This window comes from Schistocerca piceifrons, unplaced genomic scaffold, assembly GCF_021461385.2.
Source record: "Schistocerca piceifrons isolate TAMUIC-IGC-003096 unplaced genomic scaffold, iqSchPice1.1 HiC_scaffold_1870, whole genome shotgun sequence".
In the NCBI taxonomy this organism is placed as follows: Eukaryota; Metazoa; Arthropoda; class Insecta; order Orthoptera; family Acrididae; genus Schistocerca; species Schistocerca piceifrons.
In genome coordinates this window covers 730,331-874,509 of record NW_025727757.1, presented here as the reverse complement: position 1 = coordinate 874,509, position 144,179 = coordinate 730,331, and the positions used below count along the sequence as shown (strand labels likewise).

The 144,179-nt window shown below is 41.8% G+C and overlaps 1 protein-coding gene and 1 long non-coding RNA gene across 2 annotated transcripts; both read left to right on the top strand.

Annotated features, from left to right (window-relative positions):
* The first annotated feature begins 46,793 nt into the window (after window positions 1-46,793).
* On the top strand, window positions 46,794-83,879 carry LOC124741109. The gene is made up of 4 exons (XR_007009917.1): window positions 46,794-46,903; window positions 57,844-58,013; window positions 58,136-58,183; window positions 83,822-83,879. It is a non-coding gene; the product is annotated as an uncharacterized LOC124741109 (long non-coding RNA).
* Window positions 83,877-107,765, top strand: LOC124741108 (homeobox protein Wariai-like). Its single transcript, XM_047248645.1, has 3 exons — window positions 83,877-84,071; window positions 88,953-89,051; window positions 107,231-107,765. The coding sequence occupies exons 1-3, from the start codon at window positions 83,908-83,910 to the stop codon at window positions 107,709-107,711; spliced, it is 744 nt and encodes a 247-aa protein (XP_047104601.1). The 5' UTR covers window positions 83,877-83,907; the 3' UTR covers window positions 107,712-107,765.
* Window positions 107,766-144,179: the final 36,414 nt, after the last annotated feature.

Here is a 144,179-nt window from a genome sequence, read left to right as displayed (position 1 = left end):
GAGACTGGTCGGAAGCGCAGGCCGAGGTTTAGGTTAGGTTGGAATGCTGCAGGTCGCTTGCGAGCTGCCGAAGACAACAAATCTGGTAGCAAAAATGTGTCTGTCGTGACAGACTGGCCTGCATCGTTGCCCGAGATCTGCGTTCGGTTGGATGCAACATATTGATTGTGAGTTAAAGACACCAACGAATGTGATAGCGAGAAATGTGCCTCTTGTAACAGAGCAGTGTGTAGCGTAGCCTGAGGACTAAGTGTGATGACGATAAACGTGTTGTGGAGACAGACTGGCCTGTTACTTAGCACCAGTTCCATCTTAGGGTTGAGTGTAACAGGGTGGTTGTGAGCTGGTGAGGACATCGAATCTGAAGGCGAAAAACGAGTCTATGGTGACATGCGTAGTCTGTGTAATAGCTGAGGTGTAGATTAGATTGGAATGTACCAGTTTTGTTGTCAGTTGGTGATGGCAACTAATGTGATAGCAAAAAAAACAGGTCTTTTGTGAGAGGCTGGTTTGTATTGTAGCCCGAGCTCTATGTTACGTTGTATTGTAGCAGTTAGGTTGTGAGATGGCGAATTATAAGCACTCTTTTAATTGAAAATAATATTATCAAGCTAATTCCCTTACAGGGTAGAGGTGATCGATAATATCGGAAATAATTAATAGCATTGAAAATGTTTTAATTGAAATTATCGATATATAGCCTCTCATCGGAATAACGCCCGCAGCAAAGTAGCGCTTCGGGGAAGTAAAGAGTGTTCAGCGCGGCTACTTTTTTTTTCTAAATTCTACCGTATAAACCATGCACGGGTATTGCTAGCTCTCTTGTCTTGTTTTTGCGCCCTGAATAAGTCTACATAGCTGTGGCGTGCGATGTAGCTGGCATTTCGGTGTGATATGGTACGGAAAGGATCAGGTCACTTTTGTTAAACTGCAAGAAAATTGACTACAGTTAATGTATGCGGGACTGACTTTTGCCGTAAGGTCACACACTAGGAATGTCTGAGGAATTGTGTGCGCGAGAAAAAGTAGCGCTCTATATTAAATTCTATTGCATACCGAATAACCGATAATAGGATCTGTGGACTAAACAAAGAGGCATTTAATTGAATATATGAATGGAATTGAACACTTAGCTTTGTGAAAGTAAAAGCGTACAAAGTTTGAATGACTGTATCGAAGTGCAGTAATGGACCATACTCCTGGCTATAATATCTTTGAGTGACGGACTACACAAAAATCACGGACATTTTAGCTACCGTAATTGCCGAGAGTAATTGTAGGATCAACTCTCCTTGTCCCTGTATACAAAACGCAATCATTGATAATCATTTAATTATTGTTCAACGTTGTGATTTCCACAATAGCGTGTGTATTGTCAACGATAATCATAGGCAAGCTGCACACTGTATCTCTGGATGAGGGAAGGTTCGATTATGAAATATTACGAAGCGTAAATTGTGACTTGAAAGCTATTTAACATTTCATTTCCAATCGAACAGGAATTACGCAAACTCTGAAACAGTGCAGATAAGGAGTAACGTCGGAAATAAGAAGTTGAAATAATAACTAATATCCAAATGTCCCGAGGACATGCAGCTTTACTGTATCTTCAATCTGTATATTGAGCAAGCAGTAAAGGAAACAAAAGAAAAATTCGGAGTAGGTATTAACATTCATGGAGAAGAAGTAAAAACTTTGAGGTTCGCCGATGACATTGTAATTCTGTCAGAGACAGCAAAGGACTTGGAAGAGCAGTTGAACGGAATGGACAGTGTCTTGAAAGGAGGATATAAGATGAACATCAACAAAAGCAAAACGAGGATAATGGAATGTAGTCAAATTAAATCGGGTGATCCTGCGGGAATTAGATTAGGAAATGAGACACTTAAAGTAGTAAAGGAGTTTTACTATTTAGGGAGTAAAATAACTGATGATGGTCGAAGTACAGAGGATATAAAATGTAGACAGGCAATGGCAAGGAAATCGTTTCTGAAGAAGAGAAATTTGTTAACATCGAGTATAGATTTAAGTGTAAGGAAGTCGTTTCTGAAAGTATTTGTATGGAGTGTAGCCATGTATGGAAGTGAAACATGGACAATAACTAGTTTGGACAAGAAGAGAATAGAAGCTTTCGAAATGTGGTGCTACAGAAGAATGCTGAAGATAAGGTGGGTAGATCACATAACTAATGAGGAGGTATTGAATAGGATTGGGGAGAAGTTTGTGGCACAACTTGACTAGAAGAAGGGATCGGTTGGTAGGACATGTTTTGAGGCATCAAGGGATCACAAACTTAGCATTGGAGGGCAGCGTAGAGGGTAAAAATCGTAGAGGGAGACCAAGAGATAAACACACTAAGCAGATTCAGAAGGATGTAGGTTGCAGTAAGTACTGGGAGATGAAGAAGCCTGCACAGGATAGAGTAGCATGGAGAGCTGCATCAAACCAGTCTCAGGACTGAAGACCACAACAACAACAACATCCAAAGATATTATAACTATCTTGTCTTCGGTAACGCAGCAACATATGAAGGGTCATCGGCTGTGCAAAAAGGTGACATTAATTATTATTGTTATTACTATTATGAAAACCCGGAATTTACTCGCCGTTACAGTGAAGATGTGTGTGGCTGCTCCATCTGATATGTAGATATAATGAAAAGTCGGCCATGTACAGTAGATAACAACATCAACATCTTACGTCAGACAAGTCGATGACAGCAGATCGATGAAGGGCGGCTACAGAATGTAACGAATGTGATAGCAGAAAACGTGTCTGCTGTGACAGTTTTATCTATATTTTGGTCTGAGCTATACATTACAAGAGAATGCAGCAGTTTGGTTGTGAGTTGGGGAACGCAAATGACTTGATGGAGGAAAAGGTGTCAATGGCTTCAGAATGGTCTGTTGCGTATCCCTAGGTCTAGGTCAGCTTGGACTGCAAGTGTTTGTGAGTTGGTGAAACCATCGAATATGGTAGTGAAAAACGAGTCTGAGGTGCATGAGCAGGTGTGTATCATAGCCTAATGTTAAGATTAGGTTGGAATGCAACAGTTTGGGCGAGAATTGGCGAAGCCAAGGAAAGTGGTTATGAAAAAGTGTATGTCTTGACAGAATGACTTTTATCGTAGCCTGAGGTCTAGGTAACGTTGGAATGTAATACTTTGTGTTTGAGTAGGTGAATGCATGTCACGTACTAGCGAAAAACGTGTCTGCGGTGATGGAAATTCATAACTTTTTATATCAGAGTTACTTTGCAAATAATAATAGTTTGTATTAGTGTGTATTAGGCAAGTTACACCCTTTCGGTTGCCATTATTAATATTTCCACCTCTTCTCGGTCTTTCTAAAGACATTATGCCAACTGCATAATATTTCATCGTTAATTTGTGTATTCCGTCAGCTTCCATTCTTGTGTCGTCGTCTAACCAGTTTTTTCTTTGTTTATTAATCTGCTCATTCCAGCTTTTCACTCCCTGTACTTTTTCGCCGTTAGCATTAATGCTCCTGTCAGATAGTGTGTATCCAGCTACTACTGTTCTTGTTACAGTCCGCGAGTCGCTTTCAAGTGACACAGCTGGTTATGACATCCTTCTGTAGAACTTGGAACTTTGAAGGCACAAACAAATTATATCTCTTAACGGTTGTGGATAATACATTAACAGCTGTCTGGAGTGCGTTCTCAGCTCCAAGGAAGCCACTGGTTTGGGACGTGTGTTGATTGTCGAAATACACAAATATTTATCTGGGCCATATTTGCCTAAAGCATTGATCCCTTAAATTAATTGGAAACCAGAAAATTGCTTCACCCAACGCTGTACCAATTGGTTCTGAAAATATGGGGTATCCCAGGTATGTCAGTGGCCCTGTGAGTATATTTTTTCAAAAGCAGGAGAAATATGCACAAAGAAAAGAACTAACTGCCGGCCGCGGTGGTCTAGCGGTTCTGGCGCTGCAGTCCGGAACCGCGGGACTGCTACGGTCGCAGGTTCGAATCCTGCCTCGGGCATGGGTGTGTGTGATGTCCTTAGGTTAGTTAGGTTTAAGTAGTTCTAAGTTCTAGGGGACTTATGACCTAAGATGTTGAGTCCCATAGTGCTCAGAGCCATTTGAACCATTTTTTGAAAAGAACTACCTCACTTAGAGTAAACTAGATCAAATTCTGTTTATAAATAATAACAGTGATTAAATGTCCCTTCTTAAGTACATTGACTCATGAGCCAAATCATTATGACCACCGGCTTAATAGCTAGTCTTCATAACGAAATATATCACTGATTATGATTATCAGGGATCCGATAGTTTGCTGGTAGTTTGGTGGAGGTGTGTGGAGTTAGATGTCAACGCACAGCCATGTTATTCGCGTAAATAACGGACCACTGATATGCGTACGCGTTGATGGCGCCAAATAGCAACACAGTTCGGTTCCTTGGATTTACGTCAGGTGAATTTGGTCGCCTAGGCACCAACGTGAGTTCGCTATAATGCTCCTCAAACCACTATAGCATGGTTCTGGCTCTGAAACACGGACAGTTACACTGCTGAAAGCTGACACCGCCATCAGAGAAGACATCAACCGAGAAGGGATGCAGATGGTCCTCACATGTCAGAGTGTCACCATTTACTACCACTGGTCCCACGCAAGCAGAGGAGAATGTCTCCCATAGCATACTGTTGCTCCCACCAGCCTGCGTCCGTGGCGCGCTGCACGTTTCAAGCTTCCCCTCACCTCAGTGATGGTGTAAGTAGAGACGACCAGCCACCTAATGTAGCGAAAATGTAATTCAGCTGAAGAGCTGACACGTTCCAATTGGTCGACGGTCGAATTTCGATGTTTCCTTGTCCACAGCAATGGTAACTGACGATGTCGTTGGGTCAACATGTGGACACGTAGGGGTGGTCTGCTGCACATCTCCATGTTCAACAATGAACGATGAACGGTGTACTGTGGAACACTCGTGCGTGCACCACCGTTGTGCTCTTTTGGTAGAGATTCCTGCGATCATAATCTATCTTACTTTACGGAGAAGACAATCCCTGAAGCCCCACGTTCTGTGGAGAGTCGTGGACGTCCAACCATTTAGCACTTATTGATAGTTTCACTGTCCTTCTACCAGTATCTGTAGATGCTCACGATAGTGGCACAGGAACATTTGAGCAGTTTAGCCCTGCCCTTAGTCAGAGTCGCTTACCTCCATAGACTTCTCCATTTGCAGACCATATGTTCGCTCGGTGAATCCCCCGTCAGTGTCCACTTCGATTACGCATCTTTGTTAGTGCGTCAGCTGTCCGCAATGTCGTGGTCGGCAGTGATCATAATGTTTTGGCTTATTGGGTAAACTGTCATACTGATTGTAAACGTTGACTATAAGGTCATTCCATATCAAATCAACCAATTGTACTACATGACTTGAACCATGACTTCTCAGATTTGGATGAATTTTTTTCAGGTAATGTACCCACTAACACTAGTTTAAATTTGAAATTTCAGATTTTTCTGATCTTTGGTTTTTGAGTTTCAAGGGTTTAAAAATAAAGAAACCTCTGTTTTTGATCAATCGATGATTGTTTTAAAATGCTGTAGCTAAAAATTATACAACCTAGAGAGCTCAAACCTGCATCATTGTTTTCCTCTAAAACTTCCCTTCTATTTGATATGTAACATGACTATGCTACCTAAATCTGAAAATTTTAAACTGTACCAAAAAAAACATTTTTTGAAATTTCCAAAATACGTACCCTCGGATTTCTTTATAAAAATTATATGTGTTGTCCAGTCTAACTGACTACATGCACGCAAAATTTCAAGATGGGATCTCAATGGATTGTTGTATAAAATAATATTTTACTACCGCAATACACACTAGTGAGGTGAATAGCAGACTATTTCTAGGCTATGAATACTAAGGCAGGCCTATGTAAGTCTAACAAACTTAAATTATTATGTTAGCCTTTTTATGCAACGTTACCCTCTTATTGGTTGTTAATTCATTTAATGATATAGTGTTGTTTTAACTTAATGTTCATGATTCTTTTAACTATGCATCAGAAGGAAGTGAACACATTTTAATTAGTAATATATGTGCTACAAGTTAAAATTATGAATAAAGCCACTCACCTTCATCCTTAGTTGTAAATGACAGAGATTATCTTTTTCTTGGTTTCCCAGTGTTATTTGTAATCATTTACAACAAGTTCCTTATATTAGAAATTGGCATATAAGTAATTTCACTTGGGAAAAAGATTAACTTGTTGATATCTGCATGGATAGAACTGTATTTCTAACACCAACTGGTATTTACAAAGTTAATACACTTGGTATTTATACAACTTAGTGTTTAATGAGGGTAGGTGTAACATAATTTAAATGTGCTTCCTTTATGATCTTTTAATATATTTTTCCAAAGCAAGAGAAGACAACTTCATTTCTTTAGCACTTAATGTGTAGATTCTTCCCACAGCTGTTGTTTGATTCACTGTTTTTAAAAGAGTATTTCCTGGTACATCTAATATATCTCCTGGCTGTGGATACTAAAAGCACTGGTCTGGACCCTTTGGGTGTAAAAAATTTATTCGGTACATGTCATTGTATTTTTCTTCAATGCATCCTAGCCACCAAGAGTCTTCATGTGTTACTGTCACAAAACCAGCAGTAATATTTTCCACATGTGACAGTGTTATTTGGTTCAGTCTTGTCACATATTCAAGAGACTCATCCAGACTAAAATGATACGGCTTGACAGTAATTTGACTCTCTGTGCAGCGTTTATATGAGTGAAACGTTTGTGTTACCACAATCAATTTTGAGTCACTAAACCGAGGAAGTAAGTATTCTTTGGTCATTTCATAGTCCTCTGTTGTGTAATATTCAAAGTCAATATTTTTTTATGTTTTCCATGGCAAATACATAAAATGATTTGGGTGTTAAGATTTGTTGGTTATATGGCCTTTGTAAGCTACCTTCAGCAGCTAGCCGCTTAACAGTTCCTCCAAGGCCATCGCATGCTCTCTTGCCACGGGATGTTGCATAGAACTCCCACTCTGCCTCAACTTCAGAATCAGTTTTATGCAAACACAAATTAAGGAAGTTTTTCTTATTTTTATATTGTGCAGCGCTGCCATCAGAAAAGTAAGTAATCTTTTTAAGTACAAAAGGCAAGTTTTGCTTTATGATTTCTAGCAGTTTTTTCTGGAATACATAGAAAGCGACTGCATTTGTTTCAGGCAATCTGATATGAAGACATTCTACAGATGTTTTAGTTTTCCCTCCCATTTATAATATATGATGAAAGGATGCAGTGTAGCTTCCCTGTTACATCAAGGTGGCCATAAGTGAGGTAGTGGCCAAAACTAGAGCCTTGACCCTAAATGAAAAGCTCACGTTTTTGTATAATAAAAAGTGAAAAAAGTGAATGTCGTACAAAATTGTAAGATTCTTAAGATATTATTATTTATGTATTTTATTCTCGCATTACAATATCATTTAATGAATTAACAAACAATAAGAGGGTAATGTTGCATAAAAAGGCTAACATAATAATTTAAGTTTGTTAGAATTACATAGGCCTACCTTAGTATTCATAGTGTAGAAATAGTCTGCTTTTCACCTCACTAGTGTGTATTGCGGTAGTAAAATATTATTTTATACAAGAACCCATTGAGATCCCATCTTGAAATTTTGCATGCTTGTAGTCAGTCAGACAGGACAACACATAAAATTTTTATAAAATAATCCGAGGGTTCTTTTTCTTTTGGAACAGTTTAAAATTTTCAGATTTAGGTACCATAGTCATGTTACATATCAAATAGAAGGGAATGTTTAGAGGAAAACAATGGTGCAAGTTTGAGCTCACTAGGTTGTATAGTTTTTGAGCTACAGCATTTTAAAACAATCCTCGATTGATCAAAAGCAGAGGTTTTTTTTATTTTTAGACCCTTGAAACTCAAAAACCAAAGATCAGAAAAATCTGAAATTTCAAATTTAAACTAGTGTTAGTGGGTACATTACGTGAATAAAAATTCATCCAAATCTGAGATATCGAGGTTCAGACTGTTAGTTGATTTGAGATGGAATGGCCCTATAGATACTTTCATCACTTAAAATTGAGCTAAATTCCTTGTAACCTATTTAGTCTCCAGTAAAAGTAAGAAAACTTAATAAGAAACAATTTACTTTTAAAATGTTTCCACTTGTTAAAAATTAGGATAGTATTGCAATATTTTCAATTTTTATAGTAGATGCAACGCAGAACATGTACGTATCTGAACAACAAAGAACACAACATAAAATTATAACCTTTCTTACTATGAATTAAAAAGGCAGGGTGATTCCTCTTTACTTATTTTTGTGAGTCAATGGTGAGCGGTGAGTCGTAAAAAAAAATGATTTTGTCCATCTCTACTGCTGACCAGTCGCCTCACATGTGTTTGTTCACATCAGGATCGTTCTAACGGTGAATTCAGTATGGAGAAGTAGTAACGTACATGATAAATATTTAAATCTAGTCACGTCAGTGTTCACTGGAGAATGTGAATATAACTCCCGAAGACCAACGTCTTAGGTTACGTCCTATGACACCTGCGCAGACATCAATGAATCGAAATAGTAAGTGTAATACGATGCAGTTGAATCAGAAATAACATCGCCAGGAGGCTGTGAACTGTCCGATGTCGTATCGGACGTAAAGAGAGACAGGTCAACACTACACTTTGCGCCCATGTCGTCTGAATTCGCCGCTATACATTCTCCCAGCGTTCTGGACAGCTAAGGTGGCAAGCACGCGGTGTACAAGAGCCATGAGCGCTGAGGAGTAACCCATATTGTCTCAGGTTATCTAGTTAACCCTCCTCTGATACTGTGTTCGTTCATATCATATGATGTGTCTCTTAGACCCAATTTGCTCTTCTCTCCTATCTTTTAATGACTGAGAATACAAACAGGTTTTACATTGTTTTAAGTTGTACATATAATGCAAGCAAAAACGTTTTGCTTTGGGTTTGAACAAATATTTGTTTGTTTTACTACTTCGTTGATGGTTCTTCAGAAGTGACTGGGCCAGTTCGTAGCTCGTAAAACAGTTTTCCGCGGTTCTGTTCCTAGATGTTTTGGTTGCTCTCCAACGAACTTCCTAATTTGAGGTGTAAGCTGTTCTTGCACGAGCTAGACTGAAGACATTCATTCCGTATTTGCCAAGTTTGGAAGGAATATACATTTGAAACCTACATCGTCCTCGAAATTTTAGAAGCATTCATCTGCAGTCATATATTCTCTAATAGAATAACGTGCCATGGATTTTTCTGTGAATAAATCATAGATATTTCGTAAAGGAGCTAATTTATACCGTATTTCTCTGTCACACCTAGTTGACTTATTATCAAATCATAGACATAATACCAGAAGACTGAACCTCTGTAGAGTCATTGCAGTATAGAATATTTATAATTCTGTGTCACTTCTGCCCCAGAGTTCTTCTATATTTACCCTAAGCCCCCTCGGGTACGGCTGTGTGTGTTGTCCTTAGATTAAGCAGTGTGTAAACCTATGGATAGATGATCTCAACAGTTTGGACCCATAGGAACACAATCACCACCACTGTTTCTGTCTTTTTTTTGTCCTTCGAAAGCCCATCACACCTGAAATATGTCGTAAAATGTTGTGTGACCTAGTCCGAAAAAGAGGATTAGCAATCTCTTTCATCCATTTAGCATGACAGTCCTTACCAAAAAACTATGTATTATTATTCCGATTTGTGTCGCTGTCATCCCCACTTTCTTCACTTTCCATATCGTGTGTACTATATAGTTCAGTGTCTGAGCCTACGCCTTCTTCACCTGATTCTTCACTAGCCATTTCATTTATCAATTTATAGTGCAGAGAACTTCTTTCTCATCCATTTTAGCTCCCATCTAAAGTAAACAGGGTGATACAGTGTATTTAATATGTGCAAAAATCGTATTTATGTTTCAAAACAAGATATCAGAAGTGCTACTGTGGGTCCTGTAGACCCAAACAGTATTTACCTGCTTGCTACCGGCAGTTCTGGCAGAATCAGACACGTCAAATTCACTCCTCGACAGTGGAATTCAACCCACATCGACAATCAAATTTCACAACGGTGCAATATAAGAAGCTTTTGCAGATATCGGACGGGGATAGTGTTCTAAACCTAACGAAAACTAATCACCAACGTAGAGCTGTGTCTGGCAGACCCTACAGTAGCAATGGAAGGTAAACATACATTTGGCTAGTCATGTGTGTCTACTGAGAATTAGTCCAAAGTACCGACCTGCGTGTTACACGAGGAACTGAAAACATTCCCTGATTTAAATTATAAACCGAGATTTCACTGGGATGAAAGAAAATGAAAAAATTAAAACTGCAGGCTTTCTTTATATATTCTTAAAATTTTGCAGTCATGATTTCTTCCCCTGTTTGGTGACTTACTCAGCAGCGTCTTTTTATGATTTCCCTTTGTTGGTCGTAATTATCAGTTTTCTTCCTTAATTTATACCCTCATTCTGGCCTAATATTATTTCCAGCAAAATGGAAAACTATGAAGGACACACTTTCAATTTATTATGCTCCATCTTTACAACACAAAAGTCGATACCTGACATACAGTTGTTGTCAAGCGTGTTTAGTGCTGTTTTAAACCGTTAATTTGGTCCAAGGTCAGTGTTACTCAATATAGCTAATTCGCTATCTGGGTACATTTTCTGGATCCCTGGTTAGCCAAAGCGAATTCGTGAACTGCGTTCATTTCCTGGATCCACTATCAGCCAAGTTTAAACAGTTGACCCCAGCAGTTACATAGTTCCCTCCAACACATTGCAGCTTTCGTAGTTGAAATGCGATGTATTTTCATACTACACAGCAAAATACTCGTCACATATTTGCTCATCATGTAATAGTTTTTCTGAATTCCTAGCACTTTGTTTTTTATAAAGGAATGTGCGTCAGGGAGCGGACATTGGTCTCGGCCTGTCAGCGACCACAAACTGTTTCTTAAATTCTGTTCATTCGACAAATCAAAACCGAAACGCTATAGATCAGACTGTCACCACAACTAAGATTTAAAGAGAGAGAGAGAGACACTAACAAATTCCCATCTAACGTGGCGTGTGATTCCATTTGTTGTAACTGGCGTCACATTTTACTTTTCATCCACACTGTTTTCCACTGTACTGCTACGAGAATGGACTTTTACTGCCTACACAACGCTATTGTAATTTTAAATTTATTGTCTACAGCAGTGGCTTCCAGCTTCTCTTAGGTCATTCAGAGAAAAAGCCATCAGCTATGACACTCAATCAGGAAGAAAGCAAAGAGATAAAAATACCTTTAAGAAGCTTCATTGTTTCGACCTGAAATGTTTAGGACCATTGTGCCCGGTTCCACTTGACTAGAGATGTTTCACCGTAATCTGAGAACAATCAGCGCCAAGTCGTCCAGTCCTCTATTTTGTTTTGATGAGGAGTGTTTTGTTCCTCTTCAGCTACTTGGAAGGAAGCGCAAAGTGTCAAAATGTCCGCTGCACACATGGCCTGCTCGATACTTCCAGCTTCATAAATGGCCTTTAAAGGCAGCGTTATTACCAACAAGTTTATAGGCTAAACTAATACAAGGCCAGCCATGAAAAGATGGACATCACGGGGCAATAGCGATAATGTCAATAAAATGAAACTTCTGAAAAATATTTGTGGATGATCGCAGTCACCAAAATAGTCGGTATTTGAATAAAAGTGATGGAGAGGACTTCCACACTGCTGTGGAATGTACGCCGATTTCAAACTTTCTGGGTGATCGAAACGGCGTGTCAGACTGGGAGTCGAACCCGAAACCTTAGCCTTTAGCGGGCAGAGCCCTGCTGGCTGGGCTACGCAGCCACGATTCAGGAGGGGTCCTCAAGGCTTTACTTCCACCGCAACCTCTTCTGCTGCCTCGCGCACTTCACAGGGCACTCCTGCAAAGCTTGCGGGAACAGCATTTATGGAAGAAAGGATTCTGTGGAAACATGGCTTAGCCATAGCCCTGGGATTACTTTGACAGTGAATTTCCACACTGCGGCAGAGTGTGGTGTGCTTTGAAATATCTTGCAGGTCTCGCAGACAGAATCAATTGGGTAGGAAATATTAAGGAGCAGTGAGTTTCATTAACATAAACAATCCACTTTTAAAATGACGAGAGGTATACAGTAACATGCTTAACTGTTACGTGGGACCATGAAATGAGTCAGTGAGATGGTTGGTGCTGTGTGTTTCTAACAGTCTTTTCATACATTCGATATCGTATCGGTTAGTGTACGTCGTGGGGGATAGGGAAAGCCCCCACCGTGACTGGGCGCCTTCTTGGTTGCTTTTGCACCTACCCACCTGTAACTACTCGACGTCACGTTTCATTTCGTTGTGTTGTGTTCGCGGCCTCTTCTCCCTCTGTATATGTCCACCAATTTTGTCAATGCTTAGCAATTGTGAGCGTGGTTTGAAAAGTTCTCCGAATCACCACGAGAGGTCAAAGAAAGCGCAACGAGTTGTTCACGTGAATTCATTGGACTGTTGCCTGTAAACAAGTGCCATGTCGGTGCTCTTGGAAGAAAGCAGTGCTGGTGAGGTGGCTCTGTTGTTCCCGCATAGTGATTTCCGAAGATCGAAAAAAATCGAGATTCTAGCAGTCATTAAGTACTTCGTAAGGAAAGGTACGAAAGCAAAGGACATTAATGCCGATTTCCAGAATACACTGGGGGACTCTGTTGCTTCATATTCAACTGCTGCCAAGTGGACAAATGAATTTAAATTTTGTCGGGAGAGCTTAGACGATGATCCGCGCAGTGGCCGGCCAAGATGTGTCACTAATCCAGAAATCACTGCAAAAGGGCACAAACTGGTCACGGAGGATCGCCAATTGAAAGTGCGTGAAATGGCTCAAGCCTGCAAGATTCATCTGAAAATGTATATCATATTTTAATTGAAGAATTAGAAATGAAAAAATTATCTGCAAAATGGGTGCCGCGACTTTTGACGATGGATCGAAAACGCATCTGAATGGACATATCGGAAAAATGGTTGGCCCGTTTTAGAAGAGACGAAGAAGTTTTTTCATCCGGTTTGTGACCATAGATGAAACTTGGTTGCCACTGCCATACCCTAGAGACAAAACAACAGTCACATCAATGCTGATTCTCCGCCACAAAAGAAAGCAAAGACAACTGCTTCGGCGGGAAATGTCATGGCATCAGTGTTCTGGGATCCGAAGGGGATTCTGTTAGTAGATTATCTCCCCACTGGGCACACAATTACTGGAGAATGCTGTGCTAGCCTCGTGGACGAATTGCAACAAAATATACGTAAAAAAAGGCCAGGTTTAGCAAGGAAGAAAGTCATCTTCCATCAAGACAGTGCGCGTCCTCACACACGTGCCGTCGCTATGGCACAATTACACGAAGTAAGGTATGAATTGTTGCCACGCTCCATAAGACTTCCATCTCTTCCTAAAACTGAAAATTAATCTTGGTGGACGAAGATTCACTTGAAACGAAGAGTTTATAGCAGGAGTTGACAACTATTTGGCAGGCCTGGAGGAAACTCACCTTCGAGATGGGATCAGGGCACTGGAACATCGTTGGACAAAATGAATTAATCTACAAAGACACAACATTGAAAAATAGATAAAGTATGAGTGATGTAACTACTTTTTTTCTATTTCATTCCGATAACTTTTCAAACCACAATTACACACTCAAGGTCGTCAAATTACCCGATTTTACATTCAAAATTCAAAAATATTTAGCAGAAATGCTTACATACAAGAGAATGATCTAGAATTACAGGAAAAATTTAAAATTAAACATTGTACTTACCCAATCATAGTTTCCTGGCGCTGAGCGATGCCCTACACTGCTTCTCAACGTTTCTTTCGTCGGTTCTAAAGAAACACGTCCTCCTTCGCATTCTATCCCCTCGTTTTCAGTCTGTTCCTCTGCGCCGTTCTTAAGTTTTTATGGGTACTAAACACTCGTTCTGCCAAGGCATTGGGAAAAGGAACACAGAAGAGAAGGAAGATTGTTTTTTTTTTTTTTTGTAAATTTGGGAAACATGGAGTCTTGGCTGCGGATTTCGTATCAAAAAACGTTCTTCCAAAATACCACCGTAGGTTTAGATACATCTGATCTAAGTTTCTCATGCTCCATAATAACATGTTTTTTCCACTCAACATCCAGCACCTAACATCTGACTGATTTTTGAAGTACAGGATAAATCTTTACGAAAGGATCAAGGATTGAACAGTGTAAGATTGGGCTACGTTTGGTTCCTCTACGGAAATTATTTTACAAATCTAATCTGAGAAGTCAACTCGTCTTTTGATGTCTGATACAAGCTCTACATAGAAATTCAAATACCTTTTGGAAGTGAGATTTGTGTCCTGTAGCTGTTCTTCAGTGTCCATCAGATGTTTCCTGTGCACTGATACCAAAGCATATATTATCTATTCGAATTAAATGCCTATGATATGTATGGTCTAAGAGCAAAATTGGAGTAGCCCTAATAACATCATAATTAGTAAAATTAGAACACAGATATTTTAGCATTTTTTTATGCTTCTGACTTATTTCTGCGAAGGAAAGATACTTCACTTTGAAAAAAGGTACTTAAGTTTGTAAGTATGCCTAAAATATACTAAATGAATGGAAAATAAGCCAAAGTAAATGTGTTATCCATAGTTGAAAGCATACTTTCAACTGTTGAAGATAATTTTTTCATAACAATATTTCTCAGATGGACATTAAGTGCGTCATGCTGTTCCAATACCCTTTCCACATATCATTTGATAGGCAACTATCGAGTTGCATAAGGTCTTAGAATATTGTATATTTCAGTAAGGAAAAACGCTTGAAATTCTTTAAATGCGTCTTTCCTGCCAAAACTTCTACTGAAATGAGAACTTAAGTTTCTCAGCAAATCCTCGACGCTTCTTGGAAGTTTTAAGCATACTTTTGAAGCACAAATATAAATTATATCACATGAACATTTAATACCGGCTACAGGTGGGAAGTCTCTTTTGAGGCTCGAAAAGACTGGATGGTGCTCTTCAACTATATCATTTTCTGTGTCCGAGCGAAAACAAAAGAGATTATCTAGAATAACGCTCTTTGGTTTAAAGAATCTTTCGTTTCCTTGTATAAGGCGTCAGCAGTACCAGATGAAACTTTGAACATATCAAAGAAATTAGTTTTAATTTGGCCTGAATTCGTATCAATATGTTCAATTATTAATGCTCATTGTTTAGCAACAGCTATATCAGTAGTTTCATCCATGATAAGTGAAGAAAACGTACTTGGATATCTGAGCTTATCATACAAGGAGTCTCAAAATGACTTCCCTGAAACATTCTTAATAGCGCTTCGATTTCGTACACTTCTGAGCGACTGTTGAATCAGAAAATGCCTTCTTGCAGAGACGAATCAATGTATCCAAGGTGCAGAATGGTAAGTTATTGCCATCGACAAGTGCTGTCGATTTAATTTCTTCTCTATCTACGTCGTCGGCATCGCTATTTAGCATTGAAGATGTGTAAGTAGTAGATGCAACTGTTTTCAGTTGATAAATATATTTCGAAAACTTTTGTGCGCATTAAAATTTCAGATTTCTGTGCTGTTGAAACACTGCCACATACCTTGCAATATGCCAAATCATGTCCGCGCCTCTCTCTTGCTCTTCTGCGACCAACCAGTGCCATCAAGCACTCTTAACAAGGCATCACAAAATATGTTGATTTTTGATTTCCTCGATTTTCCATTAGAAGAACACGATGTTGAGGCAGAGGTACCGTTATGGTCGTTTTAAATAAGCTCACTTCGTAACTTAGGGGTTTCAGGTAAGTTAGGTGAGACAGGAAATAGAGGAGGAGTGTGCAGATTGTCTACAGATTTCGCACTAACAGTTGCTTCACGCAACCATTGTAGTGAAATAAAAGCGCTGTAATTCAATACCTTTACCATTACTGACCACGGGTATAAGCAGAACATTCAGTCCCATAGTCCGGTAAGACTGTGAGATACTGCTGTACTCCGTTCATCATAAGAATAAACCTAATGTAAAGAAATACAAACACGATGATTGGTCACCAGCCATAACTGTCGTACACTGATGTTGTTCCGCTCTTGGAAGTAGTTCCAACTTATGTATTCGATACCTTATTACTATGTCACTGTGTAGGAAGCTTTAAGATATTATGACGTATTAATAGCCATCAACATTTTTCTTAATCGTAATTTAGCTACGTAATTTTTATTTTAAAAAATCGTGTACAGTCACGATCTCTGTAACCGATACTTCTGTTCTGATTATCCCACTGTCCATACGTACCGCGAAAATTGATCACACTGCTTCCTGTTTCGTAGTGGAACACGCGCGTGAAACATAGTTAATGGCTAGAAACAAGTGGTCTTTAATGTTTTTCACCGCATTAGATAGAAAAATCAGTGTTGACGTTTTTCGAGAAATACGATGTAATGGAGTTGCCAATCAATAAATATACAAGACAATGCTGTATTATATTGATAGCATAATCAGTAGCGGCAACGCTTGATAGCAGAGTGGTTTGATGGCCAGCGGTTAGAAACCTGTTGTGACCTTCATTTTCTTGTTGTTCGGTTTGAATGCCTAAACAATTTAAATATGAAGTTCATCAGATGCGTGGTAATTAACTCATACTTAACCATTTTTTCAATAAAAATGCGCGTCTCCTAGTATGTAATTAGACGTCACACGTAGAATTCTACTTCTGATTGCAAATACAAAATCTTAGTTAACAACAGTCTATATTTTAAGAGATTGTTAAGGATTTTGAAGGTCAGAAAACATTATACAATTAAATTTTTTAGAGAATAATGAAAACTCGAATACTTTTTGTCTGAATACGTCCGTTGTATTATAAGACAGATGTCGTCTCACACGAGCCAGAGTCATAAGCGTCGTAGAAACATGGAGAACAATAACTTTCACTGCGTCGAGCACACTGTACAAATGCTGCATTTTTACAGTTTTCACCTTAACGCTGCATCTGAACCTAATAGAATTGCTCTGGAGCCAAGTTAAGGGATATGTCACCAGACATTTATAACATGTTTAATCTGTCAAACTTATTTTAAATAATGCACGAAGCCTTATGTCACTGCCGAGCAATGCCGAAATGCAGAACAGCACGCCATAGAAGAGGAGGAGGAGCAGGAAATGTGGACTTTTTGGTGGCTTCAGATTCTACTGCTGATCGCCTCGTTATCAACGTGGCAGCACTGAAATGTACCGCATTCCTCGCAGTCCGATATGGAAGAAGTTTGGAGGCTTCAATATTTCACTACATGGTGAAATCCCAGCGGTGCGCATTTACGCCACACGTAACTCGTGCTGAAAAGCTATCCTTATTTAAGTCAAGAATTTTCATCACTCTAGTTTTTAATTCCAGTAGTGTGTTAGCCAAGATCGAGAGCATGTTATGTTTTCCAGCAGATCACCTAAGAAGCTTATCGCCTGAGTTTTACCATTATTTCCCCTGTTCAAAAATTAAATGACATTCGAGGCTACATTGTTCTCTGCTTGTCTCTTTTTGGGTCTTTATTACAATTGTTTACGTCACTGCAGGTTAGCTGGGCCAGGTGTCTGGCCAGTGTTGTCCAAGTAAAATGCCCCAGTAAAGCTGTTGTCCTGTACTGTCGCTGAGTCAAAGTAGGGGTAACGCACAGCATAATACGTATCCTCACTATCGTACTTGACTCTAATCCGGACAGCTTGGCTTCTGCTCCACGTGAAACGGAATCCAATGAGTTTACAGCAAACGCGGAAGAATACATAGTGTAATGTTTCAACGAGGTTTATTTTTATGACGAACAGAGTGTGAAAATTATCATATTACCTGGAACATACCCACCATTTCATACAACCTAAAGTCCCACCGACCACGGATTCACCCTACACTGGGCAATTACCTTCCGATTAGTAACACTGATATCTGCAGTGAGGGCAAACGGGCGGCTGCTGCAAAAGCTGCTTCCATCACTCCCCTCCCCTCCATTTCCAGGCTCGGTGCTCCGGCTTCTCAGACCGCCATTTGACACCAGATGACGTATGAAGCGGGCCACTTTAGGACCGGACACAGCAACACACAGAGCGCCAATTGACGGCTCTGGAACGCTCGCACCAGCCCCTGCATTGTCAGCCACTCAGGGCGCGCGGCCAGATGCGTATTTGTCCCAGTGTACTGCGTTGCACAATGACTACCTGTACAGCCTTAAGCCGGTATTACATTATCATATTTTTTCCTGAAAGTTGATATGTCAAAAATTTACGCCAAAGGAATTTGATGCTGTAGTTGTTCCGTCTGTCGTCAAATAAATACACTATGTGATCATAAGTATCCAGACATCCCCTACAACATACATTCTTCACACCAGGTGCATTGCGCCGCCACCTACTGCCGAGCACTCTTTATCAGCTCAGTAGTCTTTAGACATCGTGAGAGAGCAGAATGGGGTGCTCCACAGAACTCACGGACCTCGAATGTGGTCAAGTGATTGGGTGTCACTGGTGTCATATGTCTGTACGCGAGATTTCCACACTCCCATACATCTGTAGGTCCACTGTTTCTGATGTGATAGTGAAGTGGAAACGTGAAGGGACATGTATAGCACAAAGGCGTACAGGCCGACCTCATCTGTTGGCTTACAGCCACCACCGACAGTTGAAGAGGGACCTAATGTTTAATAGGCAGACATCTGTCCAGACCGTCACACAGGAATTCCAGACTGCATCAGGATCCGCTGCAAGTACTATGACAGTTAGGTGGGTGGTTAGAAAACTTGGATATCATGGTCGAGCAGCTGCTCATAAGCCACATATTATGCTAGTAAATGCCAAACGACGCCTCGCTTGGTATAATTAGCGTCAACATTGGACGATTGAACAGTGGAAAAACGTTGTGTGGAGTGGCGAGTCACGGTACACAGTGTGGCGATCAGATGGCAGGGTGTGGGTACGGCGAATGCCCAGTGAACGTCATCTGCCAGCGTGTGTAATGCCAACAGCAAAATTCGGAGGCGGTGGTGTTATAGTGGGGTCGTGTTTTTCATGGGGTAGGCTTGCACCTCTAGCTGTTTTGGGTGGTACTACCACAGCACAGGCCTGCTACATTAACGTTTTAAGCACCGTCTTGCTTCCCACTGCTGAAGAGAAATTCGGGGATGGAGACTGCATCTTTCAAAACGATCGAGCGCCTGTTCATAATGCGCGGCCTGTGGCGGAGTGGTTACATTACAATAACATCCCTGTAATGGAGTAAGATGTCAAGCAAATCCAATACCTTCCATGAAAACCCTGACATGATAGCAAATCCGGCAGTATGTCACATAGCTCCGAATAAATCCTGACATGAAATTAACCAAAGTAATACGATCAACGAGAGAGCAAATGGAATACCACAGACTAACACAAGAACGCCTAAATGCATGCCATACCTTACCACCATGAAACAGATGCAGTTCCTAGGGGAGAAACGAGAACAGAAGCCGAAAGCAGAGCCGTGTAGGCTATGAGGCCCTACGATAAGGGCACCACCCACATCGCCAGCTGATCGCTGGGAGTTCCACCCACAGCCCATGTTAAGAGATAGAGCCCTCCAGAAGAACAGTATAGAACTTATGGCAACACTAGAAGGGCCACAACAGCTGCAAGTTTTAGCGTGGGACTATACGCATCTATGTTACGTAGCAAACATTAAAAACACTGCCCCACCACGAAAAGGGTAACTTTTCTCACTGGACAGACAGAATTTATGTAGGTGGAGTTTAAGGTTGACATTGAGATGCTGATTGGTCAGTTAAAAACACAGCCAGATACCTTTTTCTTAAACCAACTTCGGTAAATTGTAGTAAGGAGAAGTTTGGGAAGTTGCTACCGAGACGGCGAGGTGAGCAGAGCTGCGCCGCCCGCCGCCCTCTGACGCTGACTAACCACCGACAAGATAATGAACGCACGCGTTGCCGCATAAGAGCGCATAAGGCTTCACTCAGAACTGCAAAAGTCTCGTCTGTTACATCCCCTTTTTACGTAATACTAGTGTCGATCGTCAATTAAACTTCGTGGTATTCACATTTGCTACTTGAAGTTAAAATCTTAAACGCAACGATTTTTTTGTTATATAATTATTGAGAAGCCACATCAGCCACTGTAATATACAACAAGTTAAATAAGTAATTAAAGATAATTGAGGGCCACTGTAGACCATTTTTGATAGTTCTCTCTTTTATGAAGCTTAATTTAAACCTAGATTATAGACGTGATATGTCATAGGTTATCCTTCGATCCATTGTAGAACTTGGAAACCCATTCGGGGAATATTCATTGACATTTTTGTTGAACGCAGTTGGTTTTTATCATCTTGTATTTAAATATTTCCTTTTATCAATAGTGCAATTTATAAACAATGTTTTGTGAGTAGAATAAAAATTCCAATTGTAAACTTAACTGCTTTTTCGACGTTATTTTACCAGCTAACTAAAAATAGGAAAGCCTTGAATCCCTTCCACTAAATTTAGTTAGTATTAAGATTCTTTTACAGGGAGTGCAGTGGAGCTGACACTGAAATCATTAAGTATTTGATTATATCATCACTGAACTCTTCTGAACTTTACATGTCATGTGTGGTCTGGGGTCTCCTTACCAGCAACAGGTCCCAGGTTCAAACTAGTCAATTCCCTAAAAAACACGCTCGGAGCGTGGTTGCGCGAAAGTGGTACGGAGACATGACTTAGAACAAACAGACACCATGCAGAATGTTAGAATGGATTAGCCAGCACAGAGTCCTGACCTGAATGCCATAAACATCTTTTGGGATGTTTTGGAATGCCGACTTCGTGCCAGGCCTCACCGACCAACATCGATACCGCTCCTCAGTGCAGCACTCCGTGAAGAAGGGGGGAGGAGGAAACACGGTGAGGATTCCAGTCCTCAGTGCGTCTTCCCGCTCCAATCAGGTATGAATCTAATGTTAGAAGCAGTGCAATCAACTTTTTGAAATTATCTATACGGTAATGTAGATTACATTCCAGGTACCGCACGCTGCAGCCATTTAGCCTGGTGGGCCCTCGTTTGAGAGTAATTGCCGAAAGAACAGCAGAATTCGGAATTTTACGTGATACTCAATAGCACTGAAAAAGGAGCCTCGTATGGTCTGGTTGTGTGGTGTACGAGATAGAACAACAGCTACATATGTAGGAGGTTGTGTGTTCGAAACTGATCGAGTAAACAAAGTATCTTTTTTATTTTTAAATCTTTATGGACATTACTTTGATCATTATTTTTACTCAGTTAATTGATTTAAATCTAGTTTTTTTATCTCTATTCCTTTGTCACATGACTGTAATCACTGTACCAAGTTTTTTATTTGCTTCATTTTTTCTTTGTATCGTTCTGTTTGTAATCGAATTTTACGTGAATATGAGTTTCATATTATTTGTCTATCATAATACTGAATTATTTGAAACTTCCGATCAATTAGTCAAGAAACAAAAGCCGACATAATCTGTCTATATTTGCGCAGTGGAGTAAGAAATGTATTTTCACTACAGGAAGTCGATTTTTTCTTTTCATTTTGCACAGTAATCGTCATAGAAGCGTTTAAAACATAACCTAAATACCTATTGCATTATGGACAAAATAACGCAGATGAGATTTAAAATGAAAGAGACGATTATAAGTAAAACGAAATTCAGGTGTAATGAGAAACAGATGTAACCAACGCAATAGTGTGGACTAAAGAACAGGGTGATGAAACAAACTAAAGTAAATAGAAATCTACACATAAAATTAATTAAAAACGCATCAACAAAGATTTCAAGAGGATAAAAAATGACAGGAAGAAAAATGAGAGCAAATAGAGAAGTCGGTATTTTGATTAAAATTGTGTGACAAGGGAATGGAATTAAAATATTACATTTAAATCAATTGATAGAAAAAAATATTTGAAGCAACTTGGATAGAGATATATAAATAAGAAACAATTGTGCACCTGACGAGACTAGAACCCAAAACCACGTGCATGCAATGCTGTCATCCTATCCATTACACTTCGAGACCAGACTGGAGGTTATCCCATTATTAACGCTACGCAGTATCACACAAAATTCTGAATTATTTTTTTCGTCAATTACTCGCAAACGAGGACCCACTGGGGTGAACGGCAGCACTGTGTGATACCTGGGATGTTAACCTACATCAGTTTCAAAAAGTCAATCACACGGCTGGGTGTCTCTCCCTGTTAGTCTTTACGGTCAGCGAAGAGCAGCCCTGTGATTGGCCATTAACGCGGGAGCTCCGCCAGCAGCCCTGAGCCAGCCAGCCTGCGCCTGCCTCCAGCCCTCTGCCCCTCGTCTCCGCCCGTGGTGACCTCCTTTGTGTACCTCCACTATGCCGCGACAGTCCTTTTTCGAAAGCGTCACACACGCTTTAGCAGTACTGTAGGATGGACCTCACGAGTACTTTCTCAGCAGTCTCCTTCCTCAGACTGACTCTGTTTTCCCCAGTTTATGAAGTATAACTGAACTCTGTCACTCGCTTTACCTAGCAATGAGCTTACTCTTAGACCTCCTGGCAAGAAACAGACCTCATCTTATCGCATCAGTTAATGTAGAGGAACGTATCAGTGATCACAAGGTTCTGACAGCATCTATGACCGCAGATCCTACAAAGAAAGGTGGGAAGATACATCTGCTGAGCGAGGGTGACGGGATACAAATTTCACAATATCTCAGCAGTCAGCATCAAATATTCGGTGATGAGGACGAAGACGTGGAGAACAAATGGAAAAAATTCAGAGGCATTGTTCAACGTGCCCTAGACAAGTATTTTCCAAATAAGGATTTAAGGGATCCACCATGGTCTCATAGCAGTGTTAGAAAAGCGCTCAGCAAAGAAAGAACACTCCTTCTCAGATTCAAGAGAAGTAAAAACCTAGCTGACAAGCAAAAACTGAACCAAGCGAAAATGAGCGTAAGGAGAGCAATGAGAGAAGCTTTCAATGATTTTGAAAGTAAGACGCTATCGACCGACCCGAGTAACAACCCTAAGAGATTTCGGTCGTAGGTAAAATCAGTAAGTAGGTCAACATCATCTGTTCATTGTCTCAGCGACCAGACCGGCACCGAAACTGTAGACAACAGAGGGAAAGCGTACGAACTTCGAAATGGCAAATGTTGAGATAACCGATCGCGGAACTGAAAAGCAGCTGCAATCGCTTGGATCTGGAAAGGCGTCAGTACCAGATGGGATACCTATAAGACTCTAAAGAAGATTATTCGAAAGAACTTGCTCCCCTTCTTGCACCAATATATCGTAGATCGCTTTAGCAATGAAAGGTACCTAAGGACTGGAAAAAAGCACAGTTATTCTCTTCTTTAAGAAAGGCTGTAAGACAGATCCACACAATTATAGACCTATATCGTTGACGTCAATCTGTTGTAGAACTATGGAACATGTTATATGCTCAAGAATTGTGTCGTTCTTGGAAAATGAACATCTCCTGTGTAAAAATCAGCATAGATGTCGCAAACAGAGATCCTGCGAAACTCAGCTCTCTCTGTTCCACCATGAACCCACAGCGCAGTGGACAATGGCGCTCAGGCTGATGCTGTGTTCCTTGATTTCAGTAAGGAATTTGACACCGCCCGCATTGCCCTTTAATTATAAAAATACAAGCTTACTAATTATCGGAGCAGAGTTGTGATTGGATTCAAGACTTTCTTTCAGATTTTCGCTCTTAACGGAACAAAATCGACAAATGTAAAGTTAATATCCAGAGTACCACAGGGAAGTGTGATAGGACAGTTATTGTTCACAATGTGTATAAATAATCTCTTTAAGACTATTCGTAGATGATGCAGTTGTCTGTACCAAAGTAGCAACGCCATAAGACAGTAAGAATTTCCAGAACGACCTGCAGAGAGCTGGTGATCGTTGCAGGCTCTGGCAGTTGACCCTGCACGTAAACAAATGGCTCAAATGGCTCTGAGCACTATGGGACTTAACATATGAGTTCATCAGTCCCCTAGAACTTAGAACTACTTAAACCTGACTAACCTAAGGACAACACACACATCCATGCCCGAGGCAGGATTCGAACCTGCGACCGTAGCGGTCGCGCGGTTCCAGCTGAGGGGCCTAGAACCGCTCGGCCACGCCGAGGGCGCTCGTAAACAAATGTAGCATATTGCGTATACACATGAAACAAATCTGCTACTGTACAGTTACACTATTGATGACAAACAGCTGGAGACAACGTCTGCCGTAAAATATCTAGGCGTAACTATGCAGCGCGGCCTTGAGTGGGATGACAACATAAAACAGGTAGTAGAAAAAGCAGACACCAGGTTCAGATTCATCGGAAGAATCTTAAGGAAATGTAACAACATCCCCAAAAGAAGTGACTTATAAGACGCTTGTTCGCCCGATTCTTGAGTATTGTTCAACTATCTGGGAGTGGGAGGAGATAGAGAATATCCAACGAAGAGCGGCGCGTTTCGTTACGCTATCGTTTACCTGGCGAGAGAGCGTTACGGACATGCTAAACAAACTCCACAGGTGGACGTTACAAGAGAGGCGTTGTGCATCATGGAGAGATTTACTAATGAAATTTCCAGAGAACACTTTCCAGGAGGAATCCGACAACGTATTACTTCCCCCCACATACATCTCGCGTATTGGCCACTATGAGAGAATTCGAGAAATTAGAGCCACTACAGAGACCTAACGACAGTCATTCTTCCCACTCACTGTTCCCGAGTGGAGCAGGGTTCGAGGGACCAGACAGTGGTACCGAAGGTACCCTCCGCCACGCACCATTAGGTGGCTTGCGGAGTATAATGTATATGTAGATTAGAATTGTGCACAAGATACAACAGGTGTCATCATTTAAGCTCAGAAACCTATGTCACAGCTTCTGCTTTGGAAATATCGTGCTATACATTAAAGCAGGATACCAGGAACAATAGCAGTGAAGAAAATACTACTTATTGTCCATATACAGTATGGTATGGAACATGAATTTGTTGGTGGCACAAACCATGAAGGTTGAGTGATTTGTAAGCCTTACAACATCCATACCACATGTGTAATCCCATCAGATGGATACATGTGGAGAAGCCTGACTAACATATAGTGTCTGAAATGGACAGCAGCCTTTACAGTAATCACAGAGGCAACAATCTGGGTAATTGATTGATCTTACCTTCTTACATTACGCAACATGGCCTTGGTATGTTACTACTGCCAACAGCACCAAGCAAGGGGAAATTACAGCTGTTATTTTTCGCATGATAATGCTCCTCTGCTATTTGGCATCCTCTTGGACACAATGTCGCAGAGGCAAAATAATTCCACATTCGGATCTGTGGGCTTGGACTACTCAGAGGATAGTGTCATCAGAAAAAACAAAACTGGCATTCTAAATCTCAGAGTGTGGAATGTTAGATCCCTTAACTTGTTGGTAGGGTTATAGAATTATAAAATACTGATGGGTAGGTTCAAGTTACATGTAGTGGCAGTTGTGAAGTACAATGGGAAGACGAACAGGACTTCTGGTCACTGCAGTACAGGGCTACCAACACGAAATGTAAAATGAAATGCTGGAATAAGTCTAATAACGAATAAATTTAAACGTGGGAATATTACTATGAGCAGCTTAGTTTATGCCTTATTATGGACAAGATAGACACAATGGCGACATCCACCACGCTAGTACAACTTCAAATACCTGCTGGCTCCGCTGTTGGGGAGAGAGAAACTTTGATTATATATGCGAAAAGAAAGAGACGGGAAAATATTAAGGGAATATGGACTGGGGAAAACGAATGAACATGGAAGCCACCTGGTCGAATTTGGCTCTGAGAATAATTTAATGAATGGTAACAGTTCGTTCAAGATTCATGAAAGAACGTTGTATGCCCTGAAGAGACCTGGAGCCACCTGAAGGTATCAGATCATAATCATATGAGAGAAAAGTCGAAACCGGATTACAAATCTTTTAACAGTTATATGGTCAGATGCGGTCCGTAGTCACATTTTATCGGTTATGAATTGCAGATTAAAACAACAGAAAACGCTGTAAGATACGAATTTTCGGATGTGTGAACTGGATAAATTTAAAGAAACTGTGGTCGTGGATATTTTCAAAAAAGACTATTCGACGTCGATTGGGTGCATCTGAAGAAAGAAATTTTGCCATGCCGTTGAGGTTTCACTTTTATTTTTTGAAAGGAGCGATTAGTGGCAAGGTTTGGAATTATACAATGAGTGAATTCACGCAGTGACTGCATTAAAAGACTCACATTCAGGAAGACGTCAGTTAATATCCCCGTCTGGCCATGCAGACTTAGTTTCTTTGCCATTTTCCTAATCCTCTCCTGGCAGATACAAGGATTGTTTCTTTGAAACGGCCCATTTTTTCCCCATCCCTTCGTAGTCCGAGCTTGTGTACAGTCTCTAATGACATCGTTGTCGACTGCACGTTAAATTCTGATCTTTCTTTTCTCTATATCTATTACACAATTAGTCTGCAGTTCACACTTAAGTACTTGGAAGAGAGCTCTTCAGACCACTTTCTCGATATTTATCTACGTTACCACTCTCTTTAGTGGGAGAAAGGGAATCTTGAATCTTTTCTTGCGAGCTCCAGTTTATTTTATTTTATACAGTTATTAATGGGAAGATGCCTGGTAAAAGAGAACGAGGAAGAGGATGAAAATCTTGGCTAGGAAACTCACAGGGAAGGTCTTCGCACACGACAGAGTAACATTTTGGAATAAGCAGAAGTGATGTAGTCAATAAGGTGTTGCAGTATCCGAAACGGTCGGACGGTAGATGAAGAAGAATTACAATCATTTTTCTGTGTGTAGGTAGAACTAAAAAAATTTTCGAATTCCAAGGAAAAACTTGAATTTGAAATTTCGTGAAAACAGGTCTCCACAACGACAAACGCATTTGATTTAATGACCGCCACATCAAATTGCGTATCATGTCCGTGATACTCTCTCCCCTTTTTCGCGATGACACACGACGAGCCGTAGTTCTTTTTTTAAAAAAAAATTATGATCTCTTTCAATCGTCTCTGGTAAGCACCCCATAGTGCGGAGAAAAACTCCAGAAGAGAATAGAAAACCGCAATATCTAGCCTCTTTAGTAGATTTGTCACAACATCTGTTTTGTCGATGAAACGCAATCCTTGGTTCGCTTCCCCCACAATATTTTCTGTATGTGGTTCCAATTTAAATTGTTTGCCAAACGTAATCCCTAGGTATTTAGTCTAATTAACAGCTTTTAAATTTGTGAGATGCATCGTGTAACCGAAATTTAATGCGTTCCTTTTAGTACTGAGGTGGATGACCTCACACTTTTTATTGTTTATAGCCAATTGACACTCTTCGCACTATACAGATATCGTGTCTAAATCATTTTGAATTTTTGAAATTTGATTATATCTTCTGATGTCTTCACTAAACGTTAAACGACATTATCATCTGCAAACAATCTAAGAGGACTGCACATATTCTCATTTGTATAGATGAGAACCGGCAGAGAAGTAAAACACTTCCCTGGGGAACGCTAGATATCACTTCTGCCGAATTGTGCATTTGACAGCAAATTGTGTCATATGAAATGATCAATTATCCTTCCATACACAGCCTTTTCGATAGCTTTAGCAAACACTGATGGCATAGAAATAGGTCTAAAATTGTCCACTTTGTCCGTTTCTCCATTTTTATATAGTGCCTTCCTTACTGAGTATTTTAATCATTCAGAACACTGACCATTCTTAAAGGAATAATTACAAATATGGCTAAATACAGGGCTAACATGTGGACCACAGTAATGTAGTACTAAGCATTCCATCATATCTATGAGAGCCCTAAGTCTTCGGTGATTTAATTATTGACTCAACTAAATTTGTATTTAATTCACCAGCAATGCTCAAAAAATGATTGTTAAATACTGTACTTACATCTGATTTATCAGTAACAGAAAAATTTTTGCTATGAACTGACTTCATATCTTCAACCTTGTGCTGCTGACCAGACATTTCCTTCAAAACTGACCATATGGTTTTAATTTTATCCTGTGATTTACCTATTATATTTGCGTACCACATACTCTTGGCCTTCCTAATAACATTTTTAAGGGGAGATGGAGGCAGTCTTGGACTGATATTTTTGTAAATCCAAATCTTTGCCATTTTTTGTTCAATCTCACTGAAATTTTACACATGTATAGAGATTTAATATGATTTCTAAAAAAATCAGAATTTTTAATAACAATCTAATGCAGTGAGATAATTTTGAATTTTTTATTGCATTATTATTTTATGGTACACTTTTTCATAATTTCGAAGCTAATTTGGCAAATTTTTTTAATGGTAAAATAATGTACACTAATAGGTGTACAATTGAGTGCAGTAACTTTTTGGTAAATTTATGCTACTATTTTCTGTGATATTTTATATTCGAACATTTTTTGCAGCAAATTTTTCAATATATTATCAGCCACAAAACTGTGTATAACATCTCTATTAAAATTTTGTTCCACTTAAATATTGCTTCAAAGTAAAAGAATAGGTGTGCCAAATTTCATTGCAATCCTTCCAGTAGTTTCTGATATACACTCCCGGAAATTGAAAAAAGAACACATTGACACCGGTGTGTCAGACCCACCATACTTGCTCCGGACACTGCGAGAGGGCTGTACAAGCAATGATCACACGCACGGCACAGCGGACACACCAGGAACCGCGGTGTTGGCCGTCGAATGGCGCTAGTTGCGCAGCATTTGTGCACCGCCGCCGCCATTGTCAGCCAGTTTGCCATGGCATACGGAGCTCCATCGCAGTCTTTAACACTGGTAGCATGCCGCGACAGCGTGGACGTGAACCGTATGTGCAGTTGACGGACTTTGAGCGAGGGCGTATAGTGGGCATGCGGGAGGCCGGGTGGACGTACCGCCGAATTGCTCAACACGTGGGGCGTGAGGTCTCCACAGTACATCGATGTTGTCGCCAGTGGTCGGCGGAAGGTGCACGTGCCCGTCGACCTGGGACCGGACCGCAGCGACGCACGGATGCACGCCAAGACCGTAGGATCCTACGCAGTGCCGTAGGGGACCGCACCGCCACTTCCCAGCAAATTAGGGACACTGTTGCTCCTGGGGTATCGGCGAGGACCATTCGCAACCGTCTCCATGAAGCTGGGCTACGGTCCCGCACACCGCTAGGCCGTCTTCCGCTCACGCCCCAACATCGTGCAGCCCGCCTCCAGTGGTGTCGCGACAGGCGTGAATGGAGGGACGAATGGAGACGTGTCGTCTTCAGCGATGAGAGTCGCTTCTGCCTTGGTGCCAATGATGGTCGTATGCGTGTTTGGCGCCGTGCAGGTGAGCGCCACAATCAGGACTGCATAAGACCGAGGCACACAGGGCCAACACCCGGCATCATGGTGTGGAGAGCGATCTCCTACACTAGCCGTACACCACTGGTGATCGTCGAGGGGACACTGAATAGTGCACGGTACATCCAAACCGTCATCGAACCCATCGTTCTACCATTCCTAGATCGGCAAGGGAACTTGCTGTTCCAACAGGACAATGCACGTCCGCATGTATCCCGTGCCACCCAACGTGCTCTAGAAGGTGTAAGTCAACTACCCTGGCCAGCAAGATCTCCGGATCTGTCCCCCATTGAGCATGTTTGGGACTGGATGAAGCGTCGTCTCACGCGGTCTGCACGTCCAGCACGAACGCTGGTCCAACTGAGGCGCCAGGTGGAAATGGCATGGCAAGCCGTTCCACAGGACTACATCCAGCATCTCTACGATCGTCTCCATGGGAGAATAGCAGCCTGCATTGCTGCGAAACGTGGATATACACTGTACTAGTGCCGACATTGTGCATGCCCTGTTGCCTGTGTCTATGTGCCTGTGGTTCTGTCAGTGTGATCATGTGATGTATCTGACCCCAGGAATGTGTCAATAAAGTTTCCCCTTCCTGGGACAATGAATTCACGGTGTTCTTATTTCAATTTCCAGGAGTGTATGTGTTCCTGAAAGCAGAAAACCTTAAGTTGCAGAAAAATTATTTTAAAGTTTGGATGAAATGTAAAAAAAAAAGATCTATCATACCCTAGCTAAAATTGCCAATATCCATGTTCCATTTCTTCCTCATCATCCTGTACAGCTCTTTTAGCTTCTCTGCTCCTTTGCCTAGCAATTTTTTGTATGTTTTGGACTGAAGTCTCTGCCTTCACGATTCTTTGCTTATCGATGATCTGCAGTATTTTCTCAGTGAAGACTCCACGTGCAAAGCCCAACTTGCTGAGGATGTGAAGTCTTGCCGCATTCCCATCATTAAACACTGCTGCAGCTTCCAGAGCAGAAATCTTCAACTCCAAATTGGAAACAAACACAGCCTTGGGACATCTTTTCCAAATAAGAGCATCGAAACTTTCATTTGGATTCTGTGTTTTCCCATACAGACGTTTTTCTAGTAGTTCTGGTGAAGCCAGTGCTCTAAAAGTTGGTTTAATGGCCATTGAAACCTCATAAGGAAGGTTATTTTTATGGGTATAAGCTTCCCAACTTTCCTTACTTTTCAAAACTTTGCACCACTCATTAGAACAGAGGCCATGTTGAGGTATAGTGTCTGTCTACAATTAATGAAACCAAATGGCCCATACTGCTTTCCTCATACTGTCCAAGCTTGTGAGGTTACTTCTAATTGCAGCACCATAATAGACTTGTAGGCTGTCAGTTCTCTTCTTTGTTAGTCTGTTTATCCTCGCAATGGCTTCCAATCCTCTAGTAGCTTGCCTTTATTGTCTGCAACAAGTCTTCAAAGTCGTCCACCCATCCTATTCTGAATATGGCCTAAGCACTCCAGATTCTCTATAGTGCAATCTTTTCCATAGAGCTGACTTTCAACTACATTCTTGAAAGCACTAGAGTCTCCATCTCCTAAATACTGTATGTATCTTACTCCATACTTTTGCAAAGATCTATAGAAAATGAATTTCATACCTGCAGCTTCCATCTCACCACTTGAGCATGCATAATTTCTGCTACAAACAGCTTTATGGGCTTCTTGCCATTCTGTTTCTTTACCTGCATCAGTATATTTCTGGTGCAAGGAATATGCAGAACAATATTTAGACATCACTTCTAAATCTAAAATTTTTCCAGTGTCGACACTAATGATTGTTGAAAGTCCGTGCAGTGAGGTATGCCCCCTCTTCATCCAGGAAGTGTCACAGGAAACTGCTATATCGTTCCTACTAGTTGCTTCACAATTTTCTTGAATTGCCCCCAGAACTGCCATTTTCATGCTCTCTTCACTTACTTCTGCAACTGCATTGAGGAGAGCAGTATTCATTGCAGAAAATTTTAGGGGAGGACCAGGCAAGTTAATAATACCACATAAAAGATTTCCACCATCTCTTCCAATTCCTATACATCTTAGTCCATAACTAAATCTCAATTTGGCTTAAAGATTCTATTACAGACCTTTGATGTCTTGAATTGTCTGTCAGCATAACAATTTTGACACAAAATGTGCAATGTGCAAACCAACCTTCTCTCTTTCCATCATCAACCAAATCCACATTTCCTCCACAAACAGAGCACTTGCAGGTTTTTCTAAGTGCTTCTGACACCATTTCCAGATCCAAAATTCTAAAACCTGTATTTCTGTCATGATTTGTTTCTTCTGACACAATCCCTGTCCCAAGTTTGATTTTAGATGCACTTGGAGACAAGCTAATGTTTGCACCTGCAGGTCCGACCCTAACTACAATGTCAGTTTTTTGCTTTATATTGGAAATGCAGGACTTACTATATTTTTTAAATACTTTACCAGGCCTAGGCATTGTAAAGAGGGATCAACAGATTCAACCTCGCACAAAGAATGGCACAATAAATCAAGTGTCACTTGAATTCCACTGAACAGCACCAAACTTGTTTACAACACTCCACAGCCTTCTATACCACACTGACTGAACCATAAAATAGCTCCACAGCCTTCTTTACTGCTGTTATGTACGCAAAAAATTACAGCCTTCTAAAGCTATATTTTCTAAAACTTCCTGGCAGATTAAAACTGTGTGCCCGACCGAGACTCGAACTCGAGACCTTTGCCTTTCGCGGGCAAGTGCTCTACCATCTGAGCTACCGAAGCACGACTCACGCCCGGTCCTCACAGCTTTACTTTTGCCAGTATCTCGTCTCCTACCTTCCAAACTTTACAGAAGCTCTCCTGCGAACCTTGCAGAACTAGCACTCCGCAGCAGAGTGAAAATCTCATTCTGGAAACATCCCCCAGGCTGTGGCTAAGCCATGTCTCCGCCATATCCTTTCTTTCAGGAGTGCTAGTTCTGCGAGGTTCGCAGTGGAGCTTCTGTAAAGTTTGGAAGGTAGGAGACGAGATACTGGCAGAAGTAAAGCTGTGAGGACCGGGCGTGAGTCATGCTTCGGTAGCTCAGATGGTAGAGCACTTGCCCGCGAAAGGCAAAGGTCCCGAGTTCGAGTCTCGTTCGGGCACACAGTTTTAATGTGCCAGGAAGTTTCATATCAACGCACACTCCGCTGCAGAGTGAAAATCTCATTCTGGAAACATCCCCTAGCTGTGTCTAAGCCATGTCTCCGCAATATCCTTTCTTTCAGGAGTGCTAGTTCTGCAAGGTTCGCAGGAGAGCTTCCGTAAAGTTTAGAAGGTAGGAGACGAGATAGTGGCAGAAGTAAAGCTGTGAGGACCGGGCGTGAGTCGTACTTCGGTAGCTAAGATGATAGAGCACTTACCCGCGAAAGGCAAAGGTCCCGAGTTCGAGTCTCGGTCGGGCACACAGTTTTAATGTGCCAGGAAGTTTCATATCAGCGCACACTCCGCTGCAGAGTGAAAATCTCATTCCATATTTTCTAGGTTCACAGGCCAAATGCTACAATAAAATTATTCCTCCATTAGGTACATTGAAAAGCGGGCTTGGTGCATTGTACTGCTTACGGTTTTAATTTTTGTAAGCCATTTGCAGTTCGAATTTCAGGGAAAAAATTTGGGATAATAATCTCAATTATATTTACTATCAAATAAGCAAGTAAAAATAATTTGTAAATTTTTCATTATTTCTGTCACCGTCTCTGCTTGAGGACCTTACAGTACTGTTGCGAATGGGCTACTATAGCTAGATTGTTACTACTTCTAACAGTTTGATATAGTTCCCACTTTGTTCTACATTATATCCCTATCGCTGTAGTCAGCCATCTGGGCTGCCTTTTACTGCTAGTATCCCGTTCTACAGTAAGCTTGTTCCTTGGCCTTTTTAAAGCCCAGTAATTTTCGCTTTCCAAGCAATGATCATATTCTTAGTGAACATCTTTATAGTGTGGACAGAAATCTGATATGTGAATAATCGTTTATGTTTCGACTGTCTCCTTTCTCGTAATGTAGAGCAATAACCCCGCCGTTGCAGTATTAGTTTAGTGCTCTACAGCATACACACTTTGTACATATCTTCCCCTGTATCACTTTTTTTAGCGATTTATGTTGACATTTCATCATTTGTTCACGAGATGAATGTCTTTCTGTACGCCAGATGGCAACACAACCATTAGGTGCTCTCTCATCCTTTCTACAATATTTCTGAATAGTTTGATTTAAGTTAACGCATTCTCTCTCACCATTTGTATGATATTCTGTCGTTTTAGATAACAACTTATTCTGTACAATGTACATTTTGTATTCGTTTTCCTTATTTGTGCATGCTACGTCTTCTACTCGTTGCCAAATGATGTTTGTTAAATGCATCAGAAGCCGAAGGATTACCGAATGGAACGGAAACCGGTAGATGCACAGCCAAACAAACGATTACACATGGAGAAAAACTGGATGCTGTGTTCAAAAGAAGAACCTTCACTAACTGAGCAAGTCAACAACGCGTTGATTTACTTCTGGCCGTTACGCAAGCAGTTATTCAGCTTGTCATTGACTTACAGAGTTGTTTGATGTAGTCCTGGGGGTTATGGTGCCAAATTATGTCTCGAGATAGTGGGAGAACCGTGCCCATAATGTTCGAAACGTGCTCCATCACGGAAAGATCCCGAAACTTGCGGGCCAAGGTCAGGTTTGACATGCACAAAGACAGGCACTAGAAACTCGCACAGTGTGCTTGTGTCCACATCTTTCTAAAATATAAGCCAAGGATGGCTTGCTGTGAAGGGCAACGGGACACATGTTATCGTCGACGCAACAGAAAGCCGCGGATGACAACCAAAGGACTCCTGCATTGAAACGAACGGGCATCCCAGAATATCACTCCAGGTTGCTCGACTGTATGCCAGTCGAAAGTCAGGTTGGTATCTCACCACAGTCTGGGGCCTCTTCAGACACGACTTCGCTGATCATCGGTCCTCAACTCATGACTGAAGACAATTCTGCTACGAGCAATCAGATTATAGGCAGAGGGATGTATGTATGTATGGACTGATCAGAGCACGCTATCCCTCACGAGGACATCCAAAAACTCTATCAAACAATGCAAAGGCGAATAATTTTGGACAGTATGTAAAACGTAACAGTTAGGATTCTCTCGATTTTGTAAGTATACAGGTTACCTTCAAGTTCTGAGGGTGGAGGGCTAAAATACAGGGAGTGAAAGGCTATTATAATTTCTACAGAAACAAAATGGCAGCTATAAGAGCCGAGGGGCACGAAAGGGAAGCAGTGGTTGGGATGGGAGTGAGGCAGGGTTGTTGCCTATCCCCGATGTTATTCAGTCTGTATACTAAGCAATCAGTAAAGGAAACAAAGGAAAAATTTGGAGTAGGAATTAAAATACATGCAGAAGAAATAAAAACTTTGAGGTTTGCTGATGACACTGTAATTTTGTTTGATACAGCAAAGGACTTGGAAGAGCAGTTTAACGGTATGGACATTGTCTTGATAGGAGGATATGAGATGAAGATCAACAAAAGCAAAATGAGGATAATGGAATGTAGTCGAATTAAATCAGGTGATGCTGAGGGAAACAGATTAGGAAATGAGACACTTAAAGTAGTAAATGAGTTTTGCCATTTGGGGAGCAAATTACATGATGGTCGAAGTAGAGAGAGGATATAAAACGTGTCGGCCGGTGTGGCTGAGCTGTTCTAGGCGCTTCAATCTGGAACCGCGCGACCGCTACGGTCGCAGGGTCGAATCCTGCCTCGGGCATGGATGTGCATGATGTCCTTAGCTTAGTTAGGTTTAATTAGTTCTAAGTTCTAGGGGACTGATGACCTCAGCTGTTAAGTCCCATAGTGCTCAGAGCCATTTGAACCATTTTTTGATATAAAATGTATACTGGTAGTGGCCAGGAAAGTGTTTCTGAAGAAGATAAATTTGTTCCAATATTGAATTACGTCCCAGGAAGTTTTTTCTGAAAGTATTTGTATGGAGTATAGCCAAGTATGGAAGTGAAACGTGGACGATAAATAGTTTAGATAAGAAGAGAATAGAAGGTTTCGAAAAGCGAGGCTACAGAGAAATCCTGAAGATTACATGGAGGTATGTTATTGAACAGGACTGGGGAGAAGAGGAATTCATGGCACAACTTGACTAGAAGAAGGGATCGGTTAGTAGGACATGTTTTCAATCATCAAGGAATCGCTAATTTAGTATTGGAGTGCAGTGTGGAGGGCAAAACTCGTAGAGAGAGACCAAGAGATGAATAAACTTAGCTGATTCAGAAGGATGCAGGTTGCAGTAGTTACTTTGAGATGAAGAAGCTTGTGCGATATTGAGTAGCACAGAGAGCTGCATCAAACGAGCCTCTGGACTGAAGACCACAACCACAACAACGACACAGATCTACACTGCGGTGATGGAAGTTATGGCATACCTCCTAATATCGTATCGGATCTACTTTTGCCAGCACAGCGCAGCAGCTCGACGTGGCATGGCTGCAACAGATCGTTGGAAGTGTCCTGTAGCCTTATTGAGCGATGATACCTCTATGGTCGTCCATAACTGGTCGAAAGTGTCACCGGTGAAGGATTATTTGGACCAACTGACCTTTCAACTAGATCCCACAAATGTTCTATGGGATTGATGTCGCGATATTTGAGAAGCCAAATAATTCGCTTGAATTCTGCAGAACGTTCTTCAAAGCAGTAGCGAAAAATTTTGGTCCAGTGATATGGTGCACTGTCATCCTTAAAAGTTTCATTGTTGGTTGAGGACAGGAAGTCATGAATGGTTGCAAATAATGTTCAGATATCTCGATTGAGCTGGGCTAGAGAACCCAGTCCATTCCATGCAAACACAACCCACACGATTGTCGAGCCACTACCAGCTTCCACAATGCCTTGTTGCCAGCTTTAATTAGCTCTGATCAACTGCCTGCATATGGGCCAATAGTGGACCAACCCATTACCGAATATCTCAATTTGTGAAGATCTTTCTCTCGAATAAAGCATCCAGTTTTTTTCTGAAAGGTTAATAATTTGTTTATGTGTACATCCACATTTCACCTATCAATCTGAATTGCATTCGAATTATTTCTTCATCGTGCGCGTTTTTTCCCGTTAGAATGTAATTCCCCTTTCTCCAGTGTCTGTATAACAGTCATTTTCCAAGATGTTAAGTCTGCTGTCGCCTATGTCAACCTAATCATCACTTTCCAATAACGCACAATATGTACCTTACTTTAATCTGTTACAACTGGAAACATTGTTTGTATTAAATTAATTTGCAAAATGATGATTTTTATAGGTCTGTGGTAGGCGTTGGAGGTTTAGTGAAATTAATGCATGAACTTCCCGAAATTTGTACACAGATCTAGGTAAAATATTTATTATCAACCCAAAATGATTCAAAGTAACTAAATTTTGCGAAATAAAAGTAATGCAGAGTGACAATTCTTGTACTACATGAAATAAGATCATCATAACTTCTAAGCGGTTTGCATTAGGACGTCCAAGCTGTACGGTTGGTCGCGGAGCGTGATGGGAATTAGTATGCGCATACATGGTTTAGTATGTAGTGACGAAGCTACTTTCATTAGAGTGAGTTCTTCAATAAGCAAAATCGACGCATTTGGGAGACTGAGACTCCACATTTCACTATGGAGAAGTTTCTTCACGCTTAATGGGTGACTGTGTGATGTGCAATGTACAGTCACGGAACAATCAGTGAGATATTCCTTGATGGCACGGTGACTACTGAATGGTGCGTGAAGATTTCGGGAGATAATTTCTTCCCCATTATCGAAAATGACCCTGATTTCGACAAGATGTGGTCCGTGCAAGACGGAGCCGATCCCATCGAAGCAGGACAGTAATATCTTGGAGAACCACTTTGGGGACCGCATTTTCTGTGTGGAGTAGCCAGAGGCCACAGGCGTGGGCCTCGAATTGCCGCCATATTCTCTGAATCTGAGCACATGAGTTCCTTTCTGTGGGACTACATTAAAGACAAGGTGTACAGGAAAAGCTCAAACGCATTGCTGAGCTGAAAACATTCATTCAGGAGGTCGTCGACTGCATCGATGTTCCGACGCTTCATCGGGTCATGTACAGTTTCGATATTCGTCTGCAACACCTGATCGCCAATGATGGCGTTTACACATTGAATAAAGTGTGTGCGCGATACTTTGCAACGCATTTAAATTTTTTTCATATAGTTCAATGTTATCAACCTTTGGAAAGGAAGCAAATAAAACATAATCATGTGATATCGCACGAGTGTAACAAATGTATAGTCAAACGTTGGAATATAGTGAGTTTTTAAGTTTTTTCCTGTTTCGGGGTTACTGTCGTAGAGGAAAGGTAAAGAAATGATTTAGCGGCTTTTCGGAGTTAGTTTGAAACCCCTCGGCCAGCTTCGCTGGTGAGGAGTCGCCAGCAATAAAGCAGTCCTCGCCTCCATCAAAGTGGAGACGTCTGACGTCACACTTGCAAAGCTGAAGCGCCCAGGATGGCCTTGAGAGGCGTTGGCGGTCTCCACCGAGAAGGGCGACAGGGGACCGCTTCCCACGCAGCAGCCCTTTCGTCTTCAACTCTAGTCTTTTCTTCCTAAACCTTTGTTGTCCTGCCGTCCTTAGTTGCGTGCAATACGAGAGTCATTCAATAATTAAAGAGACAAATTGGTATGGGGAAAAAACTGTTAGTAGGGCAAGTTTGGTTCTTTCACGGCTATAAGTTGGCATCACTGGGTGGAGCCCTGATAAGCTGATCTATCAACACTGTTTTGTTTAAAGCCTCAAAAACACATTCAAGATGGGGAGTCCGCTTGAACGTCCACTTCAGTTGAACAAAGTTCTGTGATTCGATTTTTACTTACTGAAGGTGAGAAACCAGTGAATATATACTGTAGAATGCCTAAAGTTCATGGTGCAGATTGTATGAATGGTGCAAATTTTTACAAGTGGATAGAGCAGTCCAAAAATGGTCGCGACAGAGTGACTGACAAACACCGTTCAGGCAGACCAGTAGCAATTTCAACTCGCTCAATTGAAGGTCAAATTGATGACTTTATTCGTGCCGACCGTCACGTGAATGTGGAAATGCTAGTTGGTGAGGTTCAAGTTAGTACTGGTACAGTTCATAACATTGTCTGTAAGAAACTGAGGTACTGCAAGACACGTTCAAGATGGGCCGCAAAGGAGTTGAAGGGGCTATGCAAGGAAACTAGATTGAGCGTCTGCACAGAGGTAAAGGAAAGTTATGAAAGAGAACATCCTCAACAAAATTTTAACTTGTGTTGAGACTTGGGTTCACCATTATGAGCCACATTCAAAAAGACAAAGGATTGAGTAGAAGCATGCCAATTCCCCTATCAAGAAAAAATTCAAATCTCGTAGAGTAGCGTACAGTGAACAGCCAATACTACTCGGATTTGCTTATAAACAAGGTGAAGCCAGCTATGAGAGAGATCTCATGGATCTGAGATGAGAGGTGCGATTCTCCAGCTATACAATGCACGTCCTCATACTGCTCACCAAACCAGTGAAACCACCGACAAAATGGGCTGGGAAGTACTGCCTCATCACCCTTGCAGTCCTAATTTAGAACCCAGCGATTTCCATTTGCTTGCTGCACTGAAGGAGGCATCTGGAATAAAAAAGCTTATACTCCGTTGGAACAAATGCATAAATGTTCAAGAGGATTTTATTGGAAAGTACAAAAAGTATCTTTTGTAAAAATAAACACTTTTTTCTACAGACCAATCTGTCCCTTCAATTATTGAATGACTTTCGAACTATAATACAAATTATCACTTTACGTCCCTTAAACACAATTAAATAAATTAATTTCGAGGCCTAGGATACTTCTTTAAAAGGCACAGCGCGACAAATATTGAACTACATGAAAAAATATGTAAATTAGTTAGAAACTACGACGTGCACACGCTTTATCCAACATGTAAACGTCACTACAGATATTCGGATTTAGGCTGTCACATGTTCAATATGCCTGACATCCTTGACAATGATATGGGAAAGACGAATACCGAAATTCTGCATGATCCGCTGACGTGTAGGAACATCGATGCTATCGATGACCTGCTGAATGGCTGGTTTCAGCTCAGCAATGGTTTTTGGGTTGTTGCTGTATGTAGTGTCCTGCCCACACGTCTCTTATAGGGTGCCTAAAGGATGCTGCTTTCTCGGATAGTTATACAACAATTCAAGCAGACCACATTAATAATTTTTGTTATAAGAAAGAGGGCTGACAATACCTAACTTGGGATTCAGAAGAACAGGTCGCAAGTGATGGGCGACATGCAGATAGTCAGTGTCTTTCTCTATATACTAGGTCCATACAAGCAATGGGTATGGATCACCAATAACTGCTCTCTTAGTGCTCTCTTCTAAGAAGTGGTTTCTACTCTCTGGGTCTGCTACTCTCGCTCTAGTACTGCGCCGATCTTGGCTGGCAGGAGCGATCTCCTTGTAGAGGCCACTCCTGTCGTGGTGCGGTCCTAGTCAGCGGCCTATTGGCCGATGCCGTCTCACCGCCTTCTCTGCTCTTTCCTTCTCCGTCTTCGTGCCAGCGCTTGTGGTTACGCCAGAACACTGTACAGCTTATCTTCAATACAGCACCACAAAAAGAGTTGCATGTTTTCAGGTCTGGAGAATATAGCGGCCAATCGAGGCCCATTCCAATGGCCTCTGGGTACCCCAGAGGCAGAATGCGGTCCCCAAAGTGCTCCTTCAGGACATTAAACACTGTCCTACTTCGAAAGGGTCAAATGTAAGTTAGAAAGTCGCTAACCTACCGTACAATATTTACAGGTTCAAAGAAAGGTTTTGATGCTGTTGACTCTACTACAATCTTTGAGCTTTGAAGGTAGTAGAAGTAAAAAAGAGCCTAGCAGAAAGTTATTTCCGGCATGTACACAAATTTGACCGCATTTAATAGAGTCGATCGACATGGAAAGGAACACATAGTTGGGAAAGGAGTGAGATAGTGTTGAGAATTCTCCCAAAGTTATTCAATCTGCAGAGTGAGAAAGCTTTGAAAGAAACCAAAAAGCTATGGGTTAGGGGAATTAAAGTTCAAGAAGAAGAAACAAATACTTTGAGGTTTCCCAGTGACATTGTAATTATGTCAATGACGCAAAAGAAGCAGAAGATTAATTGAATTGAATGGATAAATTTTTATGGAGAGGTTACAAGATGAGCATTAATGAAAGATAAATACAAGGATATTGGAATGCGATCGAGTTAAATGAAGTGATCCTTTGGGGATAACGTTAAGAAATAAAACTCTGAAGGTTTTATGTCTCGTTAGCTATTTGAACTTAAGAGTAACTGATGACGGCTGAAGTAGAGAAGATATTAACACAGAATGGGAATAATAAAAATATTGTTTCTCAAAAACAGGAATTCTTTAATTTCTAATACAAATTTAAGTTTTAGAAAATCTTTTATTAACATATTTGTCTGGAGCATAGACTTCTCTATAAGAGTATCGTGGATAATTAGCAGCAGGGAGAAGAGAAACTTTTGGAATGGAGTGCTACTGAAAAATGCTGAAGGTTACGTGGATAGATATAAGAAAAGATGATACAATAAATTGAATTGAGAAAAAAATATATAGCGCGACGTGACCAATTGAGGGGATCGGCTGGTAGGAGACGGTCTGAGCCATCAAAAAATGGTCAGTATGGAAACAAAAGGAAGTGTTGAGTGGGTGGGACAGGGGGGTGGGGGAGGGGAATAGTGAAATTGTAGCAGGTGAGAAAGCCTTGAATACAGTAAGCAGTTTGAAAGGGATGTAGTTTGCAGCAGTTATACAGAGGTGGTGAGGCTTGTCTAGGATAATGTGGTGAGCTGCAGTAACGCAGTCTTCGGACTGAAGACTACAACAATTTTATTTTATCTGTTTACTTATTTATTTATTCGTGTTCTGTAGAACCAGTATACAACAAACTTGTATGGATGTGGAACGAGTCATAATTGTACATAAGAACAGTAAGATACTTATGGACCCTAATAGATACAAATTGCAATATGTGTAAAGGAACGAAATATTGTAACAATTACAACCTTAGGCACTTCCTAAAGTAAAACAGAAGTGTAAAGCAATACAATAATAAACTAAAATTATTCCATATTAAGTTAAAACTTTTCTAGAAGTGAAGTTCATTCTTATTCTGACATAGGTCATCATGTTTAGTTAAAAAGTTGCAACAGCGTATATTACAACTGAATGAGCCACATCTGGTTTACAATATACAGGTAGAAGTGTTTAACAACTGATGAAGAGAGTAAAAATAGTGGTCCAGAAGTTATTCTTTTAATTTACTTTTAAGTTGTCGTGTTACATTAGTTAGGTCTTTCATGCCCATAGGAAGAGCATTAAATACCTTTTTGTACTAGGCTCAAGTTTTTTCCATACACATCCAAATCGTGTTTCGATCTTGAGTCTTAGTAATGATAGTCATGACAGTCACCGTTGGTTTTGTACTTGGGTAGGTTCTTAACTAAAAAGGACGTAAGGGACACAATATATTGTAAAGTCACTGTCAATATTTTGTGTGGCTTAAAAAGATTTCTGCATGTATGATTTCTACTCACTCCACTTATAACTCGGATTGCACTTTTCTGAGTGACAAATACTTTATTTGTCATTGGTTGATTTCCCCAAAACATTATGTCATACGACAACAATGAATGAAAATAGCCAAAATAATCAGCCTTAACAGTGTCAGTATTAGAAGTAGCTGCTATAATATGTAGAGCATAAGTTGCTGAACTAAGTCTTTTTCTTAAGTCCAGAATAGGGCTCTAGCAATTTAATTTACTATCGATGAAGGGGCCTAGAAATTTAGAACAATATACTTCATGTAAATCTGCATCATTACAGCGTAGACTTATGCCTCCGACACTTTCGGATACACATGGAAATTAATCTATTGTTTTCTTTTTTTAATTTAAAGTCAGGCCATTGCAGCTGAACCATTTGTAGGAATCACTGAACACAAAGTCGACAGACGTTGCAGTGTCACTGTCACGTGTTTTTCAACTAAAAGAGATGTATAATCAGAAAAGAGAGTGTGAGGATTAAAAGGATTTCAGCGACACAAAAATCAGTCACATGTGTTCAATTCCAGAGAATGTGGTGGTCAGTTGAGGCCCATGCCAGTGGCCTCTGGGTACTCCAGAGCCAGAATGCGGTCCGCAAAGAGCTCCTCCAGGACACCAAACACTGTCCTACTTCGATGGGGTCGAGAGCCGTCTTATATGAACTATATCTAGTCGAAAACAGGATCATTTTCAATCATGGGAAGGAAACATCCTCCAGGAGTTTCATATACCTTTCGGTACTCACCGTTTCAGCAGGGACTATCCCACCGATTATTCTGGGAATGGAGATTCCACACCACACAGTCACCCGTTGAGGGTGAAGACATTTCTCGATAGCGAAATTGGGATTCTCAATCCCCGAAATACGCCAATTTTGCTTACTGACTAACCCATCAAAATGAAAGTGGGCTTCGTCGCTAAACGGTACTATAATGCGCATACTAATTGGCACCATGCTCCGTGGCCAACCGCGGAGTTTGAATGTCCTAACGCAAACCGTTCAGAAGTTACTGAGATTTTATTTCATATAGTGTAATGATTGTCACCTTGTAAGTCGCATACGTGAAGGACTTCGTTGACTGTATGCTCCACAGAACAGATGCCACAGATTGGTTCTAACGACCCTCCCTTGGTCACTAGAAAATTTTTTAAGTATTCCTGATAAGAGCAAAAAGAACAAACAGACAGATAGCCTCGAAACTTTCCGCTGCAAATTTGATTGTAACTACTGTTCACTACTCTTACCAGGTCCTCTTTCCTTCGTAGTATTAAACGATTTGAATAAATCTGTCCTTTGGTGTTTCTTATGGATATGAAAATTGAAAAGGACATTTTCATCAAAAAAAAATATTTAGTGTTGTGGATCTTAATTACTGTCTCCTTCGCTGAAGAAGAGTAAACTGTTAATTTTGCAGTAATGCGTGGCATCTCCGGAGTGCCGTCGAGCGCACCCAAGGTTAATGTTCTTCGTAGCAGCCAGCGTAAGAAACAGCTTCCCAAGATCTGCATCGTGATGTAGCTCTGAAAAATTCTTGAAGCTATTATTGAAGAGCAAGTGAGACGGATACGATTCTGAAAAACTATGACAGTCTGTGTCGGTAGGGCAAGTTCCACAAGTTTTCGCTTTCCACAAAACAGAATCTGTTCACTGCGGAAGACACCGTTATTAAACAGGAATCGCACAGTACTACTTAGCATCCAAAATCTTAAGTCTTCTGCTTGCTTGCACTTTGTATTGTAATTACTAGGAGCGGAAAGACGAGCATAGTATTCACGTCAGATATGAGAAAAATTTTACATTTTAAGATAAAAATTATTATTTAATAAAAACGTTCTGCTCAGTGTACAACTATTACAATATACAGGGTGTATCAAAAACAATATAAGTATTGCAAAGTATTATTTTGTCCAAACTACCGATCGCTGCGCCGCAACTTGGCTGTTGGAGAAACGAATACATAGCCTAGGTTATATTAATAGCCGCTGGATGTCAGTTTTCTTCTGTTTTGCTCGGTAACCGTCATATGTTTAAAATGGCTACTCCGCAGCGGAAATCATTTTGTGTTCTCGAGTTTGCGAAGCGCAATTCCGTGATTACAGTGCAAAGCCGTTACGGGTTGAGGAACCAAACTGATCCTCCAAATGGCTGGAGCATTCGCAAATGGTTTCGACAGTTCCTATACACAGGATGTGGATGTAAAGGAAAGAGTCCTGGCCACCCTCGTATTCCTGAAGAAAAAGTTGCGCGAATTGAAACTGCTTTCCAACGTTGTCACCGGATTTGGAACCCTCTGACATCGTCCTGTGGGGTTTCGTTAAAGATAACGTTTATGTACCACCAATCCCACAGAAGCTGGAAGAGTTGAAGAACCGGATCCATACTGCCATAACATCAGTGACGAAGGACATGCTTGCCCGAGTATGGGAAGAATTTGAGTATCGATGCGATATTGTTCGTGTCGCTGATGGAGGACATATTGAACATCTGTAATCTGAACTTGAGAGGTTGGTAAATATGTGTCTAAGGTTTTATATTCGTATGTCTTAAAGTTTAATAAGTATATGCATTCGAATTACATATATTGTTCATGAAACACTCTGTATATTCAGCTTCTTACAAGATCACATATTGACAATAATTATATTTCTGATATCTCGCAGCAAAGGCGGCTGTCGTTTCTTTATTTAACAATAGAAATCATTTCAAAATACGTCAATCCGTAGTGATGCCCACTATCAGGAAAAAAATCGTTAATAGAGTCACGGACTCTAGTGTTAAAAATCACAGGTCGCTACCCAGCCAACAATGTTATTTACAATGCTGCACTCTCGCAGGCGTAGGCGATAGTTCAGGTTATTTATAAATGAGAGTTCTTCGCATGCTTCTGTTTCATAATTCTCCATTTAACAATTAAATACAGGGTGTACATAAACTCTGGGAACACTTCCCATTATTTATTGCACGTGTAGCAATCATTGCACAGATATAATACATATGTCATTTTCAAGAGAAACTCTGAAAGTATTTTTCCATGTATACGGCCACAGCGTAGTTCAGTAATTTGCCGACAGTCAGCGCTACTCGGGAACATGGCGAGTTCAGATGTGTGGAGAGCTTACTGTGTGTAGGAGTTCGACAAAAACAAGTGTGCCACAGCTGTTCAGCGGATGTTTAGAACCAAGTATGGTAAGAAGCCACCAACAAGGAAGGCCAATTACTAGTGGCACAACAAATTCGTTACTACGGGTTGCTTGTGCCCGGCAAAGAGAAGCGGACGTCCCAGCGGCACTGAAGTGCATGTGGAGGGCGTACAAGAGACATTCATAAGGAGTCCAAAGAAATCGGTGCGTCGTGCATCCTGTGATTTCGAAAAGGCTCCAATGACAGTGCGAAAAGTCCTGTGACAGAAGCTGCCTACGGAACCATTCAAATTTGTGCTGGTGCACAAGCTCAATGACGACGACAAAGGCAAGCGTTTTGAGTTTTGTTCGCAGTTACAACAATTGAATGAGGATCGGGATGGCTTTATTGATCGCTTAATTTTTAGGAACGAAGCCACTTTTCACACTAATGGGAAAGTGAGCAGGCGTAATTGTCGAATCTGGGGTACAAAACATCCACACAAATGCATTGGATTTGAGAGTGACTCCCCAAAGGTAAATATTTCTTGTGCCTTCATACGTGGCAAACTGGACGGCCCATCTTCTTCGCTAAGAGCACTGTCACTAGATATTCCTACTTGGACATGTTGCAAAAATAGCTGATGCCTCAAATGCAGTCGTACTCTCCATTCATCATTCAGCAGGATGGGGCTCCACCCCCTTTTCATCGTAAAGTTCGTGGGTACCTGAACACAGAGCTGTTGCATTGATGGATTGGCCGTGCTACAGAAGGGGACAGCTGTCTCATGAAACAGCCTCTCTGATCACCACATCTCACTCCGTATGACTGTTTTCTGTGGGGACAGATTAAAGAACTTATGTATGTACCACCTCTACCACGTGATGTAGCAGAGCTCAGGGAGAGAATACGGGAAGCGACTTCCACAGTCGACGAAGCCATACTAGGACGGGTCACTCATGGTTCACATATCGAATGTCTGAAAAAAAAAAAACAAACAAACAAACTTTCAGAGTTTCTCTTCAAAATGCAATACGTATGACAGCTGTACTAAGTCTATTTCTTGTGCAATAAATAATTGAAAGTGTTCCCAGGCCTTATGTACACCCTGTATAGTCTTGTTCTACCAAATAGAACCTTCTACAGTATTTTACCAGTAAATAAATAGAATGTCATTAGTGGAAAATGTCTTTCGAGCCGCACTCGGTAATTAGATTTATGTCACAGTTTGCATTACACGTTATGAAGCGATACTACAACGTTATATGCATGACTTCTACTGTGATTAATGATCTTCCTGGTGTACGTATCTCAGAGGAGAGAACTGAAAGGTAATAAGATGAAAAGCTGATGGTAGGCAAGTTCGTGGCCACCACAGAGTCGAATCGGCAGAGACCGCGGGTTGATAATGCGCAGGAGAGCAGTCGCAGTAATCAGCAGTATGGCCTTGGCGTCTGTGGCGTGAGGTGCTGCCCGAACGCCGGACGTGGGAGAGGTTGTGGTGGGGGCGGGAGGACTGGGGCAAAGGCCGCGCAGCGCCCGAAGGAGGCGGGAGGCCGGCCCAGCCGTGGCCAGGGGAGGAGGATAAAACGCGGGAGGCGCGACCGACCGCCACTGCACTGGTTGCTGCGGCGCGGGACGTGTCTGGTGAGTGGCTATGTACTTCTGTCACCACTGTGCACTGTGCTGACCTCTCACTTCACTTGATTTAGTAGTCTCCTGTTCTGTGTCTTACACACTCTTAAAAGCGGTGTCTGTGCATCCGAAGGAACCTACAGAAATAACCGCCATCCTTTTCTCTTTTTGTTAACTTCTCGCCACAACCTGTAGGGCAACAGCTCTTGTGATGCATTCCCGTAATGGTTCATTTCTGCTATGCGCTTCTTACAGCACAGTTTAAATAATGGCATTACTAGGAATATTTAAAAAGAGACGAGGTGAATATTCCTGGATTCCAATCGAGAACAACTGCCAAGGTGAGAAACACAGAAGTAGATACTCTCGGTGTAACAAAGCAGCTTATATCACTTAATAAAGGCAACGCTTCTGGTCCAGTTTGTATTCCAACCAGGTTCCTTTCAGAGTGTTTTGATACGATAGCTCTATATTTACCTATTATATACAGACCCTCGCTCACAAAACATTCCGTGACTAAAGGCTGTGAAAGGGAAATAGGAGTAATCCAACTGAATTACTGCCCCATATCACCGACGTCGTTTTGCAATAGGGTTTTGGAACATATACTGTGTTCGAATATTATGAATTACCTCGAAGAAAACGATTTATTGACACATAGTCAGCATGGATTCAGGAGACACCGTTCTTGTGAAACACAACTAGCTCTTTATACTCATAAAGTAATGAGTGCTATCGACATGGGATGTCAAATTGATTCCGTAGTTTTAGATTTCCTGAAGGCTTTCGACACAGTCCGTCACAAGCGTCTTCTAAACAAACTGTGTGTCTAGGGAATATCGCCTCAGTTTTGTGACTGGATTCGGGATTTCCTGTCAGAAATCTCTTAGTTCGTAGCAACAGAGGTAAAGTCATCGAGTGAAACAGAAGTCAAATCCAGCGTTTCCCAAGGAAATGTTATAGGCCCTCTATTGTTCCTGATCTATATTAACGACGTAGGAGACAATCTGAGTAGCCCTCTTACATTGTTTGCAAATGATGCTTTCATTTCCTGTCTTATAAAATGATCAGATGACCAGAACGAATTGAAATATGATTTAGATAAGATGAATAAAAAATGGTGAAGTTATTCACACGAGTACTAATAGAAGTACTCTAAATTTCTATTACGCGATAAGTCACGCAACTCTTAAAGTTGTAAATTCAACAAAGTACTTAGGGATCACAATTACAATTACAAATAGGAACGATTTCATAGATAATGCTGTTGGCTAGAGCAAACCGAAGACTTCGATTCATGGGCAGAACACTTAGAAGGTTCAACAGGTCCACTAAACGGACTGTTTACACCACGCTTGTCCGCCATATTCTGGAGTACTGCTGTGCAATGTGAGATCCCCAGCAGGTGGGACTGACGGATGACATCGGAAAAGTTCAAGGAAGGGCGGTTGGTTTTGTATCATCGCGAAATAGGGAAGATAGTGCCACAAACATGATACGTAAATTGGAGTGGCAGTCATTAAATCAAAGGTGTTTTTCGTTGCGATGGGATCTTCTCATGAAATTTCAATCACCATTTTTCTCCTCCGATTGCAAAAACATTCTGTTGCCACCCACCTACATGGGGAGAAGTGATCATCACGATAAAATAAGAGAACTCAGGGCCTGTGTAGAACAATTTAAGTGCTCGGTCATCCCGCGCTCCCTTCGAGAATTGAATGGTAGAGAGACTGCTTGAAGGTGGTTCATTGAACCCTTTGCCAAGCACTTGATTGTGAATAACAGAGTATTAATGTATAGCGGTACACGCTGTATGTTTTTGGGACGGTTTCCTAAACGAATGTTATTTATGACGAAAGCTTGTCAGATCCGCAGCACGGAAGGAACAACAGAGACAAGATGGAACCATTCCATAAAAAGGCAGTATATCCCAGATGTTTTCATAAAATTTCTCCTAAACTAAGTAAGAAGATGCAGGAAATCTGGACGTTGAACTACGCTATACAGGCTAATTCAAAACACTGCGCATAGATTGAAGGAGCTGCTAGAGAAGTCGAAGTACAACAACATAGGAAGACGAACTTGCAGTGTTGGAAGTAAATCTGAACAAGTGAAAGCTTTCGGATGTTAAGAACACCAAAACAACGAATGTACACGCTTCTTAGGTTTAGCAAATATCTCGATTACTGAACAATCTCATACAGGACAGAAAGTGTAATAACCTGGGACTAGACAAAGCACACCATCCGAAGAATTTAGTGCGTTGCATTCGTAGAGTGTGCTATAATTTTCTATGGAGACGTTATCCCTGTACTGAATACGGAGATCACCATTAGGAACACCTTCTGTAATGTTTAATGCTGCTGAATAAAGAGTACATTATCTTCGATGGGCTTAAGGTGCGTTTGCATTGATTGTCGATGATGTTCCTGCCATTCCAGAGCTGCTACTAACTCAGTGTTGCTTTCAAGGCTGCAAGATGCTGTGAACTACATGTAGCCCTATTCAGCTATCATCAAACCATTTCTTGGTAGGGTGAGTTAGGATCCTTGACTTGCATGCTTCTGCCACCAGCAAACATTTCATTTTTTGTACTGCACTTTAGCGACACTGTAAAATGGCCTGCATTGGAATGAACAAGAGTGTCACCAGTACCTACCTTTTGGAACCTCAAATGTTGTGTCTCCTTCCACCTCCACCCACTTTGCGGTATGTATCATTACTGTGAAACCCCATATTTTCCGTTATGGAGGTTAGACGCCTAAGGAAGAGCGATGATATTAATGTCACAATTCGTTAGTTTACCAAGTAGAATTTTATGATTCACACAATTAAAGGCTTTTGGTATGTTAAGAAACGTACCAGCAGGATAATTTTTCTTAATTACCTCTGAAAACATTTAATTTGTGAGGTCTGGTACTGTTCTCTCAGTGGAGCGAACTTCACGAAAGCCAAACTGTGAGACGTTAACAAGTTCTGCTCAGTTAAACGAGTTGTTATTCTACAACAGCCACAACTTCAAATCACTGAAAGACCAGACTCTACTTGTTGCCCAGCGGTAATATCAAATGCAGGAATAAATCAGAACTGTGTTCTGTGAAACTGAAAAGGTGGAGTAGTACCTGCATAGCCATGCATACACATGGATCAAAATTAGCTTTTTGTGTGATTCCAGTTAGAACTTGACAGTCAGTAACAATATTATACTTATAGACATTTGACATGCATTTTTGTTCCTTAACTACTCATTATTTTCTATTTATATTTCTCTAAGAAAAAGAATGTATTTAACTTTAATTGTAATTTGTGTTCTAGCAAACCAATTAGAGAGAGAAAATTAAAAATCTCTACTGGTTAGTAGTTATTAATTTCGTATTCAATATCATAAATTTCCTTATCATAGCTGTGATATATCTTTACTTCACCTGGCATAGCACAGAGCGTATCATTCCTTACTATGGCACAGTATTCATTTTTTGTGGTAGAATCACTGAATTTAACATGGATAGCATTCTTGCCATAAACATCATCAATGACATTATATTGATCACAGACTAATGGCTGTGGTATTTCAGCAATATTGTCATCTAACTGTGGAAGTTTCCTTACTTGGTCTTTACCAATTCCCTTCAAAAAGTTCAAAACCTCTAGTTCATGTAGCAAAGCCCTCTTTGCCTGAGGACCATGTGGAACATCTGAAAAAATTATCAAAAATAACCACATAAAACAAAAGTTTTATGTTTGTTACATTCATCGGTACCACATCACCAAATAATGCATTATAAAGTTCAGTACTTGAAGTCGACACATGGAAACTTCATCAATAAAGATGAATTAATGTATGGCCATATTACTGTTTGATGTTGTATTGGGCACTGAATTTTCCAAAATTGTAATGGGTAATTGAAATGTGTTATACAAGGTTCTACCACTAGTTAGAGGAGTCTAGGTATGCTAATTAAGGCTGTTGTGGTGCAAGGAAGTTCAGAAAATTTAGTTTAGGAATAATTTCAATTTGTGTCAGCATTTTACTGCAACTTGCAAGAGCAGTGGGTAAAACACATTTGATCCAGTGTCTTAGTACTAAACATCAGAAATAACATGGTCAGCTATAAAATGCTATTCACAGTTAGCTCTTTTGTAAGGTTCACTGAATTGCAACTCTTCATGGGTTAGATCTCATATATCTATGTAAGGATATTCTGGTATTAAAGTCGGAACAGAAAACCGAAGTAACTGATATACCCAGTCGTGATCATCCACAATATAATTAATATCTAACTGTACTCTGCTGTAAGAAATTTCTTCATTGTATTCCTTTGAGCAATTTTTGCAAAGAAATATTCTTAATTAAGCCATTGCGCTAAAGCTTCTGCTGCTACATTCAGTGCTCAGATTACACCAAATAAATTATACGTTTGCTTTGGTGGTTTCTATTCCTTTGCTTCATTGAAACATTCACGCCATTCATTGTTATCTTAAGAACACCATGAGTGCGATGTGCTTCGGTAAATTATTTCAAACAACTCCATTATAAGTCATAACATCTTCAATTGATTTAGGATTAAAAACATGGAAAAGTTCTACTTACCCTGGAGATACTACACATATGCATGTAATAATTTTATGACCCCCCATGTCTTTCTCCTTCCATTTTTTTCTGTATCAACCTGAACATAGTACATAAGAATGTCAGTAAAACAGCAAACATTAACTGGTGAATCAGTTTCATTAAATGCAGGAAAATATGATAATCTTTTTTCACATTTTCTACTGCATTCCATTCATGTCCTACTCTCAAGTAAACAGTTTGTCCATGTGGCAAGCTGGCCGAAGTGGCTGTGCTGTTAAAGGCACTGCAGTCTGGAACCACAAGACCGCTACGGTCGCAGGTTCGAATCCTGCCTCGGGCATGGATGTTTGTGATGTCCTTAGGTTAGTTAGGTTTAACTAGTTCTAAGTTCTAGGGGACTAATGACCTCAGCAGTTGAGTCTCATAGTGCTCAGAGCCATTTGAACCATTTGAACCATGTGGCAAATGAATAGCAAGCATAATGACAGGGTGCTACAGGAAATGTAGTGGAAATTCACAAATACATCATGCCAATTCCGTTGATCTGACGTAACAGCAGTTCAAAAAATCACTCACCTCACCAATATGAATTTCTTCATTTCAATGCGTTCTTTCATTGCCTAATTCTATAGTGGAACTATCATACCCTTTATGTACATATTTATAAATATATTGAACTATATTACTGTTGTGTAAACTTCAGTATTCACATTGTAATCAAATTTAGCAAGTGAACATGGATTACATGGTATAATGTAACGAATTTCATGTGATTTCCCTCGAACATTAGTGCTAACACCAATATCACACTATCTGTGCAATGGATATACACTCCTGGAAATGGAAAAAAGAACACATTGACACCGGTGTGTCAGACCCACCATACTTGCTCCGGACACTGCGAGAGGGCTGTACAAGCAATGATCACACGCACGGCACAGCGGACACACCAGGAACCGCGGTGTGGGCCGTCGAATGGCGCTAGCTGCGCAGCATTTGTGCACCGCCGCCGTCAGTGTCAGCCAGTTTGCCGTGGCATACGGAGCTCCATCGCAGTCTTTAACACTGGTAGCATGCCGCGACAGCGTGGACGTGAACCGTATGTGCAGTTGACGGACTTTGAGCGAGGGCGTATAGTGGGCATGCGGGAGGCCGGGTGGACGTACCGCCGAATTGCTCAACACGTGGGGTGTGAGGTCTCCACAGTACATCGATGTTGTCGCCAGTGGTCGGCGGAAGGTGCACGTGCCCGTCGACCTGGGACCGGACCGCAGCGACGCACGGATGCACGCCAAGACCGTAGGATCCTACGCAGTGCCGTAGGGGACCGCACCGCCACTTCCCAGCAAATTAGGGACACCGTTGCTCCTGGGGTATCGGCGAGGACCATTCGCAACCGTCTCCATGAAGCTGGGCTACGGTCCCGCACACCGTTAGGCCGTCTTCCGCTCACGCCCCAACATCGTGCAGCCCGCCTCCAGTGGTGTCGCGACAGGCGTGAATGGAGGGACGAATGGAGACGTGTCGTCTTCAGCGATGAGAGTCGCTTCTGCCTTGGTGCCAATGATGGTCGTATGCGTGTTTGGCGCCGTGCAGGTGAGCGCCACAATCAGGACTGCATACGACCGAGGCACACAGGGCCAACACCCGGCATCATGGTGTGGGGAGCGATCTCCTACACTGGCCGTACACCACTGGTGATCGTCGAGGGGACACTGAATAGCGCACGGTACATCCAAACCGTCATCGAACCCATCGTTCTACCATTCCTAGACCGGCAAGGGAACTTGCTGTTCCAACAGGACAATGCACGTCCGCATGTATCCTGTGCCACCCAACGTGCTCTAGAAGGTGTAAGTCAACTACCTTGGCCAGCAAGATCTCCGGATCTGTCCCCCATTGAGCATGTTTGGGACTGGATGAAGCGTCGTCTCACGCGGTCTGCACGTCCAGCACGAACGCTGGTCCAGCTGAGGCGCCAGGTGGAAATGGCATGGCAAGCCGTTCCACAGGACTACATCCAGCATCTCTACGATCGTCTCCATGGGAGAATAGCAGCCTGCATTGCTGCGAAAGGTGGATATACACTGTACTAGCGCCGACATTGTGCATGCTCTGTTGCCTGTGTCTATGTGCCTGTGGTTCTGTCAGTGTGATCATGTGATGTATCTGACCCCAGGAATGTGTCAATAAAGTTTCCCCTTCCTGGGACAATGAATTCACGGTGTTCTTATTTCAATTTCCAGAAGTGTACTTTATCTGATTGTCAGGTGATATCACAGAAATATTTAGGAAACGTTTATCTCTCGTACTCATAGAACTTTTATTAAGTTGACCACATGGTCCACACACCATATGATTTGCAGCATGTTTGCATAGTTAATGGTGTGTTTGAATCTCTGGATTTTCTACATGTATAACTTTATCAATATTGGCAATGTCTATTATTTTATCGATTTCACATAAAGTGATTAAAATAGGGGCATGTGGCAACCATTTTTTTTTTAAATCAGTTGTGTAAATGATGGTCTGAACATTAGAGAAAATATGTTTTATTAGTATTGTATAAATTAGTTTTTTAATTTACCCTTAAATAATTTAACAACCAATTTTTTACAATAATTACCAGGTGGTTCAATGTTATTAATAATTTCTCAGCGTTTAGGATGGTAAATCTTTGCAGTAAATAACGAAAGTTTACCGAAATTTTGAAAAATGGACATTGCACCAAAACAGCTGTGATAGATATTACTTGGAGAACCATTAAATGAAAAAGGCAAAATAACCCTTCTTCCAGTATTTAGTGTCATCTGAGTTTAGCTACAAACGATCACATAAGTTATTATAAATTTCTAACGTTAACACAGACTTATTTTGTCTTATGAAAAGGAGTCTCCTACCTTCAATGTATACATACATATTAACAATTCACCGTAAATATTATTGTTGTGAGTGTTGTAAAAGGCAACATAGTAACTTTACTTCTAGACTGTCTCACAATGGATGTACTTGGGGTATTATGGAACTAGTTACTACACCACTCTGTGCCTCCATTACGAAATAACAGTGGGTATAGTAATGGATTCTATGACGCATCTAGAGCTGAGATGTTTTCGACTGTACAAGTGGTTTCCTTTTACAAAACACTCAGTATTTCTTTCGAACAGTGGCTCACAATCTACTATGGTAAAAATAGCTGCCACTTGCATCTGAATTGCATCATTTCAACTCTAGATGTCCCAATTTTTATTAATTGCAATATTTACATCCACTGTTTCACCCCCATATGAATGGAATTTCGATCAATCTCTTCTTAAGTGATACCTACAATATGAGATCCATACGCTATCCAAATTTCAGGTTTCTATCTTCAGTGGTTGGGACTGAGTGATGATGAGTCTGTGACTCAATCTGGCCCTATTTCACCCCCTTGTAGGTTAATATCCAAAATCAGTGACACACGTATCTTTCTGATTTCTAACTGAGAAATCAAATACAACTTTTCATAGATTTTCATAAACACTGCCATTCCTCTGTAGCCCTCCTTTCGGTTGAAGTTCCGAAAACAATAAAATGCTTTGTTTATTTCTAGCTGAGATTCGTAGATTCGTAGATTTATCGTGAAAAAATCTTCATAATGAAATATTTTTAAAACACTTCACCCAGTATATTTCCAAAAACAGTGGAACACTTATTCTTTTATAACTATGAAGTCAAATACCAATTTCCATAAATGTAACTTTAAAAATACTTTAGTAGTTCGTTAATAATGATTTATTTAAAGAAGTATTATCCCCACTATTTCATCACTATAGGGGTTAAATTTCAAAAATGGTGGAACACGTATTTCTTTATTTCTGTCTGAGACACCAAACACAAATTTTTGTATGTCTATTGCATTTCTTAGCCACATATATTAAAAAACATTTCATCCCCTATTCCAATCCTTAGGCGCGGAATTACGAAAAATTCCGTCTTATTTGAGGCCTACATTGTAGGATCAACACCTTCTCCGATTTTCAAGTTTCTATCTTTAGTGGTCTGGGCTTGGCGACTATGATCCCGTGACTCAGTCTGGCCATATATATATATATATATATATATATATATATATATATATATATATATATATATATATATATATGTGTGTGTGTGTGTGTGTGTGTGTGTGTGTGTGTGTGTGTGTGTGTGTGTGTGTATGGCCGGCCGCGGTGGTCTAGCGGTTCTGGCGCTGCAGTCCGGAACCGCGGGACTGCTACGGTCACAGGTTCGAATCCTGCCTCGGGCATGGGTGTGTGTGATGTCCTTAGGTTAGTTAGGTTTGAGTAGTTCTAAGTTCTAGGGGACTTATGACCTAAGATGTTGAGTCCCATAGTGCTCAGAGCCATTTGAACCATTTTTTTGTGTGTGTATGCTTGTGTAATATGTGATCAAAAGCATCTGGACACCAGGCTGAAAATCACTTACATGTTCGTGGCGTCCTCGATTGGTAATGCCAGGATTCATTATGATGTTGGCCCACCTTAACCTTGATGACAGCGCCCAATCTCGCAGGCATACATTCAGTCAGGTCCTGGAGAGTTTATTGTGCAATGTCAGCCCTTTCTTCACTTAGTGCTGCACTGAGGAGAGGTATCAATGTCGGTCGGTGAGGCCTGGCATCGAAGTCGGCGTTCCGAAATATCAAAAAGATGTTCTGTAGCATTCAGGTCAGGACTCTGTGCAGGCTAGTCCATTACAGGGATGTTACTGTCGTGCAACCACTCCGCCACAGGCCGTGCACTATGAACAGGTGCTCGATCGTGTTGACAGATGCAGTCGTCATCCCCAAAATGCTCTTGCACAGTGGGAACCAAGAAAGTGTTTAAAACATCACTGTAGGCCTATGCTGTGATAATGCCACGCTAAACAACGAGGGGTACAAGCCCCCTCCATAAAAAACACGACCACACCATAACACCCCCGCCTCCGAATTTTACTGTCAGCCCCACACACGCCGGCAGATGTCCACTGGGGGTTCGCCGTACCCACAACCTGTCATCGTATCGCCACATTGTATACCGCGATTCGTCACATCATTTATGGTTTTCTCAGTGTTCAATCTCGCAATGTTCACGCTTATTACACCAAGCGAGGCGTCGTTTGGCGTTTTTACTGGCGTGTTGGGCGGCTTATGAGCAGCCGCTCGACCGTGAAATCCAAGTTTCTTCACCTCTCGCCTACCTGTCATAGTACTTGCAATGGATCGTGATGCAGTTTGGAATTCCTTTGTGATGGTCTCGACGGATGTCTGCTTGTTACACATTACGAACCTCTTCAACTGTCAGCGGTCTGTCAGTCAACAAACGAGGTCGGCCTGTACGCTTTTGTGCTGTACATGTCCCTTCACATTTCCACTTCACTATCACATCGGAAACAGTGGATCTAGGGATGTTTAGGAGTGTGTAAATCCTGTGTACAGCTGTATGACAAAAATGACACCCAATCACCTGAAGACGTTCGAAGTCCGTTGAGTTGCGCGGAGCTAACCATTCTGCTCTCTCATGATGTCTAATAAGAGAGAGAGAGAGAGAGAGAGAGAGAGAGAGATTACTATCTATATGCTATGAGCTCACTTTGTCTCCTCGATTTATGTAGTATCTTCAGTCTCATGGTGCTGTGTTTAGGAGATTGCAACTGTCATATTCGAGTCAGCACTCAGTACTCGCTATTATGTTCCTTAGACCGTAGTTTCCGCTATCACCACGCTGGCCTGTCCTTGCCTGCCTAAGGCTCGTTCAGCTAGTTAAAGCCAACATAAAGGGCGCACACTCACACTCTCACCGTTCTCTCGCTTTGCACGAAACATCAGCTCTTAGTGTCATACACTACAATTTCTTTCGGAAATGCGAAGTTGACACTTATCTCCATACAATTAATATAGACAGCACTTTCTCCTAACTGGCCAGATGTAAACAGAATTACGATATCTTAGTGGGTTTAGAAATATTTAATGCAATTAAATGGTTCAAATGGCTCTGAGCACGATGGGAATTAACATCTGTGGTCATCAGTCCCCTAGAACTTAGAACTAGTTAAACCTAACTAACCTAAGGACATCACACACATCCATGCCCGAGGCAGGATTCGAACCTGCGACCGTAGCGGTCACGCGGTTCCAGACTGAAGCGCCTAGAACCGCACGGCCACACCGACCGTGCGATGCAATTAACTTAGCTGATTGAGCCAGTATATATATTTAACAGAACGAGGTGATATCAAGCTAGTAAGATGATGCTATCTGCCTTATATTGCAACGTCAATTTACACTAATTAATTCACCTTGTAGCTTGGAGGAAGAAGATTAGTTTTGTAATTATATTCATTTATAAAATTTCAGATTGTACAACTGTCTGAAAATTTTATGAAGATATTTTGAGGAAGAATTTCTTTACTTCGCCAAATAACTGTATCCTAGCATTATGTTCTGCAGAAGCTTCAGATGGCTTATCTACTTCTTTATGGCTGTAGTCTTAGCTACTGGCTACAGTGACCCAGATTCCATTACAGGTACGACTCTTACATTTTTTAACTGACGTAAGTATGGTATGATAATAAATAACAGTTTTATAATGCATAGTGAAGTACGTGTTCTATTTATCCATTGAGATTTGAATCCATTACTTTTTCAGAACCCAATCCTGAAGTCACAGAGTACATTTCAGGAAATGACAAACCAGGTAATAATTTTTTCATTAATCCTAGATACAATGAGAGGGGGTATATTAATTTATGTCGAATTCTGCTCTGTACTTCCATTTAAAATCCCTGACACTTTAGTTATCGGAATGGGAATTAAATTCAAGTTAGCAGCCTGGATTAGGTATCACTAGTTTCTCCCAGTGGTCAGGGTAAGTCGTTCCATGCATGTGCACAGATCGCACAGTATCCTGGTTTACTGAAGCAATACATGAATGCCGTACATTTGGTACTTGGTCGGACCCAAAGATCCAAAAATAACAACACTCACTTATGGCAGGTAAGAGGTTGGACGGGCCACTCGGAGCACCAGAGGCACCATGGGACATTTTAATTTCCAAGGTCTATACTTTTACAAATAAATTCATAAAACTTCAGAATTTTCCAAATCTATTAAAAACTATGGTAAGAATTGAGACAATTAACTATTAAATTTGTGTTTTTTCTAAACATGAAATTTAAAATGTGACTACTCACTTATTTTTTCATAAATTAAATAATTTGTAGTATTTCATACACCTGTAAGTATGGTTTGTATGCTGCACAAAACTGATTGAAGAATCTCTCTTGCTTAAAAGGAAAGTGTACCTATAGCAACAAACGCAGCCAATAGTAACTGAAGAAATGATGAACTTTCACATATAAAAAAAATTATTTTTAATGATTTTGAGCTTCCTCTGCTATGAGTGTGAATCCTGAATCCTTCCTGGTCATGCTAACAAAGTCTTATGAATTTATTTATAAAAGTTTAGAGAATGGAAATAAAAATGTTCTATGGTGCTTCTCCTGCTCCATGTGAGCCCCTTACACGTCCCCCCCCCCCCTTAATGGATACGTCTATACCTACATACATACTGCACAAATCACGGTGAATGGTGGAGAATACTTTATGCCACTGCTAGTCACTACCACTCGCAAATAGAGCGAGAGAAAAATGAGCGCGCAAAAGCCTCCGTATGAGCCCAATTTCTCACCTTTTATCTTTGTGATCCTTACTCAAAATTGACATTGGTGGCAGTAAAATCGTTTGGCAACCGACCTCAAATACGGTTCTCTAAATTAGCGCTATAGTGCCTTCTCGAAAGGGCGTCGCCTTCAATCCTGGGGCTCCTCTTTAATGACTTCCCTCTGGTGTGCAGCTACAGACACACATAACTTTTGAAAGATATACCCGCCATTGGACTGTACAGCAGGTTTTATTTCAGAATTTAGGTTTCAGCCTTAGGCCTTTAGCAAGTGTTTCAACTGCAAAAGATTAAAGCCCAATACTAGTACAAGTTAGTAACAGAAAATAACAGGACAAACAGTTAAATTAATGTATGGACTGCATGATTTCTTCTCTTAATTACGTATCACGAATCACTAGACTTGAGTAGAACACAAGCAATTGTCAAACTATTTTTTTTCTTTTACTGTACTTTCAATTCTTGGCAGTAGCATTAACAGACATAATTCCAAGTATGGCAGGAGCATAAAAAGTCGCAGAACGGTTAAAACAACTAGTCGATAGGCAGTGCAGCATGGAATAACCATAGACAACAAAACTACATACAAGTCGAGCACACTGTAGAACTGCACAGAAGAGAACACTGATACAGTACATTCGATGATGAAGAAGCAACTGGGAGGATCTGCCAGTGGTGGGGACTGGAGGGAGAAGAGAATAGGGGGGAAGCGGTGATGCTAGAAGGGGGTGAGAGAATGGGGATGGGGTGGGAGGGCGCTGATGGGGGTTTAGGGAGGGAAGGACAGGAGAGGGGACCAGCTGAGGAAGGGTGGTAGAGTCTCTAGGGGATGGAGGAAAAACTGCTCTGGAGAAAGGAGAGAGGAAATAGGGGAGCCTGGGAAGGGGGGGGGGGATAAAAGACAAGGCTACAGCTGGTAAGAAGGTTAGACATCACAGCGAGGTCCATCGTCTGTGAGGGGTTGCTGAAAATTGCCCTGATGAAGGAGATGGAGGGTGTTGAGGTGGAGAGAGAGAGGGATACTGTGATAGGGGTGTGGCAGTGGGCAGGGAGTGGAGAAGAAGGACACCAGGAGGTTGGTCATAAAACTTTTTTTTCTTTATTGTTATTTTGAAACCATCACAGAAAAGGCAGGCTGACAGCAGCCTATCAATGCCACTCTTTTGCCATAGAGAACACAAACAGTAAACAGAAATACAAAAAGAAACATGGTGAGTAAAAATGGGAGACAAGAGGCAGTAAAATAATTGAAGCCATTCATGGGTGCACTGTTTGGATAAAAAGGTTCATCACTGTACACAACAGAGAAGACAGAGTTTACACACGTGAACAGAGGAGCACAAACAGAGAGACACTGCAGCACTGAGGCAAAGACAAACACGAACACTAGTGACGATCTCCGGTGCACAAAGATGCACCGTTCACATGAAAAAGCCGGGGGCCCGCCAGAGGGAAGAGGCGAAGGTAGGAGGGAGAGTGGGAGGGGGTTGATGCCAGTGGGAGAGGAGAAGGGAGGGCGAGGGGGAGGGTAGGGGGATGTCTGGAAGCCCAGGGAGGGGGGAGGGGAGGGAGAGAGAAAGAGAGGAGGGAGAGATGGAAAAGAGGGTGCCCTGGAGGAAAAACACTGGGAGAAGGAGGATCAAAGTTGGTAGGAGGGGTAGATGAAGAAGATGAGGGCATCATCAGGGAGGGTGAGTTGGCCACCTTGGGCAAGAGTATGGAGTGTGGAGAGATGGAAAGTGGATGGGATGTGGGAGTACAGGCAAGGCAGGGGACAGGGGTGGGAAAGGATGGGAGAGACAAGTGGGTGAGGGGGATGAAGTTTGTGGGAGGTGTAAAGGATCTGTATCAGTTCAAGGAAAAGGAGGAGGTGTGGGAACGGAATTAAGTCGTAGAGGATCCACGTGGGGGAGGGGAGGTGGATGCATTAGGCGAGGTGGAGTACATGGCATTAGAGGATTTGAAGAAATTTGTAGAAGGTAGGAGGGGTGGCGATCCATGTGGGATGGGCACAACAGAGGATAGGGTGGATGGGGGATTTATAGGTGTGGAGGACGGTGGAGGGGTCCAGACGCCATGTGAGGCCAGAAAGGAGCTTGAGGAGGTGGAGTTGGGAGCATGCCTTGGCTTGGATTATCTGGAGATGGGGGATCCAGGAGCGGCGACGGTAAAGGGTGATGCCAAGGTACTTCAAGGTGGGGATGAGGTTGATAGGATGGCCATAGATTGTGACATAGAAATCGAGACAGAAGGGAGGGATGGTTTTGCCTACAATGGTCACCTGGGTCTAGGAAGATTTGACCTTGAGCAGCCACTGCTTACACCAAGAGGTAAACCAGTCATGATGGGATTGGAGAAGGTGCTGGGAGCCTGGCAGGGTGGGGGTGAGAAAAAGAAGCCATACTGGAGAAGCGGTAAGGGAGGTGAAGGAGGCGACATGTCCACTGTGTAAAGAGGATAGGGAAAAGGGGAGAGGACAGAACCTTGAGGCACACCGGCGGAGGGGTAGAAGGTGTAGGAATCCGTGTTATGAATGGTCTCGTCAAATTTTTCTTTTTTGTTCCTTTATTGTATTTCAGTTCCTCATTGGGGTGGGCTGGCAGCAGCATATGCGCTGCTCCTCAGTCGGAAGGCATAGAACAAACAATGGGAGACATTTAAAAATAGCAAAGGAGAAAACTTGGTGAATATAGATATAAAAAAGGGGGAACATCGTGGAAGATAATAGATAAATTAGGGGCGGCTGTAAAATGGAGATAAAAACCATAAAAAAGTAGCACACACAAAAAACCATACACTGGGACGATTAAAAGAACACAAGGCACAGCATGACCAGAGCATAAAAGTATCGACAGATGGCATAGCACATAAACACTGGTAGCAACACTAAGAACAAGGCCAGCACACAATTAAAATCACACCTCTCGATGCACAGGAGCAACAGCACTAAACACAACACTTACGTGGCACACTGACAATGATCAAAATGAAGGATCTGCCAGGCACAAGGAGATGAGGGAGATCAGAAGAAGGGAGGAAGGGAAAGAGAGGAAGGAGATGGGCGAGGGGCGCCCCGAAGAGGGCCAGGTTGGAAGAGATGTGGGAGGGAAAGAGGCAAGGATGGAGTGCAGGGTCCCAGGGGGGGGGGGCAAGGAGGAAAATCCGCTCTTGTAGAACGAGGGGAGAGGAAAAAGGGGGCCCTGGGGGGGGGGCGAACAAGACCAGGTTATAGTTGGAAGGAAGGGTATATGTCATGCTGATTTCATCATCTGGGAGGGGGAGGCGCTGGAAATCGCCCTGATGGAGAATTAGGATGTGCAGGTGGAGACAGGGAGGGATACAGCGATAGAGGTGCGGCAATGGGCGGGAGGTGGAGAGGAAGGAGGAAACCAGAGGGTGGGGGATCAAGCCTGTGGACAATGTAAAAGATGTGGAGATGTTGGAGGAACAGGAGGAGGTAGGGGAAGGGATGAGGTCATACAGGAGCCGTGTGGGGGAAGGAAGACGGATACAGAAGGCAAGGCAGAGTGCATGGCGTTAGAGGATTTGGAGGGTCTCGTAAAAGTGGGCGGGTGCAGAGATCCAGGCAATGCTGGCATAACAGAGGATAGGACGGATGAGGGAGTTGTAGGTGTGGAGGATGGTGGAAGGGTGGGTCTGGTCTCACCAAAATTTTTTTATTGTTATTTTAATACCTGAACATCAGGTAGGCTGGCAGCAGCATACTACGCTGCTCTTCAGCCTCAGAGTGGACAATGTGAAAACATAAAGAAGACACATAACAGACTGAACATATTGTTGGGCAAAAAACAGTAGACACAGAAAACACAAAACACGGAGCTGTTTACACTCAACGAAAAACACGCTGAAACACGTTGGCACGGTGCACAAACACTGACGATTTCGATGGCATTGGTGAACAGAGGAGCGCGACAGCGAACACTACACACAAACATGATGGCGCACACACAAGAAACTGATGGCGATGATCTCTGGTGCGCGAATGTCCACATAACGTTTTTCGAGTCCGGGGACCTGCCAAGAGGGGAAGAGGGGGGAGGGTGAGGGAGAAGGGAGAGTAAAGATGCCAATAGCGGAGGAGAAGGGAGGATGAGGGGTAGGGGAAGCCCGGGGGAGGTGTGAGGAGAAAGGGAAGAGGGAGGGAATGGGAAGAGGAGGGAGAGAGGGTGCCTATAGGAACAAACACAGGAAGAGGGAGGGAGGATCAAAGTTGGTAGGAGGGTTAGATGGAGGGGTGGAGGGCATCATCAGGAAGGGGGAGCTGGCGGTAGCCACCTTTGGAGAGGGTGTGGTGGAGAGATGGATAGCAGGTGGGATGTGGAAATACAGGTGCGGCAGTGGACGGGAGCAGGAGAGGATGGGAGAGACCAGCAGGTGAGGAGGTTCGAGTTAACAGGAGGTGTAGAGGATCCGTACCCATTTGAGGAAAAAGGAGGAGGTGGGGGAAGGGAATAAGGTCGTACAGGATGCGCGTGGCAGAGGGGATACGGATGCAATAGGCGAGGCGAAGAGCATGGCGTTCTAGGATCTGAAGGGATTTGTAAAAGATAGGGGGAGCGGAGATCCATCCAGGCTGGGCATAGAAAAGGATAGGGCGAATGAGGGATTTATAGGTATGGAGGATGATGGAGGGGTCCAGACTCCAAGTATGGCCGGAAAGAAGCTTGAGGAGACAGAGTCGAGAGCCTGCCTAGGCTTCGATCGTCCGGAGGTGGTGGGTCCAGGAGAGTCGACAGTCGAGGGTGACACCAAGGTACTTAAGGGTGGGGGTGAGGGCCATTGGACAGCCATAGATGGTGATGAATGAGATTTTCACTCTGTAGCGGAGTGTGCGCTGATATGAAACTTCCTGGCAGATTAAAACTGTGTGCCCGACCGAGACTCGAACTCGGGACCTTTGCCATTCGCGGGCAAGTGCTCTACCAACTGAGCTACCGAAGCACAACTCACGCCCGGTACTCAAAGCTTTACTTCTGCCAGTACCTCGTCTCCTACCTTCCAAACTTTACAGAAGCTCTCCTGCGAACCTTGCAGAACTAGCACTCCTGAAAGAAAGGATATTGAGGAGACATGGCTTAGCCACAGCCTGGGGGATGTTTCCAGAATGATATTTTCACTCTGCAGCGGAGTGTGCGCTGATATGAAACTTCCTGGCAGATTAAAACTGTGTGCCCGACCGAGACTCGAACTCGGGACCTTTGCCTTTCGCGGGCAAAGGCAAAGGTCCCGAGTTCGAGTCTCGGTCGGGCACACAGTTTTAATCTGCCAGGAAGTTTCATATCAGCGCACACTCCGCTGCAGAGTGAAAATCTCATTCTGGAAACATCCCCCAGGCTGTGGCTAAGCCATGTCTCCGCAGTATCCTTTCTTTCAGGAGTGCTAGTTCTGCAAGGTTCGCAGGAGAGCTTCTGTAAAGTTTGGAAGGTAGGAGACGAGGTACTGGCAGAAGTAAAGCTTTGAGTACCGGGCGTGAGTCGTGCTTCGGTAGCTCAGTTGGTAGAGCACTTGCCCACGAAGGCAAAGGTCCCGAGTTCGAGTCTCGGTCGGGCACACAGTTTTAATCTGCCAGGAAGTTTCATATCAGCGCACACTCCGCTGCAGAGTGAAAATCTCATTCTGGAAACATCCCCCAGGCTGTGGCTAAGCCATGTCTCCGCAATATCCTTTCTTTCAGGAGTTCTAGTTCTGCAAGGTTCGCAGGAGAGCTTCTGTAAAGTTTGGAAGATAGGAGACGAGGTACTGGCAGAAGTAAAGCTTTGAGTACCGGGCGTGAGGGGCGTGAGTCGTGCTTCGGTAGCTCAGTTGGTAGAGCACTTGCCCGCGAAAGGCAAAGGTCCCGAGTTCGAGTCTCGGTCGGGCACACAGTTTCAATCTGCCAGGAAGTTTCATAGATGGTGATGTAGAAATCGAGGAGACGGAAGGAAGGGGTGGTTTTGCCTACAATGAAAGCCTGGGTTTTGGAAGGATTGACCTTAAGCAACCACTGGTTGCACCAACCGGTGAACCGGTCAAGATTAGATTGGAGAAGGGAGCGCTGCAGGGTGGGGGCAAGGGCGAGGAAGGCAGTGTCATCAGCGTACTGGAGAAGGTGGATGCGGGGTGAAGGCAGTGGCATGTCTGCTGTATACAAGAGGTACAGAAGAGGGGAGAGGACGGAACCCTGGGGCACACCGGCGAAGGGCAAAAAGATGTAGGAATCGGTGTTGTAGATGGTGATGTAGGAAGGACGTTGGGAAAGAAAGGAGCCGATCAGACGGACGTAGTTAATAGGAAGGGCGAAGGTTTGGTGCTTGAAGAGGAGACCGGAATGCCACACGCGGTCATAGGTTCGTTCAAGGTCAAGGGAGAGGAAGATAGCTGAATGACGGGAATTAAGTTGTTTGGAGAGGAGATGAGTGAGGTGAAGGAGAAGGTCATTGGAAGAGAAGGACGGCCGAAAACCACACTGGATAACAGGAAGGAGGCGGTGCTGGCGGAGATGCTGGTGGATGTGTCGGGTGAGGATGGATTCCAGGACCTTGCTGAAGACTGAGGTAAGGCTGATGGGACGGTAGGAGGAGACAGCGTATGGCGGTTTACCAGGTTTAAGGAACATCAGGATACAGGAGGTTTCCCACAGGTCGGGGTAGTAGCCAGTGGATAGGACTACATTGTAGAGCTTGGCCAGGGTGGAGAGGAAAGAGGCAGGAGCTTCTCGAAGTTGGCGATAGGTGATACGATCGTGAGCAGGAGCGGTGTTGCGTTTCGTGCAGAGTGTAGCGTTGAGATCCTGTGTAGTGATAGGGGCATTGAGTTCTGTGTGTGCAATGTTGTCCAAGTAGTGGAAACCAGGTGCGAGGGGAGGGACAGAGGTGTCAGTTCAATCGTGGACATCCGGGAAGAGGGAGTAGTCGAACTGGGGATCATCGGGGATGGTAAAGACATCGGAGAGGTAGGAGGCAAAGTGATTGGCCTTATTAATGTTGTCAGGGAAGGGCTGGTTGTCATGAAGGAGAGAGAAGTAGGGGGGGGGGGTTTAAATCTGGTAAGGCGGGCAAAGGCTGACCAGTACTTGGACGAGCTGATGGGAGGGGTAGTGTTTAAACAGATGCATGTTTGTCTCCAGTCCCGGCATTTCTTAGCCGTGAGCAAGTTACGGATGTGCCTCTGGAGTTGCCGGTGGCGTCGTAGTGAGTCCAGTTCACATGTGTGGAGGAATGCACAGTAGAGTTGATAGGAAGGGTAGTGTTTAAATGGGTGCATGTTTGTCTCCAGTCCTGGAGTTTCTTAGCCATGAGCAAGTTACGGATGTGCCTCTGGAGTTGCCGGTGGCGTCATAGTGTGTCCGGTTCATGCGTGCGGAGGAATGCACGGTAGAGACGGCGGGATTCACGGTGGAGGAGGACAGCCTGCGGGGGTAAGATAGGACAGTGGGTGTGGATGGCGACAGAAGGGATGTGGGCCTCCACGGCCTCAGACGAGGTCTGCTGGAGAAAGGAGGTGGCATGGGTAATATCATCAGGGTGATGGTAGGTGAAGGTGTGGCCATTGACCTGGGTGGATAGCGTATCCCGGTAGGCATTCCAGTCGGCACGGGAATAATCATGGACGTACTTCAGGGGAGGGTCATGACGGGGGTCGGGGTAGGGCAACGACTGTCTGAAACGGAGATGGTCACTACCAGTGGGGTCCAGGACATCCACCATTATGCGGCCAAGGAGGTTAGGGGAGGAGAGGACGACATCAGGAGTGGAGTTGGATTCGGGGTGGATGTGCTGGGGAATGGGGACGAGGTCGCCTTGGACTCGTCAAACTTTGTGTCTTTCATTATATAAAAAAATTTTGTTAAAAGTAAATGCGAGAACATTTGTGTAATAGGCTAATTTACTTTCAGTTAACATGACACTTTCACTTAATATGGTTGTGGAATAAAATGGATGATCAAATAGCAGATTTTAAAGTTCACTACACTGTGTCTATGTAACCACTGACACAAACACAAGTAAACTGAGTGTCAGAGACCATCATAAAAATATCCCAGTTTGCACCATCTGCTCTGTGGTATGTCGCAGGAACAGGTAGTGGGACTCTTTATTATGCAAAGTAGTTATATTATCTTTGAAATGGGCAAATTATGCCAGTGTTTACAGTATAATGTAAAAATGCAACTTACACTTTCATAATTAAGGGTACACAGAAGTATAGTCTTGCAAGATAGTTAAATATTTCATACATGGTCAATTATTGAAAAGCAGTTATACATTGTTATGAATTACATTCAAGTTCAAAAAATTAGTCAGTTATACAAATTAAATCCTGGCAAACTTAGTTGGAATTTGAAACACTTCTCACGAAAGCATCATTGATTATTATAAAAAACCAAGTGTACAATGACACAAACCCCTGCCCATTGCCATGCCTGTATCGCTGTTTCCCCCTCTCTCCACCTCCACATCCTCCATTTCCTTCAACAAGGCAATTTCTAGCACCTTCTTCTCCTGGATGATGAACTTGGCCATGACATCTACCCTTCCTACCAACTGTAGCCTCGCCTTGTTCCCCCCTCCCCAGGGCCCTCCATTTCCCCTGCCCTCCTTCCCTTGGAGTGGTGTCTGCTCTTTCACCCCCCCCCCCCCCCGCCTTAGGTCTCTGCACACCCTCCTCAGCTGTTTTCCTCACCTGTCCTTCCCTCCCTGGTCTCCTTCAGCGCGCCCCCCCCCATCCAATCCTCCCCCACCCCCTGTAGCACCCCCCCCTTATCCCCTCTCTTCCTACTCCCTCATATCCCTACCACTGGCAGATCCTCCCAGTTCATTCTTCTTCATCAGTGCGCTACCTCAGTGTTGTGTTCAGTGCCATTCTCTGGTAACATCAAGTGCTGTGGTTTTAATCGTGTGCTTGAGTCGTACATGGTTTTGCTGTATGTGATTGTTCTGTGCTATGGCGTCCTTCCCATGATCGTTTTAATCATTCTGCAACTTTTATGCTCTCGCCATACTTCGCCTTGTGTTCTTTTAATCATGTGTGTAGTTGTTTTGTGTTAACTTCATTATAGATTTTTGTCTCCATTTTACAGTCACCCTCTTTTTTGTATGCTCTCTTCCATTATGTTCCTCTTCTTATATCCTTGTTCCTCCATGTTTTCTACTTTATGTTGTTTTAAATGTCTTCCTGCTGTATACTTAATGTCTCTCAGCTGAAGAGCAGCGCCTCTGCTGCTGCCAGCCCTCCCTGGATGGTGAATTGAAATATAACAAACAAGAAAATAATACAAAATGGGGGAAAAAGTGTGGGAGGGGTGGGCAGATGCATAGCGAATATTTGAATTCACGAAGCATCTCCATAATACTTGAATGCTGCTCTAACCTGTGGGCAGCAAATCTAAGAGACCGCCTCTGACTTCCATTGGTGTCTCCTCCTGGTGGACCTGGTAGGGATCACAATCACTTGATCAGTATTCAAGAACAGGTTGCTCTAATATTCTATACGCCGTCTCCTTTATGGATGAGCATCACTTTCGCAAAATTCTCCTTATTAAATGAAGCAGAGCATACACCTTCCCTACTACTACCCTAACCTGCTCACTCCATTTCGTCAACAGTATATTCAGATGTTCAACCAAAGTGACTGTTTCAAGCTGCACCCTATACTACTGTATTCGAGCGTTAAGGACTGAATTTCCTACTCACCCAAATCAACCTACATATTTCTGTGTTTGAAGCAAGCTGCCATTATTCAGGCAAACCAGAAATTTAGTCTAAGTCATCTTGCGTATTCCTGCGGCCACTCAACAGTGGCACCAATCTGTGTACCACAGCGTCATCAGCAAATATCTGTAAGTTACTGTTCACGCTTCGGCCAGGCCATTTATGTATACAGAGAATAAAAGCGGTCCTGTCACACTTTTCTGGGGCACTCGTAACGGTATGGCTGCCTCTGATGAACAATCGCCATCGAGAACCACATACTGGGTTATATTTACTAAAGTCTTCGGCCTGAACCGTATTCTCGGATCTTCGACAACAGTCTATAATGAGGCACTGGCTCAAATGCTTTCCAGAAATCTAGAAACATGGAATCTGCCTATATCCCTCGATCCATTGTTTGTGGGACATCATGTGAGAAAAGGACAAGCTAAGCTTCGCATGAGCGATGCTTTGTAAAATTGTGGTGATTCATGGTCATGACCTTTTGTATCTTAAGTTCATTTATTATAATCCCACTCTGAATGTGTTTAAGAACTCTGCTGCAAACCGATGTTTACGACATTGGTCAGTAATCATGCAAGTCTGACCTTTCACCTTTCATATACACAGGAGTCTCCTACACTGTTTTCCATTCGCTCGAGACTTTTCTCTGGGTGATTAGGTGGCTCTAAATGCATGCTGAATAGGGGTTCAATGCCACAAAGTAGTCTCTTTGACACCAAACTGCATTCCATCTGGACCTGGTGACTTATTTGTTTTGAGCTCTATTAGTAGCTTCTCTACATCATCATGTCAATTCCTACATCCTCCACGCGGTAGTCTGTACGACAGTCAAGCGACGGTATCTTTACACGAGCCTCTTGCATGTATGATTTCTTAAACGTGGAATATAAAACTACCTTTCCTTTTGCTGTCTTCTGTAGCCACCATGGGCTCATCGTAGAATGACGAGACAGAAGCCTTCGACCCGCTTAGTGATTGTACCCATGACCAGTATTTTCTTCAGTTCTCGGCAAGATCTTTCGCTAAGGTATGGCGGTCGAATTAGTTATCAGCTTCACGAATTGCTTTCTTAGGGATGCACGAATTTCTGCTAACTTTCGTCTGTCAATATTTGTGCTCTCTTTTCTGACACTTCAACAATTTTTTCCTCTGCATTTTCAGAATGTGCCAACGGCCTTGAGCAGTGGTAACACCGGTTCCCGTCAGATCACCGTAGCTAAGCGCTGTTGGGCTGGGCTATCACTTGGATGGGTGACCATCGAGTCTGCCGAGCGCTGTTGGCAAGCGGGGTGCACTCTTGTGAGGCAAACTGAGTTGCTACTTGATTGAGGTGCAGCGGCTCCGGTCTCGCAAACTGACATACGGCAAGGAGATCCGTGTGCTGACCACATGCCCCTCCATATCCGCATCCAGTGACGCTTGTGGGATGATTATAATACGGCGGCCGACCGGTATCATTGGGCCTTTCAAGGTCTGTTTGGGCGGAGTTTAATTTAGTATTTCCCGAATTTGATATTAAACCACAGAAGGTCCTTTCCATCCTTAATCAGCTTACTTGGCACATACATTCCAGAATGCAATTTACCGTCAGTTTAAACTTTGCCCATTATGTCTAGTGAGATCTAGCAGACAATGTATTGATAAACTATTCACTCATATTCACTGTGAATTTCCTTTGATAGCTTCTGGGATAATTACTAAGACTCCCTGAGGGAAAATGGAGGAGAATATCTTAAATCACAAGATGGCTGTGTTTAGTAAACTGTTAATTTACTACAGAGCTTCGTAACGGATTCGAAACACACAAAGACATAGACAACCGTATTCTACTTAAGCCCATATGTACACAAAAATAGCAGTGGATTACGCAGATTCAACAAAGGACCTCTCAATGTATAGCCTCTTCATACGTTTGGGAGAAAGAGCTACTTTAAAATGAACATAAGGTCATGCACTCACACTGGAACCAGAAAGAGATGGAATTTAACAATGGTTCTTCCCAGACTACACTCAATACTCTGGAGTGGTATTTTACTGTGCATATTGGGGTTCGGTAGATGTGTGGATATGAAGTCCTTCCAGTTAGGAAGATTACAGTCAAAATTGAAAAGGCCCTTGACCACATGACATTCTACACCATGGCAAGAAAAAAGTCATAAACAGAGAAAACTGAATTGATACTGCCACCACACAGCTGCATTCGAGGAATGGCAAAAGAGAACTAGTGCTACATTAACCACTGGTTTCATAGCGACTACGTGACTTGTTACAGTGCTGCGCAACAAATCGAGTTTATAATTCGAAGTTCCACACGAAAGAATTAAATTCCACACGAAAAAGTAAAAACAAGTAAAATTAATTTCTCCCTATACCACAGACTGCTGACAACAAAGTCTTGAAGCTTCACCCACTCTGCCAAGATACTGACTACGTTAGGTACTGGTGTGCAATGGATTTTTATAGAAAATAGTGAATAATATGCCCTGCCATGTTACTGACTATGACAGGTACTGGCGTGAAGTGGGCTTTTACAGACAATTTACTTACATGGCAAAAATTTCTGCTGTTGCATGACTGCAGTGTAAATACAGGTAACAATAGCTCCAGTACTTACAATATAATGGAATGTAAGAAATAAAACACATGCACGGTTATACACATTTTTATTCATTAATCATACATGGGGTGCACTACATCAACAAGTTCTTTCTTTAACACTAGCACAGAATATTGAAAATAAAGCCTTCTTGTAAGCACAGAGCTCTGCATATAGCCTATCTCTCAAACTTATCGCCAGTATACTAGTTCCCTTGGACCCGCTGTTCGAAGTCGTATACATGCACACTGTTTATAAGGAGATAGTCTGCAATGTCTTTAAACACAGATTTAACACAAAGCAACCATCGATTCGATCTTCCCAACACAATGGATAGCACCATCTGTTAACCAAACAAGTTTGTAACGGCGGAGCGCTATAGATAAATGAATGTGTCACCCGATTTCACATGAAGTGCAGAGACATCGTACACTGTTATTATGGATAGAGTAACAGCAGCACAGTAAATGTCCGGAGGAAGATGGCTCGGATGATACTCATTGGTACATCTGCTTGACACAGGCCTTTACACGACACAATTCTCCCCATTCCATTTCCATAAATAGCACTTTAACACTTTTATCTGCATTCTCTATCTCTAACACTACGTGCCAGTCTCTGTTTGTGGATGCTTCTATACCAATATGTAAACGCTTCAGACAACTAGCTGTTAACTTATACACTGAAGTGAAAAGTAGCTGTGCACAGGGTGTACTCGGTATCTTCTCATTCACTGTATCCTCACTGGAATATTCTGCAATGGCGCATTTGATGGGGTCCAGCATCATCTTGTGTGATGCTGTTCAGGATCGTCAGTGTATTTCTGTCCCGCTTCAACAGGCTGACAAGCTGCGTGACAGGATCCCAAGGTGCTGCCACCAATGCGGCTGCTGACACTCCAGATGGTGCCACTGCTGCAGGTCGCAACAGGCTGGAGGACGCCACCTCCACTGATGGGCAAATAAGAAAACCTCTTACAAGCAATAACAGGAGCACAAAGGCTCCAAATTTCTCACGACAGTAAACACAGACGTTGAGCAAGGGGTACTTAATCTTCTGCAGGTTCTTCCTCTTCTACTGCCGCTGCAGCTAGGTAGCACTGTCTGAACTCGGTGGGCGCTTCGTGCTAACAGACTGCAACTGAGGCTGCAGAGCTGCTGGGCCCACCCTATATCGCCAACATGATCATGTACTGCGGTCCTATTGGCTACTGCCAATTTCAAGCGCCTGTGGTGGCGTAATCGTGAAGTATATCGGTTGCTTGATCCTCTGCATCAGAGGTTGATGTCTCTTGTGAGGTTGAAAACTGGCTGCAAATTTCAAAAATGGCAAGCAGTTATAACAACAGAATCAATCTGCGTGACTTGCAGAATGCATCTTGGGCACATTCTGCTGCAGAGCCATTATCTGCTGGACAGTATTCCTCTTCTTCCTCAGGCACTCATCTAATATAACTACTTGCCATTCTGCATGTATGAGGCTATGGTTGCAGTCATCAGCTGTGTGCTTACTGGCGAGATGGCTGTTAAACTTCTCCTGGTCAGACACCTGCAGCTCTTCCATAGAACACATTCCACACAGCGCCATGGATGGCAAGTGAGTGATGATGGGATGAAAGGTTTGGTTGGTAAGGAGAAAGTGGATGGGGATGAGCCGTTGATGCCTGTCAATGGAATATTACGTACAGAATATGCTTCTACTGAAGCGACTTAGCATCAACTGCCCGCCTCTTGCATTTCGGAAGAGTGAATGCTTCATGTGGAATATCTCAGCACTTTGCACATGCACGTGAGCATGTGTCAGTTGTAACATGCACTTTGGCTCCTTCTCTGAGCATTGCCTCAATCTCTTGAATCGCATTATTCTGTTTCTTTTACTGACACTCTTCCATAATCAAAATCTTCCATCCCCTACATAGTGAACTGTGGCTACAATCCTCCTTCAAATACGTACATATAATACAGCTATTGAAAGCCACTCTATCCTTCACATCCACCTCATTGATCGACAACATCGCGTTGCTTCTACAATGACATCTCAGCACCAACTGAACCTCTCTCACCAATCCTGTTCATATAAGTGGAGAGAAAAAGATTCCCACACGAATTGGAATTGCTCACCAATTTGTGGAGTGGGTTTTGGGGGTGTAACGTCAGCACAGCCCTGTGACAAAGAAATTCCAGCCATTTTTAGTTTCCTGCCAAAATTCGAAATTTTCGCCAATGGGGCAGGTGGGGGTGAGGAGGGGAGAGCAAGGGGACACACGAGCTTGCTGGGGAAATCCATGACTTCATCTGTGAGTGCAAGTGAATGTTGGGTGGGGTGAGGTGGGGTTTGGGGTAGTTAATTGAGCAATTTAATTAATTTTCATAACGATTTGATATCAAAAGTGTCCTAGGAACACTATAATTCCACTACTTATGATCACATAAAATATTAAATTGGAAATTTCATCAACTGAAATTGTTGCATCTCATTTGAGTGGTGGCCAAATGATACATTTACTACAGAAATTGGCGTTGAATATGTAAATTCTTCAGTCATCAACATGCAATTTAAACAAAAATTCAGTGACAGGTAAAGTACTCCAGCTATATCAACTCTTTATAAGCCCACAAAAAAGGATTGTAAGGTCTTCATCGAACGTTCAAAGATTTGAGAGAAAATGAGCAGCTCTTAGGCTGTGCACCCAATTTATTTTCTGTTCATATGAGCAGAGAAAAAAATTCCCACACGAATTTGAATTTCAAACCTATTTCTGGAGAGGGGTAGTGGTGTGACGTCAGCACAGCCCTGGGGGACAGATTTTAGACCAATTCTACCCGTTATGCGGGATTCAACAGCCGCTGATTTACTTAATGCATGCTACAGGCCATCAGATTTACTGCAACACGTACAGAAATTTAGTTTGAAGACCAATGCGTGTGTAGAAGAACAACATAATACAGAATGTTAAGTGAAACAGTGGTTTAGCATTTGTAATTCGAAAATGGCAATCGATAAATCCATGAAGTGTATTAAGTTTCCATCAAGTTTCTGTAAAATCTACGTGACAAAAGCGAATTCAGTGACAAAATTTTCCCAATTACCATACAGAATTAAAAACATCGTCTGTGACTCAGTGTAAATGCTGTATCAGCACCGAAAATCAACGATTCAAATGCCAATAATTTCATCATCGAAATGAAATATCATACAAAGTGTCAGTGCATCAGTCTCTTGATACTGTAATGACTCAAGAATAGGTTGTCAACTAGCCAACCGAGTTTTTGATTTCGCTTGATTTGCCAGGAATTCCGATGCACCAGTTGTCGTCCCTATCATTCTTGTACGAAACATAAATCCACCACCACTTTGTAACGGTGCCAGGCTTCGTATGAAATGGGTGAACAATATGGTGAAATCACAGTTTTCAATGCTGTTGGCATGCATCACAACGATTCAGACAGATATGCGTTTAAAATCCAACGTTTGCTGTTTCCATTGCACATCGCATTTGCAGTGGTCATCAACAAAGCTCAGAGACAGTCGTTACAAGTGTGGAGATCCATGCTTCTCATATGGACAACTGTGGTGGACCAGCTCACACGTCGGAAAATGTTATGACGTATTCGTGCGTGCACCAGACGGAAAGAGAATATATTGTATCTCCCCAACTTACTTCAATAAACAGAATTGAAACACAAACACTTTCTTTGTTTCAATGGAACTGGAATGCATGCTGGGTGATTATTATCCAGTGAGAAACAGTGACAAGCGTGACACAGTACAATAAAACGTGTATTTGTTAGTTCATAGAAAGACAAGATCATTTAAGGGCTAAGCATTATAAAGTATCTCGACTTATTTATAGAAACAGACATAAAATTCAATATATTTGACAAAACGCAATATATATATCTACTGTCTTGAGTCTAATTAAAAGACATAAAAACTGAAGAAACTAAACACTGTTGATAAACGCTTAAGTGTCTATATAAGTACGGGGAATTACATTAACCTTTAAGTAAGGCGACAGAAAACTCTGCTTACTAGAAAATATTGAATTTTACAGGAGAGTTGGTTGCCATAATTCAGTATTCAGGGCCGGTATAATATAGATATCCTATGGAAATACAAAAATTACAGTAGAACGTTCGTGTGTACGACAACTCCCTCTAGCAATTGGCCTGTTTCTGCTCGCCATACAGGTCATTCTTCACTGGAGCAGCATCGCACACTGTGGGGCAGTAGGAGAAGAATCGTGAAGCGCCTTAGAGTTCTTCTCTGTAGAATAAATGATTTTAATACAGAGAAAAATAATTCTCCATCCGCATCTCTGCAGGGACCAAATTGTTCTGGCATGGAATGGGATGACCATAGTGTAGTACTGCTCGCGATTCTTGCTTGGGGTCCCCCTTATGATTTCTGTGTTGACAGATGCTGGTGTCCAACAAACCGGTAATTCCCCGTCCGTCTAACAGACGATATAATCATACAAACTGTAAACAGATGTCTGTACGATCGGGTACTGCACGAAAGATGGCATTCTGGTCAATGGTCAGCCACGCCAACGATGATGTCATGGCATCTATCAGAAGGGCTAGTGTTCATCTGGTAGTCACACATCCACAATTGCTGTGTACAGAGTCACAGACGGTGCAATATGCCAAATAGGAGACGCCTACCAGACTCTCTGGGTTGGAGCACCACAGGAAGAATGGAAACGGAACAGTCGCAACTGATATGGCCCGACAGCTTAAGTCTGTTGCTGGTGGTCTAGTGGCTAGCATTGCTGCCTCTGGATCATGGGGTCCCAGATTCAATTCCCAGCCAAGTTGGGGATTTTATCTGCCCGTGTACTGGGTGTTTGTGTTGTCCTTATCATTTCATCATCATCATTTGTGACAGCGTCTAGATTGGATTTAGAAAAAAATGGACTGTGTAACAATTGGGACTTTGTATGGGCGTTGATGACTGCGCAGTTGAGAGCCCCATAAACCAAACATCATCATCATCATCATCATCATCATCATCGTCATCATCGTCATCACCACCAGCTTAACGTGAATCGTTCTTTCTCGGATGTGACGAAAGTCTACTGAGACCGAAACTGAATCCCAAAGATCAGTGCAGGGTCGAAAACGTGTGACATCAGAAAGAGAGTACCGTTATTTGGCTGTAAGAGCACAAAAGTACCGCCTTAGTACTGCATGGCAACTGGCATCTAGCCTCAGAGATCCTCTTGATGCATTTGTCGAGGCAAGCTGTTTACTGAAGGCCCTGTCACGTTGGCTTTTATTGTTGGAGACCTGCTGTTTGTCTTTCTCTGATGCGTCTTCACAGAAGGGAACATCTAGAGTGGAATCGTCAACATGTCACTTTGACAGTAGGCCCATGTTCTTTTCAAACACGAGTCCTGACTTGGTCTATAGAGTGATTCTCGACGGATTCGCATCTGGAAGGTACGAGGAACATGAATTCGTCACCCAAACGTTGTGGAAAGAGACCGATATCGAGGACGATCACTAATGGTGTGGCAGGGCTTATGCTGAACACTCGCACAACTCTTCTTGAAACTGTATGGGTGAATTGGCAAGGTTTAGCTGCTGCGAGGTATCGTGACGAGACCTTTGGACGTCATTTACGGTTGTTGGAAGGTGCTTGGGCTCAGGCTTCGTACTGATGGACGATAATGCTCAACCTAATGGAGCACGGGTGCTTGACATTTTCTAGGAAACGGAAGATAATGCATGCAAGACGTGGCCTACTCGCTGTCCCGATTTGATTCCCATAGAGCACGTCTCGGAAACACTAGGGAGATGGGTTGCATCAAGTCAGCATCCACTGACCACTCTCCAACATTTTCAGGCAGCTTTACAGGAAGAAAGGGCGCTATTGCCTCAACATGGGATTGATGACATCAATCACAGCACGCCCCGTCGTTGTCGGGGGTGGTCACACTCCATACTGAGCACATTAACCAGTTCTTAAAATGTGTGTGCAAATCCATTAGGTGGAAGAAACCGTAATGAATCTTCCAAATGTTTACGTTCTGTTTCCTTTACACTGTTTCCAATTAACGTCTCCCATTTATACTGTTTTGTGGCAAAATAAAGGCCAGCTAGTAAAATTTCCGTTTCTTGCTTTCATTTTGAACACCAGTGTATTTGAGAGTCCTACACACGTAGCAGCTGCCTCTCGTTATTTAACGAAATTTGCAGTGATGTACAGCCTAGTTATCATTTGTCTGTGTGATTAATTACATCAAAGATGAATTTATTTATTTTGTTTAAAAGTGCACTAAGAGAACCTGAGATGAGGTGTCACCCCTGTATAGAGAACGAGATCCACCGTCATTTCGTTTACTTCAGCGCTTTTTGTTGCATAGCAGCAGACTAGCCCTGAAAATTCATGGCGAAGGATAAAGTGGTTCAGTGGCTTCCCTTTTTGTAAGAATCGTGTGGTAACCATGAGGAGTCCTGATTCTTTATTTGTTTTGGTTCAATGAGGGCTGCCAGAGATTTGTCAGTTTTGAAAGGGTCTTAGAGCACTGTAATTTAAGTATCCATTCTTACGTCTTTATCTCACAAATAAAAAATTACTACAATAATGTATGAATGCATGTAGTTAACTGCCATAATGCAACTATTAACGAGGGAAGTCGTCCCGCTGTCTTTCTACAGAAAACCAAGCTGAAATTAATCACTCAGTTTTAGTCTGAAAACTCTCTATAATCATAAACATCAATATTAAACTGGAAATTACTTCTGCGGTGTTTCAAGAGGTACTTTCTTTATACACGAAATAATGTTAACACAGTATTATGAGAGTACGGCGTGGTTCTGGCATTGGGCAGTAGGTTTTTGTAGGAAGATCCTGTTAGGTGGTGATCAGCTCATGGCGGTGCAGGTACACATCTGTTGTTACACTTTAGAGCCAAAGAAACTGGTACATCTACCTAGTATCGTGTAGGGCCCCCGCGAACACGCAGAAGTGCCGCAACACGACGTGGCATGGACCCAACTAATGTCTGAAGTAGCGCTGGAGTATATTAACACCATGAATTCTGCGTGCCTACCCATATATCCGTAAGAATACCAGGGGGGGTAGATATCTTCTGAACAGCATTTTGCAAGGCGTCTCAGATATGCTCAATAATGCTCATGTCTGGGGAATTTGGTGGGCAGGACAGGTGTTTAAACTCAGACGAGTCGTCCTGGAGCCACTCTGAAGCAGTTCCGTACGTGTAGGGTGTCACATTATTGTGATGGAATTGTCCAAGTTCGTAGGAATGCACAAAGGGCACGAATGGATGCAGGTGATAAGACGTAATACTTATGTACGTGTCGCCTGTGAGAGTCGTATCTAGATATATCAGAGGTTCCATATCACTTCGACTGCGCACGACCCATACCATTACAGAGCCTCCACCAGCTTGAACAGCCCCTACTGACATGCAGGGCCCCTGGATTCATGGGGTTGTCTCCATACCTGTACAAGTCCATCCACTCGATACTATTTAAACCGAGACTCGTGTGAGCAGGCAACATGTTTCCAGTCAGCAACAGTGCAGTGTCGGTGTTTATGGCCCAGGCGAGGCATAAAACTGTGTGTTGTGAAATCATCAGGGGTACGCAATTGGGCCTCCAGCTCTGAAAGCCCGTCTCATTGAATGGTTCATACACCGACACTTGTTGATGTCCCAGCATTGAAATATGCAGCAGTTTGCGGAAGGGTTGCACTTCTGTCACGTTGACGATTCTCTTCAGTCCCTGTTGGTTCCGTTCTTGCAGGATCTTTTTCCAGTTGCAGCGAGGTCGGAGATTTGATGTTCTACGGGATCCTTGATATTCTCGGTACACTCGTGAATTGGTTGTATGGGCAAATCCCCACTCCAACGCTGCCTCGGAAAAGCTGTGTCCCATCGGTCGTGCAACGACTATGACACCACGTTCGAATTGACTTAAATGTTAATAACCCGACATTGTAGAAACAGTAAGCGATCTAACAACTGCCTCGCACACTTTTTGCCTTATACAGGCGTTACCGACCCCAGCGCCATATTCTGTCTGTTTACATATCTCTGTATTCGAATACGCATGCCTACATTAGTTTCTTTGGCGCCCCACACGTACAGAACTGCTACAGAGTGGCTGCAGGATGACTCTCCTGAGCATTTCACACCGTCCCGACCAGGACTACGTCGAATGCACAAGCGACCATCACTGGGGTACTGGCAGAACCCTGTTTCATCGCCAGAGACCACGGCGCCCCATTCCATTTTTCGACGGCACCAATCGAGCCGTGCGCGTAGATTCTGTGGCGTGAGTGGAAGACACGCTAGACGTGTGCGTGCCTGTAGTCCCACTGCTAAGTAACCAGTTAGAAAAAGTTAGGGGTTGACATGTCTGGGCTCACAAACCCTCTTATATGGACTGTGGTAGCTGTGTGATCTGCCAGTGCTGTCCTTACAATACTATCATCCTGGCGAGCTCCTGAACTGCGAGAACGTCCAAAACCTCGTCTAAAGGTGTGAGAATATTTACATGACCACTGATAGCGTCACCGCTGCACAAATGGCGTACAGTATGCAACTTGTGTGGCGATTCTCCGAAAGGACCGTCCCGCCAGTCGGAAGGCCACATGGATTCCGCCAACAGAGATTCTGTGAAACTCAGCTCGCTCTGTTCCTCTGTGAGATCCACAGTGCAGTAGACAATGGCGCTGAGGTTGATGCTGTGTTCCTTGGTTGCAGTAAGGCATTTCACACCGTGCCATACTGCCCTTTAATTAGAAAGATATGTGCTTATGGAGTATCGGAGGAGACTTGCGATTGGATTCAAGACTTTCTTGCAGACAGAACTCAATACGTCAGTTTTAATGGAAAAAATCGACAGATTTAAAGGTAATATGCGAAGTACCACAGGGGTGTGTGATAGGACCGTTACTATTTACGATATATATATATATATATATATATATATATATATATATATATATACGATCTAGGAGACAGCGTCGGCTGCTCTTTGAGGTTGTTCACTGATGATGTAGTTGTCTATACCGAAGTAGCACCTCCAGAAGATACTAAGAATTGGCAGAACGACCAGCAGAGAATTTATTATTGGTGCAAGCTCTGGCAGTTGACCCTGAATGTCAATGAATGTAACATGTTGCGCACACATAGGAAAAGAAATCCACTACTGTACAGCTACACTATTGACGACAAACAGATGGAGACAGCTTTTGCCATAAACTATCTAGGTGTAGCTATTGAGAGTGACTTTAAGTGGAATGACCATATAAAACAGATAGTGGGAAAAGCAGACACCAGACTCAGAATCGCCGGAAGAATATTAAGTAAATGTAATTCATCGAAGAAAGAAGTGGCTTATAAGGCGCTTTTTCCCCGGATTCTTGAGTATTGTTCATCTATCTGGGATCCCTATCAGGTAGAGGAGATAAAGGAGATAGAGAACATCGCAGGAAAAGCGGCGCGTTTCGTCACGGGATCGTTTGGCTGGCGAGAGAGCGTCACGGAGATACTGTACTAACTCCGCTGGCAGGCTTTACAAGAGAGGCGTCGTGGATCACGAAGAGTTTTACTATTGAAATTTCGGGACAGCACTTTTCAGGGGGAGTCGGACAACGTATTACTTCCCACCACACACATCTCGCATATTGACCACGAGGAGAAAATTCGGGAGATTAGGGCCAATGCAGAGGCCACGTACTATTCGCGAGTGGAACAGGGTTGGAGGGATCAGATAGTGGTACCGAAAGTAATCTCCGCCACACATTAAGTGGCTTTCGCAGTATGATGTAGATGTAGACGAATTTGATCCCGCTGAAACTCGCTCAGTAGGCTGTACAAAGGATAGGAAGCACGTGTGGGTCTCCGTGGCATGGTTGCCTGCTCGCTTCACACGTCTGCACCACACTGAGCCTTCTTCCTGTGAGCATCCCCTGTTAAAGGGTACACACACATGCCACTCTGATAGCTATGCATCTTTCCTATATGTTTGCGGACGACACTGAAACCATTATCAAACATTTTCCACCATCTAGGTGGCAAATCTCGACATCAGCACAAAACTGACGTCGTCTTTCGAGGTGCGTTACTTTTTTTCTGGCAGTGTATTTGATACATCCATTTCCTCATTTACGGGAAGTTTGGTTGTTACATTCCCTTTCCCTGGGCTCTGTTACTTCTAAGGAATTTTACATTTAGTTGCAGAATTAAATCGTGGTTAACATCTGATTTAAGGGCTCAAACTGACCGTCTAATGTAGGCGTTGTAGAAACTGAGTATAAAAGGAACTGGGAATACCTTCAGTAATAACGCCCTTATAACTGAGATATTATATCAGTGAGACTGTGGCCGAGACTCGAACTCGGGAACTTTGCCTTTCACGAATAAATGCTCTACCATCTGAGCCACCCAAGCACGACTCACGACCCGTCCTCATAGCTTTACATCCACCAGTACCTCGTCTCAATTTACAAACTTCACAGAAGCTCTTCTGCGAACCTTGCAGAACTAGCTCTCCTGGAAGGAAGGATATTGTGGAGACATGGCTTTGCCTAAGCCTGGGGGATCTTTCCACAACATAGCGGTGGATCACTTGCCCGCTAAAGTCAAAGTTCCCGAGTTCGAGTCTCGGTCCGGCACACAGTTTTAATCTGCCATTCTCAGTGCTGTGCTGGATTTGAATTTTAGGTGACTTCCTGTGCAAACACACTGATGCACCAAAGAAACAGGTATAGGCATGCGTACTCAAATACAGAGATACATAAACAAGCAGAATAGGGGCTGCAGTGGACAACGTCTATATAAGACAGGTTCCTGGCGCAGTTCTTAGATCGGTTACTGCTGCCATAATTGTTGGTTTAACAAGATTTATGTGAGTTTCAGCGTCGTGGTACAACCAGAGAACGAGCAATGGGACACAGCATCTCCGAGGCAGCAATGAAGTGGGGATTTTCCCGTACGACGATTTCACGAGTGGATCGCGAATATCAGGAACCCGTAAAACATCGTATCTCTGACATCGCTGCAGCCAGAAAAGATACTGCAAGAACAGGACCTACGACGAAGAAAGAATTGATCAGCGTGACAGAAGTGCAGACCTTCCGGAAATTGCAGTAGACTTTAAAGCTGGGTGATCAACAAGTGTCAGTGTATGAACCATTCAACGGAACATCATCAATATGGGCTTTTGGAGCCGAAGGCCCCCTTGCGTACCCATGATGACTGCATGACACAAAGCTTTACGCCTCGCCTGGGCACAGCAGCACCGACGTTGCACTTTTGATGACTGCAGACGTGTTGCTTGGTCGGAAGTGTCTCATTTCTTTTTTTTTTTTTTTCCTTTTGCACTATGGGACTTAACTTCTGAGGTCATCAGTTCTCTACAACTTAGAACTACTTAAATCTAACTAACCTAAGGACATCACACACATCCATGCCCGAGGCAGGATTCGAAGCTGTGACCGTAGAGGTCGCGCGGTTCCAGACTGTAACGCCTAGAACCGCTCGGCCACCCTGGCCGGCAGTCTCATTTCTAATTGTGTCCAGCAGACGGACATGTCCAGGTATGCAGACAAGCTCATGAATCCATGGACCCTGCATGTCAGCAGGGAACTGCTCCAGCAGGTGACGGCTCCGTAATGGTGTGGGGTGTGTGCAGTTGGAGTGATGTGGGCCCCTGATACGTCTAGATACAACTCTGACAGGTGACAGTACGTAAGCATCCTGTCTGATCACGTGCATCCATTCATGTCTATTGCGCATTCCGACGGACTTGGGCTATTCCAGTAGGACCATGCAATACCCCACACGTCCAGAATTTCTACAGAGTGGCTCCAGGAACACTCTTCTGAGTTTAAACACTTCCGACGGCTATCGGATGTGAACATTATTGAGCATATCTGGTATGCCTTGAAACATACTGTTCAGAAGAGATCTCCACCCCATCGTACTCTTACGGATTTACGGAGACCCGTGAAGGATTCATGGTGTCAGTTATCTGCAGTACTACTTCAGACATTAGTCGAGACCATGCCATGTCGTATTGCGGTACTTTTGCCGGCGCCGTACACGATAATAGGCAGGTGTACCAGTTTCTTTGTATAAACTCACTGTGGTTCTTTATGGTGCAGATTAAGAAGAAAATTCCTTAAGTGACAGCATTAAAAATATGGAGCTATTCAACCTTGGCATGAATTCTACACAGTAAGGATATCGTTTTGCTGGGACAGACTTACGATGGACAGCATTTGCCAGCTTTTGCTTGACACAGACGTGCTTGTGGCTGATACAAGTATGGGGGCCGCAGAGGCTTGCTGAGTGGGGCCGTGTTCCAGAGCTGTCCACAGTGGAGCCGGCGTGCGAGCAGCTCGCGGCTGCGCAGCTGTCCGTTGAGACGGTGGCCGCCACCGCCGTGTCCGCCATGCGGCACTCCTGCACCGGCCTCGCGCGGGCCGCCGTCGCCTTCATAAGCGCCCGCTTCCTCAGGGTGATGGCCACGGAGGGCTGGGTTGACGCTGCACGCAGCTACCCGAGCACTTTTGTAGAGTTAGTTCGCCTGCTTGCAGAGGCTCAAGCAGACACCAGGTAAGCACGAGAGATGCAACTCGTCTGTGTTGTACACTTCTACATGTGTGTATGTGTGTGTGAATTGACAACTCCATAATTTCTGTCACTCAGTTTCATTAGATATACCCACGCGAGGAAATACACCACCATTTACGTTCGCTTTATGATATTCAAACAACTTACGGGAATTCATTCAGGTAATACTTACAGCTACCACCGATATTTCGGCAGGTGTGCACCCCGCCATTTTCAAGGCAGAAACTATAACGGACAGGAGATGTACAAACAAATTTAAAACCTCCGTTCTTGGGGTAATTCAGGAAAGATAACACACATACACACTGAACACTAGTGCCCCCAAAGACGACCAAAGTCAGAGGTATCAGTAGTGAAAGACTACGAGTTATCATGTGAGGTAAATTTGAGTCTGTTCCTCTCTTTTTGGCAAGGCAGAGGGCAGGATTCCAAGCAGATTATAAACAAAAACCAACATCCCTGTTTACAACGTTGCTCGCTAATTTAATCTCAGCTCCTTCCTTAATAACACCATCCCAATAGCTGGACCTGCATGCCAATATCTTGGTATTTTTATATAACATAGGGTGACCAGCATCCAAACACTGTACGGCAGTAGGAGATCTACTTGGCTGCTGTAATTGTGTGTGCCTTTTATGCTCAGTACATCGGTCCTCCACGATCCTGATAGTCTGACCAATATGTCATGCCACACCTACAAGGAATGCGATATAGACTCGCCTTATGCTAACCAAGATCATCCTTAACAGAACCTAAAAGCACTCTGATTTCAGATGGAAGCCGGAAAATGTATTTCACATCGTATTTCCGTAAAATACGACTGATTCTATTGGAAGTGCTTGGTACTTAAGGCGAAAAGGCAGTAGACTCAGGTGTCAACACAGTATTATCATCAATCACCCGATGCACAGTTGGTCGATAGTGCAACGCACCTTCAATCTGTCTTTCACTATAACCATCTTGACGAAATGTAATTTCACGATGGGCCAGATCAGCTGGCAAAGTCTCAGTGTCGGAAATAACATGCGTCCTGTGTACCAAGGTACGGAGTACCCCTTCACGCTGAGCAGTATGGTGAGAACTATCAGCCTGTAAATACAAATCAGTGTGAGTACGTTTCCGGTAAACTGCATGTCGCAATGGTCCATTAGCCTTCCTCCTAACCAAAACGTCAAGAAAGGGAAGGCAACCATCATCTTCCACCTCCATAGGAAAACGAATTTTCTGGTGGATCCAGTTCACATGATATAAATTTGAGTGCTTTTCTGTTCTGTTAAGGATGATCTTGGTTTGCATAAGGTGGGTGTATATCGCATTCCTTGTAGCCGTGGCATTGCGTACATTGGTCGGGCTATCAGGAGCGTGGAGGACAGATGCACTGAGCATAAACGGCACACACGATTACAGCAGCCAAGTAGATCTGCTATTGCCGAACATTGTTTGGATACTGGTCACCCTATGTTATATAACGAGATATTGAGATGCACGTCCAGCTATTGGGACGATGTTATTCAGGAGGCTGTTGAGATTGAATTAGTGAGCAACCTTGTAAACAGGGATGGAGGTTTTTGCTTCGAATTCTGCTCTCTCCTTGTCAAAAGACAGAGCAACACTTGTTAGTTCGTAGTCTTTCACTATCGATATCTCTCACTTTGGTGACCTTTGGTGGCACTAGTGTTCAGTGTGTGTGTGTTATCTTTCCTGAATTACTCTAGAACGGAGGTTTTAAATTTGTCTGTACACCGCCTGCCCGGTAGTGCCTTGAAAATGGCGGGATGTACTCCCGCCGAAATATTGCTGTAAATATTACCTGCCTTATTTCCCGTAAGGTGTTCAAAAATTGCATACAGTAGAAGAAACTCAAGTCTCACACTTTCTGATAGTGCGCGATGCTTTCATTCGCTTCTTATGAATTTAATGATTAGTATTAGATTGTGCAACTAATAATATGAATTTTAAATATGCCAGAAATTTCGTAATTTCAAATATTTTTAAAAGAAAAGTAATTTTAACTGTTAGTACATATCTATTGTAACACATTAATTTGTTTTTATACAATTTAGCGTGAAATATAATACATCGCATAAACATCATATGATTTCTTTTACTAGAAAAGCTGAGATAATTTTAAGCTATGCAAGAATCAGTAGAATACATGGCATAGATTATCTCCATAAAAAAAGGTAGTGTTGGAGGAGGCTGACTCGTTATAGGCAGCAGCATGAAAGTAAGGTAATTCTAAATGTAAGTAATAGTTGTAGGTATGGCAAGGTCATGGGCTTACGAACATTAATCTATTCAAATGGAAAAGTATTGCAATCGAGATAATCTTGTCAATACTGCATTTAATAGTCAGCATGTTACAATACTAACCTACTTCAGAACAGTAATTTGCAAGTAAAATAGATTTAGAATTAGTAGAATCAAAAATCAGTTACAAGTGACAACATTTTGTAATAGAAACTTACAAAAATTTTGATTATATCAAAGTCTGAAAGAACAGACACGTTGGATTCATATAACTGATGCGCCTAGCTGGGCAATGGATCCACCTTCTTGAGTGCAGATTCATGAATTCATCCAATCTGATGTGGGAGTCTCAGAGTGGCGAACACGGAGTCACTGGACAGTGACTGCAGGCAGGCGGCGCGCTCTGGGAACCTGGATCGGCTGTGAGGCGTGCCGAGGTAGCCAGCGCAGCCGTGGTAGCTGTGACCCGGGTGGCGCAGTGGTTAACGCACCTGTTTAGTGAGCAGGAGATCACGGGTTCGAATCCCAGTCCAGTACACATTTTCACTTTTCGCCACTCATTCCACATAATGTCTTGCTTCAACTGGCACCAGTGATCCCTTCACTTACATAAAAACTTCCTGTTTCAAGATCGCAAAAACTGTTAAGAGCTTAAACAAACTGAGTTCATTTGGAAATATCCCATGTGCCATCTAAGAAGAACATCTTTTACAAGGTACAATATGGTGCACGATAGATGAGGTGTACCGTAACTGCCCATACGTTACGTAACTCTGTTTGAAAATGTACTGAATTTAATTCGCCATAAAACTTTGTAAATGAGGAATTCACTAAATTCCCCCAAAACTTTACTAGTTAATACAGCACTAAAATATACAGAACTGCTGTAATTTACAAACATTGTACAAAACACAATCTCACGTCCCACAAAATGAAAAAGAGTAGAAGATGCTGGGACCAGCTTAGGTTTATAGAGTGCGTTGCGTCACGTGAATGAAAATCTTTGACTAGATTGAAACGCCCGATCAGGAAATGATGCGTATTCCTAAGTACGCGGGTCATTCAATTATTAAAGAGACAGATTGGTCTAGGAAAGAAACTGTTGGTAGGACAAGTTTGTTACTTTTATGGTTTGAAGTTGCCATCACTGGAACGAGCCCTTTTCAAGCTGATGTAACAGCATTGTTTAGTTTATAGCAACAAAAATACAACTCAAGATGGCGAGTGCGTTTGAAACGTCCCCACTAGTTGAACAATGTTCTCTTTTTCGGTTTTTACTTGCTGAAGGCGAGAAACCAGTGAATATACACTGTAGAATGTCTGAAGTTCATGGTGAAGGTTGCATGAATGGTGCAAGGGGGTAGAGCAATTCAAAAATGGTCACAACTGAGTGACTGACGAACACTGTTCTGGCCGACAAGATGCAGTTTCAGCTCCTTCACTTGAAAGTCGAATTTATTCGTGCCGACCGCCGTGTGACTGTGGAAATGGTGGTTCATAAGGTTCAAGTTAGTACTGATATAGTTGATAACATTATCTGTAACTAGGTGTTAGTACCACGAAACAGGTGCAAGATGGGTCCCAAAGCACTTGACGTGGCTACGCAAGGAAACAACACTGAGAGTGTGCACAAAGTTAAAGGAACGTTGTGAAAGAGAAGGTGAGCATTTCCTCAACGAAATTTTAACTTGTGATGAAACTTGGGTTCAGTATTATGAGCCAGAATCAAATAGACAAAGCATGGAGTGGAAGCACACCAACTCACCTGTCAAGAAAAAATTCAAAACCCAAGCATCAGCAGGAAAAGTCATGTTGGCAGTGTTTTGGGATGCTGAAGGTCCTGTTTTTTGTGATTATCTCGAAGAGCAGCTTACAATGAACAGAAAATACTACTCTGATTTGCTTTTAAACAAGGTGAAGCCAGCCTTGAGAGAGAGATGTCGTGGATCTCAGAGGAGAGGTGTGATTCTCCAGCAAGACAAAGCACGTCCTCATATTGCTCAACGAACCCGTGAAACCATCGACAAAATGGACTGGGAAGTACTGCCTCATCCCCCTTACAGTCCTCATTTAGCACCTCATGTTTTGCATTTGTTTCCTGCACTGATGGACGTATTGCGTGGGAACAGGTTCCTGGACAATGAGGACGTGAAAGAGTTTGTGAGAAATTGGTTCAAACGTCAAGATAAAAGAGTTCTTTGCAGCTGGAATAGAAAAGCTTGTAGCCCGTTGGAACAAGTACTCAAATGTTGAAAAGTAGAAACAGTATTGTTTTGTAAGAAGAAACGCTATTTTCTCCAGGCCAGTTTGTCTTTTCAGTACTGAATGACCCTTGAGCATTGTCCTCCAGGTACAAAAGGTACAGTTACCTCTCATTTGCGCTGTATTTTATACAGACTGCTGTTAGGCATACTTCAGCTACAGGTCTTGGAAACTCAGGATAAGCAATGAGTAAAGTGATTAACTTATTGGCGACTGATTCATCTTAGTGAATGCTCTATTTATTGTGTGTCGACAATACCTCAGTAGAACTGGCTGTAGTAAGCCGCCATCCGCCCTCCGTGCGATCACACATTCCCCACACCGTGACTCTCTCTTTCTGTCTCTGTGTAGTGTGCCAGCCGCTGCAGACAACGGGAACACCTCTGCTGCGCCACACACTGGTCTTCACTCCAATGGCCCACCTCATGGCGCCAATGTTTCCTGCGTTTGGTGAGTTCCTTCTTTACATTTGCACATCTCTCCACGTTCACACCTACAAATTGTGATAAAAAATCGTATGGCTCCTAATTTTATTTTTATAAAACGCTTCGGCTCTGGTGGTTAATGGTAACTATATTTAATTCAGTCTCTACATGTTTCTCTGGGTACGCACGTATAATAAAGCTCACTCTCCGTATTTAATGTCTTACATCAGATTTTACACATATTTATCTGACATGATAAAGTGGATCATGTTCGGTTCAGAGCACATGTATTTCACTCAATTCAGTAATATTTGTATGTCAAAATTCTTTCCCAAGAGTTCCTTCACATATTGATGTGCTGGATACAGTTTGTACTTTCATTGCTGGTTATACGGGATGATTCTCCAAGGTATGCAAATATTTCAATATGTTATTCTACAAGTAAAACTAAAGGAAAAAGTTTAGATAGACATAGCTCCGCAAATGTTTAGTTACAGAGTTACGGCTAACAAAAGATTTTGCCTGAAATGTAGCAACTTCGCTAATTTGAAGCCATCGCAAAACTGTATGAGGTTAAAGTAAACCACGATTTCCTTTTGTTTTGTTGTTATTGATCTGTTGAATCTAATAAAACATGCCCCAGACGTGTATCTGCAGTAGTTTCCCAGAAGATCCATAGAAGCAAAGACATAATTTCATAAAATTTTAAATTTATTGACTACTTGGCCCAATTTGTTTTTTAAATTCCAGACAATAGCACAAAGTCTTAAAGAGAAGTTGTAGAGAATTTAATTTTGAGAAAATGATGGCAATAACGTTAATGAAACTGTATGAACATGTCAGGTAATATGACTTTATTAGTGCCATAGCAGACGTGAATTCTAGTTTCACTTAAACACACTGTTGTTATTATGCTTTTTCGCCCAATAATACAGAAAACTAATTCATTTGAAGGTTAGGAAAAGGACTGAAACAACTCACTTACAGTTGCCAACAATGACGTAACTTTTCTACATTCTTAATGTAAAGTAAACAAATTTACCTGTATAATAATCTTTGCTTCTCTGGATGTTCTGGAAAATTACTGCAGAAACACGTCTGGGACATGTTTTATTTGATTCCCCAGATCAATAAAAAAAAATAGAAATCATGATTTACTTCAGCCTCGTACAGTTTTGCTATGGTGTCGTATTAGCGAAGTTGTTAAAGAGTTTTATTAGCTCTAACTCTGTAATTAAACATTTGCGGACCTATGTTCATATAAACTTTCTTCTTTAGTTTTACTTGTAGAATAACATATTTAAATATTTGCATATGTTCGTGAATCACCCTGTGTGTGTTCCAATTTCATCCTCGAGGGACTGGATGTGGGAGTAGGGTTTCGGTGTATTGTAGTCGTACAAAACCTTGCTGCAGTGCGAATAACATGTACGAATTTGAATTTATGGTGGTCATCAGCAGGAAAAGAAGGAAGAGTCAAGAGCAAGGAAAGCAAGTAGAATTAGAAAAAGAATTTCCATCTAAGATTCTGGGCAGCAATTGTTCTGGAGTTTAGAGTGTATGCTTAGACATTAACTGGGTGACACAGAAAGAGATGCATCCTGAAGAGGTGGTGGACAGAACGAAATGAAACTTCATAGCATGAGACAATGTATGATGTTATTTCAGTCATTAGAAAATAGAGTCAAATTTCCTCAAAACGTAGCTGTTTGAAACCACTTATTAGTATCATGTTGTACACATACTTGCCTTGATGTATGAAGTAATTCTGTTGCGAAAGACGTCCTAAAGCCATTGTAACTTCTTGTGAGTCAGCTGTTCCTAAACTGTTGTAGCTCTACCTAGACATCCTGGATACTGACATGGGGATGGAGTGCCAATGCATGTCTCACCACAGTCAGACCTGGGTATTGACTATCTTTCTGAGCGAGGGAGTGTTTCCACATCACACAGACAATTCATTGGCATGTCCTGTGTGTGGCCAACCATTGTCATATTGGTAAATTGTGTAATGTCAATGTTACATGAGAGGTAACACATGAGGCAACAGGATGTCTGTAGGGTTCACTCCACAACATTATTTGTTTACAGATCATTTAAAATTTTATACTTCCTTTTTGATTTAAAATTTTCACATATTGTTACTATATTTTATGTATATATGTATATTAGTGTAGCCATCAGATAGTGTAGCCACCAGATAAGATTTTCTGTATTTTTACTTTTGTACAGCGTAAACCATTAATTTAAACAGTGTTTTTAATAATCATTCTTGAACTTTAAAGAAACTGGTTCACCCCATTATTTCATCCTAATCATACACATTCTTTCCTGGTGTTGGATTAATCCGAGTATCCTGTTTTACAGACTTATGAAGTGCCAAGTTAATATCAAGAGGCTCCATTTAAATTGTATATGATGAAAAAGTTTTCTTAACTATTGTAAAGTGTTATAGTAAATGCTTTTCTAAAGTTCCCCCCCCCCCAAGCCCATTTTTTATCGTCCTTCATGTTATCTACTGGGCTCTTTCTCCTTTAAAAACGTTATGTATAACGATTATTTACGTGGAGTAATATTTATTTGAAGAAGCAACTTAAACTGTAGCAAGAAAGTAGGCAAATTTCTTACTTCTGCTTTTCCAATACTTCACTGTTTCATTGCCTGTATAATTTGGTAACCACTACTACATGCTTTAAACCACTAAATGATATTGGAACTGAATTGTCCTAACTTAAGTATAATATTTTTCATGCTGCGTTTCTATCGAACTGCTGGGTAAGATCTTAGGAAAAGAATTGAATAGTCTGATTTACTTTTCCATTAGTACAACACACGGTAAGGTCCTGTAAAAATGGTAACTCTATTGATTAGCTTTTCCTATTAGCAGGACTACTCTCCCACAGTGTACTTTATTTGGAAACTAAACTACATTTTAGTAAGAGAGTTGTAAGTGGCTTTTCCTGTGACAGGACTATTTGTTCTGTTGTGGTATAGTATATGTGGCAACAGAGAGACAGGGCTTTGCATTATTGATGTTAAAGCATACTAACTCACAATAGTAGTGGTAGGGTTAAAACTCCAACACTATCTGCTAAAGCAGGATGTCCGTGGCTTACCGTTTTGCCAATGTGGTTCGCTCCACCACTACCTACTGTGACCTGACATCAAAACACATGGCTCCCATACGATGACATGAGAAGTAACACCACTGCGCCTGTTGAAAACATGCAAATTCTGCCCATCTTGCCATCATAATCGATGACAATGGTCTTGTGTGGAACTGAACAATGACATCGACTGTTACAGCACCAGCAGCCTATGCTTCAGGTCACAGCAACACTCCAGTTGCAGTCCTTTGTACAGTGCTATTAGATGTGGCCACACTCTCCTCATGGTTCCTCAAGGTAGCAATATTTGGCTGAACACATGGGAGTTGCCGATCTGCTAGCAAACCTAGAGAGATAACATAAACAGCCCATTATAAGTAAACTGTTTGTGTATATGTGTCCATCACACACTACAGAACAGAGAAATGCCAAAAGCATTATGGACCATGCTAGTTCTCTGTTCTCTGAATGTGACTAACCCCAACTTTATCACGTGTAATCATGGTAGAAATCAAACATTAGTGTTAGTACTAGTAACACAACTATCAGTAATGGTAGCAGTAGTAGCAGTAACAGCAGCATCAGTAGTAGTAGTTGCTGAAGAAAATTCAAGATGGTGGTAACAGCAATAGGGCCTTTTTCATAGTATGATGGTAACATCATTTACTATTTCAGTAGTAGTATAAGCAGTCGTTACAGTGCTGATAGCACTAGGTATAAAGATAATTAGGCAAGATAATTCTAAATAACGACAAGTTATTGACTTTTTCTGTAACTCTAAAGGAATACAAGAGTGTGAGAGGAAATACAGGCCATATAAAAACCCCATGTCATGCAGCAGATGTGTAGCATCTAAATGTTGCAGACATAATGGCACAAAGAAGTAAGAATAATAAAAAAGTAGTATGATTGAGATTCTGAACTCATTTTAATGCTCTGAGTAGGAAAAGAGTAAGGAAACATGAAAGGTTATTATGAAAAGTTATATACATGAAGTATTCGGTTATTGCCTTTCAGAAAGTGGAATATGATACATATACACTGAACCAACAAGGGAACTGGCATAGGCACGTGTAATCAAATACAGAGATATGTAAACGGGCAGCATACAGCACAGCAGTTGGCAACGCCTATATAAGACACAAGTGCCTGGCGCAATTGTTAGATCGCTTACTACTGCTACAAGAGCAGGTTATCGACATTCAAGAGAGTTTGAACGAGATGTTGTAGTTGGAGCACGAGCGATGTGACACAGCATCTTCGACGTAGCGATGAAGTGTGGATTTTCCCGTACGACCACTCCACAGCTGTGCCGTGAGTATCAGGAGTCCGGCAAAATATCAGATCTCTGACATAGTTGTGGCTGGAAAAGATCCTGCAAGAACGGGACCAACGACAACTGAGGAGGATCGTTAAAGATGACAGAAGTGCAACCCTTCCGCAAATTGCTCAGATTTCAACAAGTGTCAGCGTGTGATCCATCCAATGATACATCATCGATATGCCCTCTCGATGACTGCACAACACAAGGCTTTATGCCTCACCTGGGCCCATCAACACCGACATTGGACTGTTGATTACTGGTAATATGTTGTCTGGTCGGACGAGACTCGTTTCAAATTGTATCAAACGGATGGACGTGAAGGGTATGGAGACAACCTCATGAATCCATGGATCCTGAATATCAGCAGAGGACAGTTCAAGCTGTTGGAGGCTCTGTAATTGTGTGTGGAGTGGGCAGTTTGAGGGAAATGGGACCTCAGATACGTCTAGCTAAGACTCTGACAGGTGACACGTACGTAAACATCCTGTCTGATCACCTCCATCTATTCATGTCCATTGTTCATTCCAAAGGACTTGGGCAAATCCAGCAGGACAATTCGACACCTTGCACGTCTAGAATTGCTACAGAGTGGCTCCAGAAACACTCTTCTCAGTTTAAACATTTCCACTGGCCACCAAACTCGCCAGACGCGAACATTATTGAGCATATATGGGATCCCTTGCAACATGCTGTTCAGAAGATACCACCCCTTGTACACTTACGGATTTATGTACAGCCCTGCAGGATTCATGTAATCAGTTCCCTCCAGCACGTCGTCAGGCATTAGTCGAGTCCATGCAACGTCATGTTGCAACGTTTGTGCGTGCTCGCTGGGGCCCTAGACGATCTTAGGCAGGTGTATCAATTTCTTCGGCTCTTTAGTGTATAAATAAATAGATAACCCTCTGAAGAATGGTATAAATAAGAGAGGTAGTTGATTTTAGTCCATCACTTGGTCTTGGCTGGCAGGCATAGATATGAATGGGTTACGACGAGGTCGCCTGAATATATGGTGGTCGTCCATTGGGTTGTTCAGATGTGGTCTACAGGATCTTCGATAATCAGTACGTTCCCATGCAAATAAACGTTGGGACACTGTAATATATGAATGATCCAAAATGTGATTATTGCACAATTCGACCAACCAGCGAAACAGAGACCCTGAATTACGTCATTTACTAATCGTGACAGCTGCTTATAATGCTTCAGCATGCGTACAAAGCATCTCTGCGTCCTTCAAAGTGATCACTGAACATCTGAGTCGGCTCACGGCCCTTACACGGTCTACGAGGCCTGGTAACAATACTCAACACGATCAACACTAATGGGCTTTTGTATCCGCTCTCCCAGTCACAGAGAATCAGTTGTGCTCCATTGAATTTAACAGAGCTACAATGACATCTGGCGGTGTCATCTGCGTGTATCACTCTAAAAGTAAGTCCGAAATTCTGACTTGTAAGAACTAACTGACTATTGCAGTCGATCTCTACATCGTTCTTTGGCTCCATGGGAAGAATAGCATTTAGTTTCGAAATTGAATGTCACATCTTTGATTCCCCTTTTTTATTTCTCTCTGTTAACTATAAAAACATGTACAAACTGTGCTTATCCATTTGAAAATCAGTAATTGTCTTCTATTATAACTACATTTGCTTTATATTATGGAACAATTAAAACCATGTTGCAATTTGAAAAGATCATATGCATTCGCTCTCTGCCCACCTCATCCTATAATGGAAAACATCATACTGGAGACAGTTGTTACTTGACAGAGCCCGAAAGGCATTTGGTCTAAAACTCATGGAACTGTAACGCTTCGATAGAGCTGTGAGCTCATAAAATTTAATTGCTAGGTTTTGTATATCTATTTCTAGTATGCAATGATCAATATTTGGACTGTAGCATACGTAAATTGCGACTCAGATAAGTAGCAGCAGTTGGTAAAACGGATACGTTGTCTTGGCTAGCTCTGGTCTGACTCTGTGCTGGAGTCGTGTGTAGCCTTCAGGTGGCCCCACTGTGGACGGACACAGAGGTCGCTTCCTTATGTGTTGCGGCATCCGCATGGCCCAGTGGTGACTCCCACACAGCTACTGGGCTGTTTGTCGTGTATCCACTGGCCAGCGTGACACACAGGAGGTGTGGAAACTGACGCTGTGGCCATTATGGTCCCAGGGCAGAACCAGCTCCAACCCCTGTGTGCTCTCATGGCACAGGAGCGTGGCTGGCCATGTCTTGGGCAAGTAAAAGTTTCAGGAAGAGACATTGCAAACGCTAACAACTATGCATAACTTAGTATCACTGCTGTAATTCAACCTTTCCTATATTTACATCCAGTTTTTCGTATTTTGAGTTTATTTCGATGTCATTCTTCGAGGCAACAGGCACTAAATAACACAAAGACACTTTTGGCACTGCTGTTTACCATCTATGCCCCTAACGTCTGGTCCCTGATCCCTGACACACTATCTACAGAAATCTGATGATCGCTGAACCACGTTAAGTCTACGAAATGGATTTTTGCATTCCAATTTCTGTGTCATTTACCTCGTTATATATTGAAACCATGTGGTCCAATAGTTTTGGTATCGCTCCAGCACAGCAGCTGACCCTTGTATGCACCATTCACATGTGATTTATTTTGTACAGACTGTTGTTTCGCCGGCCGGTGTGGCCGTGCGGTTCTAGGCGCTTCAGTCTGGAACCGCGTGACCGCTACGGTCGCAGGTTCGAATCCTGCCTTGGGCATGGATGTGTGTGATGTCCTTAGAGTAGTTAGGTTTAAGTAGTTCTAAGTTCTAGGAGACTGATGACCACAGATGCTAAGTCCCATAGTGCTCAGAGCCATTTGAACTGTTGTTTCCTGTGCTGAGCTACTGGTAAGAGGAACTCATGAAACTGTGTAAACTGATCAGCTCAATGGTAAGTCAATGATCTTAGTGAACCCCCTACTATCGTTGTCAGTGTGTGTTCTACTATTCATGTCTGGAGGATCCGTCTCCAGTAAGCTGCCCTCTGTTCTCCATGTGAATGCACATTCCCAGGCAGAGACTCTCTCCGCAGCTCCCAGCCACTGGAGACGGCAGCGCCACCCCCACCTCTCAGCCCCACATAGACCACAGCTGGCCTCCTGTCACAGGTGGTCTCCCCACGACCCCCCAGACCAGTCCCCAATCTGATAGCGCTGTCGTCTCTCCCTTGCAGTGACTCCCGTCAAACCATGTCCACGTCGTCAGCATTCACAGTGGTACCTGTGGGGCGTTAGCCAAGTGTTATGCTCACAAAGTCGAATGCCACTTTGTCGCGTTTTTGATAAAGCAGGAGTTATCGCTCTCATCGTTCGAGTAGGCAAGAAGTGATTATTATGATGTCAAGGTTTCCTGGAGATGCAATGCATAAAAACCCTGTTCCAAATCTACTCCCTGCAGTTTAATTTGGAAGATAGAAAACTATAATTGAAAACAAAAATACTCCCAATACACAAATACTTTCACTATCACATGTTAAAATAGGTCATATGTTAAAATAAGTCCATGGCTATTCACGAAAGGAAATGTTGAAGGAATAATGAGTGTGGAAATACAAATAAAGTAACATGCCACAGTGTAATTAGGGTATGCCATATTGTGCTGCGTATGTCTTTAACTATATGTGTTTTCCATACTTTCGTTTAAACCACTCTTTCAGACACTTCCATGTTGTGTGTTACATGTATGTGGACTTCCTGCTTATCACATGCAGCTGCCACACAGGGAGTGAGACATTGGCACCAATGGGAGAGCAGAGTCAGTGGATAGTGCTGGCTTGCCCTACTGTAGGTGATGTATATGACTTTCTCTGTTGGTAGTGTTCGGAAATCATTCATTGAGACATCATGCAGTCCTGTTGTGGGTGTGAGTGAGTGGAGACGTGTGCAGCAGTGTGCTCCTGATCAGTTGTAAACACCCCGCAGAGCTCAGGTCTTTCACAAATCTCCTGACTACAGTTTCTGTTATCATTACAGAGCAGTTTCTACGTAAATACAGCCTGATTTTTACTTACTTTTTTTTAAAAAAATCAATGATGCAATGGACATCAATATTTGGCTTTATTAACAATACCGCTATATTACAGTGAATAGATCGGTTTACAACACGACTTCATCGCCAATGCAATTCGTTTTAATGCCCAAGAAAATATATTAGGTACCTACATAATACTTATGCAGGCCCAGGACTAACAACACTCATGGTAATCAACATGCCTAGTCAAATGAACAACTGAGTATTGCATTACGCTGTAGTCTCTGATGCAACTCAGGGCAGGGGGAAATATGGGAGCTAAATAAGTATTTTACATTGATAAGTCGGTAAGAAATTGATTGGCGACTCCATGAAGTGCTGTGTGCACAACGACCATATATGTTAAATTAAAAGAAAGGTCAGCGTTGGCCGTAATATTGATGTTTTATTGATAGCAGAATCGATTTTCGGTCACATTGTGATCATCTTCAGTGCCGGAAGTTAAAAACTTTACACAGCGATCAGTGAGTAAAAACATAAAAAACCACAAATACACCTGAGAATAAACCAACTGTTGGAAAGAACTTACCTGTGGTGTACAAATTAAACTCAGACACTGGTATCAAGTTATCAACAACCAAAACTGAGACGCGATCACAATAACTACAGCTGCTGTTTACATTCACCTATACAGCAGACCTCAGTGTGACAGGGTCTTGGAATGCTCTCTATGTGGCGTGTGTCACGTGAAGACCTAACAATTCTTTATTTGCCAAGAGATTATCACAAAATACCAAAGTGCACTTGCAAATCATTAATTGAATATTTCTATTTTAAATACATTAAAAAACGCATAGCAAAAAAAAAACTGGGGGGAAATGCACATCTTGCCGTATTACCCATACTTTTCATTAGCTAACATATTTTAATGTACAGCATTTTTTTGAGGTTCTTTGTTGAGATTAATTGGCTGGTACTTGTAGCACCGGTTTGGAATAACCTCTGTTAACTGGTGGTCAGGTTACATAACCGACAGACATAACAGGTCTCTAACAAAATCCATGCACACTACACATTAAGCGTTCGGTTATGACAATCTATATGGTTTCCCAATAGACAAGGGATCAAACCCTCGTCGCTTTTATGTAATTATTTATGTTGCTAGTTTGTGACTAAAATTATCTCCTTTATACGAGTATCCAAAACCGTTTGGTTGACAGTTTTAATTTCTGTTTTATCAACTGTAAAGGTATAATGGGTCTGACCCAGTGCTTGTGCAAATAAGGGTATAACTTGAGTGCGATGTATTTATTTGGGACAAAGCTTTTATACTTTAAAGAGAACACTGTTTCCTTATACCCAAGTTCTGTTTGTATCATATGATAAATTTTTCTATAAATAACAGCTGTGACAGTGGAGGTATCTACTAACCTAGCGTATTTCGTACACTTGTTTCTATCCAACATATAATTTATTCTTTGCAATTGTAACAGTAATTTTCACTCACGAATGCGCTAAACGATCTCTGCACTCACAATGTGCTTTTAAAACATCCTGCTTTCATAATTACGATGACTATTTAATTTACATAAAGTGTTCACATGTCCCAACGGGACACAAGATATGTGTGCTTCATCAAGTCGTTAAATACGATAAAAAATTGTTAATTTGCACCCTTTAAAAAAATTTATAACACGTAATGAGTTTCATAGCATTTTGACCTGCTATATTCTGACATACATTGTATAATTACATTTATGTATTTGACTTCTTGGTTTCAATGTAAATTTTACGTAAATTAAGAACCTTATATCTCTGACCCCCTACGCCAGATGGCGGTTACTGTGTTATAACAAATTCTGTTACATATGATGTCATGTTATTTGTATATTTGTCTTCTAGTCCTGTAGCCTGACACCATATTAACTTCACCTGTTGATTTTTATTATGACATGTTTTTTAATTTGTTTGAAAATAACATGTGTATGTTGGCAAGATGTTCATTTCCCCTGCCTTTTTTTCCTATGCTTTTTTTAATGTACAATTAATATTCAATTAATGATTTGCAAGTGCACTTTGGTATTTTGTGATAATCTCTTGGCAAATAAAGAATTGTTAAGTCTTCACGTGACACACGCCACATAGAGGGCGTCACACCGAGGTCTGCTGTATAGGTGAATGTAAACAGCGGGTTCAGTTATTGTGATCGCATCTCAGTTTTGGTTATTGGTAACTTGATACCAGAGTCTGAGTTTAATTTGTACACCACAGGTAAGTTCCCATCAGATGACTGAAAGTAAGTAATGGTCTCTTAAACCAAAAAATATTAAATTAACGACTACTTCTGATGGGGAAATTTAATCCAACAGATGGTTTATACTCAGGTGTATTTGAGGTTTCTTGGTTTTACTCACTGATCACTATGTAAAATTTTTAGCTTCCAGCACTGAAGATGATCACTATGTGATCGAAAATCGATTCTGCTATCAATGAAACATCTATATTACGGCCAACACTGACCTTTCTTTTAATTCGGTAAGAAATGTTTAAGTGTATTTGAAAAAGCTTTTTGTCTCCATTACAGTGATTCAAGGAATTGTGGCCTTGATTACATAGTATCGTCATCTATGCATGACCTGCTGATTCCATGTACATTTAAAAGCCTCATGAGCGTAGACAGGCATCACAAGTTCACATACCTCAACAGACTAGGTGCAGATCGGAACAGGACACTGCCGTGTGTTTGTTAAATTGGGCACATGGACAGAGTGTGAGTTATTTGACACAATAAGAAGTGCATGATACAATAAAGAAGAAGGAAATATTATGGAAGAGATTAAAGAGGCGCAACATCGCGAGGAATACTTCGCAAAAAAATCGTGAATCCGGTCAGTGAAAGTAAACAAGGTTCCACATATCCCCAAAACACGGTGATCAATTTTAAACTGAGGACTTCGGTCAGAAATAAGACATGACAACAGAATAACTTTACACCACAAAACCACCAATATAAAAGATAAAGAAAACTTCCGGGAAGCAACCACAACAGGCTACCAAAATGCAAAAAAGCATGAACGGATTAACCAGAGAAGAGGGTATACGAGAAAATAGAACCTACTATTTCAGTAGCTCAAAAAGGAAGGGAAATATTAGTTGGCAGTGAGACTAAGAAAACCATATTCGAAAACATAGTAATGTACTTTTAAAAATGGAGAGAAACATTTGTTGGAAATGAGGCTTTGAAAACCAGAAAATAGGAAATAGGTTGGGGAAGAGTATGTGGGAATGATACTACGAAGAAAAACTTTGTACAGCGATAATAATGTGAAGATTTTCTTATGTGGTGGGCTATAGAGGTTTGTGTGGACCAATAGAAGACCTTACAGATCAAAATACAGGCGCTGGAAGACTAAAACAAAGTGTTTTAATTATAAAACCTGTACAAACTTAAGTAAAAGTACAAACACTGGAAGACAATGTTCGCACAAAAAGCGAAGCTCCGCTTTATGACCTCGATGGACCAATCAGGATTGACTGCCCACTTTATCGATCTCTGCCAATGGCGTCATTCAGATGTGGTACAGAGCAGTGTGGTGTCAGCACACCAGTCTCCAGCTGTTGCCAGATTCCTTGACGTCAGAGCCCGTATGTCTCACTCAGTCAGTCAGTTGCTGTGCGGAGTGGCCGCACGGATAGTGTGGAGGTTCGAGTCCACCTTCAAGCATGGATGTATGTGTCGTTCTTAGTATAAGTTAGTTTAAGTAGAGTTTAAGTAGGGGCCGATGACCTCAGCAGTTTGATTCCTTAGGAATTCACACACACTCACACACACACACACACACACACACACACACACACACACGCACACACACACACACAGTTAGTCAGCTGGCATCATGAGGCTGCCTGCATCTTGTCCCAGAGCTCCCCGCAAGGAAATATCCCGGGCAGTACCAGAAACCCACCCCATGTCTTCTGCATACCTCCATATATGGTGACCACTCAACTATGCAAGCAGACATGTTTGCATACAAACATTATATACAATTGCCTTACAAGAAGAAGGAACCAATAAGAACTAAATACTTGGGCATTGCATAGTAGGTAACCTAACTGATGTGGTTGAGAACGAAATTTTATTTAGAGATGGAATGAACTGTAAAACATCAACAGCTCTGAAAGATGGAACAGGCTTAGTGGCATAGCTGCAAAATCTGTTATTAGTTAACATTTTTTCACATAGAAAATAGAATAAGTGGCAATACACAGCTAATATCTCCGGCCCAGCTCTGTCATTAGGGCAGAATTTATATGGTGTGATACTCAAAAAGATACAGATGCTGAACCTTATTATTAGTAAAGAGATAAATCTTCGGATGTACACAATGTTGCACTGTGCTTACATAAGAGCCCATGGCAGGAGTATATGGAAAAAAATGAAAATGGGCGTATGGCGTTGTTGGCCAGGAGGCCCCGTCCAGGGAAGTTTGGCCTTCAAATGCAAGTCTTACTTCAGTAGACACCATATTGGGCGACTTGCGCGACGGTGATGGGGATGAAATGATGATGAGGACAACACAACAGCCTGTCTATGAGTGGAGAAAATCTCCAACCCATCCGGGAATCTAACCCAGGACTGCTGGATGGGGGGCAAGCACGTTACCACCCAGCTAAGCAGGAGGACTTGTAGGGAAAATATACACGTACTGATGAGACCGCGAAGTTGAATGCTTCCTGGTGGCATTGCAGAGACGTCATGTGGCAAAGTAAGTAAATTATCAGAGGAGAGACGAAATGGGAATAATTTAGTGACAGTGCGGGCACATGTTGGTAATGCGATCTATATAAGCGACTCAGTCAAAGGGCAGTTTGAGATGGCCCACCGTCTGGAATGAGCGTTTCGGAAATGGCGAAGCTTGTTACACCCTACTATCGACAGTACTTATAGGGATTGGTTCAAGTATTGTAGAGTAAGTGACAAGGTGTTGGGCGTCCATACCTCATCTTAGAAAGTGGAGGTACCAGGCTTGCCCACACTGTGGATAGGCATCGACCTGTGGCAGACCTGGCAAAAAGAGTTCAATGCTGTTGTGGGGACAAGTGGTTTGGAGCTCACCTTTCTGCACACATTGTTCAACTTGAGGCTGCATAGCAGACGAATCCTGGATGTTCGCACGTTCACACAGTGCACACAGTGTCACTAAGATGGGACCACATATCAATGGACACGTGTCGTCTGGTCGGCGAATCCCGTTTCACGTTACACTAGGTCGATAGTCGTGTTCAGATGCGCCGTCATCCAGGTGAACAGTTACAAGAAACACCACCACACCATGAATTCGGGATGGTGGGGGCAGTATTAAGCTGTAGTGGACGTTCACGTAGGCTTTCGTGGCACCAGTGGCAGTAATCAAAGGCTGCATACCAGCTGTAGGATACGTCAACACTGTTGCAGGGCAGATGCATCCTTTGATGCTTTATGTTTTTCGCAATGGCGATTGAATCTCGCAGTAGAACAACAGTCCGTATCACAACTGTGGTGCAGTAATTTGAGGAGCATGATAGCGCACTGACATTGATGTACTGACCGCCAAATTAATCAATGTGAACCTGGTGGAACACATCTGGGATACTACTGCACGCCAGCTCCATATTGACAAACCGCTGGCCCATAGATGAAGCGAATTCTGTAATCTGCACATAGACATGGCTGCTCTCATCACGTCTTGATCGACCTCCAACGACGAGAAAGATACCGTGGCACAAGCATGTACTAGATAAAAAATCTCTGTTTCACCAGAGTATTTTAACGCAGCATTGTGCAAATGATGACAAATTGTTAACACAGGAACCACATTGTCGCGAAATGAAGGCAGAAAAACACCAATGAATGTTATTCTACGTGCCTCCATGACATGTACAAACAATGAAATGATGCACAAAGTATTTTTTAAGACTAAGCAGACAAAGTCTATCACCAATATATCACGACTAATATTACAAATGAGGCAAGCAGCTGTGAGAAAGAATGACAGTGAAGACCAAACATCAGTATTACAGATTAGATTGGAGACTACAATGGCAGTGCAGGCACCAACAGAACTGTTAATGGGCGAGGACGAAATGTAACGCCAGATCCTGGGAGAAATTATGTACTAACTTTTTTTAGGCACCCACCACCCCAAATGTGAATCCAGAGACAAGTAGTGTGCTGGCGTAAGCTGGCGCCAGCACTTCAGGTGGCACAGAGGTTGCAAGAAGATCTATAATAGACACTGGAGAAAGTGTGCGTATCAGGAGAGAGGCCAAAGACAAATGCGCTAGAAACACGCCGCCAACGCCGTCTAGACCATCAGTATTTAGATCGCCGCCAGGGACCTAAAGGCCAGTCAGTCAGTTGTCCGATGAGTCAACGAATCGACCCTTAAGTCACAGCGAAGTACCACAGTATTGTACGTAATGGACTGGTACTTCAACATGAGTGTGGCCAATGTGAACTGTTACAGAAGAGCTTATACCACAACACCTGGACTATGTGAAGTTAAGTAACTTCTTGTTCCTGTGAATATAGAACCCCGTTAATACATGTATGCAGTTTGTGAGGATTCTGGCCAGCAAACAAGATCCTCTGCTTGCTTCCCATGGTACAAGCCTACAGCGAAAACGAGGTGACACAAAAAGTAGAGCATCTGGAGGATATCGTTACAGATGAAATTACTGTGGCGGATAACGAGAGTGGACTACTCGATTTTGCCAAATATCATCAACGATAAACAAGAGAACATTCATAGAATACTTTTGGAGTTTTTTGAGCAGTTATCCGCGAAAATTGGCACATAGTTTTTTCACGTTCACGAGCTTTTAATCAAACCAGTAATTCTTACGATTTTATTGACAGGCTGATGGTGTTCTCCCAAAAGAAGTAAAATGGATCATCACCTCAATATTCTATATTGATACTATTACTCAATTCTGACTACAAAATCGACATTCTTACAAAACAGTGCACTAAAATTGCTTCTGAAAGGGAATCTAACCCCATAGAAACACTGTGCTACAGCAGTTAAAAGCAGGTCATATCCATTGCGGAATGTACAAATACATTCTGAATCTCACCTCAATCTACAAATCACAAGTAGGATATTTTGCTTGGCTTTTGACAACTTGAATGATTTATTTAATGTTTTAGTTACTGTGGCTATAAGAAAAATGAGATTTAGTGAACAGGTGACAAACATGATGTAGATTGCTGTAATACTGTAAATTAAAAGCCTGATTCGTCAAGTACAGCAGCTGTCAGCAACATCACACACAAATGATGTGGAAACACTTCTCTAAACACTTAAAACACTTGAGATTTCCAGCATGAGGACGATATCTCAGGAATGAAATCAGTTTGCTGACCTACAAGTAGGAAGATCTGCGTGAAATGAAATAAGTTTTAAGTAGATACGTCTAAGTGACAGGGGGAGGGGGGGGGGGGAACTAATTGTAAAAGAAAAACGCCAGCTCATGAAACTAACATAAACATGAAGTTGAATAAATTGAGGAGAACATCCTAGTGGGACGTCCATACGTTCCCAAGCTGAGAAACATGGTCTCAGTTAATTGGGAGCAAAAACATAAGGTATTGCTTGGCACGATGGAGGACTACGACACGATAATTTCGGACAATGCAAATCAGTAACCTTTATAAATCCATACATCATGTGTAAAATAAATTATTTAGCAGCAGTCCCTCCACTGTCCACAGCATTTGCTAACAGAAGAAAGGCTGTGGTGTTTCAGTTCCTATGACATGGCCACATCTCGAAGGCTGCATTTAGTACCACATCGATACTGAATACACAAATGCTGGTGGCAGTCACAAACGCTGGAACTCTATCAGTGGTGCTGAATATCACTGAGGTGAAGAAAACACAGAAAAACAACCACAGTGCTATACAGATATATCTTTCATTTGAACTGTAATTCCCCAACAAAGATAATACAGTTTTTCATAAACTCGTCCACCCAGATCATCTGTTGAATTGGAGTATGGGGAACTCGTGATTGTGAGGCAGCCAACTCATCAGGTTCCAGTAACTGCAGAGTAATAATTGGAGCACATTTTAGACTAAATCTGATTATAGTCAGTTTTCATCTGGTTACCATTCCAACAGCAGGAGTCATAGATAAAACGGTTGCACGTAAATCATACTAGTTGCTCCTTATTACAATGCCCGATTGGACAGCTTGGGGTCTGCATCATATTTGTAGGGTATTTTTGAACTTGTGGATATGACTTTTACCTCTATCAGTGGTATTTCAAGAAAAAGAGTACCATTTGCTGGTATTCCATCTTACACCGTGGGTCCCTGTGAACCGCTGCACACACCATAGGCAGGCAAAAGCACACAGCCTCCACTGGGGGCACACCTAGTAAAGGACTGTGGAGATCAAAACAACTTCCAGGCTGTTGGTCACTGTAGTCGTTCACAAATAACTTTCCCTGTATCGTCATTCGACAGGAAAGAGTCAAGAAGCGTTACACAGATTTGTCACAATATTAAGAGCCATTCCAAGTATAAGAACTGTAAGATTTTCTGTCGAAACAACTACATCAGGAACATCACATAAATGTAGTATTCATAGAACAAGAAAGTGGGGGGACTGATTGATGGATACTGGATTTGTCAGCTGTAATATGTCATGTGGTATGATAATAACATGAATTTGTTCTTTATCACCTTTAGATTAAAAACAAATGGCTATGTCTTATTCAGAAGGAGATGCAACACAAAGTTTGTAGTATCAGATTGTGGTTATTATCTGTTAGGCTCCTTATGGTAAATCTGATACGCGCAAATGACATGGTGCATTTCTGAGGACATAGATCAATGGTAAGAAGTCTTCAGTGTGTTCAGGATGCCAAGATTTCCTTGGATCAGAGCTTCGAATCGTGATCTGGCAAGTGCTAGAAACATAAATTTGCTATTATAACCTGCAGATTTTGCTGTTGCCTACAGACAGATAGTGCTGCAAGAATTTATATTCAAATTGTGTGTGTGTGTGTGTTTGTCTGTGTGTGTGTGTGTGTGTGTGTGTGTGTGTGTGTGTGTGTGTGTGTGTGTATGTGTGTGTAATAGATAGTATCTGTGAGTGCTCTTATTTTGCAAGCACTTTGTTTGTTAAGTGACCACTTGTGCATAACTATGTGCCACCAAAGGCAAAGCAGAAGAGTTACTTTGACTGCTGTATCTGAAATATTTCGACCAAACAGGTTACTCATAAAAACAAGCTTTCCCTGTTTGATTAATCTGTTTCAGGATATTTGGGAATAACTCTGCTGATTTTTTCTTCATAACAGGAAATATTCCTTAAATATCAAGGGAATTGATTAGCTTTTTGTGCTGCGTTTCCTTATGGCAGAAGATATTAGTGCACACAGAAGGGCCGTGACTGCTTAACACTAGCATCTGGTTTTTGAAGTAAGTTAGTGTAGGGAATGAATGTGAGAAAATGTAGCGACTGAACTTCTTGAGAGATGCGGTGTGGGAAATACAATTAGGAGTGAATGAAGGATTTGAGAAGACAATACTGCTGTGGTTATGTATCTGAAACTACGAAGACTTTAGGTTACTCTGGGCTGTAGAAGGGAGAGAATTGTAGATTCATTGGTTGTCACTGCATGGATGTGTTTTCAGAGGTCACAGTCCTGCTCCTGCAATTGTTTTCTTCATGATGTCTTCGTGTTTCTAGTAATGTATGAGAATTTCTCTGTTTTTTGCAGGAGCCTTCGTGGAGAGGAGAAGGACCAGAGACTGATCCAGGCAGCTAAGGAGGGGGCAGTGGAGGAGCTGCTGATGCTCCTCAAGGCTAAAGCAGATCTGGGGGCGACGGACGAGAACAACAAGACAGCGCTCCACTGGGCGGCCGCTGGGGGCCACACAGTGGCAGTGAGGTGTCTGCTAATGGCAGGTGCTGACGTGGGTGCGAGGGACAACTCGCTACAGACTCCCCTGCATGAGGCTGCACTGAACGGCCACGCAGCTCTTGTGCAGCTGCTGGTGGCGTCCTCTGCCGATCCCAACGCCAGGGATGAGGATGGGTGGACGCCGCTGCACTCTGCGGCTTTCACAGGCCAGGCAGAGGCGGTGACTTCACTGCTGGAGGCAGGGGCCAACAAGAGGGCCGTGGATAACATCGGCAAAACCCCACAGGACATTGCCAGACAGTACAACCACCAGCAGCTGATAGACGTGCTATCATAAAGCTAGCAGTCTCACAAATGTCTGTGAAATAAAATAAATGAAGATTTTTGACAATACCCTTCATTTGTTTTAGAATAATGCAAACAAAGAAACTGCAGTCGTCCTCTGTATCCATATTTATGCAACATTTATAACTACTGTAGGAACATCAAAAGAATAATGATAGAGGGAGACATACACTGATCAACCAGAACACTCTGACCACCAACCTACTACCAATATAAACACAACAAAGCGGCAGCAGCGACACATGGCGACGAATGGCTGCCAGTCATACACCTGCACAGTGCTCCTAGTATCAGTGTGCACGCTGTCTGCGTGTTGAATCTGTCTGAGTTTGATTGAGGGTAGTTTATGATTGCCCAGACCTTCAGCTCGAGCATTTCGGAAATTGCACAACTTGTCCGAGGAGTGCTGTGGCGAGTGTCTTCATCATGTGATGAAACGAATATGAAGCTACGTCCAGGTGTCCAGGAGTTGGGCAGCCACCCCTCATCACAGGTGAATGTCGTAGGCTGGGTAAACTCGTAAACCAGGACAAGCGGCGATCTGTGGGCAGAGTACAAGTCGGTCTGAACACACAGTGCACCAAACACTGCTAACAATGACCCTCCGTAGCCTACAACCCATGCATGTGCCAATGTTAATACCACAAAATCGGCAACTGTGACTGAAAAGAGCATGTGACCATTGGCCCTGGAAGTTGTTGCAGTGGCAGAGCGTTGCATGGTCTGATGAATCCCAATACCTTCTTCGCCATGCACACGGGAGGTCGAGAATCCTTTTTCTTCCTGGGAAACAGCTTCTTGACACACGTACTGCAGGAGGGAGACATGCTGGCGGTAGCTCCATTATGCTCTGAGGAACATTCACATGCTTGTCCATGGTCTAGTGGTACCATGATGATCAAGGAGTATCGTACGCTCGTGGCAGACCACGTATACCCGTTCAGTGGCGATTTCCAGCTGATGTGCTGGCTTCCCACATCACCAGATCTTAACCAGATTGAACAAATCTGTGATGTTATTTTATGGGGCATCAGAGCTCATCGCACCCACCATCGCCCCCACCACGGAATTTATGGGATGGTGAATTGTATATGGAGATTTAGTGCCAGCTCCCTCCTGTGACCTACAAACGCCGCTTTGCTTCCATGACAGACGAGTCTCCGCTGTTATACGTGTCGAAGGTCGGCATACTGGCTATTAGGTAGGTGGTCACATTGTTCTGGCTGATAAGTGTGTAATGGAAAGAAAAAATAAGAGGGCTTCCTTTTGTGAAAATTAATCACATATCGAAAAATACACTACTAATTATTTAATATATTTAATTACTGAAAATTGCTTGGCAGGAACATGTTTTGTGCCAAAAATTATCATAATTTTCTCCATAACAAAGCATCGGCATAAAAGTTGTGTAGTTGGAATGCATCTTTAGTTCTGACCTACGAATTATTTACCTCTATCTGTCACGCAGATTGTCCAGAAACTTGCATCTGTAGTTAAGATGCGATATTATGAGGAATATTCACACCACTTTCGCTCTGATTCTGGACTGAATTTACATGTTTCAATAACTACTTTGTTCAATTACATTGAGATATTGGTACTATCATTCGCGCATTGTTACCTGCTTATCACCTGAAATTGCGTTATCAGTGTATTCTCAATTAAAAATAATGGTACAACAACCTCCAGTGCTGCAGTAAGCAGACTTATTACGACGCATAATCTAACGCAGATCACCACTCTCTCATAATGGGGAGCTACAGCAGACTCTCCGACTGGTCACATTTCCCTGCTATCGATATTTAGTGATTTCCTTCAGACTGGCGTCATGTCGGCAGAGGTCCAGGAGCTACCACCACGTAACCTGCTGTGTCGCAGCTGGCAGTTTGCCCAACTACGGCTCGTAGGAACTGGAAAACTGAATCAGAAATTTGTGTAGCCAGTCCAGTCAGAAAACCAAATGTGATACACGATACATGAATACTACTCCACTCCCAACAAGTGAAAGCCAATAGTGCTTGTAATATTCCAAAAAATATCTACACAGATGGAAATAACTTTGAAATTTGTCAAAAATAATTTAAAAAATTGTGGTGATCAATGTCAGTTATCAAACAATATGTTACCGCTGACTACCAAGTAATAGCCCCAGCCTATCTTAGAGGGTAGAATATGATGACAATGTAATATAACATAACCCTGTTTGAGACGGATTTTCAAGAGCACAGTGATCTTCCATGAAACATGTAACTCTTCTCCTTACAGTAAAGAAGGCTGAAACCGCTGCAAGAGGCAGTACGTCTCTGTTTTACTTCGAAACAGAATTTGAACATTGCACACACACACATATCTCTTAAGTCAGGCACTCGTCCATCCAGCTCTCAAATGCCGAGAGAGACTGAAAACAGGCGCTTCCCTGGCACTGAGCGCCACCTCTGAGCTTGCTGTGGGCATCAGCAGCCAGCTATTGGACAATGGAGCCAGCCACCATCAGCACCCATTCGGCCAAGCTGTTGTCTCTTTCTCCTTGTGTAAGGTATGTACTGAGTGAAAGAGCCACGCAGCCCTCACATTCTGTGTGGTCCACCCCTCCTTCTGCAAATACTTTGGTAACTGCCCTCCGGGAACATCTCACATTAACATAAGATGCACATATAACCCACTGATAAACCAGAGCAACTAGATGCTGATTCTCCATGTCGAAATCACTGTTAGGTTTAACATACCTCGTCACAGTACTGGTTAGCAACCCTGATGATTATAATTAGGAATGGGCAGCAGTCCAAGTTGAACTGTCACCTATCATTTCCTCCTGCTCACAGTAAATTAATGCATAGGGAATGTGTCACTTAAATGCAATTAGTGGGGCATGATTAAACTATTTTTCTTTCAGAAGGAGCAATAAACCTGTTGTATCAGTATTAAAATCGCGACGAAAGGATTTAACATTGCCAACTTCTCACCACCGAACCGACAAACATTCATGAAGGCAGTGACACAGTTGCTGACACACACTCACAGGATCACCATCCTGGTTACCAGATGGAATCATGCTATGCTGGATGTTGCAAACATAAACTGAACCACTTGGTCTCTGCAATCACCGGAGTCGATACTTACAACCAATCTAAATATAAGAAATGTATCCATATCACCCACATTCTGTCCCTAAACTTGATGCTAGAGTGAAAAAATTGTTTGTGTAATGGTTCAAGTGAATTTCTGTACCTCCTCACACATAGCTCTCCGAACAAAGAAATGACCACACATAAGTTCATTTGACGGAACGTCCTCACATCTGACCTTCACCGTGAAAAATGTCAGACATAGCTGTCATTTATACACCAAACACACACTGGATAACATACGACTGTTAAATACACTATGGTGTGCATAGCAAGAGTAAATTTAAAGAAGATTGTGATCTATAAAAATCACTAACAATGCTATAAACTGTACTGAACATACACCTACCAATCACTGAGATCGTAACAGTTAAGCGCAGTGCTTGTGTTCTTCTCTACTCTTTCAAGAAAATTAATTCTAATAAATTTTATGTTACATTAGAGACAAAGTACTCTGTGTGAAACCAAAGTATCCAATCAAAGAAATGTGTATTACACAGAACTATTCTTTATTTCATCGTAGTGATCTGCCTTCCTGAATTAGGTGAAGAAGATGATGATAAACGGGACAAACAGTTTACCACAAATACACAAGACGTTTCAGCATGTCATAGTTCTCTGAATGTGCTATATGAAATAGTACTTTATAGTGAGAGACAATGGCGACATATAGTAACTGTGTTGTGGGTTTGCATTCTAGGCTTTGTAAAGGATTATAATGACACTGAAGCAATCATTATATGAATTGTACACAGGAAAGTGTAGTCCAGGCATAAGGGGAGTACAGAATAACTTTGTGTTAAATGAATCACTAAACAATAAATACAAAACTACAGAGTAATACAAAACATAGCACGTCAGTTCAAAATACAAGAACAAAGGAATGCGGTAGTATAAAAATAAATGACATCTACATAGAACTATTAGCCCCTCAACGGACCTGCCATGTTAAAAGAAGATGAGATGTGCTTGACCTAACGTTCATAGTACCAGTAAAGACCACACCGACAAAGAGAGGCCCCCCAGCAGTGAGATCGACTTTTTTAAACTGTCTATACAGTGACGTACATTATGATCCCAGGCATCACACAGTGCAGCTATTCACCTTGGTGGGGCCTTTTTTACGAGTAACTGACAAAAAAATAATTCGGTAATTTTGCGCAACACGCAACAGCACTAAGATATTTCTTTAGTGTAGTCTGGTTATGTGCCATAAGGTATACGATTACAACGTCACATGCAAGAGGTCTTGGGGTCAAACACATCAGATGCAGTAAGGTTTTTTTCTTTATCGAAATGACTCTGATCATTATTTTTATTCAATTAATTGATTTAAATGAAATTTTTAAATTCCATGCCTTTGTCACATTATTTTGATCACCGTATGAACTTTTTCATTTCTGTCATTTTTTACTTTACATTATTTGGTCTCCGCTTGAAATCTTTGGTTGTGTGTTTTTAACTAATTTTATTTATTAATTTCGATTTAATTTCTCGTTTTGTTACCCTGTTTTATCGTCCACGTTATTGCATTCATTGTATGTATTCTCATTTTTCTGGAATTTTGTTTTACTTATAAATCCTTCTTTTTTTTAATTTTCGTCTCTGATGTTTTGTCCATAGTTGAACAGACATTTAGGCTATACTTTAAATGTCTGAATGACGATTACCATGCAAAACAAATTCCACAACTGGTAACAAAAATGAATTTTTGACACTATTGCAGAAATATAAATAGATTAGTCAATCTTTTTTTTAACTAATAGATTGGAATGTTCAAATAATTGTATATTATAACAGATAAATACAATTAAATTGACATTCAGAAAAATTCCGATTGGAAAAAGAATAGTGTAAACGAAAATATCAAATGAATGGTAAAATTCATATGGTATTAAAAATAATGTGACAGAGGATATAACACTTGCAACAGCGTATTTACGTAGCTTAAGTAATCAAATACCAAATTTGATTTATTATTTATTATGCCCCAACAGAACAAGTAATTCTGTTACGGAAAAGCCACGTATAACACTCCACTCTGCTACTGTTACACCATAACCCCAAAGTAAGAGTCAGTTTACAAAACAGAATTATTTTGTTATAGTAATTATGGTATAATGCATCAGAACAGTGTTACCCTCTGAGAGGAATTTTGTTGTTTGACCATGTTGTACCTAACAGAAGTGGCTTATCAGAAATGAAAGTCAGAATTACGCAACTAATTAAACAGTGACAAATGAAATATTGCCTTTCTGCACTGTTTAATTGATAATGGAAAACGGCCGCCAGCCTAACTAGGCAAAAGAATGATTAACATTTTCGTTGAAGAAAGTAGTTATTAGTAATTTTAACGGATAAACACAACCTATACTTGACCACAAGCGAGTGCAATTAACTCTGAGACACACATATGTTTTAAGATTGAAGCTAACAGTTACAGTAACACAAACTATTTGCAAAATTATAACAGTTACCAAAACACACTATTACTTTTAGGGCTTACACAAAGTGAATGGTCTTTATAACGTTACTATTAATATGCACTTCTAATACACAAGATACACAAACACTTAGCAAACAAGAAGATATAATGTTTCACAACTGCAGCTTTCTCACTTTTACTACAGCGAAACACAATACTGACCAAATTGCAAGAAACTTACTCACCTTTTAGAAATTACTACAGACAACAATGTGATCATTTGTTTCATTAGCCTCAGTCTTAAGAACTTTTAATTTTGAAGTTAGAAACAGCACTTTAAATGGCAGTTTTAATAGGAAAATTATTTTGAGCAAATAACATTTACTTTAACTCAATCTATTGCCACATTAACTTTAACTTTCTTTTTACTAAGTTCAAGAGACATTAATTAGCATAACATTGGTCATAAAAGTTCTTTCAATACGGACACTCGGTAATCACTTTAGTTCAAATGGAGAGGACCCTGATAGGTGTTATGATGAGGAGAAAAAATCAAGGTAGGTACATAAATTCAGATATAAATTACCTCATATTTCAGCACATTAGCACATCCATTAAGCTGATCCTTCACTGTACACCATTATAGTATTACATTGCAATGATTGCGCAATGTGGTGGCAACTGCGTGTTGGTAGGTGGAATTGCAGGCCGACTTGCTGGACTCTGTCATTTCTTGGTGGCGATGATAGATACAAATTCCAGAATATTTCCAGCTATCCGAGGCCTTGGAAAGAAGCATGAAAAGCCTCTCTCGGAATCAGCACAATATGCATCTTTTACATGGAGGAGCATGAACTCGTAGCTTGTGTCCGTCTGCTGGCTCGTCTCCGAACTGCTGGCTACCAGTTCCACCTTTTCCCACTAGGCCAACCACAATTTGCGCGTTCTACACAGTTCCGTTCCCGAGGGGAACCACTACACCTCTTATACACAAAATTACTAAGATTCCTAAGTGAGGATCAGTGGTTTACATAACAGCAAACAAACGCATTGGATAACACAGAACATTTGCACATATTAACATGTTTACAAAAAATTGTTCACAATAAATTACAAATATGTACTGTAAGTTTTGTTCCCTCCAAATGGGACAAAGCATTTAAACGAGAGACATGCTACACAACATACAATCAAATCATGATACCAAAGTTTTAACAAAGAAAGAAATATACAGTTTTGTGTTACCCATTCAATCACACACATTTACAGAAGTAACATTAAATAAATAAAAGCCAAATAAATCAGTGGATCATTAGAGCTATGGTGTTACACATGCCCTATGTTTCGTTGAAGTTTCCTGTAAGGGACACTTCAAGGAAACATCCATAACACCTAAGTGGTGTTGGCTACAGAAAATAAATTATACCATCCAACTTCAGTTGGGAAAAAAATACATATTACAGACATACAGCATATACATTAAGAAATTTTATACTTTTTTCCAAAAACATTTTCAAAGTAAAGCATTTACAGTAATTTTCATCCACAAACTGGTTTAAGGAAATTAATTTTCATCATTACACAGCATACCTTTAAGCATGTTCATTCATACACACATAGTTCAAATAAAAGACAAAACAGTACACAAAATAAGCTTCATATTAGTAGAATAGGTATAGCCTTCAAGTAAAATAAAAGAATATAAACACACATACAATAGTACAGAACATTTTAACCTAACAAAGCAGAAATTTGTCTTTCAACATTTTTAAAGGAATGTAAATATTCAGACACACAAACATGTTAATGATCATAGTACTTTTCACCAGGTTCAGTAGTTAATGTAATGTTCAAAATTTCAGTTTGCATCCACATATGCACAAATATTTACACAAACAGCTGTGAGAACCTTTTCCAAATGATTCTTTAAATACAAAAGTAACTTTTTAAGGTTTTCTCAAAATAGTTAACTTTAAAGCTGCTCTTCATTAATAGCAGTCCAAAATGTTTATTGCACATAAACACATTAACCTATTCAGATCCTATCTTTAATCATCACTGCTGTATTTTTAAAACAAGGCAGTCCAAAACAAACATCTACATCCATTTGAATAAGAATGCATATCTATTGTATAACAACTTTTCACTGACTTCAGTAAGAATAGTCAGTTCATAACACACTGATCAAAAGAAACCTAACTTACTTCACTGCTTGCCTCAGTGCTAGCAGTCCATGTTACACTTTCTGCCCACTATTGGTTTGGCAGTCTTTATCCATAAACATTCAGACACAAAAACACAATTTAAATTAAGAACACTAAAGAAAACACATTTTTAAATTGATACACTGCCCCATCCTCTGGGTTTGGCAGTTCATACCCACGTATCAGCTCCTTGCCCCACAATGGCAAGTCCTTTGGCTACTGCTCAACACAGCATACTTGGTAGCCCTCAACTTCAGGACCACAGCATTTTTTGTTGTTTTGTCTTGTTTTCCTGCCTAACAGCATATTTTTGAGCAGTTTATTGTCATCATCTCCAAGTTTTCCATCATTATGTCACATCTTTGTTACCAATTGCATTAATGGTATAAAACATAAAATCTGCAACTTTGAAACAGTAATTAGACACTGGCAACAAAACCATTTCTTTTCAAATGACAACATTAGGAAACATATACATTAATTAAGAAAATTTTAAATGACATTTTTGGCATAATGACAATGTTCAGGGGTTATTTGAGAATCCCAGATTTGTGGTTTTTCTCCCCACTTTCTTACTCAGTAATATTTCTTTTAAAGTCAATATTCAGTATAATTACACATTTAGGTTATCAAATATGTCAAGATCAGGACAGTAACTTTAAATCCTATTGCAAGTGATTTCTGCCAACCTTTTGTGGCACTAAACACATACCTCTTTAATCTATTTCATGTACATTAGTCAGGTTTATCTCCTCAATTTTAAACACACATAAAGTTTTTCAACACCATAATTATCCCTATTTTCAAAACCACTTACATTCATATTTAGTCCTATTATAGTATTCATTTACCTTATTTCCAGTATTCTTACTTTTTCTCATCCATATTTCTCTTTTCCATTACATTTATCCTTTACAATACCCACTATACTTTCATTATTCTTAGTCATTTTCTAGTGTACCCAGTTTCATTATTGATTTATTTGTCCACAAACAATACACAGTATTCTACACTATTTCCACATTATTCTATTCACTCTGATAGAGAAGAAGGAAAGAAGATAGTAAAAGTTCTGAATGATGAAGAGGAAGGTTGGCAGCACGAAAAGAAATGGAAGTAGTGCTGGCAACGACTCGGGTCCCTGGTGCTCGTCAGGCACCTGACAATGCAAAGAATGCTTGTCCCCTGCGGGTTTAACATTTCATTCATCATTGGCTTCTGTGGACATACAATTTCAGATCGACTATATTTCTAACTCCTAAACGCTTCCTTGACCTAGGGTACACAAGAAAATAAGCATTTGCATGTGGAGTTCCTTCCACTTCAAAAGGTCCATTGTAAATATATTTGAATTTAGAAATTTCATTATTAATTTCACTAGATTTTTCATGGGTCTTCACTAAAACATAATCTCCAAGCTTAAATTTAGTTGTTTTGAGATTATTATCATGCCTTTTAGATCTAGTGGCCGCTTTCTCTTTCACTCTTTTCTTAATTAACTCTTTTTTCTCATGCAGGTTAATTCCTACAATAGGTGGGAATTGCAAGATCTCTTCAATAATACTTTCACTTTTACGGTCCAACAGAATTTCTTCAGGGGTAAAACCGGTGGTTTCATGGTATAAGGTGTTCATGGTCTTTTCAAAGTCATTTACAAATCTGCCCCAAGCCTTATGGTTATGGTGACAGTAGGTTCTACCTAACCTTCCTAATTCACGCACATATCTTTCTACAGGGTTACTAGCTGGGTGGTAAGCTGAAATATATTTAACTTGAACATCATGTTGCTTCATGCCTTCCTTCCAGATTTTTGAGGTAAACTGTGGCCCATTATCAGACAAAACTGCTTTAGGTTTACCAATGGTGTTAAAATACTCAGTCATCTTGCTAAAGACTGCTTTAGCAGTGGCTTTCCTAATTGGATATAATTTAATAAATTTGGAGAATACTTCCAACGCTACAACAATGTAAGACCAATTACCTGAGGTTTTTGGTAAAGGACCATACAAATCCACTGACAGTAATTCTAATGTGTCCTCTGGTATTGTATTCTGCATGAAACCTTGATTTACTCTATTTGTTACTTTTGCCCTCTGACATACATCACAAGATCTTATTCTCTCAGTAATTTTCTTAGTAGCACCTACATTAATCGCAACCACATCAGTTAACTTTTCAATACACTTCTTAGGACCACAATGCCCTAAGGCAAGATGAAAATAATCAATCACTTCAGTCTCAAATTACCTAGGCCAACACACCTTCCATTCTTCAGTGCTGGTATTCTTTCTCCTATATAAAATTCCATTAAATATCTTGTAAAATCTACAGATTTGTGGGTAATTTCGGTTACTAAAATTAACTTTCACTGACTTCCATATTTCATCCTCATTCTGATGAAACCTCATGCTTTTACAAATTTGCTCTATTCTTTTCCCACCTGGAACCTCCTTAATATATCTTATGTGAAATTTGCCATCTTCATTACATTCCCTTTGTAAGTTGTTCATACCCTCAGGCAATCGTGATAAAGCGTCAGCTACATAATTGTCACTACCTTTAATGTATAATATCTCATAATCAAACTGTTGTAAGTACAGTAAGTACAGTTAACTCAACCTGCCGGTAAACAGTCGACAGTTTTTCAAAAAGGTTAATGCCTTGTGGTCTGTATGAATTACGGTTTTATGCCCCCATAAATAAATCCTAAATTTCTTTAATCCCCAAATAATTGCTAAGGACTCTTTCTCTGAAATAGTATAGTTTTTCTCATATTTAGTTAAAGTCCTACTAGCAAAAGCAATAGTCTTATGTTCTATTTCCCCAGATTCTGTGTTTTCCTGAAATATTTCAACACCAATACCACAAGCACTACTGTCTGTAATCATGTGGAATGGCTCACTTAAAACTGGGTGATGTAAAATGTTTTCCCTTACTAACTCAGTTTTCAAATTTTCAAAATCTTTCTGACATTCAGATGTCCAAATATATACACTATTTTTCTTCAACAAGCTATTCAAATGTGGGCTGTTGAAAGCTTGCCCCTTCGCAAATTTGTGGTAAAACCCACAAAGACTCAAAAACGTTTTCAACTGTTTCCTGTTCTTTGGAGGAGGATACTTTTCAATTTATTATTCAAGATATTAAATAAATCACCTTTCTGTTCACATGATATTTCTTGGATAACATCAACAATTTCCCTAAAGCTGTCAGTTTTTTGATCATCCTGCAATAATCCTCTCAGATGGTATATTTCATATAGTTGCGATAAACCATCATTTTCAGATTCTATTTTTAACAAAATGGGTTCTACAATCACAGCTTGGACCTGGTTGTCACCTTCAAATTTTATTTCTATTGTTTTGGTTTCCCTATTAATCTTAACAGTTCCACTACCACAATCTAAAATTACGTTTTCCTTGTCTAGCCAATCAATATCTAGAATCATTTCAGCACTTAGTTCAGGGATCACTAAAAAATCATGTTCAAATTTTTGGCTTCCTATTTCAAAGTCCATCAATACTTGTTTTTGAATAGGCTTGCTGGACCTACCAGTAGCTCCTATAATTTTCACTCCACTAACAGACATTATTACTAACCCTGGTTTACATGAAATATGATCAAAGAATGATTCTGATATGGCACTGATTTGGGGTCCTGTGTCTAAAAGTACTTGCAGTTCAGTGTTACAAACATTTACAGGTATTATAGTTTGTTTAATAATCCTCTGTTCCTTTTCCTCCTGTTCTTCCCATAACAAATCCTGCTCAACCATAATGTCTTTCCAGGAAATATTACCTACTGATTTCAGTTGTATATCAGGTGGCTTTTTGGGTTTTGGAATTTTAAAATCTTTAGCAAGATATAACATCTCCTGTCCTGCTATTATTTTATCAGGTGGTTCTTTTTGTTCCTGTAATTCACACTCAGTTAAAACATTTATTAAGGCTTGCCCCAGTATAGTATCATCTGGAGGTTCCTGCAAATTATGCTCCTGTGTTACATTACTGAATAATTCATTTGGTTTTGGCCCAGTTCCACTTTCTGTATCTTGCCTTGAAAAAATATCACTAATTTTCTCATACCCGCTTTCAGTAAATGTATATTCACTTTCATTTACACCTGAAAATTCATCTTCACTGGAGTCATCACTACTCCCTTCCTCACCATCAGATTCACTTAAGTACCCAACTTTTGAAACTTTTGAACAATAATGAAAGTTAGTATATTCATTCTGATCTGTATTCATATACCCTTCATCATCTGAACTGTCACTGATTTCATTTTCGTCATCAGATTCGAGCAGTAAGGCAACTTTTAAACAGTGAGGCAGATTATCACTAGATGTTTCAGCCACTTCGTTTTTCGACTCATTTTCTACACAATGAATATCGTTTGGACAGTCAGACACTTCTGTTATATCACTTTGAACGATTTCAGCCTTAACTTAATATTTAGTATAATCGTCATATATTTCGATAACATTCATTTCATTTTCCCTTTTGTTATCATTCTCAGGTAATCGTGCGAAATACATACTAGACCCTTCTGTATTAGAATCATAAAACACCTTTCCATCAACAACAATTTTGTCTGCAATGCTTATAATGTCATGTTCACTAACGTCCTCCTTTACATCATTTTCACCTATTATTAATTGTGCACACGTCTTTTGCGTGGCATAGTCTACCTCCCTTTCCTCTTTATTCATCATAACCTCCCCCACATCTACGTCTTTTACCTCAAACACATCATTAACAGTGCCAATATTTCCCTTTTCACTCGCCTTTTCTGTCTCCCTTTCATTCTTTAATAAAGTCTTTTCGCACGATTCCGAAACTGAGTTATCTTTATCATATGATATAGTAACTTTATTTTCATTTCTACATTCATCTACTACTGAAACCGGCCATCGGAAGTGTCCGATCCCGCCTCTCCTGTTTCTCTCTACGGCAGCCATCTTGTTCTGACGTCTGCCATTTGTGTCTGCTGCCAAGGGCAATGTACGCTGCCTCGGCAACCGCTGGCCCGAGCACGAACGGTCACGTGACTTCGCACTGGGAATGCCACTATGTATCACTCCGCGCCCGTCTGCTATAGGAGCGCCCTTAACCTTCCTGCCCCATAGTTTACATCTTTCCTTCTCGAATCTAATGTTTGACATCTTTTCTTTGGGCCCAAAACAGGTTTCCGCGTGAACCCGGCCCGTAACACACGCGGTTTTCAGTTTTCCATTTCGTCTCTATTTTGGAAATTCCACGCCATGTATCCTCTGCCGCGCATCGTATAATTTTCTCTACCTCTCGCGCGGCCTCTTTGAGCGAAATTTGTAGTTTTCAGGTTGTTCGTTTTGGTCATTGGTTTCCCGCGAATAATTGTTGTTATTATGGGGACGGGACTCGCGATTTCTTCGCCAGTGATCTTCATCCTCTACCCTTTCCAAGAACGCAGAAAAACTACTGTGGGTACTCCCAACATACCGTTTAGAATCCTCAGGCAGTTTCTGCCAAAGAACCCGAACTATCTCGGCTTCAGTCCTTCTTGCTTTCAAATGTATCAGTTTTCTGTACCACGATTCGCAAAACTCTTTCATGATTTGTCTACCCCTGGTATCATACAGCCTGGCCATTAGAAACTCACGCCACAACTGGTCTTGTTTTCGATCTGACCAGTACTCGTCAATAAATTTTTGTTTAAAGCTTTCAAAAGACATCTGGTTTGTATCCAGATTCAATCCCCACCTTTTTGTTTCTCCCGTTAATGCACTGATCACAACATTGATTTTTTCCTGGTCAGTCAAATATTCAGGAAAATTTCTTTCGCAATTCTTTACAAAATCAAGAGGGTGCCAACCGTTATATCTCTTTGCAGGGTCGAATTTTTCCTCGCCCTCTAATATTTTACTGAAAGGCATTTTTTCAGTAAAATGTTTAGGTCCTGTTTGTACTTTTATTTCCAAGTCATGCACTTTGCCTTGGATTTGTGAAGTGTTATGTTCACACTTCTTTTCGCAAGTAACAATCTGTTTAGTTAATTCTCTACTTGTTTCTGTCACAGATTGTTTAATCTGTGCAAATTCCACGTTACATTCAGTTTGTATTTCGGATTTAATACCGAATACCTTTTCACCCACTTTAGTACAGACTAAGGGTTCTATTTGATCGTGAATTTTAATTACTTCAGTGTCAAATCTTTCGTTAATGTCATCAATTTGTCCCTGTATGTTGGCAATATTGCCATTAATTACTATTAAAAACAGTCTTGATCACGATTTATTTAACAAGGTGACCGGTTTCGACCACTACTGTGGTCATCTTCAGACCATTGAGTAGGAACCCCTTTCTGTTGGAGAATTCTGTGATTCTCCAACAGAAAGAGGTTCCTACTCAATGGTCTGAAGATGACCACAGTAGTGGTCGAAACCGGTCACCTTGTTAAATAAATCGTGATCAAGACTGTTTTTAATAGTAATTCTTTAGAAGACATTGATCACTGCTGTTCCTGTAATGCATTCAAAAGTAATTCAAATATTGCCATTGATGACAGTAATTTCGCTTTTGAGGTTTTTAATTTCAGTTCTCACACTGTCTACTTTTACATCAACCTTCTCAATCTGTTTACTAAGATTCTTTCCTTGCTCTTGCATTTGTTTACTAATAGCACCACCCTGTGTTGTTATTAGCTGTCTTTGTGCTGTAATTTATTGTCCCTGTGCTGCAATTTGTGCAGACAACATTTTTAACAATTCTATCATATCTGAATTCTTTTCACTTTTAGGTTCTGCTACATTTTCGTATTCAAGTTCTACTTTCCTTTCAGTTTTTGGTGATTCAAACATATCCCGCGATTCATTAACATAGCCACTGCCTTCGACAACATCGCCTACATTGTCTTGCCTAGTACGCGCAATGTTCATCGCGTCTATTTGTTTATTTACCTCCGCATGATAACGTACGTAATTTAACTCGCGCGTAATGCCATCTGTTGGTGTGCTGCCTGAACTGCTCTCGGTTGCATTCAGTTCTCGCGTGTCTAGATTTATTTCTAGTTTCCTGTCCATTTTAGCTATTATTCAGTACTGATACCTTTTATTTTCAATTTAAACTGAACTTTCACTATCCATTCTGTCAAATAATGTACAGGTTCGTGCCGCTGGACGTTTTATGTTCACACTAAGTTTGTAAAAAGCTAACTAGTTATAATTTTTTCCGTCTGTAGGTGCAGACTGAACAACGTCCTGTCACGCGGCGCCACGTATACCACTTGCAACAGCGTATTTATGTAGCTTAAGTAATCATATACCAAATATGATTTATTACTTATTATGCCCCAACAGAACAAGTAATTCTGTTATGGAAAAGCCACGTATAACACTCCACTCTGCTACTGTTACACCATAACCCCAAAGTAAGAGTCAGTTTACAAAACAGAATTATTTTGTTATAGTAATTATGGTATAACGCATCAGAACAGTGTTACCCTCTGAGAGGAATTTTGTTGTTTGACCATGTTGTACCTAACAGAAGTGGCTTATCGGAAATGAAAGTCAGAATTACGCAACTAATTAAACAGTGACAAATGAAATATTGCCTTTCTGCACTGTTTAATTGATAATGGAAAACGGCCGCCAGCCTAACTAGGCAAAAGAATGATTAACATTTTCGTTGAAGAAAGTAGTTATTAGTAATTTTAACGGATAAACACAACCTATACTTGTCCACAAGCGAGTGCAATTAACTCTGAGACACACATATGTTTTAAGATTGAAGCTAACAGTTACAGTAACACAAACTATTTGCAAAATTATAACAGTTACCGAAACACACTATTACTTTTAGGGCTTACACAAAGTGAATGGTCTTTATAACGTTACTATTAATATGCACTTCTAATACACAAGATACACAAACACTTAGCAAACAAGAAGATATAATGTTTCACAACTGCAGCTTTCTCACTTTTACTACAGCGAAACACAATACTGACCAAATTGCAAGAAACTTACTCACCTTTTAGAAATTACTACAGACAACAATGTGATCATTTGTTTCATTAGCCTCAGTCTTAAGAACTTTTAATTTTGAAGTTAGAAACAGCACTTTAAATGGCAGTTTTAATAGGAAAATTATTTTGAGCAAATAACATTTACTTTAACTCAATCTATTGCCACATAAACTTTAACTTTCTTTTTACTAAGTTCAAGAGACATTAATTAGCATAACATTGGTCATAAAAGTTCTTTCAATACGGACACTCGGTAATCACTTTAGTTCAAATGGAGAGGACCCTGATAGGTGTTATGATGAGGAGAAAAAATCAAGGTAGGTACATAAATTCAGATATAAATTACCTTATATTTCAGCACATTAGCACATCCATTAAGCTGATCCTTCACCGTACACCATTATAGTATTACATTGCAATGATTGCGCAATGTGGTGGCAACTGCGTGTTGGTAGGTGGAATTGCAGGCCGACTTGCTGGACTCTGTCATTTCTTGGTGGCGATGATAGATACAAATTCCAGAATATTTCCAGCTATCCGAGGCCTTGGAAAGAAGCATGAAAAGCCTCTCTCGGGATCAGCACAATATGCATCTTTTACATGGAAGAGCACGGACTCGTAGCTCGTGTCCGTCTGCTGGCTCGTCTCCGAACTGCTGGCTACCAGTTCCACCTTTTCCCGCTAGGCCAACCACAATTTGCGCGTTCTACACAGTTCCGTTCCCGAGGGGAACCATTACACCTGTTATACACAAAATTACTAAGATTCCTAAGTGAGGATCAGCAGTTTACATAACAGCAAACAAACGCATTGGATAACACAGAACATTTGCACATATTAACATGTTTACAAAAAATTGTTCACAATAAATTACAATTATGTACTGTAAGTTTTGTTCCCTCCAAATGGGACAAAGCATTTAAACGAGAGACATGCTACACAGCATACAATCAAATCATGACACCAAAGTTTTAACAAAGAAAGAAATATACAGTTTTGTGCTACCCATTCAATCACACACATTTACAGAAGTAACATTAAATAAATAAAAGCCAAATAAATCAGTAGATCATTAGAGCTATGGTGTTACAAGGAATAGAACTGAATATTACATTTAAATCATTTACTCGAATAAAAGTCATTTCAATAACGATTTAAAGGTAAAAGAAATTTACAACACCTGACAACATTTGAACCCCTGACCTCTAGCAAGTGGAGCAGTTGTCCAATCCGCTCTACCATGCCACCAGTGTGTGCTATGTAATTTTCTTAACACTATTGAGTGACACACAAAATTTTGAATCTTTTTTTTTCGACAATTACTCCAAACGAGGGCCCACCAGGGTGAATGGTTGCAGTGTGTGATACCTGGGAAGTTAACCTACGTACCTCTATAGGTAGTTTCGAAAAGTAGATAGCACCACTGGGGACCTCTCCTTGTAAGACAGAACACGGAAAACTCCTCTTTCAGATGTGACTTTCTGAGGGAAGAGGGTGCATGGAGACTGTGGTGACTGTGGAGCTCCTGGGTGATGGTAGGGCCACCCCATAGACGTACTCCTCGGTACGGAATGGCAGCAGACGGCAGTCTGCAGCAGTGAGCAGCAGAGACAGCGGTGGCAGCAGCGGACGTCCTTCCTTCAAGTGGCTACCCTCACCAGCAGGACTGAGTGGCTGTCGTTGTGGGTATGGCAACGTGCGTTGTGTTGGAGCACAGTTTCCAAGTTCTTGTGGACAACAGGAAGAGCTCCACATAGACTCTCGAACAGCGACACTTCAAGATTGTCGTCCCTGATGTGTACCTCTTCGTCTGTGGCTTAACTGGCGATAGATGAGGGGTATTCTCACGAATAGGAAATCATCAGTATCATCCTAAAAGCTATTCCTTAGCTTAGGACTGTGTGTGGTTAGAGACCGGCTACTTGGGTTGGAACATTAGGACTCGAAAATTGCAAACGCATTACTCTGGATCTGAACATGTACTATGGATGCCAAGTCACTCCTAATTCCTTGCTGGTTTTACATGCAATCTACATCCACATCTACATCTACATGATTACTCTGCAATTCACATTTAAGTGCTTGGCAGAGGGTTCATCGAACCACTATCATACTACCTCTCTGCCATTCCACTCCCGAACAGCGTGCGGGAAAAACGAACACCTAAACCTTTCTGTTCGAGCTCTGATTTCTCTTATTTTATTTTGATGATCATTCCTACCTATGTAGGCTGGGCTCAACAAAATATTTTCGCCTTCGGAAGAGAAAGTTGGTGACTGAAATTTCGTAAGTAGATCTCGCCGCGACGAGAAACGTCTTTGCTTTAATGACTTCCATCCCAACTCGCGTATCATATCTGCCACACTCTCGCCCCTATTATGTGATAATACAAAACGAGCTGCCCTTTTTTGCACCGTTTCGATGTCCGCCGTCAATCCCACCTGGTAAGGATCCCACACTGCACAGCAATATTGTAACAGAGGACGAACGAGTGTAGTGTAAGCTGTCTCTTTAGTGGACTTGTTGCATCTTCTAAGTGTCCTGCTAATGAAACGCAACCTTTGGCTCGCCTTCCCCACAATATTATCTATGTGGTCTTTCCAACTGAAGTTGTTCGTAATTTTAACACCCAGGAACTTAGCTGAATTGACAGCCTTGAGAATTGTACTATTTATCGAGTAATCGAATTCCAATGGATTTCTTTTGGAACTCATGTGGACCACCTCACACTTTTCTTTATTTAGCGTCAACTGCCACCTGTCACACCATACAGCAATCTTTTCTAAATCGCTTGGCAACTGATACTGGTCTTCGGATGACCTTACCAGACGGTAAATTACAGCATCATCTGCGAACAACCTTAGAGAACTGCTCAGATTGTCACCCAGGTCATTTATATAGATCATGAACAGCAGAGGTCCTAGGACGCTTCCCTGGGGAACACATCACTTCAATTTTACTCTATGATTTGCCATCTATTATTACGAACTGCGACCTTCCTGACAGGAAATCACGAATCCAGTCGCATAACTGAAACGATACCCCATAGGTCCGCAGCTGGATTAAAAGTCGCTTGTGAGGAACGATGTCGAAAGCTTTCCGGAAATCTAGAAATACGGAATCACCTTGAGATCCCCTGTCGATAGCGGCCATTACTTCGAGCTAATAAAGAGCTAGCTGTGTTGCACAAGAACGATGTTTTCTGAAGCCATGCTGATTACGTATCAATAGATCGTTCCCTTCGAGGTGATTCACAATGTTTGAATACAATATATGCTCCAAAACCCTACTGGAAACCGACGTCAATGATATAGGTCTGTAGTTCGATGGATTACTCCTACTACCCTTCTTAAACACTGGTGCGACCTGCGCAATTTTCCAGTCTGTAGGTACAGATCTATCGGTGAGCGAGCGGTTGTATGTGATTGCTAAGTAGGGAGCTATTGTATCAGCGTAATCCGAAAGGAACCTAATCGGTATACGATCTGGACCTGGAGACTTGCCCGTATCAAGCGATTTGAGTTACTTCGCAACATAAATATATTACATCGTATTCGGGAATGTATAGTAACATGACAACCGTAAGGCAGTACATATTCGTACAAGACTCATTCTGCTCTATCGTGCTAGCAGTATTCAGAACATGTGATTAATTATGATTGGTAAGAGCCAGATAAATGTGAATCAGAACGTAATTACTAACCATGATTCTTGCGAATGTGTGTGTACTTAATTTTGTCCATGCAAATAATCCAATTGGGCCAACCTATTACTATTTTGTTAATAAAAAAAGACCTTACATCAATGTTATTTCACAAGGAATAAATACCATCACTAAACCTATATGAAAATTGATCTACTCCTTATCGCAGTTAAAGTGAGTAAGAAGAACTTATTAATTTACAATGCATTTCATCAGAGTTAAATAGATAAAGTATGTGTATCTATGCAGATACTTTACTGTACTATACAGACCTAATTATGAAAACGATGTCTCCTTTGCCGACGTTTTCAGGCACCCCACATTAGCGCTGCGTGAGGACAAACATAGAACAACCCAAGATATACCAGTAGAAATGTCTGAAACTGATTAGTGAGTACGGATACAAAGAACGTGGGGAATATATCACTAGTCGTTCTCATCGAATACTGCTTATTACGATTAAGGTTGTGTCTTATAGCTTTTACATGTGTACAACCTGTTCCTACCATAGCGCTTGATAATTCTGGTGACGATCGACTTGGTGAGGTCGGTAGATGTCGTCCTCCACTATCGCTGTTGAAGACCTAAGCTGTCATGTTTACTGTCATTCTCTTTCTTTCTGTAACTCAGGGTTGTATTTTAGTGACGAGGTGCGTTTCCCTTACACAAGACAGTAATAAAAATACAATTCTTCCATCTGTGATGCACTAAAGATGACTTCTGCCGTTGTAGGTGTTGTTAAGGGAGCCTAACTTATGGTCTATCCAGTCTTGGTGCAGCCTGACTTATTGCCTCTCACGAAAGAAAATAAATCAACCACCTTGCTCATGCGCAGCGACAAAAGATGTCCTACCGAAACGCTCCACTAAGAAAGGGTCCAACGATCTTAGTGTGATCCACACTCATCGGCCTCTAGTGTAAACGTCGGCAAACACGCAGCTACGGCGTGGCCATGTATAAGTGCCTCCATCGAAAACTGGTGCTGGTGAACAGGCAACAGTGGTGTGGCCTAGCATTGCATCCTGCAGCTAAAAAACCTATCGAAGACGTCAACACCAGGGTTGTTTTTTACCAAGCTTTGGAATTGTCACAACACAAAAACTCTGAGGCTGGAGTGCAGTAGAAGATTTTCTGACTCACTATGAAAACTGATAGAAGATAGGGGTTCACTATTCTCAAAGTCTTGCACCTGAAGACCATTTGCATATGAGGTGCCCAGTATGGAGCTGTACCACGCACTCTCTCACAATGCAGTGAAAACGTGACGAGCAATTACGAAGACATTCTTGAGACCCCGTCTCTCCAACTTGAGCTCCAGCAGACTAAGGTCGCCACAGATAACAAATAAAGAGGTAACCAGATACTAACTCAAAGTCTCACAGTAATTTTGAAACCTATTTTACGTATTTACATTTACTTGTGCGATGGGGTGCAGGTCCACCCAATTGTACTGTTCTTCTGACTGACATCTTCATATTCCAAAAAGTTAATTCAGCTCGATCTGATGGCTTCTTCGAGTCTGTGTTTTGCCTACCCCACCCGTTCTGCTAGACAGTTATCTGATGGGTCGTAAGTCGGGCTAGGCTGCCTACTGTTGGTTGCCTTCTATTAGGTTCTCGTCAGTTCCTACCGAAATGTCCGTTCGCATTCCTTCCAGGAAAATTATGCCAATTATTGGGACTCTCTGGGGTAGGACCTGCTGCCTGATTTAGTCCATAACCACGTCCACCTGTAGCTCTGTTCCTTTTACTATTGTTACTACTTCCCTCTTCATTTAGATTACTATTGTTACTACTTCTACTATTAGACTCGCGGAAGTTGTCGCCCCCAATGATGTTTGTCAACGCCTGTTTGCAGCTAGGGTGTCGGCTTGATTATCATTTCATTCTAGTGAACCTGCATGGTCATGAATGGTATCTGTTCTTTTGGGAATTTCTGGAAGAGCGCTTTTGGGTTCCTCGGTGTTATCTCAACATCTTCCCACCAGTACTTGTTGATAGCTGAATGGCATTTTTATTGACAGAATCTTCTGATCCCGTTATTGCTACGTCGCGTGTCCAAGAAGTGATTTTTCTTTATCAGAGATTCAAAATGTCAGACTCCCATTGCTTCTTCTGTGACCAATAACTGGCTACGAACGCATTCCTAAATTCGCAGATGTCATCAATGCCGCTCACTATTTCCACAACCGACCCTTCCAAGTGTCTCCAAATAAAATGAAGTCTATATGGTAGAGGACAAGATGGGGATATTCCCATTATCGAATCATGCTATCCATAGCTTTGTGGGTGCAATGAATGATTGGCGTAACGATAATTCTGGAAGTTGTGCAATGACCGGTAACGCTTTTGATTAAATCCTGTATCGATATTTTCGATTGCTGTTTCCTTTGTCTCTGGACCTCGAATCTCTTCATGGTCATTACATGATTGTCTACTACAAGTTGTAGTATTGTTTTCTTTGCTGAGATGCGGTGCACCTCACCTCCACAACGGTACACATTGTGTTGCCTTTCGGACTCTGCATCGCAGCTCGCAACTCGCGATGCTCATGTCGGCGAGGAGCGCACAGCAGCCATGCAAAACGTAGCAGTTTCAACGGTCTGCACTGATGTCATCCCGTGTGATGCTGACCTTTCTCTTCATTCATCTTGTTACACATTCTCCTGCTTTCGGAGTATCCCGAAGTTTTCCGTTTGTAAGACGCAACCTTGTAGTTCCTTCACATCTTTGACCATTTCTTTTTGCCGTGTGTTAATCTGAGAAAGATTCCTCGGTACTTCATTCATTTCTACTTCCTGCTGCTTCAGGTGAATCACCTAACTTGAATTTTGTGATGCCTTTAGCCTCGTTTCTTTTATCAATGCCTTCCAGTGTTTTTGTAGCATAGTAACCAAATTTGTCATTTAGCCAACCATATTCGACGCTCGTCTCATGCCTCACATGACTACTAGAGCTTTTTTCTCTGGCTCCTATAACTTGGAAACACGCTAGGGTAGCGCCTCCCTTTGCATCTACTGCCTACTGCTTCCCTTCTGTTGCTCTCTTCCGTGAGTACAGACAGATTCCCTTTTAGGTCTTCGTCGAATTTCTTTCTCTTTTCTTTACCTTATTTATGCTCCTTTTCCCTTTCCTTTTATACTCTCTGCAGTCTCTCTTCTGGATTTTCTGTTTGATTTTCCATCCGTATAGTATATTCTGTAATCATACTATTCCTTGTGCTCCTATCTTTTGCTAGCTACGTGGGTTCAAATAGTTCAAATGGCTCTGAGTACTATGGGACGTAACATCTATGGTCATCAGTCCCCTAGAACTTAGAACTACTTAAACCTAACTAACCTAAGGACATCACACAACACCCAGTCATCACGAGGCAGAGAAAATCCCTGACCCCGCCGGGAATCGAACCCGGGGCTACGTGGGAAGTGGATATGCACTAACCGCAGAGTGTCGCTTTGGTGGCAAAACCTCGCATTCTTTCATTCGGTTGCGTTTTGTACAGGGTGTCTCCGTAAGAGAGTGCAAAAATTTAACAGAACAGAAAAGATGTTCCACTACACTATTTCAGGTAAGGAACATAGGGTCAGAGTAACCAGCTTAAAGGAATAATAGGAATAAAATCACATTACTGCGCACTTTTTTATTTATATTAGTTACAGTTAACTGCAAAATGTGCTGAAGCCGAGGGCCATCAACCTTACTGCAGGCATAACATTGGCGAACAAGATTCTGACGGACCCTGACAAATATCGCTGGTGTGTTTCTGATCACATCACAGACAACTAATTCCATCTCCTTATCCACTTGGGTCTGAAACACAAGTGACTTTTGTAATCCTCATAAGAAATTATCGAAGGGATTCAGGTTAGGTGACCTCAATGTCCATGGAATAGCACCTACGCTTCGAATCCAGCGACCAGGAAATACATTGGTGAGAATGTTGTCGACATTCAAACTGAAGTGAGGTAGTTGCATCCACACCCTCTCTCGAACAGCCAAGGGCACGTTCTCCAACAACTCAGGTAGAACTTTCTGCACGAACTTCAAGGACAGGCGACCATTCAGATGACCAGGTAGAAGATATGGCCCAATGAGACTCTCACCTACAATGTCGGCCCAGGTATTCACAGCAAAACGTACTTGATGGTGTGACTCTACTACAGCATAAGAGTTTTCCTTGTCCCACACATGACTATTCCATAATCAAATGAGGCCTCGTCAGTAAAGGGTACGATCTAGGGAAAATTTGATCGATCAATCCATTGTTGGAGAAATCACTGGCACAATGCGACCCTTCGTGCAAAGTCAGTCACAGGCGCTGCATGGACTCGTTGTGGGTGAAATGGGCGTACTTGTTGTTCGTGGAGTACTCGCCACACGCCGGTATGTCCAGTGGTCATTTCACGTGCAACACGATGAGTACTCGTAGTGGGGTCCGCTGCAACACGCTCCAGCATCTCCTCATCAAAATAGGATGTGCGAGTGGTCCTCATGTTGCCAGGTCCCTCGTTTCCTCTTTCCAATAAACCAGCCTCCCGCATTCGTCATGCAAGTGAAATAAACGTTAATCGCGACGGATGATGTCCGTTAGGAAATCGTTACCAGTACAGCCTTTCAGCAGCGAGAGCATTGCAACGTACTTCCCCATACACAGGGTGCATGTCAGTGAGCTCCGCGAAATTGTACCAGTACGGCTCCATCGTTTTGTGCTGTACATCTCTGAACAGCACTGAGTAATGAATAGGTCTGTGGTTGGTTCACGGCAAGTTCTGTCTTGGGACAATGTAAATACGATGCAACAGAGCCACCTTACGAACAAGTAAACAAAACATACATCATGACTTCCTAGTAATCCGATTCGTCTTCCTTGTTTCTCTGCAGAAAATACAGAATGTGCATGTAAATAAACAACACAGTATCTGTAAACTGTACACGTGTTAGTTGTAAATAAACTCTAAAAGTGTAATGCTAGAGAAAGCGGTAGACAAGTTTACTTCCATATCTCCTTAAGGGAAACACACCCCTGAATGGGCTGCGTTTTTAGCATTATCTTCTCGTTCATAATGCAACTGATCTATAAACGGGAGATAAGGGTCACTAGTCAAAGCATTTCCCAAAAACTCATTCAGATATTTATTATATTTTGGTACTGACAACAATATTTATAATAGTATAAAAAACTGAACAATATTTCACGCAGTAGCATTTTCTTTGGAACCACTGACTGCACAGTTTAGAAAAAGTGTCAGAATACAGACAACAATCACATAAGTGCTTTATGCCTCAAATTTCCTTCCCTGACGCTAATCTGTGAAAAAGACAAGTAATTTGTTTTACTTCAAGATAAATATTTAAAAATGTAGCTCAAGTATCAATGACATCATCATCATGTTATCAATTTTTCAGGAACTAGTAGGCAAGGGAGGTAGAGGAGGTCATTCTAAATATCTGTACCAGTTTTTGTGACTTTAAATTCAGTCGTTTAGGAAAAAAGTGTACCTGAATTATGAAAATTCAAGTTTTTGGTAAATCGTAAAAGAAGATTTACAGATTTATTGACTTACCACTATGCTCGTTTACAACATTGCAACTGGATACTCCAGTTGTCCTCCTGTTTCCTTATCGTCTATACTCTTACTCTTCATTCTTTTCTTTATCCTTGACACCTTGGTAGCAGCTTCTGCAGCTGTCTCTGCTTCAGTTACCCATCGCTTATCAACAGTAGTTAGAGCTGAAGCGATATTCCTTCCCAACTGGACGTTCAATTTCTTCATAACGGTGAACCTTGAAATTGTACCATCACTGAATGTTATTATTGCATCCATTACACCAGTCTTCAGCACAGTCAGCCCAACAATTATTGTTTAAGGTATTCTCCTCCATATACAGCTTTTGCAGGTTTTATTTGTATTCTGAGAGAGACCATGCATGCATTTCTGAAGTAGATTTTTATTTGCCACATCCCTTTATATAGTCCCAATTGCCTCCATCACAGCAAGTGGTAAGGAATGCTTGTAGGTATATTGTACGCCTGTAGCGTTGCTCAACCAGTACTTGCACCACGAATCTTCCCCTTGTGAACACAAATCATGCTGCAGGGTTTCATCTGTTGGCACTCTGTGAAATCATGTTGCCCAAGCAGCTCATGTTCTTCAAATCTCCTAGATTTCTCCTCATTGCTAGTCATAATATTGAGTCAAAGAATGAATATCACTTTTTGTAAGAACCTGGACCACCTATATGTTTTCTGTCTGAGAGTTTTTTCCACTGAAATCTTTACATAATTTTCTCAACCGAGCTCCCATTCGTTTTTCTACATACCCAACACATTCAAGCTTTTCTATCAGTGTGTCCCCATGTGATCTGTCATTAACAACAGTAGTGTGTCCTTTAGTCTCCATTCCCAAGGTGGCCTACATACCTCACACCACGACTGACCTCTGACCTTCTAAAAATTCCTTGAACTCCTTTCGTTTCCATTTTTCCACTTGGGCCATCAAAGTTCTTTACACAAACAGGACTGCCAACAAATTTACTTGAGCAGCACTGGCAGTGCTTTGTTAGATATTCAGAAACTACTATCTTACCTGTTTCAATAAATGTGGCAGTTACAACCCCATTCAAAGAAGTATGACCTCTCTTTTGCCAAGAGCCATTAAATGCTGCTGCAATATCTATATTCTCAGACAAGGCTACTGCTTCTTCTGCTGCTCTTTTCATTGAATGTTCAAATACACCACATAAAGCATTATGTGTTAATTATTGTATTTCTCAAACCTCAGTGGAAGTGGAGGCAAACCCATTACTGCCCAAAAAGTATGGGCAGGTCTCCTTCCCCTTCGAATACATTGCATTGCATAAGCAAGCTGAATATTTACACTCTAATGAAGAGTATCAGTTACTGACCATGTCATAGTATCACTGTTCATCTTACACGAGTTATAGGCAATGACTAAATGACATGAAAGACCCTTCCTTGCTGAAATGTCTTCAGAAACGTCAATACTATCTGCACAATTGCAGTACTTAAATTGTACAGCACTCTTCAAAAGTCTTGACAACATATTTCGCTTAAAAATAACATTTCTGTCGTTATTGCTGCTCACAATACTACTAGGCCTGTTCTTATTACATTCAGAAAGCGAAAGTTTACGTCTAGAAGCACTGCCTGTAGACACAGTTTCTGCAGGCGACTTTTGAAGCAGCTCATGTTTATTATTCGGTTGTGTTGGCAACTGGTTGCCGCAAAACTTTCGTTTGGGGCTAAACTCTCTTACTTTTGGCATTTGTAGCACATGAAACACACACACACACAGAAACAAAACAACACACAATAGCTGCAAAACCACACACTTATGAAATTCCGAAATGATATATTTTCAGATCTTTGTTTACATTGGAACCATAGCCTTCTAGATATCCCTCTACTTTGATTCTGGGAGTCAGTGCCTTCTAGAATACGCCTGTGTTAATGATCTGTAACTAACGGAGGAATAAACGGAAGAACAAATAATGCATCACGTATTCTGACGCACTTCTGACCTATAGATGGGTGTGGCCCTTTGCGACATTACATTCAACCTCAATTTTAGAACGAAGTGAAAATGATAATGCCCATACACCATACATTTTTGAAACCAGAGTGATATGCCCTTTTCTATAGACTGAGAACTTTTTTTTTCAAATTTTATGTCATTTTCATGAGCATGTCCCCTTAAGAGCTACTGCGTCCATACAAGCTAGTCAATGGGCAAGTCCACTGGTTGTGCTCCCCAAACCTTCAGGTTGCATTCGCCTCAGTGTTGACTTTAATTCTACAGTCAATCCACAAACTGTGATTGATACTTATCCATAGCCACAGATTATGCGCTGATCGATACCTCCAAAAAAATTGACTTGTCTGGTGCCTATCTTCAAATACCACTAGCTTAAGCCATTCCTGTACAAACTGCCCAAATATTGCAAAGATGAGCTTTGTTGTTGTCTCAATATCGGTACGAGATTATTTCTTGTCCAACAGCTCAACTTGATAATGCAGTCGCATTTCAAGTCTTCTGATTGTCCCTGATACATACCTTGACGCTTCTCCTGCATCCTGTTGTCACATCAGTGTTCAGGATCCGGAACTGCTTCACTCCTATCCCCTGAACTATAGGAAAAGTGCACAGGCCACGGAAGCTGATTCAGATTTTAACATTCTGCTACAATACAGTAGCACATCTGGGCCTCACTCCTTGCATAGCATAAGGAACTCTGTAGTGCACCCATACTTTGCATGTCGGCATAGCCTCGCTATAAATCAAGGTGTGATTCTTGTTCAGACTGAAAGTGGACAGTGGCATGTGTGGATCCCCAAAGCTTTGCAAAAAGAAGTGTTGCAGTTACTACACCAAGGACACTGGGGGATTGTTCGTACATACCAGTTAGCACGTCAGCACTGTACTTGGCAGGGTATGGACATCCAAATAGAACAGATGACCACACAGTGTCACGTATGTGTGGAAAATCAGTCTGCTTCAGCACAAAAATTCTCTTCTTGGCCTAAGTCACAATCACCATGGCAACGTGTGCACATACACTTTGTGAGACCTTTTTGGAACGCATATTGTTTGATTGTGGTAGACTCATATGGCAAGTTTCTTTTGCTGTGCCAATGAACTCGGAAATGTGATTAGCACAATTCACGCGTTGTCCTCTATTTTGTTGCTCTATTTTGTTTTCATAGTGTCAGACAACGGCCCTCAGTTCATGTGAAATGAATTTGAAACATTGTGTGAATGCAGTGGAATGCAGCATCTAACTAGTGCACTGTTCCATTCAAAGTCGAACTGGGAAGTGGCACATTTTTTCAGACCTTCAAGCAGCAGATGGCCAAACTTCGCACCATAACACACCAGGGATCAAGCACTGCAACTGTTTCTTGCCTCCTATTGTTCACATCCACTAAATGGACCATCACGGAATTGATTCATGGCAGCCGCCGTCAGACACGGCTCCACCTGCTCCACCCTCGTCAGCGGCGCGGGAAGGATGCAAGTATCGCTTCACGCCGCATGATACTGTGTTTTTCAGGCCTTTTAGTGGCAGCAGATTGGTGCGAGGCGGGATTTTTTGTGGACATGGGGCTGTCATGTGTCTCATTTCAGACCCAAACGGATTGCGGCGCCGAGACCTCAATCACATTCGCCACTCTCATGTGCATGATGACCCTTCTGTATCTTTTCTCCCAGATTCACATATCCCAAGGATATCATGGCCACAGCAACTGCCAGAGGGCGTCATCACGACACTGCAGGACGACTCCATGGAGACGAAGCCTTCACCTCCTGTGCCTTTTCTCGTCCGACCGATGGAGCTAAAACCGCCAACGCCATAGAAGCTGGCGCCTTCTACATCTAGTTATGTGAATCAGGAGGTGGATGCATACCCTTTCCATAAGACGTTCGACGACAGCACAGGCCAGATGAAGGGCTATGTTCCCTTCAGCCATAGCTTCCAGTCCATCACACTCTCCTACCTCCTTCCCGTTATAGCACGCCTTATACGACGAAGTTCCGTCACTTTGCCGGGGGAAGGGGGGGTGGGAGGCGGGGGGGTAGCAAAGTTATGGCCTAAGGTGAAGCACTGGCACACCAGTCGGGAACTATAGAGCAGAGAGGGCTGTGACAAGACATCAGCCAATTGCACGCTGGCTTACCCCTCTGCAGGACGACAACGAGACAGCATGGCCCCTATGCAATGAGAACATAAGCGCCACGCCCAACTCGTCGTGGTCCAGTTGAAGATTAGCTTCAGGATTAGCAGGTTGTATAGAAACATCGACACTAGTTACTTCGCTTGTACAATCTACACTATGTGATGAAAAGTATCTGGACACCCCCAAAAACATATTTTTTCATATTAGGTCATATCAGTGACCTAAGTAGTCATTACACATCGTGAGAGAGCAAAAAATGGCTGTGAGGACTATGCAACTTAACTTCTGAGGTCATCAGTCGCCTATAACTTAGAACTAATTAAACCTAACTAACCTAACGACATCACACACATCCATGCCCGAGGCACGGACTGTAGCGCTTAGAGCCTCACGGTCACTCTGGTCGGCGTGAGAGAGCAGAATGTGGCACTCCAGAGAACTCACAGAGTTCGAATGTGATCAGGTGATTGGGGGTCACTTGTGTCATACGTCTGTACACGAAATTTCCACACTACTAAACATCCCTAGGCCCGCTGTTTTGGATGTGATAGTGGAGTGAAACGTGAAGGGACACGTACTGTAAAAAGTGTACAGGCCGACCTCGTCTGTTGACTGACAGAGACTGCCGACAGTTGAAGAGGGTCATTGAAACCAGGTTGGTAGGTACTCAGAGAGCGCACAGGATAAGGTTAAGATTGTGGATGGGTCAGTCAACAGTTACTTTGACTGGCACAGTCAAACAAACGACTTTATTTTCCTAAGAACTACTTATTTACACATTGCTCTAAAAGAACACAACTAAACAATACAGGTGAAGGTCTAGTTACAGAAAACTTGGAGATTCTTTCTGGGCTGAAGACCCAAAACCACACCATGCTGAAGGACAGCTGAAGGCCAGGCTTAGAAATCGAAAGCAATTAAAAATAGAAGGTAATTTTTAAAAAAACATGCAATTGGAAACAATTAGCGCCTGATGGCCTACACTACACGTCTGAAGGACAATTATAATTAAAGCACATTAATAAATTTTTCTAACCAAGAAATTTCTTTTTAAACTTCCTACAGAACAGCTGAAGCCTAGTTAAAGAAATATTAACTTATTTCACAGATGAAGGCCACAAAGAAATTCGAAAGAATGGCTGAGGGCATGAACAATAAGTCAGACAAACAAGTTAAGAGAAACCATTTCCTTCCTATAAAATAACTTTCCTTTAAAGAATGCACATGGCTGAAGGGCTTATTAAAAGGGGTTCACGTAAATTATCGGCTGAAGGTCACACATAACACATCAAACAAATAACAGCTTCGAGCCTGGATTACAAACAATTTGAGATAGAACAAATTTTAAGAAAGAAATTTTTTTAAATAACATCAATCTTAGAAATTGTAATTTAACATAGCTGGAGACATTTATGTAAAATTTAAAGAACTGAATTAATACAGGGCTTAAGGCCTCCCACAGTACTTCAAACTAAAATTAAAATCACAATTTAAAACAAACAGAACAAGTGGTGCTCAGAAGTGTTCCAACGGTTGGCCTGAGAAGATAACTCAAACGTAAAGTGAGGTGAGACCGGTAGCCAAGAGTTGAAGTTAAATAATCGGATGGCAACCCAAACTAGAGATGGCCCAAGGACTGACCAACTGTTTAACCAATTCCCTTCCATCTGACTAATGGCACAACGATGGAAAATATTAGCTGAGGATGAGGACAGGAAATTGGCGTCTAAAACAGCCAAGGGAATAAATACCACTCTAAGCAAAATATGAACCAAACAACTTAAGGGCTGTCAAACTACACGCTGTGCCAGACATCATCAACATGACGAGGATAGGCACACTGCCGGAAAACTACGCTAACGACCAGGCCAGGTAACTGTGGTGGTAACGACCACAGGGCAGAAAATACCGCTGGTGCACTTCACTGGCAAGTAACAGTCAATTTAATAATTAATCACAATATAAGAAGATGACTGCAAGTTTCCACCGACTTCAACACATCATACGTTGCTGATAGCCTGAATGGCCCAGGGAGCAACAACCCGCAAATGAACGAAGAGATGTCACAAGAGTTGAGGTTCATAACAGGTTAACTGATGAGTCAGCTTAAGCAACCAGGTTCGGTGGGCAACGCATTTTGTCGCTCTCGCAGCTAGCACTTCACGATCAGACAGCACACGCACGCCTCACACCATGGAGATTTCTTCGCTCCTCCGTCCCAACTGACTGACCACCTGCAGCACGCAGACAGCATTACAATAGCTGCTCAGTCAAAACCGCACGAGCTACACACGGTTCCATGAAAACACTTCCACAAACAACTCGAACAATACTAAAATCAGTGACTGTGGAACAACAAGGGCGAATCACAAGTCGACACCCACGAAGAACCCAGAAGCGGTTGTCAACCAAATACACGTCGTCCGATGAGACGACCGACCGAATAACCAACCATGGTCCTCCCGACTCATGTCATGTGTGTCGGCAATGGTCAGACGAGTCATGGCTGTCCGGACCTCACTATTGCTCAGTCCCGACTGAACTTCCAACACACTAGCGGTCACTCCAAAGATAGTATGACAGTGCTCTTATCGATAAGCGCTACTGCTGCCACTCATGGGCAGACAAGCCAGCAGCTTAGTGTTGCCAGTAAATCGAATAAGAAATGAGACGACACGATGCCAAGCAATAACGGCAAAGACACGAGCCGCGCACGGCTCAGCCTGTAATGTGTTATGGGCAGACATGTATCCAGACCACCACACACGACTACCATACTGCATCAGGATACACTGCAAGTACTATGACAGCAAGTCGGGAGGTGAGAAAACTTGGATTTCATGGTCGAGTAGCTGCTCAGAAGCCACACATCATACTGGTGAATGAAAAACGACGCCTCGCATGGTATAAGGAGCGTAAACATTGGACGATTGAAAACGTGTTGAGTGACGAATCACGGTACATAATGTGGCGATGCGATGGCAGGGTGTGGGTATGACGAATGCCCTGTGAACGCCATCTGTCAGCGTGTGTAGTGGAACAGTAAAATTCGGAGGCCGTGGTGTTGTGGTGTGGTCGTGTTTTTCATGGCTTGCACTCCTTGATGTTCTGCGTGACACTATCACAGCACAGGCCGGCATTGATGTTTTAAACACCTTCTTGCTTCCCACTGTTGATGCGCAATTCGGGGTTGTGACTGCATCTTTGAACTCGATCGAGCACGGCATTTGTGGAGTAGTTACACGACAATAGCATCCCTGTAATGGACTAGCATGCACAAAGTACTGATCTGATTCCTACAAAACACATTTGGGATGTATTGGAACGCCGACTTCGTCGTAGGCCCCACCGACCGACACTGATACCTCTGCTCAGTGCAGCGCTCCGTCAAGAAAAATCTGCCATTCCCCAGAAAAGTTTCCAGCACCTGATTGCACGTATGCCTGCGAAAGTGGAAGCTGTCATCAAGGTTAAGGGTGCGCTAACACGATGGAATACCAGCATTACTGATAGATCGCGCTCCGAGCTTGTTTGTCGTTTTCAGTGAGGTGTCCAGATATTTTGATCACATAATGTATGGAACACGGATCTTGAAATTGTTATACTGAAGAATATTGCCTATTTTGCATGTCGCCCTTTGCTTGCGATACATCTGTGTAACACAAAGTTAATTATTATATTTTTTCCTTTTGTAATAAAATTCATTAACACAATTTGCTAGCATTGTTGTCTAGCGATACGAGGAAGCTGGTTTCTTAGATATCCCATATTCGACAACTAAGCATGACTCAACACTACATATCCTACTCTTTGCCTATGTACGTTAGTTAAGTAGTTCTCAGTTTCGTATATGTTAGTATAATCGTTATTTAAAAAAAATTGTGCCTGTTGTAGCTTATATCTGTGTAATCTTCAGTTTCCAGTCACTCTTAACTTGTAGTTTATAATTTGTTTGTATGAAATTATATTTGTAGAGATTAAGATTATCATAATTTTGCAGCACAAACGTGTGTATTTAGTGACATGAAAACCTGAACATTTCAATATATGGAGACAATTCCAGAGAAAATATAAAAAATCACTGTAAGGTACCAGATTTAAGTAATATAAATTTAATTTTTACGAAATGAATGGAACTGAATAGAATGAAAGCGGTGAGAATTGATACCCATGTAATACATATGCAGGAGTAGTGTTTTTTTTTACGATTTTATCCTCGTTCACAGCTTCTTTCCTTTCGTAGGTGAGTGGTTTCCTCTGAGGCAGAAATAAAGTCGCTGATTTTCCGGGACCCTGGGCCGCCAGTGATAAGACGGGATTCGCCTACACTGAAGCGGCGCGTTTTGAAGTACAGCGTCACGTGGAGTAAGCGATGGATCTGGGAGGCAGTCTCAGTCGGCAGAGGCGGGGCACGGCGAGCACAGTGGGAGGGTTCAGCGACAGGTGGCTGCCTTCCACGAAGCGGCACTGTGCGTCTTGCACTCATCTCCTTCTTACTTTAATTTTAGATGTCCTGTTTTCCTCAGTTGCATGTAATATTGTGTCGGTAATTTTTCACATTAGAGAACCGAATAAAACTAATTTTACCGAACCATTCTTAATTCGCCTTTATTTTTTAAAAGGCTTCGTCAGTGACAAGGTTTAGGAATGCTGTTAGAGCAGTTTTGCTGACTGCCATTCGAATTTTCAGTAGCAAAGCACTGAGGATATGAAAACTCATTTACTCCATGCTACGTTTCCAAACAGGGTGAGGTCGTTTCACAACACTTTCCGAAAACGTGACTCCATCTTGACGTCATCCGCAATATCGACGACTGCATGATCGGCTATCGACTTTCGTCAGCCTCCTATACAGACCACTGAGAAGGCTTAATGTGCACGCACAGAATATTTACAAAAACAGGTCATCCTTCGAATGATTTATTGTACACACATCAATATTTTTTTTCCATCACCTCGGTTCCGTGAGTTCCGGAACCTGCACAGGAAATTGGAATAGAGATCAACATATACATCACTTATGCCCTTTTTATTGCTCGTGAAAACCACACATTGCATGTTGTACCACCATACACCGAGACCTTCAGAGGTGGTGGTCCAGATTGCTGTACACACTAGTACATCTAATACCCAGTAGCACGTCCTCCTGCATTGATGCATGCCTGTATTCGTCCTGGCATCCTATCCACAAGTTCATCAAAGCACTGTTGATCCAGACTGTCCCACTCCTGAATTCGGCTTAGATCTCTCAGAGTGGTTGGTGGGTCACGTCGTCCATAAACATCCCCTTTCAATCTATCCCAGGCACGTTGAATAGGGTTTATGTCTGGGGAACATGCTGCCCACTCTAGTCGAGTGATGTCGTTATCCTCAAGGAAGTCATTCACAAGATGTGCACGATAGGGGTGCTAATCGTCATCCATGAAGACGAATGCCTGGCCAATATGCTGAAAATATGGTTGCACTATCGGTCGGAAGATGGCAGTCACGTATCGTACAGCCGTTACGACGCCTTCCATTACCACCAGCAGCGTACGCTTGCTTTACTTGCTGGACAGTGTGTCCGAGGCGTTCAGCCTGACCGGGTTGCCTCCAAACACGTCTCTGAAGATTTTCTGGTTGATGGCATATGCGAGACTCATCGGTGAAGAGAACGTGATGGCAATCCTCAGCGGTCCATTTGGCACGTTGTTGGGCCCACCTGTATCGCACTGCATGGTGTCGTGGTTGCAAAGATGGTCCTCGCCATAAACGTTGGGTGTAAAGTTGCGCATCATACAGCATATTCCGCACAGTTTCAGTCGTAACAGGACGTCCTGTGGCTAAAAGAAAAGCATTAATCAACATGGTGGCTAATGCATGGTTGTTTACATTCCGTGGTGAATGTGTGGGTGCTATTCTGTCATTCTGCGCAACGGGTTGATTTCAGATGTACCCTTCACCCTGTGGCTCCTGCAAGATGCAATTTCCACCCCCACACTACTACAGAAGTCAGACAGACGCTCCAAAGAGAAATGCCTGAAAAACTTTCAGCAATAAATATCTTAGGCAGTCGTCCACTGTAAGGAAATGACACAAAAATTTACAAAATTTCTTACGTAACTAGTGGGATACTTGGGTACTGGAGTAGTGCTAGTTAGTGTAAGACAAACATAAACGAAAATTATTATTTATTTTGCTAAAATTCTGAGAAGTCACAATTGCACCCTTAGTTATGAACTGAACAAGTTATTTCCGGGTTCTTTACGGAATGTGAAGTTATCTCTCAAGGATAGTATTCGCTAATGAAATTTCTATACAAAGTTTAAGATTGTTGTTGACTTGGCAGAATGGCTGGGAGCCGCACCTACTCAACTTGAATAATTATCCGTTAGAATGTTGCTAGGTACGGTCGAGGGTGTTGCGTGTGAAATGCAGTGAAGTGTACTGTTGTGGAGGAAATATGGGGCAAGCAGTAGCTGTAGCGTATAATACCGTAAGCTGCGATGACTGCTGTCTGCGCCACTCGCTGCTGACAAATAAGATAACTCTCATTTTATCTGGATTGACCTTCGCCAATCAAACTCTCCCTACGCCTTGATGAAGTCAAGGACTCCTATTCGCACCTAGTTTAACTATTAGCGTGGTACACCGGTCAGATAACCAGTCCACTGCGATGCCACTCAAAAATTCGCTTGCAGGCGTTTAATTATAACTCTGTCTGTTTACACCACACAATAAGTGTGGCGGCCAACACAGTGAACAATGCTTAATCGCAAGGACTCAATATAGAGTCGCACTCCGATTCGCTCTCGACAGAGGAGCTCTCCCAGTGAAGTACTGAGGAGAGACTTGTTCCTCGCTCTTTTGTGTACAGATACGAGCACGCACGCTTTCGTTGCGTGTTCTCGCTCCAATAGCGACAACGGAACGGCCCCTCTCCACGCCAGACATGAAGGGGTATATCTTTCGATCTCTTCCATTACTCCTTCAGCTCAAGGCATCAAAAATATCGTCTGCCAATCAGCATTGCTCTTCTAAAACGGGAGAATAACGTTTCGTTTAAGGCGACCAATCCGGAAATCTGTAGCATCGGCGTTTGGCGTGTGCTGTCTCCCTGTGAAAACCTCTGAAACTGAGTGCTCTGTTTGTAAAGAATGTGTAGGCTGGGCACTCCCACACAATGTAGCGGAATTTCCTTCTAAGCCAAACATGGGGTCGTTCTTCCTTTCACTCGGGCAAACGCTGTCTGCTCTATGGGCGATCACCGGCCGTCATAGATAGGCTGAGTCTTCCTCTGAAGCGACCAGCCCCCCGGCATGTG

Excerpts from the sequence above, each read along its gene's own strand:
- LOC124741108 (XM_047248645.1), top strand. The coding sequence starts at position 83,908 with ATGCGGCACTCCTGCACCGGCCTCGCGCGGGCCGCCGTCGCCTTCATA. Across the intron at positions 84,072-88,952 it reads GAGGCTCAAGCAGACACCAG|TGTGCCAGCCGCTGCAGACA; the intron begins GTAAGCACGAGA and ends GTCTCTGTGTAG. Across the intron at positions 89,052-107,230 it reads GCCAATGTTTCCTGCGTTTG|GAGCCTTCGTGGAGAGGAGA; the intron begins GTGAGTTCCTTC and ends TGTTTTTTGCAG.